This window comes from Scleropages formosus, chromosome 6 (assembly GCF_900964775.1).
Source record: "Scleropages formosus chromosome 6, fSclFor1.1, whole genome shotgun sequence".
In the NCBI taxonomy this organism is placed as follows: Eukaryota; Metazoa; Chordata; class Actinopteri; order Osteoglossiformes; family Osteoglossidae; genus Scleropages; species Scleropages formosus.
The window spans coordinates 6,712,133-6,856,311 of NC_041811.1; the positions used below are offsets into that span (position 1 = coordinate 6,712,133).

Sequence of the window (144,179 nt, forward strand, 5' to 3'; positions counted from 1 at the left end):
GTACCTTACTCGATGGTGCTACAGCAGGAGTTGGGGAATCAAACCCACAATCTTCATTTGAAAGGCAATGGCTCTAATCACTACACCTCCTGCTGTGGATAAATTAACAAAATACACACACTTTCAGAGCCGCTTGTCCCATACGGGGTCGCAGGGAACCGGAGCCTACCCGGTAACACAGGGCATAAGGCCAGAGGGGGAGGGGACACACCAAGGACGGGGCGCCAGTCCATCGCAAGGCACCCCAAGCAGGACTTGAACCCCAGACCCACTGGAGAGCAGAACTGTGGTCCAACCCACTGCGCCACCGCACCCCCTATACTCTAAATAAGTTATGCTAATGTATTTGAATGAAAGTATCCACTGTCAAGCTTTACTGAATTATATCATTGTGAGCTTAACAGGAAAATGTTGAATGGGTTGCAACTTATGGCTGAAAAAGAAAACTTTTCCCTGGCAATAAAAATGATTCCAAAGGGGTATTTAGAACTCAGCAGCTCCTCTAGCCTCCAGTGTAATCAAAGGATAGACATTTGTCCCATACCTTAAACAACCTGACTAGTGTTGTCCTGACACAAGATACGTACACAGTAACATGAGACATGACAGTAGACCACAGATATCCCAAAGAAGGTTGATTGGTATTTCCCACTGCACAGTATGTCTTCAATGAAGTGATATTAACTCTATTCCATGAGACATGAGCATTGGCTTGTTATCAGGGAGCAAGAATCATATCTCTTCTTTGAAGCCTTGTACTCAATGCATTGCGTGCACATACAGAACTCGAAAAATTCAGCAGATGAGTTAAAAGCTGCAAATGCATGACTAACCTTTATCCCACCTAGTCATACAAAGAATGTCTGCTTTCACTGCACTGTTACATGAAGAGTGGATGTGCACGGAGTGCAATCTACCATATTTTAGGGTCAAATCTGAGGGGCCTTGCTGAGGCAGTGTCTGATGGCTGACTCATGCGAGGTGCAAACATTTACACACTGATATTCTTAGAATGTGTGTAGGTGTGAGCAGCAGGAAGGCCCTTCATTCCAACTTTCGTGAAGATGCAGGAAGCTAGTTACTCAAAGACTTCTTCATGAGTTTTTCAGTCCTGCTTTAATGGGTGCATTTCTAGACCTGGTAATACAGAGCTTCTCAGTTAAGGCACCCCACTGTGTTTGTGTTTTCAAGCCAGCATTTTCCAGTCAGGGAATATGGGTGGTGGGGGAGGACTGTGTCTGATGGTAATACATTTAAATGTATTAATTTTGCTGATACTTTTTCTCCAAAGTAACAGTGCATTTCATAACAAACAAAAAGCTTTAGACAGACACGTTTATCAAAGCAGTTTGATAGCATAGTTTTTCTGGTACACATATGAGTCAAATAGCTGTCTGTAGAAGTGAGAGTCATAAAGGAAATACAAAAATGATCGTGATAGATGGTGTGATACAAATTTATGTAGCTCTTAGAATATGACTAGAGAAGCCGGCTTAAAGGAGATATATTTTCACACCCTTCATGTAGTTCTCAGGGTCAAAGGCAGCTCATTCTACAACATTGGAACCAATTCCAAGAACCTACAAACATTCAGTGTTGGAGCCGTTGTAGGTGTGACAATCAAGCATAAAGGAGTAGAGGCATACAGTTGTCTTGCTGAGGTGTACAGATTGACTAAACACTGTAGGCATCAGGGTGCTAAACTTCTGACCATCTTGTAGGGCATTACCAGTGTCTTGAGCTTCATGCAGCTACAGGAAGCCAAATGAGAGAGAGGAGGGGAGATACATGGGAATGCTTTGACTAGTCAAACTGGTGCCCTAGCATCCTGGATCAGACACAGAGGCTTAATGGTAGAGGCTGGAAGATCAGACTAGAAGAAGCTTCAGTAGCCCAAGTGGTATATCACTATAGCCTGAACCAGGAGCTGTGTCGAGTTTGTTCACAGGCTTTGTCAGGTTCTATGAATGCTGTACAGGAGGTATCAGAATAGGGTTACGGCTTCAGCGTGGTGAGAAAAGCAAAGATTTGTCAGCTGTTACTCTCAGGCTCATGAATTATGTGGATGAGATGAGCAATCATTGCAGTTTGACTGAGAGTTCCTAACAGGTTCATGGACCCGCTAGAAGATGGAGGATATCCACCTTGAAAAGGCAGTTGTAGATGGTGGCCAGTTATCTATAAAAAGATGCTGGAGAAGCAAGCTGCAATGTAAGGGGACACATTTACGGCAAAGAGAGGAAGCACCAAGCATCATTACTGTACCAATGACAGGAGAAGCCATGAGAAGCAATGACAGAGCCAAGAGGAATGGTGCAGATAGATAAAAACAAGGGGTCCAGCACCGAGCACCAAGGAACACCAGTTAAGAGAGACTGAAGGGAAGAACGGTAGCCAGGACAAACCACTAATTAAGATTTACCTGATAGGTAAGACTCCACCAATTTCAATTACCAATTTTTTGATTCCAAGGTGTTCTAGAAAGTAAAACAAGAGCTGGTGGTTAACAGTGTAAAATGCTGAGGAGAGGATACAGCTTTTCAGTGTGATAGGCGTATTATATCTGTGTTACTAATCCAGCAGTTCTGACGCTGGCGGAGACAAAGTTTCTGTGTATTTTTGAGTTTAGCGGCCAATGTGTTGGGGGGAAAAGAGGTGTGAAATAAGCGCCGGGGGTGGTGGCAGTGAGTCACGGGAGAGGTGGTAACTAAGGGAAGTGGAAGGATGCTGTTCATTACTCTTTTTATTCATCAAAAGTACCATGTGCAGGAGGGGAAACTGCAGTGTGTCCAGCATTTTATCAATCTGAAATTAGAAAGAGATAAAACATTTGTGGATCCATAATTTATCAGAGGTTGTTGTTTAACCCCAAGGAAAAAACAGCTTACAGTATATATGGTACATTTTAGTAGCTTAAGACACAAGTGGAGGACAGAACATTCTAGAGTCAGTCTCTATGTGGCCACCGAGTTGATGGTGCCACCATAGTGAAGAGTTGAAACCCAGTGGGAAGAGTAATGGAACTTCCAGTATAACTTAGTGAAGTACAAGACAGACTCCACAAACGCACAGGTAGCCGTCCCTGAAACGCCAATAACCCTTTCCATAATTCCAAAATTTTTAGATTTCACTTCCTGTACAGCCAGCCTCTTTTATTCTATTGTAATAAAACTCATGGAGGAATCTCCTGAATACAATAGGCTTCTTGGGCTCCTACTGCAGTGTATTTTAGCTGACAAAAAGTAAAAAAAAAAAAAAAAAAATCATAGTTAAAAGAGTTGAAACAAGCATTTTGGTAGTATAGTTCTTTCTGAATTATAAAATTTTACACTAATTTGTGTACAGGTCATAAACTAGTTATCTCCTGTCTGCTACCTGTCTGTATATTTTTCAAAAATATTTGGCTGCAGATAGCAGGAACTCTTAGTTAGAGCTCTTGCCTTGCAATCAAAGGACCTGTCCTTATAGTCTCACTCCTGCTATAGAAAAATGGTTACACATGAAAGATCTTCCTAAATTTACAGACAATGGAAAAAAATAATTAGTGGATTCCAGAAATTGGCTATGATTTTTTCCACATTACGAGTCAGGAGCTTTCACATATGCTATTTAAAAAATAATTACTCTTAACAAGAAGCCAGCCTAATTGTTGATGATGCTGTTTCCTGGGCTAAATTTTGCAGCCATAACATATTATTCACTTTTCGTTTTGCCTGGGGGGTGCGGTGGTGCAGTGGGTTGGACTGGGTCCTGCTCTCCGGTGGGTCTGGGGTTCAAGTCCTGCTTGGGGTGCCTTGCGACGGATGGGCGTCCTGTCCTGGGTGTGTCCCCTCCCCCTCTGGCCTTACGCCCTGAGTTGCCAGGTTAGGCTCTGGCTCCCCGCGACCCCATCTGGGACAAGTGGTTCAGAAAATGTGTGTGTGTGTGTGTGTGTGTGTGTGTGTGTGTGTGTGTGTGTGTGTGTGTGTGTGTGTGTGTGTGTGTGTGTGTGTTTTGCCTGAGTGTTTCACTGGTACACTCAGCAAGACCCATTTAGACAAAAGGATTCCAGAGTACTGAAATGTCACACACCGCAGAGGATGAGTTTTATTCCTGTAGGAGTGCCCTCTTTCAGGGTAAAAGCCTGTCACCTTGGGTACAGTTAATAATGGAGTTTCAGTTATAGTTTTCCCACAAGTCATTCCGTGTGTCAGCAACCAAATATGCAATTTACACACAAACAGACATGCAAGAGTGACTCACGCTACCCATTTCTTCATTTTTAGCAGAGGACATAGAGCATCATCTGCATCAGTTCTATGCTCGTTTGATTGCTCACATATGAAATCAGGCTGTGGAAATTTGGAACCCAGACTGGCGCCAGTACCGAGGAATACAACTATCAGTTCACTGCACACAGGTGAAAATTACACGCTGTCAAAGCAGCAGAGCATAAGATCAACTGCAAAGAATAATCTGAGAAAAAATTAAAAATTAAAATATGAAAAATATGACAAATAAATAAATAAATACATATGCACAGTTTCCTGTGAAAACTTTATTAGATGTATATGCAGTATTTGTCCACAATTTGTACAGCAGATTATGTACTGGAAATGACAGACGTGTCTCACTTGTTAGAAACATATCCTTTCCTTTCAGGAAACGAGGGAAGGAAATAAAACAAAAGGAAGGAAAAAAGGAAGGAAGGAAGGAAAGTGCGATTCTAACACTGGTCAACAACACATCTGTCAGTCTGTTTGCCTGGGCAGGTGCACCCACCAAATCACACACTGGGGTGGAGGGTTGGGGGGTATGTCCTGTACAATGCCTTATTTACACCATATTTACACGCATCTGTATAGAAGGAGAGACACATCAACCTTGTCAGCATTCACCAAATAAATTAGAGAAAGGGTGAAGATGCGGTACCTGAGGAGCAAGAGGACCCCTGAACTGGTCGCAGTGCAGCAACCCTGTAATTGGCTATTTCTTGCCTGGGTGGGGAGTGGGGGTCGGACAGACCTGGCAGTCCTTTCTAACCTCAACAGTGAGAGCAGAAGATTGTGAATTCAAGCCCACCCCCAGTGGTGCCATCACACTATTACTCCTGAACTGATGTGTACTGACATGGATAACGGTGTAAAACCCGAGGGTGGGGGGCACCTGGATCTGAGCTTGACCAGGAGGCATGTGGCCAGTGACACGTCCACATGTCCCATTTGAATCTGTGCTCAGAGCTCCCTCCACACACTGCACAGGGCACTGTGACACACACATGATTAGGTGGTTAGTAAGGCGCGATCAATACAGGAGTGATGCTATGGCGTAGCACAGACTTACAGCCATACAGGTGGTGGAATGTCCACGAAACACCCATGCAGAGCAGCAGTGATGTAACACACAAATACTGTGTGTGTGTGAGAGAGAGAGAGAGAGAGAGAGAGAGAGAGAGAGAGAGAGAGGGAGAGACACTTCAGGGACATACTTGGGTATTTGAGTGTAACTGTTGGTGATGCAGCGCAAGATGACCAACATGCACCAATGTGTATGTGTGATTATACACACAAACAGACACACACACACACATACGCACACGTTTGAATCCTATGGCCATTTTAAGGTGGTTTGTATTACCCCCCCGAAGCAAAAGGTGGCTAAATTAACAACATATTATTAAGGCTCAGTTCACACCAACTAATGAAACCGACATATTACACACACACACACACACACACACACACTTTCAGAGCCGCTTGTCCCATACAGGGTCACGGGGGAACCAGAGCCTACCCGGCAACACAGGGCGTAGGGCCGGAGGGGGAGGGGACACACCCAGGACGGGACGCCAGTCCGTCGCAAGGCACCCCAAGCGGGACTCGAACCCCAGACCCACCGGACAGCAGGACTGCGGTCCAACCCACTGCGCCACCGCACCCCCCACCGACATATTACTCCACATTAAAATATATTAAAAAGCAGCCCAGAGAGAACGGTGATTAGAGGACCTCTGCCTTAGTTCGAATTTAGTGCTCAAAAGGTTGTCTGCGGGGCAGTGAAAGCAAGAGCAGCAACAAAATAAAAATCTAAATTAAAACATTCCTAGAAATGTGCAACGTTTAGTCTCAAAATAAAACGAATAAATTAAAAAGGGGAAAAACAAAAGACAGTAAAATTGCAACTGGTAACACTTCTTCCATTTTACTCGAAAACTGAACATGTTTTCTTTGCTCTCAGGATGACTGGTAACGGATTGCAAGGTGAGACCCCCCAGCCCAGTGTCAAAAGTCACATCCAGCAAGGCGAACTTCGGTGCCACTCAGCTCCAGCGCTCAACACTAACCTCTAGAGGCAGAGCGTGAAAATTCCACACTCCACACTCCGCACTCCACACACTCCTTGGGTAATTTTTTTTTTTTTTTTTTTTTTTCTTTTTTTGTTAAACCTGGAGGAAGGTAAAATTTAGACATTCATAAAAATGGAACTCCGATGCGGCGTGGAAATTTGCACGTGAGTATGTCGTTAGACTTCATTAAATATTTTTTTTTGTTTAAAATCCATTTACATTATTTCCCCACTCAATGTTTATTGCCGTTTTCCCCTTAATTAAAAGTTCAAAGTTCTGAAGTAGACAATCATGGATGAGGGTCCAAAGGAGAAGCAGAGGACATTCTTCTTTCTGCTCCATGTGCGCGATTCACTGTGGAGGGTGAAAGTAGCTCTGCCGTTTATTCATGTGCGTACTCGCAGACCACCCCACCCCAGCGTAGGGCAGGATGATCATAACCCCACTCACTTTTGACCTGCTCATTCCATGAAATTGCTCATGTGCAAACATATCACCTATTCCACTACCCACTGTGTAAGCCTAGCCAGGGCGTGGCCTACGGAGGTGTGCACAAAGAGTGGTTGGGGTTTGTAAAAGGAGCGGGTGTAGTCGACAGGTATGCTATGCCTTGTACATGTTCGCGGGGCTGCTAAGAGCGAGCTGGCCGCTGGGGGCCACCTCACCGCCCTCTCCCTCCAGCAGGCCGGAGACATCTGCATTGGGCAGACTGTCATGGTAGCTGCTGAAGCTGATGTTGTCCTCCTTGAGCTCAATGGTCCAAAAAGGGGCATTCAGCTTGCGGTTCCGGTACTCGCGGTACATGTAGACAGCGGCAGCGACGCCCATGAGCAGCACAACAGCCACGATGATCACAGCCAGGATGATGATGTTGAATTGGGCCCAGGAGATGGCGGCCTCAGCGGCTGTTGTGTTGTCTGTGGGGCTGCCCAGGCTGTTGCTCAAAGTTGTGGTCATGGTTGTGGTTGGGGCTGTGGATGTGGTTACAGTGATGGTCGGGGTTACTGATGTTGATGTGAATACAGTTGGGGTCGTGGAAGGGATCGTGCTTTGGGTCACGGTTACGGTTGTACTCGTGATTAGCGGGGTAGTGGACTCTGTGGAGTTGTTGGGGGTGCTGCTTGCCAAGCTGCTATTAGTGGATGGAGTCACGCTGATAGTCGCCACTGTCATTGCCTCCATAGTGTTTTCTGGAAAGGGGAGGAGCCTCACTTCTGAAAGGCAGAAGGTGTTTGGGTTCAGAATTTGTTCATGTAACAAGATTTAAATCAGCAAAGAAAATCCAACTGTAATCCACCAGTCCACCCAGCACCTGCCTCACCTGTTTGGAAGCAGCCTTTGCCCAGGGCATTGCCAAAGTAGCCGGGGGCACAGTACTCGCACCGGGGGCCAGCTGTGTGGTTGGTGCACCTCAGGCAGTTGCCGGTGACCGGGTCACAAAGACGTGGGAATGACAGGGGGTCTGCATTGTCACTGCAGTTACAAGGTAGGCATACGCCTGCTGACATGTAGAAGCCATCTGCACAGTGGTTGCAGTTGGTGCCGTTGTAGCCTGCTTTACATTTGTCACACACTGGGAGGCCGCTGGCTTCTGTAACGGCAAAGAAACAACTGCTCAGTTATGTGTCGCCAAGATGCTGCAGAAATACGTTCAGTCATGACACACGTGCTGAAACTACACTCCTTAACGCAACAACTGCAGAGCACAAGGTGAAAATATAACTTCGGTCACAAGGTGGTGCTATAGCTTCAGAAAAAAAGGCCTAAACACCTTAACCAGCAGCAGAGAACCAATATGACCATTACAGAAGAAATGAAATTAATAAAGTGCTGAGATATTTTTTACCAAGCCAGCCAGCTTGATAGCAGTGAATTATAACTGATCTGGAAAAATCCAGTGAAAAATCAGCAATGACAAAAATGAATGGAAAAGCACAATTTCTACACATTTACCACTAACTAATAACTTATCTGACTCAAACATGAGGTCATTGATGACCACACACACACACATTTTCAGAACCGCTTGTCCCATACGGGGTCACGGGGAACCGGAGCCTACCCGGCAACACAGGGCGTAAGGCTGGAGAGAGGGAGGGGACACACCCAGGACGGGACGCCAGTCCGTCGCAAGGCACCCCAAGCGGGACTTGAACCCCAGACCCACCGGAGAGCAGGACTGCGGTCCAACCCACTGCGCCACCGCGCCCCTCTCATTGATGACCATTTCAGTGGTATTTTATACTTAGTTATAAATCTCCACTTTTCACCAGTCACTTTTAATTATTATTTATTGTTTCATTTCAGGGGGTGCGGTGGCGCAGTGGGTTGGACTGCGGTCCTGCTCTCCGGTGGGTCTGGGGTTCGAGTCCCGCTTGGGGTGCCTTGCGACGGACTGGCGTCCCGTCCTGGGTGTGTCCCCTCCCCCTCCGGCCTTGCGCCCTGTGTTACCGGGTAGGCTCCGGTTCCCCGTGACCCCGTATGGGACAAGCGGTTCTGAAAATGTGTGTGTGTGTTTCATTTCAGGGGGTGCGGTGGCGCAGTGGGTTGGACCGGGTCCTGCTCTCCGGTGGGTCTGGGGTTTGAGTCCCACTTGGGGTGCCTTGTGACAGACTGGCATCCTGTCCTGGGTGTGTCCCCTCCTGTGTTGCCAGGTTGGGCTCTTGCTCCCCATGACCCCAAATGGGACAAGTGGTTCGGATAATGTGTGTGTGTATTGTTTCATTTAAGGATTATGGAGCAGGGTTTTGAAACTCTATCTTTCAGTTGCAAGGCAACAGTTCTAAACACTATACCATCTGCTGCCTCAGGGCTGACAATCAAACTCTATGGAAGTGACCGTTCAGACCAGTGTCTGTGAGAGTGGTCATGGCACTTTGGCCTTCGCTGTTGGCCTGCGATTTGGCATGGTTGGTAGGAAAGTAGTGCAGCATTGCTTTGTCTTCAGTGTTCCCATTTGAAGGCCCTTGCCTGGGACAGGTACTCTGGAGATAATCATTTTGACCCTCTTGGAGTGTGTTCCTCAGTCAGCGTGGGAAAGAACATATAAACAGCTTGGACCACATTTAAACACAGGGTTTGATAGAAGCATGTGTAATACCACATTTTTACCCCAAAAATAGGATTATACCCCAACACAATGTAATCGCTTCCAAGAAAATCCGATTAACGACAGAATTTCCTGAAAGGACCATTTGATTTCGGCAGGATTTGGATTACGTTGCCTCCGAAAAGCACAGCGAAACAATGTCCGATGGGGCTAAAAAAGTGGAGTATGAAAGAAATGAGCCCAGTGAAAGAAAGGAAAATAACATGATTGTAGTCAGAGCAGTGGGTCTTACCCAGAGTCTAAGCCAGGTGAACACATACCCAAGGCTTGGAGATCCAAACCAGGATGTGTGTGGTGATGCTCAGTAAGGAAAAACAGAGAAACCAGTAACTGGCACTTCAGATTTGAACCCCCAAGATGAAATATGTACCAGTCCTGCAAATGACTGCACTGGTCCTGATCGGTGTAGTCCCAGTGAGCGTGACACCAACGGGTCAAACATGTAACTTATCACAGAACCTCACAGTTGTATAAGCAAATAGGGCTTAAACTAAAACCCTAACAGTTTAGCCATGCAGTAGTGTAAACCTTCGTCAAAAGGGCCCTGTTTTCCTGCCATTTCACTGGATTTACACTCATAAGGAACGGATTTCAACATTCCATCCTTAGGGGCTCATTCAGTACAGTTTGCATAACATGACTCACGGAGAAAGCAGTTGTGTCACTAAAAAAATCACCTTGAACCAACAACCATTTTCACTTGCATGTTGAGAATAGCCCAGCTGCTGCACTAAGCCTCACGCAAAACTGTATCTACTTCCATACATATCCAGCTGTATCCACGGGCAACTGTAAACAACTGCAGCTGGACATGCTGAGCAGCCGTGTGAGACATGGACACAGAGGTTTCCCGGGGTGTTGGGACAGACGAGCAGGAGGTGCAAGGTCAATGGCAGTCTCTCTCTACTCTCTTCCCATGTTAGACCACAGGTTGCTGAACATTCAGCCGAACAACCTGTTCTGATGGACCACTGTTACCATGGAACCAATTCAGCTTAGTTTCAGTGGTCAAAGTCAGGTGTGAGCAGTCCAAGAGCAGTAGAACTTTCCAGATTGCTCTCCTTCACAGCTGGAGTCAGATAAATAAGATAAATAAGTGTGTGCCTGATATTTAAGCAATTTTGAAAATTTGGGTCTAAAGCCTGGATTTAATGGTGTCCAAACCAGTCATTTTGAGCATTGTTTCAAATTAGATTTTTTCAGTGTTAATGAGGCATAAATTTAGCATATTTGGTTATTTTTTTCTGTAATACTCATTGTAATCCTTACAATATCAATTCAGAGCAACCACATTACTTAAGGTTACAGCAGCAAGTGGCAGGATTTGAATCCAAGTTGTTCACATGCAAGGTGACAGCTCTAACCACTTTCCCATCCACTCATCTTTACTACTTTTAGTACCACAGTGGGACTCTTAATGGCACTTGCACAAGCAACCTTCTGGTTGAACTGCCAGTTCCTTAGCCACCTTGCCACCTGAGGCATCATCTGCTTTAGTTTACAGTGATCAGATGTGTAATGTGTCAGTGGCAGTGGTGGAAATGTGTGCACACAAACACACACGAATGCAATATCCAACAAGGGCTCCTTTACTGGACATGTGCCCATGACCACCATGCCTACCTGTTAGTGGTTATGTAGGAGGTGCGAAAGGGGGAAGAGAGGCAAACATAATCTAAATTTTGCCAGCCATAATCATATAAATTGCTCTCCAGTACTGTTGGGTGTGGAAAAATAAATGAGTGAAAAATAACGTCTCTTTCCATAACAGCACTGCTTAATGATAGAGATGAAACAGTAAATGGAATAGCACACAGCATAAAACACACCTTACTGCATGTGTCCCTTCCAATGAGTGCTGACATGTTTCTGTCCATATCAGCAAATCTGCAAATGAGTTATTTCTTTATTCCAGAGTTTCCACAGTAGAGGATAATCCAGCCCAGGCGAGGCGGTGCATGAACACCCTCATGGCTCAGACTCAGTTATGCAACAATATGGAGAGGTGGCAGAACATGTGGGATTTGCATTAGAGAATGTTCCAGAGGTTAGGCGGTGAGCGGTGCGTTGAAAAGCAAGGTGGGGAGCTGGAACCATTTCAGAAGAAATGCTAACAGACTGTGAATGAGGAAACTTGTTTTTTTTTGGACCTGGTCGGCATGTCAACACAGGCCTCACACATTGGTTCTGGGTGCACAGAGACAGAAACCATCTGTTGTATAGGCAGCAGGTGGAGTAGTGGTGAGAGCCATTGTCTTCCCATTGAAGGACCCAAATTTGAATCCCATCACCTGCTATAGTGCCCTTGATCAAGGTATTTACCCTAAATTCAAACACTTAAAATTACTCAGCTGTATAAATGGGTACATCATTGCATGTACTTTAGTGTAAAAAACAGGATAATGCATCTTGAAGACAAGCATCACATAGAGATAAATGTATCTCAGCTTTCAGGGCAGCTTTGTACAAAAGTAACTACGTGGGAAAAAAGTAGCACAGTCAGTAAGTTCTGGCCACTGTTTGCCGCTGCTTTACAGGAATGCCACATGGCAGTCTGTCATACAACTTATTGATTGTACCACATGCAAATACAGCAACAGTCAACAGTACTGAAATGCAGAGACACATAGCCAGCCAATATTCTCTTACATTTCAAAACATTTTATAAAAAGCATCATTTTCCATTTTGACATATATTTTTGTTCGATAAAGACTGACGGACCACACAGAGTGACGTTTCTCACATGCGGGTGAGAAATGCTGCTCATTCCAAGGTAAAACAGATTATTATTATTACTATTATTATTATTATTATTATTATTATTATTATTCATTTCAGTATGTCTCTCTAACATGGCACATTAGCAGATGTTGTCTGGGTGGTCTGTTATACTCACATTTCGCTGACTCTGTAGTGGGAAACCAGGCAAATTTATATTCCACAAAGTCACAGAAGACAGTTTTGTGAATGAACTGTAGGCCATCATGTGGACACTATATCTTTCTGGCTGACAGGTGATTTACCGGTCATGTAGCCAGAAAGTGATGCAGGTTTGAAGAATGCCGTTTTCCATTTCTAGACTGTGACAATACACCTTCCCCTCTACAGACCAAACTGGTGTAACCAAACTAACCTGCACCAGCATGTACTAGTCTTAACCTGATTTGTACTGTCCTGTACTGTCTGGTACTGTCTGGTACTGACCTGTACTCTCCTGTACTGACAGTTTATACCAACCCATATCAGTCTATATGAACCTGTTACAACCTTGACCAACCTGTCCCAAAAGCCCCACTCTCTCTTCACAAGATTGTTAAGAACGAATAACTTAATCACTTGGGGCTTAAACCGACTCTAGACTTTTTGCCACCTTCTCATCCCTTCTGTGTCCTCCACCACTTCCTCCTCCTTCTTCTCTCATTGCTGATGACTCTGCTTTGTTTTTCAGAGACAAAGTCAAAGCAATCACTCAGCAAAGTTCTCAGCATCACCCTGCCTGGCTCATGCTGGACCTCCCTGCGAAGCTATGCTCTCCAAATTCAAGCCGCCCTCCGAATCTGAAATCTCCGACCTGATATCGCACAGAGCCACCACCTGCTTGCTTGATCCGATCCCATCATCACTCCTACAGAACATTTCCTTGCAACTCTCCACCTTCATCTGTAAAATTATCAACTCCTCGCTGTCCTCTGGCTGTTTCCCAGCTGCCTTCACTGCTCTCATTTCATCTCTGTTAAAGAAACCCTCCCTGGATCCCAATTTGGTCCAAAACTACAGACCAGTCTCCCTCCTCTCCTTCCTGTCTAAAACTCTAGAGCGGTGGCCTGTGATCAACTGTCTAATTTCTTCACCTGGAACCATCTCCTCGATGGTTATCAGTCTGGTTTCAAAGTTAGTCACTCCACTGAGATGGCCCTTCTGGTAGTGTCTGATGCTCTCCAGTCGGCTAGAGCTGCCTCCCTCTCCTCTGTCCTCATCCTCCTCAATCTGTCTGCAGCATTTGACACTGTCATCCACCGGATTCTCCTCTCCTCTCTTTGTCACCTTGGGATCAAAGGAGCAGCACTAAAATGGTTTGAGTCCTACCTATCTGAGAGTTCCTATCAAGTGGTCTGGTGGAGCTCCCATTCTTCTCTTCTGCCTCTCTCAATCGGTGTCCCATAGGGCTCGGTACTAGGTCCTCTTCTCAATCTACACCTCCTCTCTCGACCCAGTCATAGCCTCCCATAGATTCAGATACCACTGCTATGCTGATGATACGCAGCTCTTCCTTTCCTTTCCACCTGGAGCATGAGACATTTCTGCATACATTGCTGCCTGCCTGTCAGACATCTCTGTATGGACGTCTGATCACCACCTCCAACTCAATCTCTCCAAAACAGAGATTCTTCACCTCCCAGCTGGCCTGTCCTGCTGTCACGATCTATCGATCAAACTGGACAACTCACTCATTTTGCCTACCTCCTTGGCTAAGAGTCTGGGAGTGACATAGACTTGAGTCAATCTTTCTCTCAGCACATTGAAGCCACAACCCGGACCTGCAGATACATCCTGCATAATATCCGCAGGATCTGTCCTTAATCACAACTGACTCTGCCCAACTACTTGTCCAGGCCATGGTGACATCCTGTCTAGACTACTGCAACTCCCTTGTGTGGCCTTCCCACTACTGCCATCAAACCTCTGCAGCTGATATAGAACGCTGCTGCACAAGTTGTGTTTGATTTGTCAAAGTGTTCCCATGTCTCTCCTCTACTTGTTTCTATGCATTGGCTTCCTATAGCTGCCCGGATCAAATGTAAGACCCTGGTTATTGTCTACAGATGCATCAATAGAACTGCTCCCAGCTATTTACAAGACTTGATCAACCGCTACACCCCAGCCAGACCCCCTCTCTCGTCTACTTCTGCTTGCTTGGTGGTCCCGCGCACGGAAAGTAGAGCACAGAGATTCTCGGTTCTGGCTCCGTTGTGGTGGAACGACCTTCCCCTCTCATTCAGAACTGCAGAAACTCTGTCTGCATTCCAGAAGGATCTGAAAACTCACCTCTTCCGGACTCACTTTGCCCAAGATCCCTCCAGCTCATGTATGGTGTAAATGTTCATGCACCGTAACTGCCACACCCACGCCGCCGAGCCAACGCGGAACACCTGGGGCATGGCAGAGACTGATGCATAAAAGGCAGTGTCAGTCCTGGAGCTGACGTGGAACCTTGTTCAGCCTTGTAGCTTGTGACCTCCTTACCGATACTCTACTCCTCCCTGATCCCTGAGTCCTTTCCCTGTCCCGTAATCCCAGTCCTTAGTCCTCGTACCTCCTTATGATCATCAACCTCTTGCCTGTGTACCGACCTTGCCTTTTGGATTGTCCCTGTAACAACGTTTGAAGACCTCTTTCCTGTCATGTGACAAAGTCTCTCAGATTTCCCTGAATAAAACACGAATTCCACTCTGCACTTGGGTCCGCCACTTCCTTCCGGAACCAGCCATGACAGTAACTTTATGATCATCCCCAGATAAGCCTTTACACAGCCGCTACTCCTGCATTGTATGTAAATGTTTGTGTACCTTAGAAAAAAAAAAAATTCTGCACTTTATGCACCTACTCAAGCGATGAACATCAGTGCATCAAGTGGAAAGTAACAAACTAGGTTTACTTAAGAATCACATGTCTGCAGCTATGTCTCTTTCTCTTAATGTAATGCACAAATTCTATTTTTGTTGAGATGTACGTCGCTTTGGAGAAAAACATCTGCTAAATGAATAAACGCAAATGTAATGTAGATGTAAATTAATAAGTGAAAACTGTTTTTTGTTAAAAACCATTAATGCATAAAAGAAGAGCAACCCCAAGAGACCATTAAGAAGAACAACAGAAAATGTAATTAAAGAACCAAGAACCTCAGTCAGTTGCCTTAGTGAGATGACTTGGCAAGAGAGGACTGGCAGCTCTCTTAAAAGAGCCACTCATTTCTGTCTGGGATGTTTAACAGACAAAAGCAGAAGACCCCAGAGCCTTAAACCAGGCTTGGTGGGGGGTCTCCACACGATTCTGCCTAGGGTGGTCTTATTTGGACCTTCTTTTCTCTGGGCCTGCTGTCAGGATCCCAACGGTCCTGGCTACCAAGAGATAGAAAGAAAAATGAATTATTAATTTAACACCTCTCAGAGGCCCTCCGTATGCAAATTAGCATTTTTTTTTTTAGGCTGTGCCCATGTCTCAGTTAATAAATGAGCAACTAAGAGAGGCATCAGGACTTCTTGGTACATCAGAGGTGTGTCAGGATGACCGTGGGATGGTTGATGTTGAGATACCTCAGGTATGGAGCCCTAACCAGCTCCATCAGCCTGGTAACCCGTACCATACGGCATACCTGAAGAGAAGATGCAGATCCATTTCTTTGAGCATATATTTGTCACCGTGGAAACGATGCATAGAGCCAAGGAGCGATTTAGTGTGCTATAAATCTGGCAGTGTGAGAGTGAAGGAACGCAAACCGGAAGTGGACCTGTGTTCTCTTTGACCTGTGATATGTGCGTGTTAAATTGTGCATGTGTGGTGTGTGTGGAGGGTGCGTGTGGTCAACCACATTACCCACAATCCACCAGGTTCCAAGCAACACCGGCTCTGATGTCTTTCCCTCACTTATCACTGTTGCCAGGGCAACCTCTCCCTCAAGATTATATCTCCACCCCCAACCTCTCCATCTCTCTCCGTTCTATTTTTCTGCCACTTAGCCACTACACACACATACACGCGCACACATGCATACCCCTGGCTGCTCTGGTATGATTCTTTTTTTCTAACTTTCATTTGCTTTCCAACATTTATACAACCCGGAGCCTGCATCCAGTGCCTGCTGGTCATCTGATCAAATGGTCACCTGCCTGTGGGAATCTTTCTAACCTTTCACTGAACAAAAAGGGGCAGTGCAGAACTCTAACCCACTCTCTTTCTGATAATCTAACATTTCATATGAGCTCCAAGGAGTCATTCATTTTCAGTGATCAGTGATCAATGATCTTCAGTTATTGAATGACTGATATTTGTGATCTAAAACATGCAAAGGCATCATTTAGTCAGTCTCATTCATGTCCAGCCAATCACTTTTTCCAGTTTTGAACTTTAGGGTCAGCAGGTGACATAGCAATTACAGCAGACACCGTGCAATCAAAGGACCCAGGTTTAAATCCACACTCCTGTTATAGTATTATTGATGAAGGTGCTTACCGTGAATTGGCACAGTAAAAATTAGCCAGTTGTATCAATGGATAAGTACTAATAAATAAATGCTCTGACACAATGTCACTTCAATAGGATTCAATTAAAGATAACTATTTGCCCTTAACAACAACTTTTGAGTCACTCTGACAGTAATGCCATTATGCAGATGAAGCCTGAGTCTCCCTACACACCTCTGGGTGTGTTTCCATGACAATGACCTCTAACCCTTCCCACTCTAACAGCTGGATGCCCAACAGGTGTACCAGTACAGAGGGCCAATCATAATCTTACAACACATGGGTACCCTGATTGGTTGTTCATGTCTCAAACACCAGAGAAGAAAAGTCTGTACAAAAACACTCTTTAAATCATAGCACTTAGTAAAGCTGAAGTACAGTGTTGAATTAAAAAAAGGGAAAAAAACTTCGGCAGCAGGTGGCGTAATTGTTAGGGCTGTCACTTTACAACATGAAGATCCTTGACTTCAAGATCCTTGAGTTCAAATCCAGCTCCTGCTGTAGTACCCTTGATGAAAGCACTTACCCTGATTGATACAGTAAAGATACCCTGCTGAATAAGTCCTTTACTCTTCATCAAGGTACTTACTGTAATTAACACAGTGAGAAAATCGCTGTATATCATGGGTTGTAAGTCATGATGGAAAAAGGAGACCTAGGGAAATGACCAGCCCCGGTATCTGACCAACTGAACACAGGATCCCATGCTCCTTGGCTGGCTTTATCATTCACGGATGAGAACTCACCAAAATGGCAGCTGCTTGTGGAGGTGAGGGTCGAGCAGGGACACGGAAGGCAGTTGTTCGTCTGGGCAGCACCAGGTCCGCGGTAGAAACCTGGTTTGCATTCCTCGCAAGCCGGGCCTTGTGTGTTCCCTTGGCACTCCAGGCAGATGCCTGTCAGAAAAGAACAGAAGAGAAAAAAATATAAGAACTCTATATTCAGTATGAAGTTTGCTTCCCGTTCCCTTTAGCAAGAACAAATCCCTTGAATAAAAAGGGTCTGCATCATAAATTAAACATTGAAGAAAAGTGCTTTTTTTCTTTTGTAGGTTAAGAATTTTCAGATGCAAAGCTTTTTATCAGTTTATTTATTTTTAAATCTGCTTGTCTATTTTCCAAAGATTTGGTTCTCGGCAAGTGATAGCGAGCTGTTTTTGCGTGCTAAGCCAGTGGGTAGCAGTAATGTATACCCCAAACAGAATGGGACTATGGTAGTTTGTCAAGACAAATTACATTTACTTTTAGTCACTATAAATTCGTATAACTTATACTATAGAACTACTATACAATAATTTTAAAATGAATGTAGCTCCATGTTTTAAAAAAGTCAGATTAAAAAGTTTTACAAAGTGTTTCCTACTTATTATAGATTAGCAGAGCTTTTTCAAAGAACATAACAAGTAAATACGTTGAGGTACATCTGTATTATTAAGCTTTTAGTAGTTGTGGCAGGGGATGTGGTGGCACAACAGGTTTGACTAGTGCCTGCTGTGTAGCAGATCTGGGGTTTGAGCCCTGCTTTGTGTGCCTTGCAGCAGACTGGTGTCCAGTCCAGGGTGTGTCCCCTCCACCTTGGGCCTGGTGCTGCTGGGTCAGGCTCCGGCTCGCCATGACCCTGCTTGGGACAAGCGATTGTAGACATTGGGTTGGTTGTGGCTTAACTATAAAAGTGACCCAGGTTGCAGCTGTGTTTCTAAACTAATGAACCACTTTACTGGCAAAGTCACAATGGAAACCAGCTCTCCAACCTACTGGAACTCATGTCATATTCATAGGTAGTTGAATGGAAAAGCTTGAACTGATGGTGTCACACCTCTGTTTTTAACTGATACGCCCTTGACTGAAACATTTTGAACAGTTCAAGTAAAATGATCCAGAGGGGTACATGGGGCATCATGTGGCACAGAGCTGTCACCATCCTGTTAAAAGGAGCTTGGTTCAAATACCAACTCCTTGATCAAGGTACTTACCCTCAACTGGTAGAGTAAAAATTTCCCATTTGCATAAATGAGTAAATCAGAGTAAGTAGATTAACACTGTCAGCTGGTCTGGAGAAAAGTTAGACAAATGAGTAAATGCAACATCACCTCTGAAAAGGAGCAAAAATGGACCTCATTAACACAAATGGTTAACGATGGAGCTGTTGCTCAGTTTTCACAACATACTCATCCTCATTAGCATCAGCAATGAAACGGCACTGGAATAAAGTCGAAATGCCAACGAGAGATCAATATGGAACCATTACTGCAGAGCAAAAGCTTTCTAGGAGATACGGTCCATCGACACTCAATTCATCAGCCAAGCATTAACCGCCTGGCAAAGAAAGGGGGGGAACTAGGAAATCACTGGGAGATGGTAGGCCAGCTGGGGGGGAACTACAGGAGGGGGCCTTTGGGGGCCCTGTGTGTTTGCGTGCGTGTGTGGATGTGCACCCTCTGGCGTGTCCATGGCCACGTCCCACCTATGCTTCCACACAATGAGGAGAGACAGAAGAGGGGTCCTTTGGGGTGGCATGAGCAACCATCTGTATCTGGCTCCCCATCACCGGACAACTGAAAACAGTGCCCTTTGTCTCCTGCTCACCAGGACACATCCATCAAAAACAAGCACAAGTCACATGGTATAACACTACACACCACACCCTGTCACGAGCCCAATAACAGGTGTCTTCGCCTGTTCTGCAGACACACAACTGTGCACCTGTTTGACGAATTTGTAGATTTCATACCAAGACATTAGCATTTCAACACAAAGCAGAGCTTTAATCGTTCTGTGGAAGGACCACAATCAATGCACGCTGACGGACAGGCCATTGCTTCAAAATGAACTATTTAAAAGTGACCAGCCAGTGGTGGTGGGGTTAGAGTCATTACTTTGCCACTGAAGAAACTTAGTTGGAATCCCTGGTCCTGAACCGATACAGTCAAATCTACCCTGCTGTATAAATGGGTAAATCACTATGCCTCAGTATACAAAGCTACCATTGTAAGTTGCTTTAGAAAAAGCAAATGAGTCAAATGACCAGTGCATCGCAGTATTAGTTTAATATGGCACGGTGACACAGTGAGTAGCGCTGCTGTCTCACAGTGCCTGGATGGTGCAAGAGAACATGGGTTCAATCCTATCGCAGTCTGTGTGCAGTTTGCATGTTCTCCCCATGTCTACCTGGGTGCTCTGGTTTCCTCCCACAGTTCAAAGATATGCTGTTCAGGTTCACTCATAATGTGTGAATGTGTTCCACTGATATATAGATGAGTGACCCATTGTAAGTAGTGTATCTAGCAGTGTAAGTCACCTTGGTGAATAAGGTGTGTGGGCTGATAACACTACATAGAGTTCACTGGAAGTCCTTTGGAGAAAAGTGTCTGATAAATAAATGTAAATATATTTTGAAGAATTTTGTAAAAAAAATCAGAAGAGAAAACATGGTTAATCAGTGAAATGACACCTAAATAGTAAAAAAAAAAAAAAAACATCACTTAATTATATTTAAAGTGATCTTCGGACACCCAACTCTAAATACATCATTTTTTTTTTCAAATGCAGAACTGGCAGCATATTCTTGGCAGCACCATTCTCCTTCTCAATAGCATCATCTGTCCTTCTCCCGAGCAGTAGGATATTGAACAATAAGACATTTTATTCATGTATAACAAGATTACTGATATCTCTAAATGATTTTTAAAAAACCTCATGTATGATAAATTGGAATGAGTGGTCAGTGACATGACTGGACTACCCTCCCCCATTAGTCTGGACATACAAGAAGGAGCTGTAAATACAGGTAGTCTTATAATAGAGTTCCATTCTAATGACCTTGTTGTCAACTTCATCATTACACTGCAAACCCACTCATACTGTATTATACTGTCTGCATCTAAGTCTCTGTTTTTGCTGATATAATGCAGACATTGTATTTTCTGTGAGATGTACGTTGCTTTGGAGAAAAGCGTCTGCTAAATGAATAACTGTAAATGTAAATGTAATTATATAAACAGTATAAGGATATACAAGCAATTAACATGTGTGAATGCTACATTATGAAATAGGGCTTTGGTACATTTTTTCACAGATTCCATTATTCAGGCTAAAATAATACTAAAACAAAATAATAACATAAATACAGTAATTATATTTCTATGCTGCACTATTATTTTAATTCCTAAATCTGCATTCTTTTGCTTTTTCTTTTCTGCACCACCAGAACAATCACATTTTTTCCATTTGCTAGCCAGTTTAAATTAAAAGTAACTTGACAACAATCACAAAAACAAAACATCCTGAAAATAAAAACTGTTTTTGAAAATAAAATGAATTTTGAAAAAAATGAAAACAAATCACTGATAAACACACTGACCGAGTCAACAACAAATACGGTGCCTTATCACAAAACAGATGGAGTGGTCCTTTGCAGATATTACAACCAAACACTGGGACTCGAAAATGATATAATAACGTTAATTGGAGGGGTATCGTGGGTCCAGGTGGTTCTAAGTTGTGTATATCATAAGCGGAAGATCACCTGTAATAATAAAAGGAGATCAGCCATCCTTTACTGTAATTTTCAGCCACCTGCCTGTTTCCACATCCCTCTGATGTCCTTGGCTCCACAGGCTGCCTTCCTATATCCTGAAAAATGCACAGGTTCTGTATGTTGTCCAGGTACCCTGGGAAGGCACCAGACAGCCTGCACATGGGAAGACTTCTCCTAACATCATCGGACCCGCCTGAGGAATAATTAAGCCGCTAACAAGTTGAGGAAGTGGGGAATAATTAGAATGCTGTGCACCGCCACTTAGGATTCACCCGCAGCCTACACTGACAACAGCGACACAGAAACGAGAAACAAAGGCGCATATTACCGCGGTTAATAAGATAACTGAACCGTTAGTCAGACATTTAGGTGCCATTAGGATACCGTGGTGCAAAGCTGATCTTTCGCCTGTGCTGCACTGTCATTGCGCCCCCTGGGAGAAGAGGCGGAGAACTGAATGCTGAATGGAGAGCAAGCAGCTGTGGCCAGAGAGACAGTGGAGAAGGAAAAGCTCAGGGGAGGAAGTTCTTCCTCCTTCTGAAAACAGGTACATGTATCTGCAGTAGAACAGGGACGATGCTGTTCGGTCAGTGGACTGAAGATGGCAGTAGTTAGAGAGTTCAATACAATGTGAGGTAGGGAGCGGGAAGTAGTTGGAATGACTGGGATGAGTATGGTGCAGTATTTGGAGTGGTTAAAGCACTGTGGGGTAGGTAGGGGGCAGTAGTTGGAAAGGCTAGGATGAGTAGAGGGAAGTATTTGGAAAATCTAGGATGGGTAGGGTGCAGTATTTGGAGTGGTTAATGCATTGTGGGGTAGGTAGGGGGCAACAGTTGGAAAGATTATGATGAGTGGGGGGTAGTCGCTGGAGTGGTTAATGCAGTGTGTTGCAGGGAGCGTGCAGGAGTTGGAAAGGCTAGGATGGGTAGAGGGAAGTATTTGAAAAGGGTAGGATGGGTAGCGTGCAGGAGTTGGAAAGGCTAGGATGGGTAGAGGGAAGTATTTGAAAAGGGTAGGATGGGTAGGGTGCAGTAGTTGGAGTGGTTAATGCATTGTGGGGTAGGTAAGGAGCAGGAGTTGGAAATGCTAGAATGGGTAGAGGGAAGCATTTGAAAAGGCTAGGATGGCTAAAGGGCAGTTTTTGAAGTGGTTCTATCACTGCAGGGGTAGGTGCTGTTTACTCACCAGACTGCGGGTGGCAGTAGCTCGAGTGGTTGTGACACTGGCAGGGCTGGCACCCCGTGCTACTGAAGCGGAAATAACCCGGCTGGCAGTCATCGCACTGTGGTCCATACACTCCCATCTTACACGTGCACATCCCTGAGCTGCAAAGCGGAGGAGAAGACATGGTAAAGCAACAGTGATGACAAAAATCAGTAATAATCAATCGGTGTCCGAACCCGGAAAAAATCAGTTTGGAAACTTGGTAATAATCAGTGTTTGATCCCAATCACAATTGATCAGAATTTGATCACGGTAATAAACTATCAGTGTTCAAACCCAGGAAAAATCATTGAATGACTGAAATCAGTAATAGTCAATCAGGATTCCAACAAGGCAATAATTGATCAGTGTTTGAACCCAGTAATTATCAGTCAGTATTCAACCTGGTAATAATCAGTGTTCAAACCCCCCCCCACACACACACACACACACACACACACACACACACACACACACACACACACACACACACACACACACTTTCTGAACCGCTTGTCCCATACAGGGTCACGGGGAACCGGAGCCTAACCCAGCAACTCAGGGTGTAGAGCTAGAGGGGGAGGGGACACACCCAGGATGGGACACCAGTCCATCACAAGGCACCCCAAGCAGGACTTGAACCCCAGACCCACTGGAGAGCAGGACCCGGTCCAACCCACTGCGCCACCGCACCCCCCATTCAAACCCCAGTAATAATCAGTTTTGGAATCCAATAATTATCAATCAGTATTCAAACCCAGGAATAACGGATCAGTGTTTGAACCAAGTAATTATTGATCGGTATTCAAACCTGGTAATCTGACACACTAATTCCCCTAAACACTGGACTGGTCCACCTGAAGGCCGAACACCAGGAACTCCAGAACCCGAACGTGGTGATGGGCAGGGCACCAGGTCTGGGCAGCAACTGCTGCATTCTGGCAAGTTTACACACAGTGCCTCCCACTACCCTCCAGATGCCACACCATGAATTATTCATCAGGGCCACAAACGCAGCACGTGACTGGGGGAGGAGCCAAATCTTCCATTCAAGAAAAAGGAGTGGGCGTGGGGGTACACGGGTATTACCGAGTGACACTGCTCAGCACAGCAAGGGTAACGCCTCAACAAGGGCCTTGCAGTATGGCTTCAGCAGGGCTACAAAAGGGGAGACCATCTTTTTTTGAAAAGTTCAGCATGGAATTTATTATTCTAAAATTAACTATTACTACTTTCATTTATTTGACCCTTTTCTCCAAAATAACTTGCACTGTGAGGTTTGTACATTAAGCCTCTTACAGTGAATAACCCATTTATAGAGCTGAGTGATTTTTGCTGTATCAGTTTAGGGTAAGTATTTTGATCAAGAGTAGTACAGCAAGAACAGGGATTTAAACCTGGCTCCTTCAAGTGCAAGGCTGTAACTACTACATCACCCACTTCTATTTAATTTAGTTTATTTTTACCTGTACAATTAGTTGCATTTTTTGAGTGAGGGCTATACCGTGGTAAAACTGAGGTGAGAGATTTGTGGCTATGCACAGTTTGCTCTTCCTTACACTGTTCACAGCACATTCAAGGCAACTACTCATACACACCCACACATCCAGCAGTTTCCATGGAAACACCCATGAGCATTCTCAACTGGCAGTTATTGGGACAGAAGGGCTAGCAGTATGCAGCATGCATACAAGAACACGCTCGATGGTACTAGTATTGTGTAAAAGATTTCTGTCAGTGTAAAACATTTTTATGGCTGGAATTGTTGGACTGCTTGGATTTGTCACATTGACACAAAGAACATCATTGTTATTATTATTAATTAATTTAGTGGACACTTTCTCCAAAGCAACTTACAATGTTAAAGTACTTAGAATTATTGACTCATTTACACAGCTGGGTAATTTTTACTGGCACAATTTTAGGATTAGAGCTTTGCTCAAGGGTACTACAGCCAGAGGTGGGAATCAAACCTCTGACCTTAACATCTGAAGCCAGTAGCTCTTACTACTACACTACCAGCTGTCCCCATACATTCATCTAGCTGACACTCTATCTATCGAACAAATAAGTTATGATGGTAGGTTTGTACATTTAAACCCCTTACAGTGACCTACCCTTTTAAACTTCAGGGTAATTTTTTTGATCATGAGTCTTTGAGCTGGAGATGGGTTTTAAACCCAAGCCCTTCAATCATCAGGCAACAGTTCAAACCACTGCACCATCTGCTGGTGTCTCTTGAAGCCTGGATTGTAGCAGTAACCTCTGGGTATTCAGTTTGGCCTGAAAAATTCATGTAGCCAAAGAGAAAGACAAGACCGGTCGATAACCAAGATCAGGTGCTTTAAACTGAAAGCAGAGAATTACTTGAGATGGGAGATGCAGGCTGCAATCCCGAGGAGAATGTATCTCTGCTATGCTGTAACCAAGCCCCTAAACAGATCCAGTGAGATTATTCATCCACAAAGTGAGTCAGTGGGTTCGTTTCCTTTTATCAAAAGGTGGCTGAGAGAGGAGGCAAGAACAGAAGCGAGAACAACTACTTCCCAGGATGGCAAGGATTGGGACCATTGGATAATGACCCTATTGCCACAAATTATACCTATGAGCAGCTAATCTGCGGTTCCGTCCAAAGTCACAGGTTAGCAATGTGAAAAGCTAAGACAGACAGGGAGGGGTGAGAGGCATGGTTCCTTGCAAAGGTATTTTGGCATTTTTACAAGATTGATTAGGGTCACTGTGTGAGGTGAGGCTTCTTGAGAGGTCAGGAGCAAAGCAAGGATGAATCATGGTGAGGAAGGATCTTCAAACCCTGAACAACTTCTGTTGCAAACCTTAGCAGGATCCACTAGAATCCCTAGCAGCTCTTTTGAAGGAGGGCCAGACACAGAGCAGTACATGACGTTGTGGTTAGAGGTGTCACCTGAACTTACTCTGAGTTGCTGCAGTAAAAATCACGCAGTTGTATAAATGGGAAATTCACAAGTATCTTATGTAGAAACGAAACATTTTCCCATTCCACTGCTATAGAAATTCAGACACCATGCAAGTCAATTGACAAGGCATTAGACAAAAAATGTCACAAAATAACGCACAGTCCGAAACTGCTTGTCCCAAGCGGGGTCGCAGCGAACCGGAGCCTAACCCAGCAACACAGGGTGCAAGACTGGGGGGGGTATACACACCCAGGACAGGATGCCAGTCTGCTGCAAGGCACCCCAAGCAGGGCTCGAACTCTAGACCCACCAGAGAGCGGGACCTGGCCAAGCCCACCGCACCCCTTCCACAAAGTAATGACAATTTAAAAAGATATATAATAATAATAATAATAATAATAATAATAATGCAATTACATCTATTAATTTAGCAGATACTCTTATCCAAAGCAACTTGCTGTAATTATGATGTAGTATGAAGCTGAGAAGTTTACAATATCCAAGGTTACAATATTAGCTACACAGACACCCCATCACTTAGCAGAGGGTGTTGTGGTTAAGAGCATGTGACCAAGTTCAAATCCCAGAATCTGGAAATTCAAGTTCTTGGAGTGTGAGTATTGTTGTCGCTTTAAACATGTCAATGTGAGCTCAAGCTGGACCGACACAGCAAAACACCAAGATACACAAACAGAGGAGTCATGTGACTGTCACGTCTGTACATTTTATATATCAACATTGACAGCGATCATATAGAAATAGTCAACAATCACATAGAAAAGGAAAATCCAACCACAGTCAAACATACAGGAGAGCGTAAAACCACCCTGGGAGGGTGGGGTGTTAGTGATGTGTAAACTGAAAAGGGTTAATCAAACCCCCTGTTTATGCCGGTATTTGTTCCAGCTGACCTATCAATTCATCACGCTGATTTGAGCTGCTGGTTGCATTTTAACCACAACTGGACATCATGTCATTCATTTACTGAATATGTGTTTAATGCTGTCTGCTGACCTCTGAAACAATCAAGGCATTAAAATGGTCATCCTTAAAACATGCAAGGTGACTGTAAATAGATGTAAATAGATGCTAGTTCTATAACAGCCTAACTGCACTCAATTGTGAGGAATGAAAACAAGCACCCATGGTGCGCTTCCAGTACAATGGCTCTGGACCATGCTCTTGAGTGTGAAAGAGAAGAAGGCATTTTTTCTCTCAGATGTATGTTGCTTTGGAGAAAAGCATCTGCTAAATGAATAAATGTAAAGGTAAGACAGTAAGGCAAACGAAAACAACTGTGCTTCAGCAGTTTTTGCCTTGGGATTTGTATTTGCGAACCACCAGATTTCCCACGTTGGACTAGATTGGTGGTACATGGTTAGTACTGAGTTAGCACAAGGCTAGTCCCAAGCCTCCACCATGATGAGTAGGTAACGTGAAGGCCAAGCGATGCAGAAAACAGAGAAAGCGTAACACTATACAACTTCAGGACATTTCATTGCCGAACAGATCCTGGGGACAATCCCGACAATCAGACTTGGAATTTTATTCTCAGATTTCCTGCACTTCACTTCATCTGTACATAATTTTTAGTCAATTCATCTGCTTTCTATAAAGAGCTCTTATAAAAAGAGTAAGATGACACAGAACAACAAAGCAGACACATAAGTGAAGGTCCTGACAGCAAAGTCAGAACAAAACAGAAGGAAGTTTAATGTACTGATTTAAAACATTCCGTCTGACAACTGAGGAGAGGAAAACAAAAACTTCCAACGTAAAGAAAATGGGAGTAAAACCAACCTCCTGTAGCTGAAAGGAAATGTACCTGCCTATGCTCCAGGGGAAAAAAAATGTCCTCTCCCCTTCAAAACAATCTACCCAGATGATAAGCATTTTTCCATAATTTCTGCCACTCTGAGAAGTAGTACTGGAAGTCTTCATTGGTGATGTAAGTTCTGCCATTATATTATTATGGATGCTTGGAATAATTTTTATTCTTGGCAAAAGGAATACAAGACACACGGTACGGGTTGGGTGAAGAGGGAGGGTGTGGAATCTGGAATATTTTATTCCGGTATGAGCTACAGGAAAAGAGTTGATGGGTTCGGTACCATGACAACACTCCTTCACACGCTGCTGGTCCTATTCAAGAATTTTTGGCGGAGAATAAAAAGCTTTAAAAAAAAGGAAATTAAGCTGAAAGGAAGGAGATTTGATAATATTCCAAGTACACTTGGGAAAATTATGTCTGTACCCTTCAAAATAAATGATGTCTTAGAACTTTTTGATCACACCTCAAACATTTGAGGTCCTTGAGCCCACAGTGCCGAGTACAGGCAGTGCACACCATGGTACAGCTGGATCCAGCGCAGGCGCTTCCTCCTCGCTTCCTCATCTCCAGCTGGCTACCAGCTCTGATCACCAGGGACTCCACAAAGAGCAATGGGGGGTGGGGGCACTCCTCCATACTCCTAGCTCCATGACAGATGGGATTCTAATCACTTCCCTTTCCTTTTTTTCCTTTAACTTGGTATGGAGAAAATATACACATCGCAATCTGGCCGGAGTCGTTGCCTAGCAACGGGATGCAGCGCAACGTAGTTCAGCAGAAAATACGACTGCACAGTAAGCTCCTACAAACAAGATATATCCGTGTTTGTGTGTTTATGCTGCGAAGCAAAGAGGGGTGGGTTAGCAATAATCCCCACGTAGTACTTTGTAGAGAGCTTGTGTTGGTACCATCTCATACGAACATGATGTGCAGGCTGTCAAAGTCATAAGAAGGAAAAAGGCACTCTGCTAGACACCCTTCACCCCTCCTGGAATCAATTCTTCAACACAGGGGCAGCTGGTTGAACCTAGACGACCCCAACAAACATGTTTAACCAAAGCAGTCTTTAAAGGCAAAGACCTCCAGAAGTAGGTCTTGCAGAGTCTTATTCGGGACACACTCGCAAACAGATCCTCTGGAGATTCGTCTCAGACTGGAGTGTTCACATGTAACCATGTTTACCCTTTGCTCCCGAAATGCAAGCAACAGCCATGCAGGTCATGCAAACTCTCTCCCTCAGGGCTGCTGAATCCCCTTCAAAAGAGATCTCTTTCGGAACCCACTTCTGTTCTGATCTCCTGACAGCTACATTAGTTAGGACTACCCCACCCATCCATTTTTATTTCATATCAATTTGTATACAGCTACTCGTGTGATGGGCACTGGCAAAAATGGTGGTATTTGAGCAACAGAATCTGCTTCCAGAATCACGTTTTCATCTGTACCTCTTTGTCTGTTGGTAAACTGCAAATTTGTTTCTCCTAAATTCTACATTGCTTTTGAGAAAAGAATCTGCTAAATGCAAACAGGCTGGTTTCCCCACCCTCATCTCCAATGCTAACAAGGGCCATGTGATCAGGTGGCATCTCCAGAGCGAGTCACACCCCAACTGTGATCTGCTCCGTGTTTCTCGCAAAGCACACTGGGAGGCCCCTGAGGGTGTGTGGTGGAAAAGGTCGCCGTGGATCAGCAATAGGGTAGTAAGAGCATGCTGGCAGTTCTCCAAGGAATCTTAATTTACAACTCACTTACACTCTTCCAGTTACACCAAGATTTCCAGGCTTGACACTGGGTGACAGTTTGTCCCAGTGTCATGAGGAAGAGATGCAGCCATAAGCTGTGTTTTAGGCTTTGGTTTCTGCAAGATCTTCGAAACAATGCCAGGACAGCTAATGTTTTCTCTGCTGTGCTGTAGACACACCAAATTGCCAACGCGGTCTGCTGACACGTGAGGGTCTACGTATCACAGTGCGTCAGAGGTAAATTGGTGCACATGGAGGCGAGGTAATGAGAAACATTTTCACAACAAAGAAATCAAAATCTGGAAGCTGTTAGAGATGTCTGGATCTGCTCCAACCAGCTTAGACATGGAGCCAGACTTAACCAGTCCTGGACCTCACATTGGACTGCTCATGAAATCCACGGGGATGGGATTAGGCAGACTCAAGTGCAATGCTGGCACACCCTCTGCTCACCGGCCATGGAACCAAGGGGCTGGCCTGCCTCACTGCTGAGCCCCCTCCAAACATACTCTCCTCCCTTAACACTGCCTGGTAAGAGGCACCCCGGGCAGACTTGTGATCAGGCACCAGAGGGAGGGGGTCAGGTCATATGACCACATACGAGTGACCTGGAGAGGCAAGGGGCACTCACCAAAAACATGAAGGAATCAGTGGGACCTAGTGACTAGGTCCAGAGGCAGAATATAGTGTAACTATTTTACCTATACTACAATAACAGCTTATTAACTAATGTGCATCCTCTAGGTTATTATTTATTGTTATTGCATTAGGGCAGCAGGTAATGTATTGGTTAGAACTGTTGTTTTTGGATCCACAGGTTCGAAACCCAGCTTCAGTACTTTTGAGGAAGGTACGTATCCTAAATTGCTCCAGTAAAACTGCCCAGCTGTATAAACGGGTAAATGATTGTAAATAGTTTTGGAGAAAAGTGTCAAGTAAATGTATTGTGTTACTTATCATAATTTGGAAAAGAGAAAACAAAAACTATAGACCAAGCATTTGCAGTCACCCACAATTATTTATATGTATGTGTTTGTGTGTATTGGATTCAAAGGGATGCTGAATAAAAGCATTGTTGCCAGCTTTTATTATTTCTCCTACAATTCCATATACAGTACATTCACATTTATTTGCTTAGCAGACACTTTTCTCCAAAGCAACTTACAACAAACACTATGTAGTGTTACTAGTCCACACACCTTATTCACCAAGGTGACTTACACTGGGGGGTGCGGTGGCGCAGTGGGTTGGACCACAGTCCTACTCTCCAGTGGGTCTGGGGTTTGAATCCCGCTTGGGGTGCCTTGCGGCGGACTGGCGTCCTGTCCTGGGTGTGTCCCCTCCCCCTCCGGCCTTACGCCCTGTGTTGCCGGGTTAGGCTCCGGTTCCCCGTGACCCCGTAAGGGACAAGCGGTTCTGAAAATGTGTGTGTGTGTGTGTGTGACTTACACTGCTAGATATACTACTTACAATGGGTCACTCATCCATACATCAGTGAAACACGCTCTCTCTGTGACACTCACACACTATGGGGGAACCTGAACAGCATGTCATTGGACTGTGGGTGGAAACCGGAGCACCCAGAGGAAACACACGCAGACACAGGGAGAACATGCAAACTCCACACAGACTGAGCGGGGATCAAGATCATGTTCTCTTGCACCACCCAGGCGCTGTGAGACAGCAGCGCTACTTGCTGTGCCACCGTGCCACCCCCAGTATATGTATGTATATATGGATTAAGTCATTTTAAGAAGTATCCACACATTTAATTTAGATGAACTTCTAGTCTGAACTTGTGATTTTTCATTTGTTTAGCAAATACACTGGAAATAATATTAATATACTGGGGACACTGCTTAATCTGAAGCTGTAATCTCCACAAAGGTGCTGACCATACTGTCATAATAACAATATATTTAATATTGACATTTGTCTTCCTAACAACACACATCCACCCTACTATCCATGGAAGTACTGCAGCCCCCTTTCCTTAGGCTAACTTTGGTTGCTTCATACTTACAAGCAGACAGGATATAGTCGCTGACCTGTCAATCAGTTCATCTGTCCAACCCCGAAACATCACTCTGATCTACCTCGGGGTTCATTTTTTTTATTTATATATTTCCACTGCCGACGAAACGCCAGACACCTGCCGCCAAACCAAGAGAATCCTGAGTGAATAATGAGGTACTATAATCCTGTTTCACGCCGTCTTGGCATCAAATATTTATGCACTAATGAAACCACGGCAACAGCATCCTTTGACACTTGGCTGTCCTAAGCGTGATGTGCCGTCTACCATCTCTCTGTCCCCTGGGCTTCCATCGCTGCTGCCATGCAGGTTTTCTCTTTCCAGCCCGGCTTCAGGATGCGAACATGACTTGGCCATGGCCAAATCACTCATATGCCAACATTTTTTTTTTAAATTACACACTCAGTTTTTACACTTTTTACACTTTGAAAAACCATGTGAAAGCATTTACACTGAACGACACTGAGGAGCTGCTGAAGAAACAAGGCGTTCACTGACTGCTTCCTACATGTCCACATAAGTATTCTTCTCTATATCTTGTGGGTTTGCTAAACCATTTAACTAACACCTTGCTGTCCTGGGGTTAGGATGGGGTGACAGACAAGAAGGGGGTAGCACGCCACTACAGGGACCTGTCACCACTCCGTGTATCGTTCTACGTGTTTTGAGGTGTATAGCTTATGGACATGCTATGATGATGGCCAACTCCTACTCCCGGGGTGGAGAATCAGTTTCTTCCCTGGTCATTTCTACGGCCACTTAACCACAGAAATGGCTTCGTTACTTAAAAAAGTGTTAATGAAAAACTAATTTTCATTAGATTTTATGTAGCTAATTACATCTGCTTACTACCGATGTGCAATACAGGTGTACATTTTTATGCATCAGCTTGAAATGCTATGGCAAAGATGACATAAATAATAAAAAGAAAAAACTTCAAAACAGCAATAAATGGGTAAGTGAGAAGCTTGTGGCTAGAGTGTGCCGTCTGCAGTGCTGACATTTAGCTTCACACCAACCTGTCAGATGGCAGTACTCTCCAACACAGACTTCTTGCGATGAAAAATAAACTTTTTTCAACCCTTTTAAATGAATAGTCCAATAAACAATTTTACCACAATGTGTACTCATACAGCAAAAAAATTCCAAAATGTTTACAGCATTATAATTTGACTCATCCAAATAAAAATTGGAAATTAATTTTTAATGAAATGGACCCTTGTAGCCACTGGCCAAAGGGTTGTCCCCCACTGCCCCCTTCCTTGGCATCTCCCTCCTTACGCATACATTCCTTCTACAGCCTTTATGTCAATAATCTCAGTGCTCTTCACTCGAAACAAGTGTGTATGTTAATAGTCTCTAGTGTGTGCTGCTTGGCACTCAGCAATCAGTGTATGTTCTCTGTGCGGTCTGATGCCATGAGTCCGAGGCCCATGGGCTGGGGTCTGTGGGACTGGTCTTCTCCCTCCTCTATGAAAGAGGCCCTCAGAGACGTGACATTCACCAGCACACAAGAAGGGCCCTGTCGTCGGGGTGCAGCTGCACCAGGCTCCAAAGCACCGTGGGAGGGAGTGGGTGACATCAGTGGGACTGCTGGGGCATCAGCAGCACCACAAGGGCCGTCTTTTAGGAGCACTCGAGTGCTGGCCCCTAGGGCAGGAGCGAGGATAAAGAACCGCTAGAGAGTTGATTTGGGTCCAGACTCCCAATGACATTACATCTGAACAACAAGAAGGCGCTGTCCAGCGCTGGACAAGAGGGAGGAGGAGGCGGTCTCCTTGCCGACTGTATAACGTCACAGCGTCCCACAGCCAAGTTAATGGTTTCTTTGTCCTGAGAGACGAAGAGGGTTCGGATCAGCGATGTCTCGGCACACAACGCTGTCTGTCTGACAGAATATTCAGGGTTTTACTGGATCCTGAAGCCCAAACAGGCAGAATCACGCTCTACTCAGAGCAGAACATGGATGTTGGTCTCTGTGCCTGGAGATGTTGTTTCTGAGCTACTTTTCTCTGATGAACCCTGTGAACATCAAAGCTGGGGGCAGTTCCACAACCTCCAACAGCACCCTGCTTTTCTTAGTGCCTCGCAGAATCCTGGTCTACCTCCATGGGCCTTTTCCCTTTCTTATTTAAAAATGAACTGAAATGGAGAATCCACACACTGGGATGCTAGGGGCTGAACAAGGCATTGTCCCCATGACAGCGGAGGTGATTAATGGTGGCATGGATGTCCACATGCATGTGCTATGTGAGATTGCTCCTGAACCCAAGACCTCATTCACTGCAGGATCGATCAGGACGTCAGGGACTTACTAGACTGATTAAAAAAAAGGACTTCATCTTCAGCAGGTCTAGATATAGGAGAAACTGAGCAAGAATGAGATGTTTTCCTGTATAAGGCAGTTTCAGGCCCATCCACACACGTTAGGAGCAGTAATATCAGCGGCTAGACCCTGAACTGTCTTATATAACACGGGTTATACAGTACATAGCGTAGTTCTGTGTCAGAGCTCTATTTGTCATTCTTGTCCTATATTCTTTAAAACCAGCCAGCGCTCCCCCCTCCACCGCACCACCTCAAGGCTAAAGGAAAGTAACTCTTCTTCATTTATTCTGCAATTGCAAGAGTGGACATATGGGGATATAGAGATGGACAGAGGGTTGAAAGAACACAGAACTGCTGTTGTACCTTGGAGAGTGCAAGAAAGTATAAACCTAAAATGGGCAAGATTGGCAGCTTCATAAATAATGTATTTAACGGACAGATCAAGGTCAAGAGCCCAAAGCACTGCTCAGCATGACCGATGAACACAAACAGCACCAGGCTCTTTTCTGGTTTATTAATGAGCAGAACAATTAAAAGGTAGGGACCTCGATGGAGACGGTGCTAGAGGAGACACTCATTAATGTTTCATTGACCTGCAGGCGCTGACCACTGAGATGCAATGTGTAACCACCGCAGAACCATGAGCTGTCTAAGAGGACGGATGACCCATGTTTAGGGCTAACCCTTGGCATGCTTGGAGATCTACATTGAATGAGAGAGAAAGATGATGAACATAACAACCACTAGGCTGATGAAATCATTATGCAATTCTACAGTCTCACATTCAACCATACCACACTGGTTAATCAGTACACACACACACATTTTCAGAACCGCTAGTCCCATACGGGGTCACGGGGAACCGGAGCCTACCCGGTAACACAGGGCGTAAGGCCGGAGGGGGAGGGGACACACCCAGGACGGGACGCCAGTCCGTCGCAAGGCACCCCAGGCGGGACTCGAACCCCAGACCCACCGGACAGCAGGACTGAGGTCCAACCCACTGCGCCACCGCACCCCCCTGGTTAATCAGTATTTTATTATTAAAGATCACATTGACAGCACATTGTATTTGGATTAATGGATGGCCATTAGTTGCCCTGGATAAATGTGCCAGCACTTATTATTATTATTATTATTATTATTATTATTACAACTCAAGGCTATCGGAATCTGCAGTAAAAGCTTTGCTGGTGAGATGAGGTTGGTTAATGGTGGAAGTTTGATGTAATCAAGATAAAGACGTTCATTTTCAAACGACATCTGGATTCCACAGGAGGTCTTGTTACATGAATTGGATGTTCCTTGCCAATGACTGATGTTTATGTGGCACATCTCTACTAATGGCAGAAGAGTCACTCTTGGTCACATTCACCTCTCGGAGCCTTTTGGCCAAGGAGCAGTTTAATAACACCAGTGAACATGGCTGTACTCTGTACTGAGCCAAAATTTCTCGTTGCGGTGGTTTTACAAAAGCGTTACACAAAAAATCCTGCATTTAAAACTAAATTAAACTAAAACTAAACACACTGTTTGAGCAGAACATAAATCCAAAGCATGGCCTGGTACACATAAAACACAGAAAACACAGAAAACACAGCTAAGCCCTTGTGCCTCAGTTTCTCGCCACACATCCCCCTCAACACACAAGATAAGGAAAAAAGATTTGGCCAAGCTCATATACACATAACTTGACTTTCTGCGAGACACTTACCAGCTAGACAGTGATAAGCTTCTGAGTATTAACTGGTCATTTCTTACTTTGGACCCTCCGCTCCTTGACAAAAAATCCTTGCATGCCTTCTCCAGAAGACAGAGAAGTTGCCATCCCACTTCCATCCTTCCAGAAGCCTGGTATTCGGAATGTCAGCCTGACACTGCAGATGAACATCCTGATACAGCACAGCAGCACAGACAAGTGCCAACAAGTCAGCAGCGTGACTCATCTTTTTCTTAAGGTTTAACTGAAGCTGATTAACCTGGATAAAATGAAGCTGGACAAAACAAAACTATCAAGGAACTTGGAGACAACCAGCATCTACAGGTTTTACTAAATGATGGCCTACTCTGTGAATTTAAGACTTTGTTACAATGGAAATAGAAAAAAAAAGAAGTTTGGGTCAATCAATATTCTAATCATGGGATTGCTCCTAGCTTTACTTTTCAAATGCAAATTAATGGGATGACCAGCAGGCTAAGACTGCCTGAGTGTGAAAGGTAAGCATATCTACAAAGTCATCAGAATTTTGAAGAGGCAACCTGGAGGACTCCCAGACCCATTCTATTTTTTCACATGTCAACTTCATTTAAGTAGCAGAAGTGTTAAGGTTGAGGCTTGCTGTTGGATGCACCCTTCATCATCATCATCATATTTAATACATCTATGATCTACCAATGTTGGCCTGTAAGTGCTTCCTCAGTTTTAGGATGTCTTTTTATGACACCCCAAGAGGCGAGAATCCAATCTATCTCTGTTATATGTAGTCAAACAGGTCCATCATGGCAAATAAATGTAGTAACACTTTATGTTTCCATCTGACTGAAGCTCCCTGCTTCACAGTAAATGTTCTACTTTCAGTGTAGCTCTCTCAAACAGTAGACCAGAAAGCTGCTCACAGTGTGCTTTATACTTTTATATAACAATCTGCACTTGTTTAGATGAGAGCTAGTGTAATCAGCTGAGCTAGAGACCTTCATGTCACCAGCTTCTGGTAGGTAGGGCTAAAGTAGACAGCATGCTAGGAGGTAGAATGTCTGCTTGACAGAATGTAGAGGGTCTAAGGGTTTGGAATTGCCTCCAGGGAAATATGCTACATGTTAAAGTATTTCAACAGCCATGCTCCTTGGCTGACTCATAGCAGCACCGGGTGTGAACAGCCTGTCCACATGTCAGACTCACTGCTTCATTACTCTACAGGGCAAATACACACACACACACACACATTTTCAGAACCGCTTGTCCCATACAGGGTCACGGGGAACCGGAGCCTACCCAGCAACACAGGGCGTAAGGCCAGAGGGGGAGGGGACACACCCAGGACGGGACGCCAGTCCATCGCAAGGCACCCCAAGCGGGACTTGAACCCCAGACCCACCGGAAAGTAGGACCTGGTCCAACCCACTGCGCCACCGCATACAGGGCAAATAGTAAGCACAAATGACAATGTTGCAGGCATAGACTACTGAAGATCACCAGTTCTTGGACTGCTGACCAGGGACATCCATTCCTGAACTACTGAAAATGTAGAAAATTCCAGAAATGCAGATGAAAGACCGGTGACAATGACATTTATTTATTTAGCAGACGCTTTTCTCCAAAGCGACTTCCAATGAACTCTATGTAGTGTTATCAGTCCTCACACCTTATTCACCAAGGTCGCTTACACTGGTAGATACACTACTTACAATGGATCACTCATCCTTACATCAGTGGAATACACTCTCTCTGTCACTCACACGCTATGGGTGAACCTGAACTGCATGTCCTTGGACTGTGGGAAAAAACTAGAGCACACGAAGGAAACCCACAGAGAGAACATGCAAACTCCACACAGACTGAGCGTGGATCAAACTCATATCCTCACGCACTACCCAGCTGCTGTGAGACAGCAGCTCTACTTACTGTGCCACCTGACAGTTCCAGAACCTGTGACAATGGACATCCATTTCAGCACTACTGACCAATGATACCCATTCCAAAACCCCTGACCAAGGACACAGATTCCAGAACTCTGAACTAAGGACACCCATTCAAGAACCCCTGATCAATGATACCTATTCCAGAACCATTTACCAAAGACATCCACTCCAGAAGTGCAGAGGGATAACCTTATAGGCTAGAACCTCTAAAACTCTCAGAAAGGACTGAGAAGTAATTAATCTTCTCCTTCCCTGAGTTCATGTCAAAGCATTTGAAAGCCTTATCTCACAGCAGTCCTTATGTGGCAATGATGCAGCAGAATGCTCTGAAAACCTGTGGTAATTAGGCTACTTCACAGCCAAATGAGAAGTCTACAAATAACTCATTCATAGTACATGGGTTCACTCCACTGTGACTGTCACTGCTCTGAGGAGGTCAGGAGAGACTGCAGGCTAGAACTGTGAATTCAGGAGCACACCATCACCTGGGATACAACAAGCAGTAATTGCTTTAAAAGACATGCTACAGGAAAGACATCTTTTCCAGATGCTACATTCAAAGGTGGGAATGTGTCCAAGATGGGTGCCAACCAAAAGCCTTTCAGTCTGTTTCTTGACCTTAAGGTCTACCTGCTACCATGAACTCAGTTTTTGCATTTCTCAGCCTGCAAATGTCAACCAGCAGACATTTCATACGGAACAGTAGGGATCTCATATGGACCAGAGGGGGTCTTATCTGGATTAGCAAGGGTCTCATGTGACCCACAGGTATCACATACAGACCCCTGAGGTTTTTTGATGACCTGTAGACCTCGCCCCCAGGCAGCCTCACCATTTCTAGCACTGTCACATGTACAAGTCCACATTCACACTCAAACAGAGGAAACTTCAACAACACATTTTGCTTTATTACAACTTATTTTAAACTTTAAAGGGTTCCAATATGTGCCTCTATATTAGCTTTGTAAGCATATTCTTTCTGCTAGCCTTTTGCTCCCTTCCAGCGCTGACAACCCCTCCAGCCCAAGACCCATTATCTACAACAATTCTCTCAAAGCCCCCAAATCCTTCCACCCTCGACCACCCCCCACCCCCACTCCCACCCGTCCAACAATCACTCCTGCCCTCATTTCTTAATTTGCCACCGGCTCTTGTCTCAGTGTTTCCACAGGGGCTACGCACTAGTGTTGCCTAGCAACCACTCCCCTCCGTGCTGTATGTGGATGCCTTCCGCTCCATTCACGCTTTCTCTGCCCTGGTCGAGGCAGCCCCGGAGGAGTCATCAATAGGGATGCTATGTTTCAGCTTACTGTTTCACCCAGACCGTGTTATCCTACTTTTGAACGCCGAAACGAGACGGGCTCATCTGTGAGGCGTGTGCACCCCTCTCCCCAGACACCACACATAAGCCCCTTGTGACAGCAGGGCTTCCCATGACTTCCAAGCCCCCTCCCTATGATAAGATCACGTTAGAGGTTTCCGCTTTATGGACAAAACAGCTGAATGACTGGTAATCCCAGTGACACACATTAGTGGGACACCCAGTTCAAACAGATTGTGTAGTTTACTTCATGGCTTCATCTGCTCTGGTTTTGGAATCCATCCAATAAACTCACCGAGATATGGATTGTGTGCATGTTTGTGTGTATGTTATTATGTGAGTGAAAGAAACGGGATAAGAAACATAAATTTTCTCATTGAATTCATTATTCCATCTAGTACTCAGTGGTGCTCTCAACAGTAGATTTAATAGCTTTAATAGATTTAATACCATGGTGTGGGGTGTGATTCTGGGGAGGACATTGCTGGGCCTTCTTTTGGAGGCCCACTGTAACATTGGACTGACCTCCATTCTGGGAAGGAGACACAACAGAATGACATGAAGGAAATGTGCCAGGAAAGTATATTGGCTGGTGAAGGTCTACAGTTCTCAGTGGTGCAATAAGCAACTGGGTGTTGTGGGGTTCTTCTTCAGACCACAATTTGCAGTCATGAAAGATAGGTCAGATGCTTCAGGTGGGACATTATAGCTCTGATTCATAGCCTGTGATGTGATTCCTCTGAGGAACTGCTGTCGCTGTGCATCATACCCACAGACAAACACCACTGGGGTGGTTATGTGAGAAAGGCTGAGCATTCAGCAGTAACTAAACAGACTGGTATAACCAGAGGGGCTCTGACCTTGTGGGGGAACAATGGGAGCAACGTCTTCACGAGAATGAGGTTGAAGTTTTCTGTGTGCGTGTCTTTGTGACTGTGTGTGAGCTTTTGCTTGTAATTGGGAGTGTCAACCTCTAAAGAATGATTAAAAACCAAAATGGCATTTGTCCTCACATAGAGACATTGTTCAGGTCCAACAGGAAAGGCACAGGGACAAGGCAAAGGTGCAGGTGACCAACAATCTGACACACCTGCCTCATATGGTTCAGAATTGACATGCAGGGGTCCCAAGTCAAAAGAAGCTCCACAAGGAACCTTTTTAAGGGCAACATATATTTCGAGCCTTTCACACAGTGAAATAAAAAACTGCTCAGAATTCTAGCCACACTTTTCTCCTGCTAAACTTGTTCTTCAAAGGATGCGCTGTGCTAAGCACAGTTTACAAGTATTTCTGCTGCGTTAGACATTCAAACAGAGATGGGTTTAGATAGAAACATTTTTAGAGGATTGTTTTGCAAATGGAAGCCCCAGCACCACCATTCCGTGGCCACCTTTTTGGCACCCTGGAGTGTAATTATGGACTAGGGCTTGACTTCTGCTTGGCTTAATTGCCATTCTTTAACACTGCGGGTGGAGCAGGAATGCAGCAGGCTTCCACATCTCCTCAAAACTCTCCTTCACAATCAGCATCAAATTAGTAAACCTTTGTTTATTCCATGGGACACAGCTAGCTTTTTTGGAGAATACCTTTAAATAGTGAAAAGGTGTTGACCACAGACCTTCAAGTATACATTAAACAATTCCTTTTAGGAGATCATCTATGAGAATACTTTTTACGGTTTTCATCATGGAAACATGACAATAAATCTCTCCAGACTGGTAACTGGGAATTCACATTAAAAAAAAAAAAAAAGAAAAATCAAGAAATTGCCTCCACAGCTTACAAACACAACTGGGACCAGAAGTCTGTTTGTAATTTGTTTGGTTCCAAAGTTACTTTTACTACTAAGTCACAATCAATAAAAGGTTAATAATGCAGGCATCCTTCGATTTATTTGCTAGTAAGGTTCTTTAAAAAACTTAATATATAGAAATAATAAATTTTAAAAACTATGTTAGCTGTTTTGTTAAAGATTTGTATGAATTTTGAGATAGAGTATTAAAACTTATTTAAATGACTGAAAACGGGAGGGAAACTTCTTTCCACAAACCACGGTTTAATGCTCACTGGTCTCATCACGAATGATCTCATTGCAAATATGCAATGTTCATTATCTTGTTTTTGATCACCAACACTCAGAAATGCCAGACATAAGTTCAATTAATTAGGTCTCCACATCCTATTCCGTCTGAGTGCTTGAATCTTTGTAAATCGTAACTCGACTGTTACACGAGGAGCCATTGTACACCGTAACAGAAATTTGTGAGTAATGCAGCATTGACTAAATTTGACAAGGGCTACTCTTTACCCTCAGTCAAGTCAATATCCCATCAAGAGCCCAGACAGAACAGTCCAGACACCAGCTCTTTGACCAGTCCCATGAGCTCTCCTCTCCAGTAACAAATCTCTGTTGGTCTCACCTCCATGCACATTGGACAGGATGAAGTGGATCTGGACTAGAACGCCTACAGTAATCGTCCTGTTGATCATTCCATCAACAGGAAGCCACCAGCATTTGCTGCCAAGCCAGTTCATGATGTAGGATGCAGAAGCTCTTGCAGATGAAACTATCCAGTTTCCACAGCTGCCTCCTCACAAACCAACAAGCTATAATTAGTTTCTCAGGGTACTGATTCAGTTGTGGGGGCGGGACAGTGCTGTCAAACACAAAAACACATGTACAGTGTAGTCGTCCTCTCCTCTCTTGTCCCCCTCCAGGCTCTCATTACCCACACAGTAAAACCAAATGTGTCCAGAATGAAAAAGGACTCCCATCGGGAAGTGACCGAAATCACACCACCAACAATGATGGATGAAAATGTTAGATGGTGTGTTCAAAGAGGCCACTTCAGCAGCAAAATCTTTCTGAAATTGAGGATTTATACTTTACCTTCACTTGTGATGTTATGACAGATTGGACTAAATGTGCTTTGCTTTTTACAGTTGAAGTCTGTATAAGCAGCGTGACACTAGTAACCTGCAGTATGAACAATCTTTTCTATAGTCATGGATAGCACACACAAACACACACATTGTCTGAAACCACTTGTCCCAAGCAGCGTCACAGCAAACCGGAGCCTAACCCGGCAACACAGGGAGCAAGGCTGGAGGGGGAGGGGAACACATCAGGACAGGACACTAGTCTGTTGCAAGGCACCCCATGCGGGACTTGAACCCCAGACCCACCAGAGAGCAGGGACAGGCCAAACCCGCTGCGCCATCACACTCCCCTTCTGTCATGAATAGCCTAATAAATAAATAAATGTACAGCCATTCTAACAAATTCAGCATCCCAAGCTGCCAGCTCAAGCAGACTCATACGAAATCTATGAGACAACTTCATTTTAAACTAACTCTTGAGTGAAACACTTTAATCTTTGCTTTACTCCTCCATTAGCAACATCATCACAGGAAGGTGATAACTGACATTTCAGTCATAACCTGGGGGAACTGTGGTTTAAATCCACACAAGGTAGCCAAGTTTAAACATCAGAGGATAGTCCCACAAGGATTCCCTTGTAGGTTCTCAGTGGCAGGAACAGGAACATCCCCCAGACCCCCAGGGATCCCAACCCCCACTGAGCATGCACAGTGAAGGGGATCTTCCCCCTAATCTGTGTAAGCCAGCAGGTCCCCCGTCTGGTGGAGAGAGCCCAGAAGAGCTCAGACAGTCTGAGCAGGAAAGGCCACAGTGGTCGAGGTCGCGAGGTGAGTCTTGCGACCTCTCCCTTCAGCCTATACTGAGTATTGTGGGAGCAAAGGGGAGGAGTGACTTCAGGGTATGAGGCTTAGCTGATTAACTAATTTCTCAATATGCTTAATTGTGCATGAATTAATTTAAGATCAATTAGAGAGCAAGTGTGGGAAACCTGTGTGTTTGCATAGGAATGCACTGGTGTAAAGAATGCATTCTGAATAAGGCACATCCAGAGGTCCCCCTCTGCCTCCTTTAGCTCATGACACCTCATTCTACATGGTTATAGTGCATTCAGTACAGATCAGAACGCAAACATTGAGTGCTAAACCACATCAATATCCCCTGGGGAGCAACATATTGCAGGTCATTCATTTCAAAATCGTGATGGTATCTGGTTTGAGCCTGGGTCACTTTACATCAGATATTTAGAATACCTCACCCACAGCAATTAAGTACAAAATTTCATAAAGATGCTTATTAAAGCTGAATGCGCAGTAAAGCTTTTAGGTGTTAACCTGCGTGTTGTTTTTAACATGAAGACAGTGACTGCTGGCCACATGAATACTTTAAAACAAATGTTCATTTTATTCCATTATTCCTCTTTGCACAATAACAACATTACAATTTATTGTGAAACAACATGCATGAACTGCTCTCCAGATAAAGGCTTTAAGGTAAATTCAGTATTATTATAATCCCAATTACAATGCAAAACATGACTGTAATCGGTACTAAAGGGATGACTCATTGAGTGGTTATACTTCTTTCTTTAACTCTCCCACATTCCATTCACAAACAATTCCTTCAAATGTCCCTGTGAATGTACGCTTGGAATCAGCATTCCCCAAGGACTTAAAAGACTTCAACTGTATTAAAAAATTTACTGACAAACTAACACACTTCTGAGATTTGCTGAAGATGGCCAGACTCATTTCCAAGATCCGCTAAGAGAGCCAGTCTCTTCTCTGAAATTTTCCCAAAAGTTGACTGGACTCATTTCTAAGACTCACTGAGATGACTGGACGTGTTTCTGAGATCCATCAAAGATGACAAGGATTGTTTCTGAGATTTGCCAAAGACGGTACTTTTTTTTGTCAGATTCTCCAAAGACAGCCAGGTTTATTTCTGAGATTCCCCAAAGATGGCTACATTTGTTTCCAAGTTTCAGCAAAGATGGTCAGGATCATTTCTGAGATGTGTCAAAGGTGGAACAGAGCAAAAAGAGGAAATATCTTGTGTGGGAGGGGCAGAGTAACATGTTGAGTCCACATGAGCAGAACAGCGTGAAGGAAAATGCTGGATGTGTGGAATGATGGTCTGGATGTATCTGGGCTCCCAAAATAAAGTGTTCCCCAAATCATAGTGTCTCACATCTAGTCTGTTTTCTACCAAGCAATGGGGAAGAATAGGGATTAAAGTGGAAGGTGGTAAATGAAAACAGGCAAAGCCCATTCAACCCACAGATTTATGACAATGACCAAACTCAATTTCAATATCTGCTCAAGACGGCCATATTCAAGATGCTTCTCAGCTGATGAGTTCAATTCAATTTCTTCATTGTTTATTTCCATTGAAAAGTTTAAGATGACTGTTGATGCATGGAGTTACAAACAGAGGAAGTGGAACATCACAGACTGATCAAATGTTTAGGGAACGCTGCACATGAACTGCATGACTATTATTTTGGGGTGATTCTGGATAGTCTCTACTGTGTCCATCTAGATTCTTCTTGACTGCAAGGCATTGAAACCCTGCAGGTCTTTTTTAACATGAGTTTAATCCTCCCCTCTGCCCTCCCTCTCTCCATTTCCACCATTTGCCATCTCCATCCCTGCTGTTCTGTTGTGCACCAAAAGCTGGTAAAGCAGCAGGATGTCTCTTGACTCAGGGCATTCATAATGTCATCAAAGTAACACTCCCTCTGCTCATTTCCCTTAATGGTCTGCTCTGTCTGTGTCAGGTCAACTGTTAACTGGTGGTCATTAGGAGAAGCACTTGTTTAAGTTCACAAAGATTACTGATGTGTGAACATCAAGGGTATGTAAGATGACTAAGATCAATGTTCACTGCTTTAGTGGAGCTGTGCTGACAGCACTTCCTGCTGGTCCTTCATATGGCCTTAGAGCACCTGGTAACCAGTAAGTCTTTGTTCAATTTTCTAACTCAAACTTCAAACATGTACAGGCACACACTGACACAGAAAGGAACACATCCTGGAAAGTGGGTAACAGAATACAGTTACCTTCCAGCAAAACAGATAACAATTACAATGTCTCCCCTTTTCATTGCTGTTTTTCCTCCTTTTTGTTTTCTATTTATAAGTCCAAACTGTCCCAGCAGAGCTGTGACACACCGCCTGGGGACACAGTGTCACTCCCATCTGGAGAAAAGAGGTGACTACAGGTAAAACAGGTGCACGGAATGGTGCAGGGGATCTGGTTTTGTCGGTGAGACAAAAGGCACTCGTCTGTGAACAGGTGCTATCAAAAGCACGCTTGTTACTGTTGACTCGCACAGCCGAAGGCATACCTTGTTACACCCTGGACTGCCACACAGGAGGACGGTACTGAGTCTAATAGGTCTTCTAAGGGAATAAAAAAATCAAAAGGCGCTGACAGCTGGGAAAGTAGCCAAAGACCAGCAGATGTTGTAGGAAGTGCTCCATCTCAAAACCAGAGACAGATATGGAACAACTCTGGAGAATTACCCAGTCGTGCACTGAACTACAACACAATGTGTTGAATACAGCTTCAAGTCACCAAAGAGGCCCTACTGTTGCACCCTGGCTAATTATCCCATGGAGTAAAGTAATGATCATGTGATCGGCATATGTGGGCCAAATGGACAATGGGTGGCTCTCACCTGTTGCACAAGTGGTCCACGGCACCAAATGAGTCACAGCCACAAGGCAGGCAGCCGGTGGAGCCGTTGTTGAAATAGCCATCCTCGCAGGTGTCACACTGCAGGCCGATGTAGCCTGGCAGGCAGGAGCACTGGCCGGTTGTCCCATCACAGTCCTCGGGGTCCAGAGCTCCCTCACTGCTACAGTTGCAGGGGAATTCAACTGAAACAAGGAAGGAGGCAGGGAGAATGAACATATGGCAACAGCCCAACAAGCAGGTTCACATGTATAAAATCATAGCTATTACAGTTAGGCAGGATGTCAGTCAACAAACAAACTCTTCTTCATTTAACCTGAAGAAAAATAAAATGTGGAAAGTTGTAGAACACACACAGACAGAAACCACTTGTCCCAAGTGCGGTCGCGGCAAACCAGAGCCTAACCCAACAACACAGGGGGTAAGGGACACACCCAGGATGGGATGCCAGTCCGTCAGAAGGCACCCCCAGCGGGACTTGAACCCCAGACACACCAGAGAGCAGGACCCGGTCAAACCTGTTGTGCCACTAGTTGTAGAATGAATGAAATAAAAACATAACTTTAACAGATTCCGTATTAGTCTCAGCCAGAGTGACGCATGCAAGATCTGATATTTGTGGCACTGAGAGGAATTAAACTGAGCTTCAGTCGTTCAATAAATTCATGTATTCCTTTTATCTTGGTGTTGAATATTTCATAGCAGCAAACATTTATGGACAAGTGCACAAAATGGGGCACACAGTCATCACATACTGTTCACACATTTACTTTGCTTCATTTAGCAGACCCTTTTCTCCAAAGCATCTCCCAGTGAAAGCTTTGTAGTATTATCAACCCATCAACCCACACCGTATTCACCCAAGGTGACTTACACTGCTAGATACACTAATTGCAATGAGTCATTCATCCATAAACCAGTGACACACACTCTTTCTATCACTCACACCCTATTGGTGATTTAGAGTCCCCAGTCCACTTGAACAGCATGTAACTGGACTGTGAGAGGAAACCCACAGAGAAACAGGGAGAATGCACAGACTGAGCGGTGAGCGGTGAGTCCTCTCACACCACCCAGGTGCTGTCCTAACGCTACTTGCTGTGCCACTATGCCACTCCATTTCCATATTTATGCATATTAATAGAAATAATTGAACAACTGTAATTAAAACACGCACATTCACTCTCAGTGGATGTGAAGTACGAATCTTGCATGGATACCCATGGAAACATATCGTTAAAGGCAGGGAGGTCAAATGGCTTTATCCACAGCATTACATGTGGGTGAAATTCCACTGATTTACTTACAGACATTTTTCCCTGCCTAACTGGCTTGAGCAAATCTGCAAAATCACCGTTTAGCAGGGAACTGTTATACAGTTGTCAAATTATCATTAATGGAAAAAAACGTTCACGAACCCAAAGTTGCTGTTGAAAATGAATTAATCAGGAAAATAAATATATAATAGAAATAAAAAGTGCATGTTTTATTATATATATGCATAGTAACAATTTATTTGTATTTTTAAAGAGTACAGCTAACGCACAGCATGCTGAGGTCTGAGCTGAGTTTAAGTTGCTGCTTAATATCTCGTAACACCTCAGTATATTGGTAAAAACAGCTCATATAACAGGGAACAGTACAACCAGACAGCCTTTTAGCCCCAGAGATTAGATCCTTAATCAGAACCGCATGTGGCTTATCTCCTATCTCATGGTTACCTGTGATGGGCACTCTTAGAAATGTTTCCAATGCAGAAGATGCGCTTCTGTCATTCAGTTGCAAATCAGTTTCCCCTGATTTTAATTAGAGTAGTAAATCTCGACAGCAAACATGACACCAGCAGAGACGCCTATCAGAGCATGCTGGGCTTCTTAATTGCTTATTAAATATTAAAAGCATTCAGTGCCATCATCCTGCTTTGTTATAATCACTGACCTTGAAGTGGTGGTGAACTGGGTAACATCACCAATTGGGTCTATTTACCCCGCAGCTCAAAATATCAAGGAAAACATTGTTATGAAGCATTAACTGTTCCTCAGAAGCAAAGGACGCTTTCTTTTTTATTAGTTCCTCATATGATTTGGGATCAGCGTAAGGCAGTTGGAGAAGGAGCAGATTAACCAAGACAGAACCAATTTTGCTGCAAGCTCAGAAACACAACGTTTGAAGTCCACCAATCTTGGTTGTAATGTATTTTCTGGTTCTTGATAAAAAAAACTGAATATGGTCACAAGGACAAAGGATATCTGAGGCTTTGGCATAGAATGTAGAGAGCTCATCTCCACTGGCCCATGGGCAGGTAGTATTTGGCCCCACATTGTACTCAGGATCCTCCTCTCCTCGCTGGTCTCGAGTCTCTAGAGTCATAGCTGAACAGTCCCAGCTTACTGTTCAGCATCTGTACTCACCTAGGCAGCAGCAGAAAGATTCCATTCATACAGTTTCAGGATATATTCGTGAGACTGCATCAGACTGTAGATAGATAGATAGATAGATAGATACTTTTTAAGCAGATTTAGTAATTTATTTCACAGAGGAAATTTCACAAAGAACTGCAGCGGATGACTGGTATCAGTATATCACTGAGTGAAACAACAGTGGAACAGCGTTCTTGTGAAAACCTGGTTTCTCCCCTCCGAGCTCAAGATGACCGGACTTTTCCAAAACACAAGAAGAGAAGGATGAAAATATGATTATCATCACTGCATGAGCAGAAGCAACAAAGGCAACAGCAATCTTCTGCTTGCTTTATACTTGCATGACCTCTGACAGGGGAGGCTGCTGCAGAAGTATCATCTCAAACAGCTTCCCAGCTGCAACAAGACGGAAGGACATAACGCAATGATGGCAAAAAAAAAAAACAATCAGTTTATAGGATTGCCCATCTTACTGTGATGGCAGGTGACTCAGGGAGCTTTTTTCAGCTTTAAATTAACAGATGACATGTGCCAATAATGTTAGTTTGCTGTCTATGTCCAGGGACCTCATGATGACCCATACATACACATAAAAACAATTCTTAAATATCCATAAAATAAGATCACAAAAAGCAGTATGGGGTGATGTGAAAGCTACAACAGACTTTGGAATGTACAAGCTGTAGTGGTATATGCTGGAGTTGAAATTATTCTTCTCACAATGACTGCAGTCCAGCTCCAGATGAGGTTACTTAAAATAGCACTTACTTTAACTAGGAGAGCCTCAAAGAATTGGGCCAGGCATCCCCTCTCTAAGGAGCCCTGTAGTACTTCTCACATGTACTTGTACCACTTAAAGGCTTAACAGAAGAAGAATCAGCCCACTTCCCCTCTTAGACCTAAGTCAACACCACAACTTAAAAAGACAAAACATTTTGAGGCCCTGTGGTCAACCACCATACAAGACTATGACTGGTTGAAGTGATCCGTTGACATAACTCAACAAAAGGCATTTATTATACACCAATGAGAAGAAAAATGGGACACAATGGGTATAATTAGCACCAGTGGATCAGCCCTTGTCATTCACACCAGTGATCTGGGAAAATGACTTCACCTTGCCAGCCATTATGTTACACTGCAGTGAACCCAAAAAAATCCACCTAAATTGTGATGCCCAATTGTGTTAGCTCCAGTACTGACAAACGAGTTAAGTACAGTAATACCTCGCTCTACGTCGTTAATTGGTTCCAAAGGGCGCAACTTAAGTCGAAAAACAACGGAAAACGAAATTACCCCTAAAAAACTGATTTAGACCCCCTCTAAACCCCTAATAAGCATTCCCCTTAAGTGTATACACTTAAATTAATGCTAAAGTAAAGAAAAAACAAATAACACGGCGGAACTCTACATTACTGGTATCGGATGGCAGGTAAAAAAGACAATTTCCATCCATCCATCTTCCTCCGCTTATCCAGGACTGGGTCGCGGGGGCAGTAGTCCAAGCAGAGCCCCCCAGACTTCCCTCTCCCCGCACACCTCCTCCAGTTCCTCTGGGGGAACCCCAAGGCGTTCCCAGGCCAGCTGGGAGACGTAATCTCTCCAACGTGTCCTGGGTCTGCCCCGAGGCCTCCTCCCAGTGGGACATGCCCGGAACACCTCCCCCAGGGAGGCGTCCAGGAGGCATCCGGAACAGATGCCTGAGCCACCTCAACTGGCTCCTCTCGATGCGGAGGAGCAGCGGCTCTACTCCAAGCTTCTCCCGGGTGACTGAGCTCCTCACCCTATCCCTAAGGGTGCGCCCAGCCACTCCACGGAGGAAACTCATTTCTGCCGCTTGTATCCGCAATCTCATTCTTTCAGTCAAGATCCAGAGTTCATGACCATAGGTGAGGGTAGGAACGTAGATCGACCGGTAAATTGAGAGCTTCGCCTTACGACTCAGCTCCTTCTTCACCACAACAGACCGGTACAATGACCGCATTACTGCAGATGCCGCATCGATCCGTCTGTCAACCTGTCGCTCCATTTTTCCCTCACTCGTGAACAAGACCCCGAGATACTTAAACTCCTCCACTTGAGGGAGCAACTCCCCCCTAACCCGGAGGGGGCAATCCACCTTTTTCTGACTGAGAACCATGGCCTCGGATTTGGAGGTGCTGATTCTCATCCCTGCCGCTTCGCAGTCGGCTGCAAACCTCTTCAGTGCACACTGTAAGTCTTGATTCGATGAAACCAACAGGACCACATCGTCCGCAAAAAGCAGAGAGGAGATCCTGCGGCCACCAAAACAGACACCCTCCGTTCCCTGGTTGCGCCTAGAAATTCTGTCCATGAAGATAATGAACAGAATCGATGACAAAGGGCAGCCCTGGCGGAGTCCAACATGCACCAGGAACAGGTTTGACTTACTGCTGGCAATGCGAACCAAGCTCCTGCTCCGGTCATACAGGGAACGAACAGCCCGTAGCAGCGAGCCCCGAACCCCATAATCCCAAAGTACCCCCCACAGGATGCCACGAGGGACATGGTCAAATGCCTTCTCCAGGTCCACAAAACAGATATGGACTGGTTGGGCAAACTCCCACGAACCCTCCAGCACCCTAGTGAGGGTATAGAGCTGGTCCAGTGTTCCACGGCCAGGGCGAAAACCGCATTGGTCCTCCTGAATCCGAGGTTTGACTGTCAGTCGGATTCTCCTCTCCAGTACCCCGGCATAGACTTTCCCAGGGAGGCTAAGGAGTGTGATCCCCTTATAGTTGGAACACAATCACCGGTCCCCCTTCTTAAAAAGAGGGACCACCACCCGGTCTGCCAGTCCAGAGGCACTGTTCCCGAGCTCCACGCAATGCTGCAGAGGCGTGTCAGCCAAGACAGTCCCACAACATCCAGAGACTTGAGAAATTCGGGGCGGATCTCATCCACCCCCAGACCCTTGCCACCGAGGGGTTGTTTGACTACCTCAGCAACTTCAGCCAGGGTAATGGATGAGTCCCCCTCCGAGTCCCCAGCCTCAGCTTCCTCTACGGAAGGCGTGTCGGAGGGATTGAGGAGATCCTCAAAGTACTCCTTCTACCGCCCGAGGACATCCTCAGTTGAGGTCAGCAGTGCACCACTTCCACTGTTAACAGTGTTGGCGGAACACTGCTTCCCCCTTCCGAGTCGCTGGACGGTTTGCCAGAATCTCTCTGAGGCCGACGGAAAGTCTTCCTCCATGGCCTCCCCGAACTCCTCCCAGGCCCGAGTTTTTGCCGCGGCGACTGTCAGAGCCACGTTCCGTCTGGCCCGCCGGTACCCGTCAGCTGCTTCAGGAGTCCCATGAGCCAGCCAGGCCCGATAGAACTCCTTCTTCAGCTTGATGGTATCCCTTACATCCGGTGTCCACCACCGTGTTCGGGGATTGCCGCCGCGACAGGCGCCGGAGACTTTATGGCCGCAGCTCCGAACCGCCGCCCCGACAATAGAGGTGTGGAACATAGTCCATTCGGACTCAATGTCCCCAGTCTCCCTCGGGACCTGGTTGAAGCTCTGTCGGAGGTGGGAGTTGAAGACCTCTCTGACAGGGGCCTCCGCCAAATGCTCCCAACAGACCCTCACTATGCGTTTGGGCCTGCCAGGTCTGTCCAGCTTTTTCCCCCGCCATCGAATCCAACTCACCACCAGGTGGTGATCAGTTAACAGCTCAGCCCCTCTCTTCACCCGAGTGTCCAAGACATATGGCCGAAGATCAGAAGAAACGACTACAAAGTCGATCATCGACCTCCAACCTAGGGTGTCCTGGTGCCAAGTGCACTGATGGACACCCTTATGCATGAACATGGTGTTTGTTATGGACAAACCGTGACTAGCACAGAAATCCAATAACAACTCATCACTCAGGTTCAGATCAGGGAGGCCGTTCCTCCCAATCACGCCCCTCTAGGTATCACTGTCGCTGCCCACGTGGGCATTAAAGTCCCCCAGTAGAACGACAGAGTCCCCAGTGGGAGCGCTTTCCAGCACGCCCCCCAGGGACTCTAAGAAGGCCGGGTACTCTGCGCTGCCGCCAGGCGCATAAGTACAAACGACAGTGAGAGACCGTTCCCTGACCTGAAGGCGCAGGGAGACGACCCTCTCATTCACCGGGGTAGACTCCAACACATGGCGGCTAAACTGGGGGGCTATTAATAAGCCCACACCAGCCTGCCGCCTCTCACCTTGGGCAACGCCAGAATAGTGGAGAGTTCACCCTCGATCGAGGAGAGTGGTTCCAGAACCCAAGCTGTGAGTGGAAGTGAGCCCGACTATATCTAGACGGTATCTCTCAACCTCCTGCACTAGCTCAGGCTCCTTCCCGCCAGTGAGGTGACATTCCAAGTCCCAAAAGCCAGAGTTGCGCCCGAGGTTTGGGTTGGCTGGGCACTCGGCCCCGACTACCGCCCAAATCACAATGTACCGGCCCCTTACGGCCTCTCCGGCAGGTGGTGAGCCCACCAAAGAGTGGCTCCACATCTTGGCTTCAGGCTGAGCCCGGCCAGGCCCCGTGGGCATAGACCTGGCCACCACACGCTCGCATGCTCGTGGCTCCAGGGTGGGGCCCCGGTGACCCCATACCGGGCGGGGTAAACGAGAACCTTGATTTTATGGTCATAAGGGGGTTTTGAACTGCGCTTTGTCTCATCTGTCACCCAGGACCTGTTTGCCATAGGAGACCCTACCAGGGGCGTATAGCCCCAGGCAATATAGCTCCTGAGATCATTCAGGCACTCAAACCCCTCCACCACATTAAGGTGGCGGTAAATAAGACAATTTTTTTTTTTTTTTAAGCTTTCAAATGATTTTAAAGATTACAGTATATTCTTTTATATATTTTAACGTTTATTTTTTTGATTTTACACTTTTTTATTGTTTTTAAGTGATTTTTAAGTTTTTAACAATTTTTAATATTTTCGGCTGACCGACGTAAAGCCGCGTCAGCCGACTGAAGATGAAAAGTATTTTTCTATATAAATTTTACAGAAAAATCGACGTAAAGTCGAAATCGATGCAACACAAAACGACGTAGGGCAAGCTGTTACTGTATTATGAACTTCATGAGCGGGCAGCTAACATGAAACTGGAATATGTAACCTGATAACAAAGCAGGAGCGTCATTGCCTCTGCCACCCTGTGCACTTAAAAAGAGAACAAATGCGTGAGATAGTGGTATGTAGAAAAACAAGTTCATGTCACTTCTAAAACACTTGAGAATGGTAATTGTCATGGTCCAAAGGTGAACCGTGATCTGTGCCGCACAAGTCTGGCAAGCACCTGCAGAAAGTGCCTACAACAAGTCAAACGCTTGAGAATTTAACATAGCAAGTCATGCCTGCTAAAAGAAGCATCCCAGGCCAAAGGGCGGTATGGGGCCAGAGGAACTGAATCTACCCTTGTCCTGAGAGGGTGGTTTAACGGTGCCCAGGACCTCTGTGGACATTTATAATTTATTGTTACCTGAGAACTAGACACAGCTGAGTATGAGCTTCTGCACAGGACATTACTGATCCTACCAAATACTTCTCACAGTGTTTATATTTCACAGCAGTTGACATTAATTTTGCCTTAACATTTTTGTTAAACTGCTCTGTGTTAGAAAATGGACCGAACAGACAAAAAATAACCATTATTTAACATGGAGGGGGCGCAGTGGGTTGGACCAGGTCCTGCTCTCCAGTGGGTCTGGGGTTCAAGTCCCGCTTGGGGTGCCTTGTGACGGACTGGCGTCCCGTCCTGGGTGTGTTCCCTCCCCCTCCGGCCTTACGCCCTGTGTTGCCGGGTAGGCTCCGGTTCCCCGTGACCCCGTATGGGATGAGCGGTTCCGAAAATGTGTGTGTGTGTGTGTGTGTGTGTATTTAATATGGAAGGTCAGTTGGCAATTCATTCTCCAATTTCCCTTATTGAAGTCAGTTTTGTTCTGTTTAAAGTTGAAATATTTTGTTTTTTTCCCCACACAATGATCAAGGGCAGGACTGGGCTGCATGCTGTATACAGTGGGCCTCACAGGTTTACATTTACTCATTTAGCTGACACTCCTTCACCAAAGCAACTTGCAGTGTTAGGCTACTAACAGTTATTTACCCATTGATACAACTAGATAATTTTACTGGAGGAACTTAGAGCAAGTACATTAATCAAGAGTACTACAGCTGGAAGTGGGATTCGAATCTGCAACCTCTAACACCAAAGGCAGTCGTTCCAATATTACCAAGTCTCATTTACTAGATGAAGGTGTTGAAAGTGCTTCACTGAAAACACAGGTGAACAGAAACGCCTCCAGCAGACCTCCCATACCACTTCTGCCCTCACTATCCAATTGCATTTCACCAAGTTGATCCAGTGGCCAGTCCTGATGGGTCTCTGGTCTAGCCAACCTAGTCTACACACACAGACACACACACACACGCACACACACGCATACACACGCACGCACACACGCACACACTGTCTGAAACCGCTTATCCCAAGCAGGGTCACAGCAACCCGGAGCCTAACCCAGCAACATAGGTAGCAAGGCTGGAGGGGAGGGGACACACCCCGGACTGGATGCCAGTCCATCGCAAGGCACCCCAAGCAGGACTCGAACCCCAGACCCACCAGAGAGCAGAACCCAGCCAAGCTCGGCGCATCACCATGCCCTCTCAACCTAGTCTAATTCAGTCCAATTAAATTCCCCTGTATCCACAAAGCAACCAGTGGCCAATCAAGATATATCTCTTCTGAGGGCTTTCAAAGATAATATTACATTCTTCTGACTATTCCTAGTGAACGTCTCACTCTTGAAAAATACCTTTCTGTAGCTCCAGGTTCATCATTCAGAAGTATTATCATATTGCTTTGGGGCTCGATGACCGTGTTTTGCAGCGTCTGCTATTAAAAAGGCCCCATGCTGTTATTGCATTACTGATAACAGTGTGCAGTTCAGGTCAGAGTGTCATAAAAAGAAAGTTTTATTTATCACCTCATGCATTTCAAAGGCCTTTTAGAAAAGGAGCACTTTCTTTCTGAATGAGATGCCACAGTCTCAGATAAATCAGTCAGGTTTAATGATTTTTCAGCTATAAAATGGAGGCATTATAATGATACACTCAGTTACATGGTCAAATATAAGATAGTTTGCACCATTCTGAAGAAACCTTGACAGAAAATCATAATTATCCAGTGAAATTAAGAGGAAAGAAGCTAAATTTCAAAGAGGACTTCATGGAGTCTTCATGCTGTGGTAATGAAGCCTAACTGGTGCTTTAGGGGCAGTAGGGCATTGGATCCAGTCTGACTCATCACACACTCCCTTTGTCAAATGAGATTCACTGCATGCTTTTACACCTGATCTTTTATTACATTAAAATATTTTCTTACCAGTCACTTCCAAAGACAACGTCTTGTACAGGTCACAGCTTTACATGGTAATGAAATTTATGAGTTGGATATTTTACCAAAGTAATAGATCATTGTTATTATAGCCATTATTCATCTGACTCTTTTCTTCAATATGACTTATAATGCTTGCTTAGTATACTAATCTACTTTACAGTGAACTACCTATTTATACTGCTAGGTCATTGTCACTGTACCATTTCACTGTAATTACCTTTATCAAGGGTATTGCAGTAAGAGTGGTGATTTGATTCTGGGTCCTTTGATTGTAAGATGTCAGTTCAAACATCTTTGCTACCCAGTGCCCCACTGATGTCAACTAACATTAAGTACCACAGCAGGACTGTTAGTGGCACTTGAACTGTCAACCTTGCAGTTGAAAATCCAGTTCTCTTACTGCCATGCTACCTGAGATATCACCTGCTTTAGTTTGCAATGATCAGCTTGGTGTGTTGTCACTCATGCTCAGATCACTTGGGTCTCAACACCGGTCTGAAAGCTCCGGATCACAGAAAGAACATTACATAACTTCAATTAAGCAACCGTTACAAAATCTTTTGCGAGTGCTGACTTGCTATCACCCAGGGCTGCAAGATGGTCCACACCCATCAGTGTTCTAAGGCACCGTATGTATACACGTATACAGACACGCACGCACACACGCACGCAAGTATGCACGCACATACACTTTACCTGTTGGCTTAAAGGGGCAAATGGACATGGCTTGAAACTAAAGACCTTACAGCCAGACAGAAAGAAATATGCTTTTTTCTAAGTGATGACCTCCATCACAGAAGGCCAGCCTACATAACTCTGCTGTAATTTAGCCCCACCAATCTCCCATAATGCACTTACACAATGTATCAGCAATGAGTACACAGGCCTCAGATGGTAACCACAACAGTGTTGTTGTTGAAAACATGCAAGCTCACAAAATTAGTATCTATAGATACAAATGACTGAGGAAGAAGACTCAGGTCTTCACAAACCTGTCAAACTGCAAGCAGATATTCCCTGCCATGGAAACAGTTTTGAAATAATCAAATTCCTTCAGGATTTTGACTTCCACCTTCCTTCACCGAATACTTCAGGAAAACTGACAGCAGTTGCCAGAAGGCTTCAATTCCCTCTCCCAAAGCTTGGACATGCCGAGGCCTGATGGGACACACAGAAATGCAATGGTTATCTGCACTGATGTGAAAGTTTATCTCCTGTACAGACTATCTACGGATCACTAGGTTCATGGGGCATCAAGCCATGTTTTCACCATTGTGGTCACCTCCCTGATGGTTCACTGAGGCTTTAAGAGCAGCATCATCAATAACAACAGGAACAACCAGCAGCACCAAAGCCAACAAAACAACAGCAAGATCTACAACATGGATCACAACCAGATGAAGTATCAAACCAACAACTCTCAGTCTTTATTAGAGAATAATAAATAGGTCTGGAGTGTTTCTAAAGTTTTCATTCATTTTTACCGAAACATTCATAATTTTGCACTCAGTTTACCAATGAATACATTCTTTCTTTCCATGTCCTAAAAGTAATTTGATTTAATGATTGCGTGCCTTTCAAACCTTCAAGAAATGAGCCTGTCCCTGCTTTCCAATCTTACCTGCCCTGACCTTCCCAGACCTGCTGCTCATAGGTTAAGAGTGCATAGGAATGTAGAGCTTATGCATCACCCAGCTTGGAGTCATACGACTGAATGCTAAAGAGCTCTTATCTCATTAGTCATCACAGCAAGAATGCCTGGCCCACTGACACAGCAACAGCCTGCGTCCATTCAGCTCCAGTGGCTGCAATCCATCCTGAACCAGGTTGTGTTACTCCAGGCTCTGCAAACGTCATTCTTTCTCCTTTTGTCATTATTCTTTCCGCCATCACCCTGCCCATCCCACCTTCCCTGCAGGGAAATCCACCCCAGAATGTGGTTAGGTTGTCCCCCTTCTCTACTGTGCTTCTAGCCACACCCACTTGGCAGGGAGCTTGGCATGGAACAGCTCTGCCCTCAAACCAGGCGTTCTCTGCATTCAGTATATAACAAGTAGGGTGGCTAAGCCAGTCTTTCTCTGTTTTTGTCCATTGATCATTTACATTTATTCATTTAGCTAATGTTTTTGTCCAACAGGACTTACCACAATTTACCCATTTATACAGCTGTATAATTTCTTTTCTGGATCAATGCAGGGCAAAAACTGTGCTGAAGGGCACTACAAACAGGAAGAGGAAATAAAACCTGCAACCTTAGGATCTAAAGGTGGTGACTCACCTGCTACCTGCTGCCCCCGAGTAGAGGAACCTTTCAAATCTGGCACAGCAGGCTAATCCCTAACTAGTCTTCAACACCCCCGTTCAACCACATTGTGCCATCACCTCAAGAAACATTTTCATCTCCTATCCCTTCAGAAGAAACCAGCTCAGTCGCAATATTAGACTTCCAAGCCTGGAGGTGTCCAGCCTGAGGTGGAGTTCTATGCTGCAGGTCTCTCAGGTATTGAGTGTGACTAATGTGTTTGTCAGTGTATCATTGCACAATTGAGTAAAAGGTACACTGTGTACACTGTGTCCTTTACTGTAACCACTCAGAGTGCTGTCTGGAAACAAAAGAGCACAACTTGTAATGTACATGGGTAGGAATACAGAATGCTGGAAAATCCCACTATTAACCCAGGATTGGTCATATTTTTTCGCATGATGAACCTGAAGGACAGAGTGAAGGACTTTGGTCTCCACTCTGTTTGTCCCAGTATCCAGCAGTGCACATTGGTGCAAAAGAGGTCAAATGTCTGGGAAGATGTAGATGGTAACTGATGTATAAATGGTAGCTTGCAGTTGTATTTTTGCACTCAAATGTGTTCATATTCCACCTCCTGCTATAGTACACTTGATCTACTCATTTAGTACCCCTGAAATGATACAGGAGTACTATAAATATTAGCCAGCCATAAATGCATAAATCAGTGTAAGTAACTTAGTGTACAGATGTACTGCAGAAATTTATGAGCTAAATGAATTAAAAAAAAACAAGATTACTGATTTCAGACAAACAGGAAAGGCTCATACTGATGGATATTTCTGTTGTGATGAATGCAACGTGGAAAAAGTACCTTCTTTCTCTGTGCTCCAGGCCAAAAGGAAAAATAAAACAAAGTTAAATCTTAAGTTATTGCTACAATCCTTGCCACAGGGCCAAGCACCCCAGGTGACTTCTGGATGCAACAAAGTAAGTCAAAAGTGTTCAACGAGAGATGACGGACGATAGCAGACCTGTGTTGCGCAGGTTATTTCCTAGCATCCTTTTCACTTTTTTTGTACCGCCAGTAGGAATAGGGTGGAGACCTGTCATTTTCAAGGCGCCATCACCATCAACAGCATAAACCACCAAGCCAGTCTACAGAGAGGTGAAGTGTCTCGTGGAGACACGTGCCTGTGAAACCCATGCGAATGAATCAATGCTAATGGTGTGACCAAAACCCAGCTAGGGTGTCTTCAGAGACAGCATTTACTCCCTCTATTATAGCCATTAGCAGTCTAACATGCTCAGTGTGGAGCGCTGGGGGGGTCCACAATCCTTTCAACACATTGAAGGATAGTCAGGTCGATCACTGAGAAAATGCCCTAGTTGAGGGACATGTTCAGACAGGGGAGGACGGAGCTGGACCAGCTGCAGTGATGCCTCCTCAGGACCAACGTGGTCGATTTCACTGGGGGAAAAGTTAATTACTGAAAAGGGCATCCAGTAGCCTAGTGTTTGCCCAGAAAGAATATGCCACTGTGGTAAGTAGGATTTTGGCCATGCCCACTTCTGGGATGGCCACACCTGATTGGTGAGGGTCAGTGTGGGGATTCTACAAAACTCTCTGGTATGGATGCAGATACTGCTTAATGCTCCTTTTTACATTTTATTTATGTATTTGTTTCATGGCTTGTTTTTATATTTTTAATAAAATCTTGTTAAGACCACCTCATACCATCACATGCCTGGTCACACCACCTCCTCGATCCTGCTAAAATTGGATGGGCTTCTCTAGAGCTTATGAGGAGGGGAATGGTGGTTTCTGTGTCACAAAAATGCAGGGTTTCACTGAGGTTAAAGGGCACAGCGGCTGTATACTCGTTGCCATTGGCGACAAGAGAAACTCGACAGACGCAACATTCCCCATTGCACTTAACAAGTCTCTTCATCACCTCCACCTGCCCTTCACAGGGACAAGTTTGCATGTTAATCCCACTGATCTTCATTAAACTGAGAGAGCAGCAAGAAGGCAGATGAAGCCCTTCCCTGCTGAACCGGGATGAGGAGGAGGAGGAGAAAACGAAGAACAAAAGGCCAACAGTGGTAAACAGCCAATCAGCACTCCTCCATCCGAAATATTTTCCAGGCTACGAAAGAACACTGAAATAATGGGTATCTCGGAGAGCGAAGACCAAAGACAAACAGGGCAACTTTCCCGGCTGTCATGCCCATCTTGTGGGGGTCGGAGGGAGAGGGGAGTGGCTGTGGCCCGAGACCTCAAAGCCAGGCCTGTGAGTCCGCAATCGTTCCCATCCCAGAAGTCTTTGCAGCATGAAAACTTGGCAGATGTGTGGTGAACAAGCTGCTGAGGGGGCACCATTATCAGTTCTGTGGAGGAGGAGCAGTTGATGTGCTAAATGTTAAATCCCTCACACTCCCATGCAGTGTTTAATTAGATTTGAAATGCTTGTGAGCCATTGGATGCCAGTGTAGTTTCAATGAACACTGTTCCTCCTCCTCCTCAATGATGAAAACTGCATAAAAAATATCAGGTGCAGTTATCACAGGTGGGATATGAAACTCAGGCATGTGCCGAGACTCCACCCGCAATCTTTCGGTCACACTTCTACTGCCTTAACCAGAAGGCCAGTTCCTTAACCACTGTGCTTAGCAGCAGTGGCCACAAGCCAAACTGCTCCAAAGAACAGCAGGGTTGCCCAGGGCAACCACTTTGCAGGAGGGGTGACCCTTAGATCCTCTGCTGGCTGCTTCACTACTCTTTAAACTTGTGTTTTAATATCTGTATATTTATTTACTTTGTGTATGAATGCTGTTTTGATGTTTTTAGAGTGGCTTTTGAAAATGATGACAAGCTGTATGAGAAATGCAAAGTGTTTCCAGAGCCTAGCAGGGTGAAGATCAGACACATCTAATATTTACACCTATTAGCCAAAATGACTTAAAAAGTTATTTACAATGATTTATCCATTTATTCATCGGTAGTTTCACTGTAATAATTCAGGGTAAACAGCTGAATCAAAAGTACTACAGTGGGAGGTGGGATTTGAACAACTTTTTTTCTGCAAGGTGTGAACTCAAACCACTATGCCACCTGTAGGTTGAGAACAGACTGGATTTTAATCACTTATCTTCTGGATCTTTTGAAACCCTATGTTATATTTGTTACATTTTCTTATAATTTTATATTTTCTGTCAGATGTGATTGATGGGTTTTGGATTTTGGTTTAGGCTTGTTTGCAATGAAGATCTCTAGTCATCACTAAAACTATCACTAGCATCTGTCATAATTTCTGAACGTTTATAACGTGAGTTGGAGTTTGTTTGATGTGCTTAGAGTTTTATTATGTTTGGAGATTTATTTCTGTTACTGCTCACTGTTTATTGTTCATTCATAGCTGAGGTAACTTTAATGATATTCAATAAAAGATTGGTGTTGGGGGAATGAAATGTTCTCACATGTTCTCTCCCATCATTGAGAAAGGGGAAGATACCATGTACCTTCCCTGACCAGAAAGGAGAACCTAAAACAAGAAGAGAACTTTGCTTTTTGTCACTTTGTTTTGGTTTTGCTTTGCCCATCATTATGAATAAACAGCTCTGCGTGGGGTCATCTGCCTTGAGCTGAAGGAACAACACTGTGCCATGCAGTGAAGAGTGGCTCAAGATGGACAGTTACACTAACCCTTGGGGGTTGCGGGTGGCATAGTGGTTACAGCTGCCACCTTCCAGTCAAAGGATATGGGTTTGAATCATTACTCCTGCTGTAGTACCCTTGATCAAGGTACTTATCCTGAACTGGTAGCATGGTAGCACAGTGAGCAGCACTGCTGTTTCATAGTGCCTCTGTGATGTGAGAGGACATGGGTTCAATCCCTGCTCAGTCTGTGTGGAGTTTGCATGTTCTCCCTGTGTCTGTGTGAGTTTCCTCTGGGTGCTCTGGTTTCCTCCCACAGTCCAAAGACATGCTGTTCAGGTTCACCTGAAGTGTGTGAGTGACAGAGAGAGTGTGTTCCACTGATGTATGGATGAGTAATGTAGTGTATCTAGCAGTGTAAGTCACCATGGTGAATAAGGTGTGTGGGCTGATAACACTACATAGAATTCATCTGAAGCATCTTTGATGAAAAGTGTCTGTTAAATAAATATAACTGACACAGTAAAAATTACCCTGCTGCATATGAGGACTAATCACTGTAAGCAGTTTGAGCCACTTTGAATACAAGCATTATATAAAATAGATTTCAGAAAGTAACCTCTGACTTGCACATCCCTGGTCAAAGTGAATGGCACAGGGTCCTCACCAGTTGCTAAACCTTCAGTGCAACAGGCCCTGACTCCAGGAGACAAATGTGTGTGCAGGCTTTCCAGTCCAGCCCCAGAAGAATTAAATAAAAAAGAAATATTGGTGCTGTGCATGAGGAATATTACCATAATGTTGTCATAAAGCAGAGGTTCCTTCACACACTTTCCCAGGGGACTCAGAGATGGGTCAAAATCTGATTCCCTGGGCAGATACCAGCCAGCTGTTGAGTATAACCCTTTCAAATTAATGCCACACAAATTCAAACAAGCAAAATAACAGCTGCTCTCAGTGGGATGTGCTTGGATTAATTTAGAGAAGCCAGAACCATAAGTATATTCTAATGCAGCTGTAAAGAATCAGTGAAATTAATTAACTGATTTCCTGCTATCCTGACTTGGGTAAAGGATATTTGTATTTACTTTTAATCATTTATCTGATTTGACACTGATTTACCCATTTATACAGCTGAGTAATTTTTGCTGTATTAGTTCAATGAAAGTACCTTGATTACAGGTTCAGCTGCAGGAGAGGGGATTTGAGCCTGGTTCTTCTGAGTGCACGACAGTAGCTCTAGCCACTGCACCACCTGCTGCTTTAATATAAAAACACACATAGAAAAACCTACGATAACCTCCCTGCGGACCTCATCGTACACGACTTCGAGTGGCACTGCAAATGGTGTTGTGCAATCATTGTGACCTGGTGATATTAACTGCGACAGGCAAAGACATTTAAACTGGCAAAAAAAACTCCACTTAGGAGCAACACAAAACCTGTCTCAGTGGTGCACAAACACACCCTCCCAGCACATTACGTGAGGATTGGTGTATATGTGTGTGCACAGGGGGGGTGTGGGGGCGCAGTGGGTTGGACCGGGTCCTGCTCTCCAGTGGGTCTGGGGTTTGAGTCCCGCTTGGGGTGCCTTGTGACGGACTGGCGTCCCATCCTGGGTTTGTCCTCTCCCCCTCCAGCCTTATGCCCTTTGTTGCCGGGTTAGACTCCGGTTCCCCGTGACCCCGTATGGGACAAGCGGTTCAGAAAGTGCGCGCGTGTGTGTGCGCGCGCACATGCATTCTGAGGAATAACACTGGTTAAAAACGAGGGAAGGGTTAGGGTAAGTGCCATTGAGTCGAAGTCCACCACTGACATGGTTTTCATGGTACAGGGGGGTACAGCAGAGGTTTATCGTGGTCTTCTTCCATACATATCTTTGTATTGTGGGTGGAAACCCACATAAACAAACATGGTTAGAACACCTAAACTACACAGAGACTGAGCCAGACATACACCAGCTTTTGAACTATAAGTGAAAACCTGGAAATAAATACTGTGGTCCTGCAACAGAAAAATCATGATGGCTAAGTCCAGGGTGATGCGGACTTCACAGAGACTCATGGGACAAGTCAGAGGAACACATAAGCATAAGGCGTATCGATGACTGTGGGTGCGGCCTGCTGGAACGGCTTGTTGCCTTCCAGTAACTCTGCAAACACAGTCAGATCTGCTGAGCGGTTGGAGCAGAAACCGGGCCTGGCTGAGTTGAACGGAAAGCCTCTTTCTCTTGATGCAATGCACTCATTGTATTCTTCTGCAAGATGTAGGAGCGAGGCAGGCCGGGCAGCAGAGGGAGAGGAAAGAAGCAGGGATGCGAGCCGGGCTACGTGCTCGGCTAAAGGCTATCCCGTACAGACAGCACTTCCAAGCCTGTTCCTCGACACCTCCAGGACCATTACCAACAACATGGAGGAAATTAGAAGCGGATCGGACAAAGGACTCCGGGAAGAGCAGAGGAGAAGGATTGAGTGTATCTGTGAACAACAGTTGGTGCAGCAGGCTATACATTCCCCCACAAGCCGAGGTTATGTTAGCATCAGAAAAGCTACATGAAAAGACTTCAAAGTTTCAATCTAATTCTTATTTATTTATTTACTTACTTACTTAAGTGTTCTGCAACACAAAATTTTGTTGTATTGCATTGCATAAAATGACAATAAAGTATCTCACATATCATATCAGAGAGGCACCCACCCACACGGAAACACACCTAACATTTAGCATTGTGTACTAATTCCCAGATGCCTTTCCACTTGGCCTTTGTTTCCACTTTCCAGCAAACTGTCAACGGTTTGAGGGTTTTACCAGAACCCAGCCCAGCCTGTCACCTGTTAGGAACAGAGCACATATGTCCCAACATGCTGAGGGATCTGCTGCCTGTAGCTCCCGCCGGCACTAATTACGACTCCCGCCTATGGTGCAGTCTAACGGTTATGTTTACCTTCCTTTCACTGTATCACTGCACAGGAGCCAAACACGCTGACAGCTCATGCTAAAAACACAAATGCTTGATTATGTACCAATCGCTCAATGGAAAATATCATACCCATCGATGGCACCCCCTCTGGACGGGAGCACTCATCACATGACTTTGGGCACTGTAATTTTTCTTTTTCATACCACTGGAAAATAGCACTGGTGTGCAGGAGGCTTCCATCAACTTTCTGTGTGAGACATCAACTTGGGCTTTCCAAACATTTCACTGAAGTCCAATTTAGAAGTTCAAATGAGTAGAAGTTCAGCTTGGCTGTTCAGTAGTTGGTTGTTTGGAGATTGATTTATCCAGAAAGACCTATACAACCCAGACTTTATCACTTCACCCATTTGCAAAGCTGGTTAATTACATCAAAGCAGCTAAGACTAAGCAGCTTCATCAAGGCTTCATCAATGACACCATAGATGCTCTTCTCCTTGAGGGCCTGCTGTTGTACCTTGGACTCAGTAAAACAGCTTGAGATTTTTGAGCAGTGGTAGCAGGTAGCGTGTCTTGTCACTGTCATCCTGTCTGTGCTGTGGAAGTTTCTGTCACCTAGACAAATTCCTTGTATGTGTGAACATACTTGGCAATAAAGCTCATTCTGATTCTGATTCTGATTCTAATACAGGATCACCTTATAACTAAACCTCCTGGGTACGAATCCCTGCTGCAGTCTTGATAAAGGTACTTACCCTGAACTAACACAGTGAAATTAGCCTTATAAATGGGTTAATGAACACAAGGACTGCCAACCGGTAGTTCAGTGGTTAGAGCTACTGCCTTTAGACCCAAAGGTTGCAGGTTCAAATCTAACTGCATTATCCTCATACAGTATAAATACCCTAAAATGCTTTAGTAAAATTACCCACCTGTAGAAACGGATAAATAATTATAAGTCACTTCAGGGAAAAGTATCAGCTAAATGAATAAATGTGACTAGCTTAGTGCACAAATCTATACTGTAATCCAGTAATGGCATTTGGTGAATAATACTTGTCCAAAAGTAGCAACAGTATATTCTCAAAGAGGGTTTGAGTTCAACAGAAAGGTACAGTTTCAGTTTGTGCAATGACAGAGTACACAATTCATATTTACATCGAACTGGTGCTTCCTGCAAAGCAGACACATGTGAATCATGTTCTTATGGATCTGAAATCAGAAAGGTTATGGGTTAAGTCCAATCAAACATGTGTGACACCCCCCCAAGAGAAAATGCATCTGTGACCTCCAGCCGACCTTTCCCCTTGCACCCACGCAAACATCGTACTGCAAACAAACTAAAGCGAAAGATAAAGTCGCTGAGGGCCAGCAAGTAAGAAGAGTGAGTCAGGTGTGTTTGAGACAGGACAGGTTGCGCCAAGGGGAAGGACCTACATGTTAATTGTGTGTCAGCGGGAATCTGGATGGGGGATGGGTGTAGGAGAAAAGCATGTGAATAATGTGAACATGGGAGGAGCAGAGAGGAAGAACAAGAGGCAGGTGTTGGGGGAAGGGCCAGCTGTTAAGGAGCACTAGAGAAAGAACATAACCAGCAGCAGAGAATCTCCAGCCCGGATGGAGACCAAAAAGACCTCCACACCTGAACCAATTTCCATACACTCCACAAGGTTTAAAAAAAAAAGTCCAGCAACACTTACTGTGACCACTGCCACTCTGAGAGGGGTTTGCGAAAATGTGTGGGGTATGTGTCTAAAACAGATATGGCACGTGACTATAACTCATATGAATGCTGCAAACGAGCAGTCAGCCCGGAGTACTCTTCTGCTGAGCGTTCTGGCTAAACAGCCACCGAGACTACACTAACTGTAGAAAAAGGCAGAAACATTAATCAGCACAATCGCTGTCATTCCCAATATCTTTTTACGGTCAAAATTAATAAAGGCAGTAAAATGAAAGGTTGACTCATTACTAATATGCTTAGCCCCCCTGACAACGTGGCCATTTAAATTCCAGAGCACAACTTAATGCGCGTTGATATTTTAAAGAGCATGATGGAGGGAGCAAATATGAGAAGCAAGACGTCGACGACGACCAGAACGTGGCCGAGCGCATCTGGAGATCAGTGAGCTGGACCCCCCGCAATCCCGCGAGACGCCGCGACCGGAGCGGAGACCGGAGGCGTGGGGGGTAAGGAGGGACGGGGGGATGGGGGGGGGTGCAGACAAAGGCGCACCGTCTGCGGCGCCGCGGAGAAACCGGTCCTCGAGTCACCGGCGTGGACACTCCTGATCTCCTTTAGCAATAATAATAATAATAATAATAATAAATAATAATAATAATAATAATAATAATAATAATAATAATGCATTACATTAACCGCTGCATTAAAATAACAAAACGATCGCGCTGCAAAAATGGACATCATATGTAAGGGACATTAAAATACAAAGAAGGGATTATACGATTATTATTATAGCTCTCAGCTGGAAAGCGGTTGACATCCACGTACATTTATATTTGAGAGGCGCAGCAAATTTTCGGTGGGATTTGTGGTCGAACACACAACAGTTGTGTTGAATGTCAGCAGCACCAGCAACAAAACCAACAGCAACACCATCATCAACACCAAAGTCGACACCACTTGCACTCTGGTCGCACTGAGGTGTGTGTGTGTGTGTGTGTGTGTGTGTGTGTGTGTGTGTGTGTGTGTGTGTGTGTGTGAGACTATGGACAGTTGTTTTATTCTGTTTCTGGACGCACAAGCAAGGCCACCTTTTCACACCCCACTGATCCGCCAACCGACTCGGTTACCGAGTGACCGGGGTGTGACATGATGAACCGAGGGCTGAGCTGCGAGCGCGCGGACAAAACGTGACATGTGAATAAAAAATGAAAAGCTACTTAACGTCGACCTGAAGATCCCCCCAGGGAGGAGGTGGTGCCTCTCACCTGGTTGGCTTTTCGTGGTGAGGGTCGCCTTAACCGCCGCGCTCGATGAAGACTCCCCCCACTGACTCGTGCTCCGGGGGAGCGCCGGTGCAGCCGTGACGTTCACAGCTGGACCGCCGGGCGCGCGCGACGCAACAGTTGCCGCATTCAGCACATACGTGCCATTTAAACCGGTCACGTTGACAGCCGCTGCGCGGTCCGCCGCTGCGATCGCGGGCTCGGCAGGTGCAACCGGCTTCTCCTCCAGCAGGTGATTGGGAAGCGATTCGTTCGACGGCCCCGTGGTGGTCCCAGGGGCCTCGCGGGGGTGCCTCCTGGCCGTCCAGGCGCTGCTGCTGTCACCTCCCCGCGGTGCAGCGTGCGCGACCCCCGCGGCACACAAGAACAAACCCAATTCCACAGCCAGGGCCGCGATCATCATCGCTAACGATCGCCGCTTCATGGTGCTCCGTGGAGTCCCTGTGCAAAGCCCATCGGACGCCGACCGTGACGGTGAAGCTCCGGCCGCCAGTTCCGCTGTCCGGTTCCCTCCGCGGTGGAAAGCGACGTCCCGCGTTCCGCCGTCCGCTCCACACAGCCGCCCGACGGCGAGTGACAGCCGAGCATCCCCTGCTCCCTGCGCTCGCTCCAAGCACAATCATTTCAATTGGTTGTCCTCGTGAGTGATGTGAGAACTGACCAATAGTAAGAGAGAAGGCGGGACAAATGTATAGAACTTGTCCTGCCGCCATCGAATGAAACGTGAGCCATAGGACTATAATGTGGTCTGAATAAATTCCCCTCAATAATTAAAGATGAATCGAAAGTGAATAATTAAAATCTGCAACAAACACACGTTTACTTATTTTGTGCTTAATATAAATATTTGCATGTATTTTTAATTTTAAAAGGTTTACCCAGAATAAATAGTTACTTAAGAATAAAAACGTTAAATAGCCTCACACTGTTTCCGATAAATTTCCGTGACTCACTGTGTTTTTTTATATTTTAAATCTGTTTTAGATTCCTTCAGTGAGTCATTGTAGGTCATTAAACGTTGAGAAATGTGTAACCCGGTCATTGCAAGATTAAAAGCTTTATTAAAGTATTTAATATGTTCTCATGTGGTGCAGATTAGAAAAAAAATCTCATCGATAAGAGGTACCAGACCGTGAATATCTCACATGTATCTAACTCGGGTTATTTTTTATTTATTTATTGTGATAAAACACCATACGTCACCTTATCAAATGAGCATGCTTCTAGGTGTGAAGGCGTTTTCTGGAGCCAAATACTGAGTTACAATCTAGGTGTAAATAAATAAAGTGTAATCATATATCATCATATAATTCACTGTGCGTAAAACTACAGCTATCAAACTCTGTTCAATCACCTCAAGTATGAAAAGATAATTATATAGGACATTTTTAAATTATATTATTTATTATATTATTGTACGGGGGCACGGTGGCGCAGTGGGTTGGACCAGGTCCTGCTCTCCGGTGGGTCTGGGTTTCAAGTCCTGCTTGGGGTGCCTTGCGATGGCCTGGTGCCCCGTCCTGGGTGTGTCCCCTCCCCCTCCAGCCTTACGCCCTGAGTTGCCGAGTTAGGCTCCGGCTCCCCACGACCCTGTATGGGACAAGCGGTTCAGAAAGTGTGTGTGTGTGTATTATTGCAGTTATATAGGAGAAATATACAGCGGACAGTTTGCTTAGAGCTTCTGCCTTTAAACCCAAAGGTTGTAGGTTCGAACGCCAGCCATAATACCCTTTAAAAGGTACTTACCCTAAACTGTTCCAGTAAAATTACACAGCTTTATAAATTAGTAAATAACTTTAACTTAAAATTGCTTTGGGGAAGCTGAAGGGCTAAACAAACTCAAACTGTCAAAAACAACTTTATAAGATGCAGTAGTAACTTTTAACAGTATTAAAGCAGTAATAAAGCAGTATTTTTGGGAACCATGAAGGGTCCATGTAGTTTAACGAGTTATGTAAATATATTTAATGTCTATGTATAATACACAGTCGTTCAGTCCTTGTGTTATGAATGTTTCTTTGAATTGAGATTTAAACCTTTCCCACATTACTTACTTGGCCATGCACTAAAAGCTTGTTTGATGCAGGATCCCAGTGGTCCAGAGTTTATTTTGGTAGCATAGGGTGTAATGCAGGGTACATCCACATTGGAGGTAAGTCCAATTTCCTTCATACACATGCTACTGGCAATTTAGACTCATTAATTTACTGTGGAAAGAAACCAGAGAACCTGGAGAAAACCCATACAAGCATGAGGGGAATGTGCAATCTCCACACAGACTGAGCTGGATTTGAACCTACACCCCAAGAATCCAAGTGCTGTGAGGAAACATTGCTACCCGCTGCACTACCATGTTGCCCACCACATTACTTATTTTAAATTCTATTTTCATTACTGAACTGTTTTATAAAACATTCCCTTTGCCTAGTAAAAACAACCTAGGTTTCAATGTCCAGCCATTACTTGGCAGTAAAATGCACTCAAGCAACACAGGAGAGTGTAGGACTTTCTTAATTCAACCCACTGTGGGAGTGGAGTTAAGGGATGAACAGGTCAACAATTTGCATTTAGTTTGTGGAGAGAAAGTACTTTTATTCTCAGTAATGTTAAGCTAGTCATGAATTTAATGTTGCTCAAAATTACACAAATCTCACAATTTCACAGTCACAAATGTGTCAATATGTACAGTGTTTTCTCCTTTTGATGTAACCTCACGTATGACATCATGTATGAGACAGCGCAATCGTTGATTTGGTTTATATGGTGGAAAGTAGTAACTGTACTTACGAATCACACATCTGCAACTACGTCTCTCTTTCTCTTAATGTAATGCACACATTGTATTTTCTATATGATGTACGTCGCTTTGGAGAAAAGCGTCTGTTAAATGAATCAATGTAAATGTACAGTAAATGTGATTATTCTGTACAGTGTCACATTTGTGTTAAGCAACAGCGCCACCGCACGGTAGACATAAGAACTAAGGTTTTAAGTAAACGCCACAGTACAATACAGTGTACAGTAGTTGCTCCGAAAGAGTGGCGATGACAGACCGTTTCGCAACGTAACACAGAATCTCACCTAAATTTGTTTTATAGCATCTTAAATAAATTGTGAACGTGGATAAAACTGCCTTTAACTGATATTTTAGATTTTGGATAGATTTGTAACTGTAAAAGTAAACTACAAGTAGAACTAGCTGCAGAGAGTTTCCACTCATGCAGTTTCAGGATGTATTGTGAGATCGCATAAGACTAGATTAGACAGATAGATAGATAGATAGATAGATAGATATCACTTATGACAATTCAATATTGGAAAATGATAACAGTAGCAGTAAAATAATGGACAAACAGTAAACAAACACCAACACTTTTTAACCTAACACAAGTTAAACCAAAACCTTCCCCAATAATATGTGCAAAATTTCAAATGCGCTGTATGTGTAATTGGCTGTAACTGTCTTCATGGATGGGGGTGCCGTGGTGCAGTAGCGCAGCGGGTTGAACCGGGTCCTGCTCTCCGGTGGGTCTGGGGTTTGAGTCCTGCTTGGGGTGCCTTGCGGCAGACTGGCATCCTGTCTTGGGTGTGTCCCCTCCCCCTCCAGCACCCTGTGTTGCCAGGTTAGGTTCTGGCTCCCCATGACCGTGTGTGTGTGTGTGTGTGTGTGTGTGTGTGTGTGTGTGTGTGTGTGTGTATCTTCATGGACATATTTAACACCACCTTAAAAAGCTCAGCTGTACCCACCTGTTTCAAAAACACCACCATTATCCCTGTTCCTAAGAAAAACAAAGTGAGCTGCCTTAATGACTATCGCCCAGTGGCACTAACCCCCATTGCAATGAAATGCTTTGAGAGGCTGGTGCTGGGACACATTAAGGACACCATCCCAGACACTTTGGACCCACTGCAGTTTGCCTACCGCCACAACAGATCCACTGAAGACAAAATATCACACGCACTTCACACCATTCTGGCTCATCTGGGCAATAAAAACTGCTATGCAAGGCTATTATTTGTAGACTATAGCTCAGCATTTAACACTGTCATCCCAACCAAGATGATCCACAAACTACTAGGGCTGGGACTGAGTGCCACATTGTGCAACTGGACCCTGGATTTCCTCACCAACAAACCCCAGCGTGTGCGGATTGGCAGTAATACCTCCTCCCCACTGACCCTCAACACTGGCACTCCACAGGGAAGTGTCCTGAGCCCGGTGCTATACTCCTTGTTCACACATGACTGTGTGGCCAGTCATAGCTCCAACACCATCATAAAGTTTGCTGACGATACCACCGTTGTGGGTCTGATCACCAACAACGATGAGACGGCCTACAGAGAGGAGGTGAGGCTTCTGGGAGAGTTTTGCCAGGACAACAACCTGTCTCTCAATGTCAGTAAAACTAAGGATCTGGTGATTGACTTCAGGAAACAGGATACAGTTCATGCACCCATCTACATAGGAGGGGACATTGTAGAGAGGGTCAACGGCTTCAGATTCCTAGGGGTCACCCTCACTGCTGAACTCACATGGATTGAGCACAGCATCAACCATTACGGTACTTGTACTTATCACAATAACCTTGAAGTTGAAATGGTAAGGTTCTTGATTCTTGCAAATCAAAGGTTTTTGCAAATGGGATTGTTAACCTGTTATATACGTGATGGTATCAATGTAACAATAATCATGCATGTTTTCTTAATGCCGGCGGCGTAATTGATAATTATATTTGATCATAAGACTTAAAGACCCACGCTTTGGAAAATACTATAGGTATACTATAATCGCGCCTTAATGTTCTTTTTAGGTGTTGTTGTGCAAAGAAATGTAGTATTAACAGTCTCTATGAGTTGCTATTGTTTTCTGTTAGTAATGTTTTGTGTTTTGTAACTCACTGACAGCGCATTCAACTCAAGCCTTGGTCAAGGTGCTACACACGGAAACGCTGTACTGACCTTCCCTTCCTTGTTTGTGTCACAAAGCGGAAGTGACATCAGAGCCACGCCCACAGTCTCCTGTAACAGTTGTTCTTAAAATGGCGCCGTTGGATTTGGACAAGTATGTGGAAATTGCGAAGCAGTGCAAATACCTTCCCGAAAACGACTTGAAGGTGAGAGTCAGGTGATTCTTCCGTCAACTGCCAAGTGTTTGTGTGCTTTGAAGTGACGTCTTCTCATGTAGTATGCCTATAAACGTATAAATCAGCTGGAGGCTATCACAAAGCGGAACAAGAAGAAGAACTGTTAGCAGTAGGCTAACAAGCTAGCTGACTAGCCGGCCCGGCTTTTTTGACATTACTCAGACTACTTCTCCAGTCGCTGCCCTAAGAAAACTCAGGCTTCTCTGTCTATGTATGTATGAAGGTTGAAGTCATTCGGGTTTTTTTTTTCCGGCCGTTCTCGGTTGCCAAGCGCCGGTACTTGAGTTGTCGGAAGAGTCAAAACTGCTTCAACTTACTATGACTTGCGAGAGGGGAATTACAAATACAAGTTCTCTTGTTAACGTTCACCAATGGTCATTCATGTTATCCCGTATTCATGTTATCATGCAGTTGTCGAGTAGCTGGGCTAGAGCCTCCCAGGTTTAGTTACGATAACTTCTTCTTGCCACTCACTGTGTCTGTCAGAGAGTAATATTAGGCTGCTGGGTCGTATCATACGATACGTATGCTGGGCGTGTGACATTCATTTAGTTAGTTTTTCTAGTATTTCTGACATTTATATGACAGTTTTCCCCAAAGCAATTTACTTAGTTGGTACACTAAGTTACTTACAAATGATTTACCCAATACAGCAGGGATTTTTTTTTGTATCAATTCAGGGTAAGTTCCCTTGATCAGTGGTAGCAAAGCAGGAGGTGGGATTAAACCAGCAACCCTGAGCCTGCAAGGTCCTTGGGGTTTTTTTTTTTTTTTTTTTGTTTTAAATGTAGAGTTTTGCTTGCAAGGGGGGTTGCGGTGGTGCAGTGGGTTGGACCGGGTCCTGCTCTCCGGTGGGTCTGGGGTTCAAGTCTTGCTTGGGGTGCCTTGTGATGGACTGGTGTCCCGTCCTGGGTGTGTTCCCCTCCAGCCTTACACCCTTTGTTGCCGGGTTAGACTCCGGCTCCCCGCGACCCCCATGTGGGACAAGCGGTTCAGAAAATGTGTGTGTGTGTCTGTGAGTTTTGCTTGCTATGTGTTTATGTTGCGTGGTTCTACTTTGAGTTAACCTGCCTGCTGTGTCCCTCCTGCAGAGACTGTGCGATTATGTGTGTGACCTGTTGCTGGAGGAGTCCAACGTCCAGCCTGTGTCCACCCCTGTCACAGTATGTGGGGACATTCACGGCCAGGTAGCATGCTCTGCCAGCACCTTGGTCTGACATGACCTCATGCGCTTTGCTAACATCTTCTGAACAACAATTTCATCTCTCCGATTCGCTGAAATCACCTAGCTAGGGAACAGTTACATGGGGGTCTATGTATGAGCAAATGAATAAATGAAAACTTTAGTAATCCTGACAAAAATAGATTGCTGTAGCCTCACACAACATAATGACAGCAATGTAGTCTTTTTTTTCTTATTTCCCGTTTGGGGGGGGGGGGGGGGGGGGCTACTTATGGTGTTCATAGACCCACAAAGTTGCATGGAAAATCACAATGACAAAGGTGTTTGCACACAATTTAATGATCACACCAGCATGCTTTATCATTTTTGCTGGTTACTTCATAGTAAACCTTATTTCACTTGCAGAAGTACAACTGACATCCAACATCTTGGTGTTGAGTTTATGAAGTGGGTTGATGTCTCCAGCACTTATTCATTTATCTGGTAATTTACCTGATAATACTGTACAGTACAGCAGCACTAGGTGGGGGTTTGAACCTGGAACCTTCAATGTCAAAGGCAGCAGTGATACCTGCTAGCTACCTGTCTCATCAGTACAATGGTAAAAAGACCATGTAACAGGCAAAAATCCAAGGACCTGTTAAGTGACACAAGGGGACCTGTTTTCATATCTGCAGCAATTGAGTGTGCTGTTTCATAGCTCTTCTGAATCTGGCTCTAACATACCAGGTCCTGTGTTCCTGCAGTTTTACGACCTGTGTGAACTCTTCAGAACCGGGGGCCAGGTTCCCGACACCAACTACATTTTCATGGTGAGTACAGACTGCTCGGCTCTGAGCGAAGCGTGTTAAATTTGCTTGTTTCTCATGGTGAAAGGCCGTGCTGTCAAAGATTAAGTATGTTAAACATTAAGTAATTTGGCTTGGTGTCTGTATTTATTCTTCATTTAAGTGAGGGGGAAATTTGCAGAGCAAGACTTGTGTAGTTTTGGAATTAATTTTAGATGAAATTGAGTAGGATAGTTGGTATAACTATCCTTCCCCTTCAGTCTGATTGCCCAGTTAATTTACATGTATTAAATGGTAAGGCACCTACAGCTTTTACTCTTTAATACAACTGGGTAATCTTTACTGGAGAAATTTAGGGCAAGTGCCTTGCTCAAGGTTACTGCAATAGTAGGTGGGTTTTGAGCAGAGTCAAGTGCGTGCTATCATTTAGCCGTTTAAGATAATCCTTGTTTGATACTGCAGGACCTGGATTAGACAGGCAGTTGTGGATTTCAGTTCCAAAAGAGGACCCCAAAGAATCTTTACCATGTGTTAGATGGAACTCTGTGCCCCTGGGGTAGGACAGCTGTGGCTGGGTGGTTGATGTTTCCTTAAAGCTCCTGACTTAGTGCTGATACCTCACATCTGTGTGCACCCCCACAGGGTGATTTCGTGGACCGGGGCTACTACAGCCTGGAGACCTTCACGTACCTCCTAGCGTTAAAAGCGAAGTGGCCGGATCGCATTACGTTGCTGCGGGGGAACCACGAAAGCCGACAGATCACACAGGTGTATGGGTTTTATGGTGAGTGTTCGGAACATTGACCTTGCTCCATGCTGCCTCGTTCATAACCCCCGTGCTTTAGAAATTAATTTAAAAAGTGTCAGGTGTGACTTTTTTGTGCTGCTTTGATGGACCTATGTTTAACGATGAAACGTGGAAGTGTTGGCTTACCTGAGCTGAACAATCTGTTCACCATGTTTATATTCTGTTTTACGTGTGCCATGAAGCTGCTTGCTAAAATGGGTAATGACTGCTGGTTTTCCATAGCCCTTTGTTTATCTTGCAGATGAGTGCCAGACGAAATACGGGAACGCAAATGCCTGGCGGTACTGTACGAAAGTGTTTGACATGCTGACAGTAGCTGCTGTGAGTCTCACTTGTCTTACTTGTACAAAGCAGCTGCAGTATCATCATTGCAGAGCAATGCATGTTTACAGTTCTGACAACTAGATGTGGGTCAGCTGTAAAATGAATGATCCAAATTACTAAACAGATTGCATGATCAAAAAGGTCTTTTGTGCTGCTAAGTAGAATAAGAGGTTCTCAACTATGTAATTATGAGAACTTAAGGCTTTTTGAGCATTATATTATGTAAGCAGTGTTTATCTGTTTGCATTTGTTGCTACAGTCTGCAATACTCAGTATGTTGCTGTTTGTTTTGTATGCATACTCTATTTGCAGAAACTGAATTTTTTTGTTGTGGTTGCATAATGAAAATGATTTTCATATATGTCAGTTAATGTCTAGTGGGATTTTTCCCTGTGCAGTTGATTGATGAGCAGATCCTGTGCGTGCACGGCGGACTCTCCCCAGACATCAAGACCCTGGACCAGATCCGCACGATCGAGCGTAACCAGGAGATCCCCCACAAGGGGGCTTTCTGTGACCTGGTGTGGTCAGACCCTGAGGATGTGGACACATGGGCCATCAGTCCAAGAGGTGCCGGTTGGCTCTTTGGTGCCAAAGTCACAAATGAGGTCAGTGAGGAGCACCGTGTGCCATCAGGCTGTGCTTTCAAATATTTTCAATATTTTAAAAAAAAAAGTTTGTTCCTAAAGTTACAAATTTATGAAGATGCATTTTTCAAGTTTCTAACTTTCCATTTGCGGTTTATTCGCCAATCTGTTTCCTTAAATTGTTTTTACAGACCTAGCTCTTAGGTATCAGTAAAGAACATCCAGACAGAAGTGTTAAACTCATTGTCATGGTGTTGACATCTAAATTTATTTAATGGATTTCTTATGTGACTTAAATAAGCTACTTATGGTGACTTACCCATTTATACAGCTGGATAATTCTTACTGGAGCAGTTTTTGGGTAATAGTGTATCAAAGGAACTAGAGTAGGAGTTGTATGAAGTAATACCTGTAAAGCTGTAAACACTGCGCCCCCTGCTGTCGCAGCTTATGTATAGTGTTTGAGTGTCAATGATCAGTAACATCCATCCATCCATCCATCCATCCATCTTCCTCCGCTTTTATCCGGGGCCGGGTCGCGGGGGCAGCAGTCCGAGCAGAGTACTCCAGACCTCCCTCTCCCCGCACACCTCCTCCAGTTCCTCTGGGGGAACCCCAAGGCGTTCCCAGGCCAGCCGGGAGACATAGTCTCTCCAACGTGTCCTGGGTCTGCCCCGAGGCCTCCTCCCAGTGGGACAAGCCCGGAGCACCTCCCCAGGGAGGCGTCCAGGAGGCATCCGGAACAGATGCCCGAGCCACCTCAACTGGCTCCTCTCGATGCGGAGGAGCAGCGGCTCTACTCCGAGCTCCTCCCGGGTGACTGAGCTCCTCACCCTATCCCTAAGGGTGCGCCCAGCCACTCTGCGGAGGAAACTCATTTCTGCCGCTTGTATCCGCGATCTCATTCTTTCGGTCATGATCCAGAGTTCATGACCATAGGTGAGGGTAGGAACGTAGATCGACCGGTAAATTGAGAGCTTCGCCTTACGACTCAGCTCCCTCTTCACCACAACAGACCGGTACAATGACCGCATTACTGCAGACGCCGCACCGATCCGTCTGTCGACCTGCCGCTCCATTTTTCCCTCACTCGTGAACAAGACCCCAAGATACTTAAACTCCTCCACTTGAGGGAGCAACTCCCCCCTAACCCGGAGGGAGCAATCCACCTTTTTCCGACTGAGAACCATGGCCTCGGATTTGGAGGTGCTGATTCTCATCCCCGCCGCTTCGCACTCGGCTGCAAACCTCCCCAGTGCACGCTGCAAGTCTTGACTTGATGAAGCCAACAGGACCACATCGTCCGCAAAAAGCAGAGACGAGATCTCGCGGCCACCAAAACAGACACCCTCCGTTCCCTGACTGCGCCTAGAAATTCTGTCCATAAAAATAATGAACAGAATCGGTGACAAAGGGCAGCCCTGGCAGAGTCCAACATGCACCGGGAACAGGTCTGACTTACTGCCGGCAATGCGAACCAAGCTCCTGCTCCGGTCATACAGGGAACGAACAGCCCGTAGCAACGAGCCCCGAACCCCATAATCCCGAAGCACCCCCCACAGGATGCCACGAGGGACACGGTCGAATGCCTTCTCCAGGTCCACAAAACACATATGGACTGGTTGGGCAAACTCCCACGAACCCTCCAACACCCTAGTGAGGGTATAGAGCTGGTCCAGTGTTCCACGGCCAGGGCGAAAACCGCATTGCTCCTCCTGAATCCGAGGTTCGACTATCGGTCGGATTCTCCTTTCCAGTACCCTGGCATAGACTTTCCCAGGGAGGCTAAGGAGTGTGATCCCCCTGTAGTTGGAACACAATCTCCGGTCCCCCTTCTTAAAAAGAGGGACCACCACCCCGGTCTGCCAGTCCAGAGGCACCGTTCCCGAACTCCACGCGATGCTGCAGAGGCGTGTCAGCCAAGACAGCCCCACAACATCCAGAGACTTGAGAAACTCGGGGCGGATCTCATCCACCCCCGGAGCCTTGCCACCGAGGAGTTTTTTGACTACCTCAGCAACTTCAGCCAGGGTAATGGACGAGTCCCCCTCCGAGTCCCCAGCCTCAGCTTCCTCTACGGAAGGCGTGTCGGAGGGATTGAGGAGATCCTCAAAGTACTCCTTCCACCGCCCGAGAACATCCTCAGCTGAGGTCAGCAGCGCACCACTTCCACTGTTAACAGTGTTCGTGGAACACCGCTTCCCCCCTCTGAGTCGCCGGACGGTTTGCCAGAATCTCTTTGAGGCCGACCAAAAGTCTTCCTCCATGGCCTCACCGAACTCCTCCCAAGCCTGAGTTTTTGCCGCGGCGACTGCCAGAGCCGCGCTCCGTTTGGCCCGTCGGTACCTGTCAGCTGCTTCAGGAGTCCCATGAGCCAGCCAGGCCCGATAGAACTCCTTCTTCAGCTTGACGGCATCCCTTACTTCCGGTGTCCACCACCGTGTTCGGGGATTGCCGCCGCGACAGGCACCGGAGACCTTATGGCCGCAGCTCCGGACAGCCGCACCGACAATGGAGGAGCGGAACGTAGTCCATTCGGACTCAATGTCCCCCACCTCCCTCGGGACCTGGTTGAAGCTCTGTCGGAGGTGGGAGTTGAAGACCTCTCTGACAGGGGCCTCCGCCAAACGTTCCCAACAGACCCTCACTATGCGTTTGGGCCTGCCAGGTCTGTCCAGCTTTTTCCCCCGCCATCGAATCCAACTCACCACCAGGTGGTGATCAGTTGACAGCTCAGCCCCTCTCTTCACCCGAGTGTCCAAGACATATGGCCGAAGGTCAGAAGAAACGACTACAAAGTCGATCATCGACCTCCGACCTAGGGTGTCCTGGTGCCAAGTGCACTGGTGGACACCCTTATGCATGAACATGGTGTTCGTTATGGATAAACCGCGACTAGCACAGAAATCCAATAACAACTCACCGCTCGGGTTCAGATCAGGGAGGCCGTTCCTCCCAATCACGCCCCTCCAGGTATCACTGTCGCTGCCCACGTGGGCATTAAAGTCCCCCAGTAGAACGACAGAGTCCCCAGTGGGAGCGCTTTCCAGCACGCCCCCCAGGGACTCTAAAAAGGCCGGGTACTCTACACTGCCGCTAGGCGCATAAGCACAAACGACAGTGAGAGACCGTTCCCTGACCCGAAGGCGTAGGGAGATGACCCTCTCATTCACCGGGGTAGACTCCAACACATGGCGGCTGAACTGGGGGGCTATTAATAAGCCCACACCAGCCCGCCGCCTCTCACCTTGGGCAACGCCAGAATAGTGGAGAGTCCACCCTCGATCGAGTAGAGTGGTTCCAGAACCCAAGCTGTGAGTGGAAGTGAGCCCGACTATATCTAGACGGTATCTCTCAACTTCCCGCACCAGCTCAGGCTCCTTCCCCGCCAGTGAGGTGACATTCCAAGTCCCAAAAACCAGAGTTGGCGCCCGAGGTTTGGGTCGGCCGGGCACTCGGCCCCGACCACCGCCCAAATCACAACGCACCGGCCCCTTATGGTTTCTCCGGCAGGTGGTGAGCCCACCGAAGAGCGGCTCCACGTTGTGGCTTCGGGCTGAGCCCGGCCAGGCCCCGTGAGCTGATCAGTAACAGGATGAGAAATTTTGCACATGTCAATGGAATGAATCAACAGTCAACATTTTAATGTCGTCTTTAATCCTCTTTGCTCCAATCGGAGCATAGGGCCTTCACTGTCTGTCTCCATTGGTTTCTGTCCTGGGCTGCTCGCTTTGCCTTTCCCCAGGACATGCAACATCTTAATGTAGCGCAAGCTTATTAAAAGTGTTATTTCAAATATTTTCTTGTATAGCTATATCAGATTTTTACAAAACCTGGTCTGCAAATAATTTGAGGTGTGTGTTTCAGCTTTCATTAATTGACATTGGAGTTACAAAAAATGTCATGAACAGTCTTGTGGTTCTAGATCTGTTCATAACTTAAAGAGCCAATGTACTTGTTTATACTGACACTGTTTCGCATTTTCACTGACTTCTGCACACTGAATGTAAGTAAGTTTTCTACATTTGTGCTGCAGAAGACTGCAAATGTTAAAAGCCTTCAGCTCTGTAGTCTACTTTCCTATTTCCATGATGTGTTCCTGTTCAGTTGTTTGGTATAGTTACCATGGGATGCTTTCTTGAGTCCATAGCTTGATCACTTTCTGTACTGAACCTGTATGCTGAGGTGGTACAGATAAGGGTTTTTTTTTTTTTTTGCTCGCTCCTGGAATCCTTACCTTGTTTGTTTCTGCTCCCTCTCTGTCCCTCTCCAGTTTGTCCATATCAACAACCTAAAGCTGATTTGCCGGGCGCACCAGCTTGTCCACGAGGGCTACAAGTTCATGTTTGACGAGAAGCTGGTGACAGTATGGTCAGCACCCAACTACTGCTACCGCTGCGGGAACATCGCATCCATCATGGTGTTCAAGGATGCGAACACACGGGAGCCCAAGCTGTTCCGTGCTGTGCCGGACTCAGAGCGGGTCATTCCCCCTAGAACGACAACGCCCTACTTCCTCTGAATGTGGGGCCGACTTGCCTTCCTTTTCTGTCTACTTATATGTTCATTTTTCCCCCTCTTTCTTAAATTTTTAATTGTACAATGCTTTTTTTTTTTTTAAAAATACTCCAACTTATATTTTTAGTCCTTCCCTTAAAGATTTCATTTGTTGCAGAGATCTTTATTTATTTTTATGGTTTTATTTTTCTGATGCCATTCTCCACCAAAAACCTTGGCAAGCTAAGAAAGGCGTAACATTTTTATGAGTGTACTGCCCTTGATGTCACACAATGGTCTGTCCCCTCCTTGTGCTTTTCGGTGTAAAGGTCTTACCTCGGGCCATAGCTGCTCCTCGTGGAACCACTATCTCCTTTGTGGCGCTTTGCTTTAAGGTCTCAGCCTGGATTGCTGTGACCGGGGCAGTCAAGACTGTGGAAGGGAGAATCTGCCCACAGTGTAACTAGAACTCAACTTTTCATGTTGCCTTCAGTCCCTGTCCTGTCTTAGCAGAGTAGCAGGGCTTATGTGCTGCTGCAGAAGGGCAGTGTGATGATGTTTTTAAAGTGGCAAAATTATTCCTTCTCTGAGGTGTTTAAGGAGGTTGGACAGGTTGCTTTATAAATGGAATTTTGCGAAGCCAGTGAAATGCAGATGATTCATTCCCCGCTCTTTTGAAAGACAGTGCTGTGAGTCAGTCTGTAGTGTCCAGTTGCTGCTTTTAAAATAGACCAGGGCTGGTGGAATGTGGTTCAGTGTGGGAAGGAACTGGTTGGGTTGTGATGTATTTGTACTTTTTATTTTTTTTTTTTTCCCCTCCCCCCTTCTTGACTGTTGTAGAGACTGCAGCCCAAATATCAGTTAAATATTGAAAATAAAACGCCTTTATTATTAACTTTAAATCTTTGTCAGTATTTTCGCCAGTTCTTTTTCGTTTTGGTAAAATTTGGGGGGTGTTCAGTCCTTGCGAAGACCAGACAATAGTATTAATTGATTTATTAATCATAATCATCTGTCCACACAGATTAAGTGTGAATCAATAGCAAAGCTACTCATTTGACCACGAGGTGGCGCTAGGTTCCGTCGACCGGGCTTTGTTTCGGTATTCACCCAGCTGTCCAATAGGATCGCTTACCGTAGCGTAAGCTCGCCCTTTTTCTTACGCTCCCAGTGACTGACGGAGGAGACCGCCAATGAGGAATCGCCTGTGTACGTCACTACAGGCCCAGTTGCAGAAAGTATTCGTAAACGTTCGCCGCCAGCCACGCCGCTCGCGCGCGTTTCTTGCAGCTTGTGAATGGGCGCGCGGCGCGGCGCTGTGCGGCACGCTCAGGGTCCGTTCCTGTGACATATTTGCGCGCACTGCAGCCGGACCTTGGTCCTCCGGAGAGAGGAGCGGGACTCGGACACCAGGTACTGGTAGCTATGCGGGTAGCTGCTGGCTTATAGCGTTGCCCTGCGCCTGGGCGGGCGGACGCGCGCGCGCACGCACAGTTTTTTGCTTGTATGTATCATGATCATGTGTGTCGTCAGGCTCTGATTAGTACAGCTACACTAACCAGTTCAGCTGCTCTTGCATTTGCAGCAGGCTGCATCCAAACATTAGCCCGCGTTCCGCGCGCCACTGGGAAGATGGGGATATTCTATGAGCAGTTGATCGCGGTAGTGATTGTTGGAGTGCATGACAGTCACCCCCCGCAATGAGTGCCCGGTCTTACTGAGAAACTGCTGGAGCGATCCTCTCTCTCACTGATCCGTGCCGTTCTGCGCTAGTGACAGCGGGGTGTCGCGCGGCTCTGATTTGGGGAGAGGTGCGCGCGCGCCTCATCTTCACCACCTCCCTGTCCTTCCTGGTCCTTTCATCCCCCATTCTCCTCCTCGCGACTCCGATCGCTGTCTGACTGTCATTCCAGCGAGAGTCCTACCGACGGCACGCGTTTCCCCAATCGGGGTCTGTGGGGGGGAAAAACGCGGAATATTTATTAAAAAAAATCGTGGTAAGTGTGACATTCAATTCATGAGTGCATGATTATGCTCGCGGGAATGGAGGGAAGGCTGTTTTTTTTTTCCTGAGTTGCTGGTGGTGTGGTGCCGGCGTGTAAGGCTCTCCAGATGGACAGGGATGATGAGCTCCAGCAGGCAGGTGAGTCCCTCAGCTCCTGCCTTTCTACACCCGCAGAGGTGAACAATGATGCTGACGATGTTGATGCAGATGGTGGTGGCCACCTGGACCAGTAGTGTGTCGCTATGTCCTTCTAGACAGGTGACAGCCGGAGTCTTGATGACTCTATCCCGGAGGGGGTTTACATTCGTGGACGCCATTACATGCGTGGAAACACACCGCCGTGTGTCAGGACACATTGCATAACATGTGTTTTTGGAGGAGTGTTTTCATACAAGTCAAAGCTGTGGATGATGGTGCAGTGAGTGGTTGCTGTGTGAGGGGGTGTGTGCATGCGTATCTGGATATGTGAAGCTCTATGTACACAGGTGCATTTAAATCCTGGTTTTTTTTTTTTTTTTTTTCTTCTTCTTCTTCCCCCGTAGCTCTGTAACGGAAGGGTATGTGTTTCACACCTGGACATGTCCAGCCTCAACCCTGAACGTCAGTAGTTAGCATAGTGTATCTTTGCATGCCCCTGTGGTGTGAGGTGTGTGTGTCTCCCCATCTCTGAGGCTCTTGGCTTTAACATGTGGTGTGTGGGGTTGGATGGGTCTGTCAGTGATGTGAATTCTGCCTGATTGGTGCCCTGTGGATGTCCCATCGCCTTGGAACAAGGATGTGGACTCCTCTGGACAACTGCTCCAGTGATGATATCTATGACGTTCTGCCATGACAATCGAGACGTTCCTTGCCAAGCTGGGGATCCAAGATGCCATTTACCAACATTTTAATTACTTGTTAAACACTGGCTTACAAATCTACTTTCTAGATTGCCCAGGAGGGGTGGGCAACCACTGGCCCGTGGACCCCCAGAGGGTTTTTTTTTTTTTTTTTTTTTTTTTTTTTTTCTCCTTCCCCCCCCCCCCTCCCTCAACCTTCACTTGGGAGTTTTTGTTCCTTTCCCTGGTGGCCAGTAGGTATACTTATAGCTCTATAATAAGTTCTTCATTATGGTAGCCATTAGTTGACTGACTGTCTTTGTTTGTATCAATTTTTCTTGCTGTATGCCTGTGTTAAAGTGCTCTGTGTCACTGCGTGAGAAGAGCGCTCAAGAATATCCTGATGGGTGGTAGGTGGCATTGTGTTTAGAGGTGTCACTCTGCAATGGGAGGACCTGGGTTTGAATTCTACCTCTTGCAGTAGTATCCTTGGCTCTAACCCTGAATTAATAGAGTAAAAATTACCCAGCACTATAAATGGGTAAATCAGTGTAAGTAGCTTAATTCACAAATCTAAGAGCAACTGATTGCATAGTGGTTAGAGCTGTTGGATCTGAAGGTTGCAGGTTCAAATCCCACCTCCTGCTGCAGTACCTTTGGTCAAGGTACTTAACTGGAACTAAGACAGTAAAAATTACCCAGTTTCATAAATGGGTTATAATTGTGTCGCTTAACATTGTAAGTGGCTTTGGAGGAAAGCGTCAGCTAAATGAATAAATGGAAACCTGGCATTAAGTATTAGAAAAAGTATGGCTTTGTCCTTTATTCAGCACTCCTTTGGTACAGTATGCTTTGCACAAGTGCATTATTGTAGTAGCTGTTTTGATCCTCTTTAGTTAAGTCACCTGGGTTCGTAATGCATCCTGGTCTCATTTTGAAAAGCACTCATAGGGTCTGACCTCTGCTGCCTAAGGACCCATGGCCCCCAGGTCACGCCTACTTCCTGACATCTGTCCCTCGAACCTGCCCATGCGGCTCAGGCACCCCTTGGGCCTCCTCTGCTCGGTATCCAGTTTAGTCATGGTGTGGGGGCCAGAGTTTGCATCCAGTGTGAGGACAAAACTTCTAATTGCTGCACAGCTTGCCTTTGTCTGACTGGTGCCGCCACTTGTTTTCCCATTGGGCTTTGTACTCGGAGGTTCCACTCCGTGCCAGCTGGTAACTGTAGAACCTTTAGAAGTGGCTCCCCTTGGCTCTCTCAGCTGCTGGTATCCCCCTTTCCAGGGCTGTACCAAATCCCACCTAATTTAACTGTGCCATTGGGTCAAAAACCGCATACGCTGGCTCGTTCGTGCATCAGCATGACTGGGACTGAAAGTCTGTTTTTAGTTAGTTTTTTGTTCGTAACTCCAAAGTCACGATCAGTAACTCCTTAATATAGCTGCTCCTCAATTTAATTGACTTATTAATGAGACTAAAACACAGGAGGGATTACGTTACTTTGTCTCGACAAACCCCTATTTAATGCAAATTGTTTACCGATTCTTCCCATAAACATGCTTTGTTTCTCATTTTGTCATTGATCATTGACACTTGGGAAAACTAGAGAGAGATGTAAACACTGTGGAAGTGAGCTGAATAATTGCAGACATATAAATCACGATTCAACACATATTCTGTTTGGATGCATTTTATCGCCACCTATTGGCCAGGCGTGTAAAAACGGGTCGCTTTCATTGCATAGTGCGTACATGCACACCCAGTGTCTGAAACTACTTGTCCCAAGCGGGGTCGCGGAGAACCGGAGCCTAACCCGGCAACACAGGGTGCAGGGCTGGAGGGGGAGGGGACACACCCAGGACAGGACGCCAGTCCATCGCAAAGCACCCCAAGCATGACTTCAACCCCAGACCCACCAGAGAGCAGGCCCCGGCCAAACCCACTGTGCCACCGCGCCCCCTATCGCTGTCAATAATCAAATGGTAATGAATTTTAAAAAAAATCCCAAAGCCTGCAATTCATTATGTATTGCTTCTTTTTGGTGGCAAAGAAGCATTCTGTCCACTGCCTTGATGCTACCACAAGTCATTCTCGGAAGTAGAAAAGTTTACTTCAGACTGTTAGAACATAAGTGAAGGAAATTCTGTTAAAGAACCCTAAAGCAGTCTGAATCTTAAAAAGTAGTAACTGAGCTGTTTGTAGGAGAAGAAAAAAGAGTGAAAATTGTGTGTATGATGCTTTCTGAAATTACGCACATTCCCATTGAGGTTTACTTGTCATTGGACCTGGTATTTTTATGAAACCTGGTACTCAGTTTATAAGGCTGGCAGTTGAGGCTCCTCATCTCAGCGTTTTGGGGATGAAGGACTGTGGTCCTGTAAGAAAATACTGGCATCTTTGCTCGAAGGAAGGATTTCTTGTCTGATGCTCCCCTAGATGAAATGAGACAGCTGCCCTACTTTCCTCCTCTCCTTTTTCATCTCTCCTCATTATGGAGTCAGTTAATGCTGCTGATTTTTCTGATGTTTCCCTCTCCTTCCTCCCCAAATTGTGGCCCCGGAAGGAAGTCAATAAAAATGCTCAAGAAAAGGCAGCTGTGTGATTGCTGTTTACACCTCCGGTGCTTTCGTGTTCTGGGGTTTCCAGAGGGACAGTGGAAAAGGAATCTTTGCCGTAATGTTAATTATTCCTGTAATGACCGAGCAAGTGAGAGAGCCGCATTGAAGCATCCATCCCAAGAGCACACGCAAGGAATGAATATACTACTTCACTCATAGTTTTTCAGGAGAGTAAGCCATGCCCACAAGTTCATGGCTAACCAATGGCATCATGGCTTTGTGGTATATTTTAAATATTTCCTGATTTTACCCAGTTAGTGGCCAACTGTGCTCTCTGTTCCTGTGTTTGGCACTGAACCCCTTTCCTGCACCCATCTGTCCAAGGTTATGATCTTTGTATCATAAGATCAAGGAATGATCTTTCTGCTTCACTCATGTTTTTTGGCATGGAAGCCACACCCACAAGCCAGTGGCATCATAGCTCTATATATATGTTTTCTGATTTTACCAGAGCAGTGGCTAACTACACTCTCTCCACCCACCTTTGACACTTATCCCCTTTCTTACACCACGTTGGACAGCCGGTTTAGGCTTTCCATTTCTTTCTAAACATGATTCACCACAGTTGTCTAGTGAGGGCGTATCAGTAAGCGTTTGTGCATCATCCATGGTCCCTGGATTGGCTGCACTATCGGAAGAATCCTTTTGCTGAGGGAGACCAGGAACTGTTGCAGGATGGTGTTATTAGACCACCGCGGAGATGTAACAAGCTTTAAGCTAACGGTGATGTGAAATGAGGGTGGAGGGCTGGCCCAGTTCCCATCATGCACAGCAGGTCTGTGCTCTTTATGTACATGTATAATATCTAATTCATTGGGCAGAAACACAATGACTCAATGCAGAAGAAGTGAAACTTTGAGGATCTTGGATGTTTTAGGGTGGATGTACACTTCTTTAATAACTGTGCTCCCTGCTGCCTGAAAATTGTTTCTAATAAACTTAAGGTACTCATTCAAGTGTATGACAATCACTTGGGACTGACAGCCAGTCCCCAGAGGGTTCTGGGTACAGCATTGAGCAAAATTGTTAAAAAGCTTAAAAAAAAAAAAACAACAAACAAACTTTGCTATTTTTTTTTCTTTATAGTATTGCCAAGTATCTCTTTTCTTCTGGCATATTTCTAACAGAGGAAGTTGACAACATCAGTAGTATCGGCTAGATGTGTCTAAAGCTTTTAAAAGAGAAGCCTTCATGCAAAGATGCTTTTACAGACACAAATCGATGCATACTTGGTCAGACATCTGTTTACTCTTAATTTGAACACTTCACATTAAATCTTGTGCGCCGATTAATATATTCTTGGATTGCAGCCCACAGTGAGGATGGACAGCATCCCTTTCCACTGAAGGAAGATGATGTGTTTGCAGTGCTCTCACCTCCCTTGCTTACCCTTTCCTTTCATCAATGGAGTTCATGAAGTCTAGACTGTCCTGAAGGGACCAGCATTACCTCCTCCTGCTTTTGCAGTCGGCAAATGGTGCAGTGGTTAGAGCTGTCACTTTGCAGTTAAAGAACCTGTGTTCAAATCCCTGCTTGCACTGTAGTACTAGTCTACGATCTTGACTTTGTTGGCGACATCCTAATTTTGTAACCGTTGTATGCAATGTACCATGGTGATTGGCCAGACTATGGGGGGGGTGGTTCATTGTTATATAACTTTCAGGAGAGACCACTGATAATGAACAGGGTCTTTGACCAGAACTGTATCATGCTGAATAGCTGCAGGTGGTGTTGGGGTTCAGAAACGCAAAAGCAAAGAGGTAATGGATTTAGCCCTCTGGTGAGGAGTTGCTGTTACACCATTTGAAAAAGTCTCCATGTAAACTGAACAGATAAATCACTGTAATGAGTTTGATTTGCTGACTAAGTCAGGTAATAATTGGGTGAAAAGATGGCACCTTGTCGGTTACTTTTATAGATCTTTTCAGTGTGCAGTTTCTGATTGCTCTTGATGTTTCCGGTGTGTAGTTTATTTTAAAGATTAATGTAACAGTGCCATAAAAGTGTACGAAACTATTAATCAATACAGAATAAGCCTGCAATCAGGAGAGGGCAGGGTTTTCCAGGTGGTTGAGGAGGAGCAGGGAGGTCACTTACCAATCAATGATCTGTGGAGGCGGGCTTATAATATGCAAATAATATGCATTTTTCTTAAAGGGCTCATCAGCCTTTGAAAATCATGCTGAGGCTGTGGTCTTTTCAGGCCAAGTGCGTGCATAAATCACCAGTCTAAAGCACAGTCCTGGGGCTGAATGTAAACTTAATCAGTTCAGTGTTTTTGTTTCCTTCAGGGTGTCCGGTACATGTGGGATTTCGTAATTGCACGGGCTGTAAATCATGATTGTTGAAGCTGTAAGCCTCTCGGAGGGAGAAGGGGCCTCTCTTTGTGCCGTGTGTGTGTGAGAGCAGTACGTCATTGCAGATTTCATCCTGTTTTCTTGCCTTCTAGAAAGGGTACATTTTAAAGAAAAACACCATGTTCTCACCAAGCATCTGGTTTTAGGCTTGAAAGGCCCATTTGTGCTGACCTATATTCCTAGAGGCAGAGGCCGCTGGAGGTGATTTACCTACCGCCTGCCCGCAGCTGTGTGTGACGGCACAACCCACACACTGGGGGAGTGAGGTTGTGTGTGTGTGTGTGTGTGTGTGTGTGTGTGTGGGGCTGCCTTTCCACTGCGCAGCGCTCATGCATTTTTATAGATGGAGGAACTGGGTCAGATATGGAAGCCATCAGACCACACGATGCAAGCTGCACCGCGGTTCTGCGTTTACTGTGTGTGCGCTTGTGTCTATGTCTGTGTGCTTCCGTCATTCATTATGTCTAATTTGTGGGCATTTGTTTGTGTTAGTATTAATGTGTCTATACATATTGTTTGAACTAGTTTTTTCAGTCCTTAGAATTGTATTCCATTAATATTAATATGTTGCTTTTGGCTTTCCTGTGACCTGTTAGTAATACTGGGTATTTGTTTCTTTATTAGCATTAGTGGGTCCTTTTAGCATTACTGTGTTTCTCTTAGTGTGTGTGTGTGTGTGTGTGTGTGTGTGTGTGTCTCTTGGTATTGCTGTAATGTTAGTATTATTGTGTTTCTACTGGTGTTCCTGTATTTTTTTTTGCTGTTCTGTTGGTATTAGTTCTGTTAGACAAACGAATATTAATAGACACTTTTAGAATTACTGGGTTTTTATTAGTCTTCATCTAGTGCCGTTAGTGTGTTCCTCCTGTTTTTTTATTTTATTTAAAAGTGTGTGCATGCTACTGTAACTGAGCGTGTGTATTACTGGAGTGATGAAGGTGTCTCACATGTGCCAGCACCTCCGGGGCTTTTTTTTTTTTTAAAAAGAATTACCACGTCAAAGCCTGAAGGAAATTAGTTTAAATTCACTTAATGATATTGAGCTCCCTCGTGGTCGGTAAACCCGTTTAGAGGTCTAGGATCTCTGGCCCTCAGGGATTCCACTAGGGGACGGAGCGTTTTCAGAGAGCCGTCGTTTCAGTAACCCTGGCCAGTGACCTGACCTTTGACCCCTTCTGCCAAATACACACTCTGGGTCAAGGCCAGCAGTCCAGTAAACTCAATTTAAAAATGTCAAGAATTTGACTTGTAATTTAAAGACTCTGAGGCAGATCTACTCAATCATGTAAAATTTGTTTTCTTAACCACATAGCCATATTAATATTTTTATCATTTGTTTTTATCCAACTCCTTTCTACAAAGTGACTTACATTGTGAGGTCTGGACACCAAGATATTTACAGTAAACGGCTGGGTAATTTTTACTGTATCAGTTCAGGGTGCGTACTTTAATCAAGGGTACTACAGCAGGAGTAGAAAGTTGAACCCGGGTCCTTTGATTGCATTAACCACTATGCAGCCTGCTTTAGTTTTCTAATGTGCAGGGCCTCCATCCATTTCTCGCTGCAGTCGGACTTTCATTGCTTGTTGGGTGTGTGGGTGGGGGGGGGTTGTCCTCAGTGATAGACATGGGTCTGTGGTTGTGATCCGAGAGAGCCTGGTGTTGGCGTGCACAGGGCGCGCAGCAGAAACACTTCTTATTTACGCAACATTCTTTTCAGTCCCACCCCTGAGCTGCTGCTCTGCATAACAGTCTGAGTTTGAACCCCCCCCTCCCCACCCCATGAAGTTCCAACAGCTTTGAACCTGATGACCATTGTGCTCCTTTGGTTAGTTGGTGACTTTATTGGCTGTGGTTGAGATCTGCTATATAAGGCTGACTTCCTGTGATGCTCCCAACTGCGTGTGTGTGTGTGTGTGTGTGTGTGTGTGTGTGTGTGTGTGTGGCGTCGAGCCGTCTGCAGCATCTCCTCCTGGCTGTCCTCAGCTGGACTCCTCTGACAGCTGAACAGTGTCTGCTGAGCCCTAGGCCTCCCTGTCCTTGTCTCGCTCCCCCCCCCACGTCTCTCATGCTTTCATTCTCTCCCTCATCTCCTCGCTTAATTACACACACACACACACACACACAGAGGAGCAAGTGTCCAGTGATCAGTATAGGAGTTGAAGTCTGGCTAATGCTGACTCCACCCAGCTCCCTCCCCATGCAATTGGTGGCAGTGTCATGTGGGTACATTCTATAGGGAATCATGGGAAAGGACCTCTTCCGTGCTCCACGCCCACTCCCTCAGGCAGTGGTAGCACCCTAGGCTGGCTGTTACCGATTGAGCTGGCTGGCGTAGCTGTTCCTCCGCCCCAAAAGGAGGTAGGAAGGTGCTGGAGGGAGGAAGTGACAGACTGCAGCTCCGGTGGAGGGCTGCCGTGTGGCTGGGTTGGAGCCACACACACACGCACAAAATGTAGAGGACTCCAAGGTATGGCAGTGCTCTCAGTAAATAGAATAATGGAACAAAGCAGATTTTGGCAGTTTTCCTCCATTTCAGTATTGTTCTTATTATTGTTTTGCTGCAATAATAATAAATGGTAGTAGTTGTTAGCATTGTCTTATGCAGTTTTTTCATTTACTGATTTCTATCTGGGGTCCACATTTGTTGAAGAGCCCTAAATGTGCTGATGGATTGTTCTCCATAGGTCTCATGCTTACTATTGATCACAGTTGCAGCGACATAGCAGGATTACTGCCTGCTGATGTTTAACCCCCATCGGTCTGGGTGCCGTGGTAGCTCAGCAGATAGCGCTGGTGCCTCTCAGTTCCTGGGCTGTGGATTCAGATGGATGTTTGACTCTGATTCAATCTGTGTGGAGTTTGCATTTTCTGTCCGTGTTCACGTGGGTTTCCTCCAACAGTCGAAAGACGTGTTTCAGAAGAATTGGCCACTAAATTGCCTGTTAGTGTGTGTTTCTGCGTGTGAATGAGTGTGTTGCATCGCTCTAGTATATAGATCTGTGAATGATTGTAGGCAGTTTACTATAGCATGACACTGAGTCACCTTGGAAAAAAGGTGTCCGCTAAATACTGGCAAACTATTGTATGTCGCTTTGCAGAAAAGTGTGTTATAAATTAATAAAGCATCTGTGCATTACTAAACAGTCACTTTTTAACTAATTTTAGGGTTTTTCGCTTTTTTTAATGTTTAGTTTTCATGCTTTCTGGTATACCCTGGCTACTCAACTTATGAACACACCGGAACAAGGATATTTTTCGTAAATCGTAATTTGCAACTTTTTTACCACATAATACAGATGTATCTCAGTTTATTCACTGGTTACATCCTGTAAAATTCTTGACTATATCTATTATAAACACTTTCTAATTTTGTTTTACTTTAAGATTCCTTAAAACAGTAACTAATTTAAAATTGGCAATTTCAAGTTCAATGCCGGTTTATTTACTGATTCAACCCCTAAATAGGGTGCAGTTTGTCTTATAACTGGCACTCAGGAGCACCCGACATGAACTGGAAATAGGCAAATGGAGAAAATGAAACTAAAATAAACAAACCTGGAAATGTTCATATGTTTGAAAATTCATAACTTGATGGTAATAAAAGGAGCTAGTGTATTATAGGGGAGCCCTTCTTTTTAAGTACCTTGCTTACGGGGCTTTGGAGTAGCGATCACCAGAGTAAGTGTGTGTCCTTCACCACTGTGCTGTCTCAGAAAAGGAGCATTTTGAGTGTTCTCACCTGCAGTGCCGCAAGGACATGTTTGTTTACTGTTTTCATGAGCGCATCCCCCAGGGAACAGCCCACAGTCGATGGCAATCGGTGACACTTATGACTGTTTTGTGGACTGTGTTCCTATTGACAAAAGTGATGACTAAACAGTTATCTTTAGTGAGCTTCAGCATCGCCCCAGTCTCTGGGCAAAGCGTTGACTTCGTTTCAGTGAAACTGCTTTCCGTGGCACGTGTTCGTTCGACGCAGACAAGTACAAAGATGGAGAAGATAAGGATTCTGTGCTTATGACACTCGTGCCTTCAGAGAAGAATGAATTTCTGCTGTCTTCCATTCTTGACCATGATGCTTCATATTGATTTTTTCCCCTGATCCTTTGGGTGTTTGGGCTTCACAGGGTACAGTACAGGATGAGGGGTGCTCCTGGAGACCACATTCCTGAAAGATCTCTCTGGACCATTCATCCAATAGAGAACGTGGTTCTGTGTGAACACTGTCAGGTTTGGGTTCCAGAAGTGGTTCAACAAGCCTAGTGTCGAGTCTGGGTTCCACAAGCCCATTGAAGGAACAGAGTTCCACAAGTCCAATTCCAAACAAGGCTTCTGCAAGTCCCGTTCCAGCAAGACTTTCAGAAACCCAATTCCAGAATAGGGTTCCACAAGTCTGGTTCCAAACTCAGATTTCTCCCTGTGCATACACATTTACCCTCATTGAACATGCCTGTCTGTCCACACTGGACTTTAACTGACTCAGTGCACACAGCCATTTTTGCTCATTGGACACATCTAACTGCACACATCCACTTACCCTCATTGGATACATCCTCTTCACTTGAAATCCTCCTTAGTCCACATTTTTGACCCTTACCATTACTGTCCTAAGTCTCTTCTCCTAGGTGTATTTTGCTTTGCTGCTATTCCATTTTTGTGACTCGTACTCGTCCACTGCTCTGTCCCTGTGCGTCCCAGGTACGAGCAGAGAGCACCTGGGGCCATGACCGGGGTGGGGACCGAGGATGACATCCCACTGGGTGAGAGGAAGACTGTCACAGACTTCTGCTACCTGCTGGACAAGTCCAAGCAGCTCTTCAACGGCCTGAGGTTAGAGTATGCCCCACCCTGCCGTCTCACCTTAGCCATCTGTCTCACTTTCCCACAATTTCTTTGTCCTGCTTTGCTGTCACATCACTTCTTGTCTGTTATTGACTTTAGTTAATGTCCGCTCTCTGTGACTAGTTGTCTAACGTCCTTCTGTCTCTGTCCGCCTCACTTGCCCTGTGTCTTTTAGCCTCACTTTTTGTCTTTCCGTCTCTTATTGTTTTTTCATGTCCCATCTTTTTTGTCATCCGTCATTTTCTCCCATTAAAGTCAGTTGCATATTTTTTGCGTGGTTTTTTTTTTTTTTTTTTTTTTCCTCCCCCGTCTTTGCCCCCGTGTCATCTTTCTTTATCCCCTTCTCTGTCGTTCTCCTTCCATTTTATTATGACCCCATGAGTCTCTCTTGACTTGACGGTCCACATATTGAAATTGAGTTGTCCTGCAGTCGAAGCTATTGAGTCAAATCCAAGAGCCCACAAATAACAAAGAGAACTTCTATTCATAGTTACTCACATTCATTTAATTAGTCTGGAGCTACATGCTCCTTTTCTCATTCCACCGCCAAACACCTACTTCACATGTCAGCGTGTGTGTTCTTCATTGTAAAATCAACGAAGGGAAGGAATCGCGTGTCTTGGTGTGTCACTGTTCCTCCGGGGTTGATCGTTCATTTTTTTGCAGTGGTCTATTAATAGCACTGGTCTGACACCACCCCAGGGGCAGTGTCTTCTCCCTCTCTCGCTCCCCTCCCTCACACCATGTACATACACTTCACATCTGCAAAGATGTGTGTCTGCATTCGCCCTCTTTCCACCCAGGTATGGCTTCCGATGACTCACAGGGATGAGGAGGGAATAACGGCGTTCGCATTCATGGCAGGCTGAGCATGTTCTCTAAGCACTTTCTCTCACGTGCCTTCGCTCTTGATGGATACGTGAACATGGTCACACATGTGCTAGGGTTTTTTGTGCATCTGTGCTGTTAGCTCAGCAGACAGCAGGGGGTCTCAGATACTGCATGGCAATTTACCATAATCATATGCAACTAAAGGAAAACGGTTATTTGAAGAGGATTTGAATATACAGTGCTGCTTTGAAGTGAACCCTATAGGGATGGTCATTATTCTTGCGTAAAGTATTAAATGCATGAAGTCTGAATCTAAAGTCTTAAAGTTATGAAATGCATAAATAACTTATACACCTGATTATACTTGCATCTTGGGGTTCACTTATTTTTGCACTTACAATACTTCCAATTTTTTTAAAAACTACACGCATGATTTATTCTAAAGCAACATATGGACTTGGTCATTACACATCCATTATGTCAGATGAGAAAGACTAGTTCTCATTGAATAAAATAACCATTTCGTGCTAAAGCTACGGGACAGAAGGGGTTCACATACCTTTAAGCAACACTGTAAATGCACACATTTTCAGAACCGCTCGTCCCATACGGGGTCACGGGGAACCGGAGCCTACCCGGCAACACAGGGCGTAAGGCTGGAGGGGGAGGGGACACACCCAGGATGGGACGCCAGTCCATCGCAAGGCACCCCAAGCGGGACTCGAACCCCAGACCCACTGGAGAGGAGGACTGTGGCCCAACCCACTGCACCACCGCACCCCCCTCACTGTAAACATATTTGAATATAAATACTGTATATACTTGATGATAAGGCAACCTCCAGGTGCATTAGCAGTGATAAAATCTGGGTCTTTCTGCGTATCTGTGAGAGAGACAGAGAGGAACTGGTGTGTTATAGCACAGAGGTTTCTGTGTATGTGTGAGACGGGTGCACGATGACATTGGCTGCTGGCAGCATGCGCTGATTAGCGGAGTCACACGGCGTAATCACAGTTTATCAATTAGCCTCATTGTGTGTGATTATGGCGCTCCTCAACCTCGCACGCGCCTGCTGATGAGGCACTTCTCTTTTTTCATTCTGAAAATATATTTGTATTCTGTCATTTGATGAGCAGGTTATCTGTCGGGTTCCAGTTAGGGGTTTAAAGGAAAGGAGGAGGTGAGGGGTTTGTCCTCTATACCCGAGGCTCACAGCACCACCCTGCTTTGAGCCCTCGGATGCCATTTCGAGGGTAGTTTCTAAGCTGTGAAGGTGGGTGAACCGCACTTTGGAGAAATCTTAGTTTCTTTGTTTAAAGAATTCCCCAAGTTATTAGAGAACAGTATTCACCGCAAATTATTGGTCATTTTAATATGATCATTACTTTATCACTCTCGTCTTATTTATGTATACATATGTATATAGTGTGTGTGTATATGTATGTACAGTATGTGAGCTAGTGTAATTATCATCTATTATATATTTCTATATACATATATATGCTTCTCTGTATAGGGAGCAGCGCGTGGCATAGTGGTTGGAGCTACCACCTTCCTCTCGAAAGTGCTTGTTTCAGCTCCTGCTGTTGTACCCTTGATCAAAGTGCTTGAAGTGGTATAGTAAAAAGTGCTGTACTGTAAAAAAAAAAAAAAAAAAAAAACAAAGGGGAAATCTGTGTAAGTAGCTTAGTGTACACACTTCAGTGTAAGTCACTTTGATGCAAAAGCATCAGATTATTATTATTATTAATAATAATAATAATTCTTATTATTAGCAGTAGCAAGAGTAATAATACTAATCAGCAGCCCAGCTGAAAGTGTGAGCTAAATGCTGAGGGTGTCAGATGGGGATGGGTTCACCTTTTCCATCACCTTTTTTGGTGTCTATTGAGCATACTGGGCCACAACCGTGGTTCAACTGAACACGCCCCCCCAGCTAACAAGCCACACACCTCTCTTCCCCGCACTCATCCAGAAACACAAACCTGGCTTACTGACAGACACGTGGAGATGCTGCAGCCAACCCCCCGCATCTGTATGGCTGGCGATAAGATTTATCTGTCACCTCAGTGCCCTTGCCAGCCGTAGGGGGGGGGATGGTGGGGAGGAGTATGGGAACAATCATCGTGCGGGATCTAATTTCATTCCTTGGACCATTAATTTCCCATCCCCGCTGACAGAATTAATACCCACAAGATGTATTCACTGGAAGAACAGAAAACGGAATGAAGCTATAAATTAGGGAATGCGGGGTTGGGGTGGGGGGTGTCCGCAGTTCATGTCTTCGTTAGTAAATCTGATTTATGGTGCCCCTCATAGGCTGGTGAACCAGTGGTTATGTCCTCATCCTCTCCTGTGGTCACTGTAGAAGTCAGTAGGACAGAGAGAGGGACGTGTGTGTGTGTGTGTGTGTGTGTGTCTGTCTCACATGGATTTAGTTTCATATTCACCTTTGAAGTAATGTCTGTGCCTCACTGAATTACTGTAGCCTGACATGAAGCTTGTGGGAGTTTGAAGATGCAGAAGACATTTACATTTATTCATTTCAGCTATGCTTTTCTTCAAACTGAGTAAACAAAAGTGCACCAACACCAGATGAAGAGTTATAGACACAGACATGCACTTCTCTAAGTATAGTCAATTTGTCCAATACCGCCAGTTTTGCTGACACACTTTACATGAGCAGCTGCATGTAGAATTGATGGGAAGTACAAAGATGTCAGTGACAGATGGTGTGATGCAAATTTATGTCACTGTAGGAAGGATATGGGTCTCAAAGTTGGTTTTGAGACCCTTTTTGAATGCTGGGAGGGATTCAGCTGCTCTGAGGGTTAGCAGGAGCTCATTCCACTAAACCATATGTTGAAACAATCAGGTATGATCATCAACATGAACCACAGGTGGTGACTAATAGGCTGCAGTGGGTGGCCCTACAAGGCCTTTATGTGCCTATGGCTACATGTCTGTATGTGTGGCCACGGTAGCGCTGCCTACCCAGGTTGGGTTACCAATCCTGTGAAAGACACCTTCTACAAGGTGAAGGCTAAACTGGAGCAGCGGGCGTGTGCAGCTACCATATTAGCCTGCCCTCCAGCCCTCTTGCTGCGATGCACCCTGGCAAAGCCTCAGTGAAAGCAGTATTTGTGAAAGGAGCCTTTATTTTAAAAGGGGGGAGAAAAAAAAAGGTAAAAAAAAAAATTGCAAGTGTGTCATTCCTCTGGTCTTCGTCATTCTTGTGGTTTTTTTTTTTTTTTTTGCGGTCTCCGGATGGATCGCCATGGCAACACTTTGACGATAACAACGGGGCCTGAAGCCCTGTTGAAGGAGGAAAAAAAAGAATAGGTTTTTTTAAAAAGGGAGAAGAAGCCAGCCGTGTTGCACTGCCATTCCGATGGGCATGCGCGATGTGTCGGATCCCATCTCATCATCGCCCCGTGACTCACGGCGGACAGCCGCTTTCGCCCAGCCGAGCGCTCGCATGCCATGCCAGCGCACATCTCGACCCTTCTTGCTCACGAGTCAGTCACGAAAAATTAAGAAAAAAAAAAACTGTTTCCGAGGGCTCCTGTAAGTGCATTTGAGCGATTTGTCGCACTCTATTTTAGTGGATGTTGGAGCTTCTATCAAGCTAGAGAATAAACTAAACTGCTGCTGACGATGGATCTGCATCCATGAATTTCTGATGGGTGGTAAACCTCAGGCTTGGCTTTTTTTTTTTTTTTTTTTGTGTGTAACATTTTCAGATTTGCTTTTCCTCTGCTTTGAACGCTCAGTGGTGACGTCACATCACTTTTTCATTACTGCACAGCCTTTTCCAGCTTCACAGGACCCCAGTTTGCAAGAATTTAGCTCAAGTTCTGTTTAAAAGCTGCAGTTTCCTCTAGGGTCAATAAAAGTATCTTTCTGTCCGTTGGTCTGTCTATCTGCACAATTACAAGATATCATGGTCTTTCTTGACATGGAGGAACGTAAAGTCTGAGTCCATCTGCTGTAAACTAGTTTATTTGTTGAACAAGTCTGGTCAGGAAATGAGGTTGTGTGTGTGTGTATGTTTTCCCAGAGATATAGGGCACTTGTGTCTCACTTGGCTTTCTCTCTTCCTTCCAGTTTGTCCCATGGGGTGTTGCTCTGGCTGTACCAGGTGGACTTGCGCTTGTCACTGGTGCTGTGTGAAGAGTGCGAGCCAAATGTTCACTACGTCAGCCTCGCTTAACAGAGAAATTTGTTTATTCAAAAATTAAACATTAAAATATTCCATGGCCGGTTATATGTAAAGTTTTTGTTAATTCCGTTTTTCTCATGTTTGTCTTTTTCTCTGTTAAGGAATAGATCATCCGCAGCAAGCTTTAAACGTTAGTCCAAGAGAACTGTCTTGTTAGCTTGTGCTTTGATAAAAGTGTGTTTGCCCTTAATTATATAAGTGTGTGTGTGTATGTATGTATATCTGTAGTAATTTTGCCATGTTTGGGGTAAAAAATTAGTGTTTCAGTATAGACTCGGGACCACATAATCTTACCGTTTACATTAATAGCAGTTTAGTGCCTAATTTATGGAATTTAATTAATGAGCAGTTCTCAGGACTGCAGTAAACTTGAACACTGGGGTAATGCTCTATTTTTTTTGATACATATTGGAAAGTATTTAAATTTTGATGCATGTACTAAAATGGAGCAGCTTGTAGCATAGTGGTTAGAAGTGCTGCCTCTGGACCTCAGGGTCTTAGGTTTGAATCCCAACTCAGACTGTAGTGCTCTTGAGCAAGGTACTTAACCTAAAATTAGGTGTATAAATGGGCAAATAACTGTAAGTAGCTTAACATTCTAAGTCGCTTTGGAGAAAAGCATCATTTTACTAAATAATTGTGAAATCATGCCATTTCATATCTAAAGAGCATCAGATGGTGTAGTAGTTGAATTGTGATTGAAAGAGCTGGGTTCGAGTCCCTCCTGCTGCTGAGATACCCTTGATTAAAGTACTTACCCTGAGTTTATACTGGAGAAAGGTGCCAGATAAATGAACAACCAGTAATATTTAAACCACTGGAAACCTCCTCTTACTGAAGTAATTAGCTGTAAGAATAGTGACTTTGGTGCCTCTCCTGGGCTCTCACCCTGCACTGTTCTGGTTTGCGCACCCCCCACCCTCCGTTTTGCTATCACTCTCAGCTTCCCTCTTATTACTTTATTTCAGTCTGTCATATATCATATACACTGTAGACTCGATAAATCGCAGCTCTGTACAATGCAGGAATTTGAGTCGGACCCCCTGATTTTTAATCGATTCCTTTCTGCGTGTTTCAAATATGGGTGGTTCCAAAACATTTCTGAAAGCTAAACTGGAGTGTTATGCAATATAGTTACTGGCCAGCAATTCGTACAACACAAACCTACAGTGGGAAATTAAAAAAAAAAAAAAAAAATGTTGACATTTTTTTTGGGGGGGGGGGGGGGCCTTTTGAAGGATACCTAGTAGATCTATGTTGTTTTTGTCACTTGTATCGGAAAGCCTTTTATGGCCGCAATCTTTCGGCGTAACTTTGCTCTATTGCTCCAAAGCAGTACAGCTTTAAATTGTTCAGATGTTGGGGTGCTACTTTGCAAATAAGAATTCTTGAATTGCACTTTATTAGTCATTACAAAGTATGTGCACTGTGATGTATCACGTATTTTCCCCTCACACACGTACAGAAGGTTACTTTTACTTACGTTAATCTTCTCTCGGCCGCAAAGTGGAATGAAACTTTTCTTTTCTTTGCCTTCGTCAAAACTGGAGACTTGGTACAATACTGACTCACTTATAACGTGACATGAAAGTTTGCACCCCGCCGTCTGCCTTATATTGGGTTTACAGTGTATTCAAATACCTTTCCCAGTCTTTCTTCTCTTTTTGTCTTTTCCACGGACAACCACTCCTTTCTTTCCAGTTCAGCTCCTCACCGATATTCCCTCCCCAGCACAGACAAATGTTCTAAATATTTCTCTCGCCTCTCACCTTTCCGCAGAGACCTGCCCCAGTATGGACACAAGCAGTGGCAGTCGTACTTCGGCCGCACCTTCGACGTCTACACCAAGCTGTGGAAGTTCCAACAGCAGCACAGGTAGCGTCTCCTCACTCGACAAAACTTCCTTTCCCCCTTCCAACATGCATACACCAGTTATCACAGGTAGTATTAAAATTTTAGAATATTAGCATATTTCAATCCACCTTTAGAGTCTCTTGGGGTGCCCATGACTTGTCAATGGTGAGATTGAGCTCAGCATCGAAAGCTAACCTCCTAATCCCAACCACAGAAAACTAGCTCTAACTCTCTGATCTTAAACTGAACCCTAACCACTGAATGCTAATCTTAATCATAAACCCTAACCCTCTCCACTGAAAGCTAACCTTAATCCCAACCGCTGAAAAACAACCCGCATCTTAACCTTAATCCTCCTTGAAAGGATGTTATGACTTTTATGATTTGAGACGGGGACCAGTTATAAATGCTTGTGTCATAACTCCTTGTATCTGCTTGTGTGTAGATACTGTCTTTGTCACTGTCTTAAATTATATGATAGTGCTGCATATTTTACCTGTATGCTCAAGACATGCCTGTGTCTCTGGATCTCCTTCATCAAACCCTTGTTTCAACCCCCTGTAAATTGTACAGCTGTTAAATGCATGAATGACCATTTTAACATTGCTGTCCCCTCCCACCTAGCACGAGTGAATTTTGCACCTCGTCAAACGGTATTTTTAGGTGGACCTTACGCTACGCTTCGATTTCTCCTACCTCCATGTTAGGTGAAATATTTATTGCAGGGCGTCTTTAGAAGCAATGCCTGGCCTGAGCTCACTGGCTATGAGGTGGGAGTTCGAGCAGAGAAGCAGGACTGGCGCAAGTTTGATGAATTAATGATGGGGAGGAAGGGACTGCCAGCAATGTCCATGTCAGGGGTATATTTAGCCCCGGTGCTCGGCACTGGAAAAGGTCTTTAAGGAGTCGGCGAGGCGTGAAGAAGTTGCTTGGCTCTAAAATTAGCATGGAGAGTGCCGAAGGATCGGAGTGCGGCGGTAGGATAGGAGGGCGACAAAGGGTTCCTAGAGTGGGGTGGTGTTCCTGTGTCTATAGTAGAAAACCTGCCCTGGAGATAAGACCTCTCCGGTAATCCCTCTTTTGTGTGTTAACAGACAGGTGCTGGACAACCGGTACGGCCTGAAGAGATGGCAGATTGGGGAGGTGGCCTCCAAGATTGGCCAGCTCTACTACCATTACTAGTAAGGAAACTCGAACCGGAGCAATTCAAAGTCCAGACCACATTCTCCTGGTGGCGTGCGTGCGTGCGTGCCTTCTCAAGGTCTTCAACCTAGCAGCTACAGCTTTGTGCTCTTATCAGTACAATAGCAGGTGGCATAGTGGTTGAAGAAAAGCACCCAAAACTTGCAGGTCTGAGTACCTGCTATTGATTGACTCCTGCTATTGAACCATTGAGCACAGTGCTTTACTTGAAATACTGTAGTAAATATCCAACAGTGTGAACTCTTGAATATGTTTAGAGTTGCAAGCTACCCAAGTAATTTTCAGGTAGAAGTTTTTAACTGTTTCTAGGCTTCGGACCCATTTATGAGTCTAATGAAAGCTAGTAATCGAACAGAAATTTTCGAGTTCTTTTTGGAGTTAGACAATATTATTTTCAAAGCAGGCCCCAAGTTGAGAACCTCAGCTCCACAGCATGTCAGACATGATAAAAATTGCACTTACATGCGATTGTTTTGTCTTCGCATGCACAACGCTGCAGCCTCCGCACCTCTGAGACCAGTTACCTGAACGAGGCTTTCTCTTTCTACTCGGCCATTCGTCAGAGAAGCTATTACTACCAGGTCAATAAGGAGGACAGGTGAGGGCAGGGTGTGGCCTATCTGTTCCCGTGGAGCCAGGTGCAGAACCAGAAGACATCTGGGATTAGACTGCAGGCCAAAATGTGAACAGCAGTACATATGTCACTCCTGATAGACTGGCCAGCTCAGAAGTTTACTTGAAGATTCTTATCGGTCTGTTATTTGTTGTCCCTCGGGTTTCGCCCACATGACCTCCTCCGTCTCCCAGACCAGAGCTGGTGGTGAAGAAGCTGCGCTACTACGCCCGCTATATTGTCGTCTGTCTGCTACTGAACAAGATGGATCTGGTCAAGGTGCTGGTCAAGGTCAGTGGGGAAATACGCTTCCTGACTTGTCTTGTAGGTGGCGACAATCTAAACCATTTTTTTCCTCAAGATGCTAGGGTGCAAGGCCTTGGCATGAGTGTCATGGCTTTGTGTTTGTGGGGCACAACTTTTGTACCTTTTAGTACATTCTCACACACACATACACACTATGGGCAGTTTTAGAATCCCCAGTTCACCTGAAGCATTTCTTTTGACTGGGAAATTCAGGACTTTCCCATGGAAATACAGGGAGGACATAGGAAGCAGACTGAGCAGGGATTGAACCTACATCCTCTTGCAGCACCCATGTACCTCAACATACCTGAGTCAATTTGATACAAGTTCTATTGATTATAGCATGAAAGTAAACTTGTTCCAAGATACCAATGGGAAGTGATTCTGTACTGTTTTCCTAGCATTTGCGTGTATTTTTCCACGTGTCTGCAGGAGCTCTCAGAAGAGATCGAAGACTATACCCAACGCTTCAACACAGAGGACCAACTGGAGTGGAACCTTGTCCTGCAGGAGGTGGCAGCTTTCATTGAGGTCAGTAACAGGCACTGCGTCCACCAATCACTGGTCCTCACTGCATTCTTCAGGCGATAGGCCCTCAGGTCACGAGTCTTGAGTGCCACCTGAATTACAGTAAATATTCTAAAATTTCTTTAGATGTCCCGCTTATCCAAGGTGATTTAGAACTTCCACATAACACTCCTGTGAACAGTCTACTTTTATGAGACCGACGTGTGTTGTTTTGACCTGGGAGCGGCTGTTTCAAGAATGTATCCCTAATCACTGGTTTATTAAGCCATGCTGGAGATTTTTATTTTTAGTACAGGTACTGTGTTAAATATGAATTAATGCCAGAAAAAAATATTTTGCTGAGAATATTTACATTTATTTATTTAGCAGACACTTTTCATCAAAGCTACTTCAAATGAATTCTATGTAGTGTTATCAGCCCACACACCTTAGTCACCATGGTGACTTACACTGCTAGATACACTACTTACACCAGGTCACTCATCCATACGTCACTGGCACACACTTTCTCTACCACTGGCACACACTATGGGTGAACCTGAACAGCATGTCTTTGGACTATGGGAGGAAACCAGAACACTGGGAGAAGCACACGCAGACACAAGGAGAACATACAGACTGAGCGGGGATTGACCCCACATCCTCTCGCACCACCCAGGCACTGTGAGACAGCAGTGCTACTCACTGTGCCACTGTGCTGAAATAATAAAACACAGTATTGACTCAGGCTAACTGGTGTCCTGTCCTAGATGTACCTTCCCTCAGACTTGTGCCCAGTGATTTCAGGATTGATTTCAGTTCACTGCAACCCCACTCAGGACAAATAGTTATTGAAATTGGATGGCTAGACAGATGGATGTCTCAATCTATACATAACTAAGAAAAAACTATTTATTATAAATAATAATCTGGTTAGCAAGGTCCATTCTGGAAGATTAGATTAACTCCAAGAGGTGGATCTTGAAATGGTAGGTTTTGAAGAGGTAAGTCATGAGTTTGTGAGTTTTGAAGGCATAGGTCTTTAAATTTTTAAGAAGTGGTTCTTGACAAGAGTCTTGAAGAGGTGGCTCTTGAAAGCTTCAGGCTGAAGAGCTGAATCTTTAAGAGGTGCATCCTGAATAGGCAAAGAGGTTTTATAACGTGGATTATTAAGAGGTGGGTTCTTTTAAGTAGGTCTTGAGGTAATGGGGTTATGAAGAGCTGGGTGTTGGCGAAGTGGTGGTTTTTGAAGCAGAGGGTCTTAAAGTTGTGGGTGCTTGAGCAGTGGGTTTAGAAGTAATGTGTCTTGGAGAAGTAGATCATGAAAAGGTGGGGTTTTGGAACATTTCTGTAAGTGGTGCTTCTTGAAGAAATGCACGTTAGAACAGTGAGACTTCAGCTGTTAGGTCTTTGAAGAGGTGGTTGAAGTGATGGCTTTTGTGAAGGGCTATTGGAGTGTTGGCTTCTGAAGATTGGGGTCTTGAAAGGCTAGGTCTTGAGTTTGCTTCTGTTTTGCTCCCTATTTGCATTTCTTTTTTCCTGTACATGCATGCATTTTTACATACTTTTTTATATTTGTGCATGGATCATACTTGTTTATACATAGATGTACCATGTTTTTGCACGTGCTGGCCGACCACCTTATAGTCCTATAATATTAATCTGTCTGGATGAGCATTTCTCAGATAAACCATGTAAAAGCAGAGGTGTGTGTGCTTGTGTAGGCCGACCCAGTGATGGTGCTGAACGATGACAATGCCGTGGTGATCACCTCGAACCGGCTGTCTGAGGGGGGTGTGCCTCAGCTGGAGCAGGGCATGGTGGTGGGGCAGCTCACACTTGCGGACGCCCTCATCATCGGCAACTGCAACAACCAGGTACGGACCTGCAGCTGGTACCAGGGTTCGGTAGTAGAGCAGATGACAGTTGTCTGTACAATAGCTGTAAGGTGTATATAGGTGCATTATGGGAGCTAAGGTGGCACTACAGCTAACAGCACCCTCCCCTCTTGCCCCCTACAGGTCAAGTTCAGTGAGCTGACCATCGACATGTTCCGCATGCTGCAGGCTTTGGAACGGGAGCCAGTCAACTTGGCCACACAGATGAATAAGCCGGGGACACTGGTGAGACAGGGTGGCAGTACGCTCACACATCCACACACCCACATGGACACAAACATTCAGAAACTGTCTAACCCCTACTCTTGCTGTCCTTATCATCTAGCAGCAGGAGCCCAGCGAGAAGCCTGCCAAGAGGGAGAATCCACACAAGTACCTTCTGTACAAGCCCACATTCAGCCAACTGTATACCTTCCTGTCTGCTTCCTTCAAGGTCTGCCTCCTTCCCAGCATACACCTTTCTGCCTTGTGTAGGGTGGCATTCAGCCAGGCGAAACCTGGCTGCTGCTGCTTTGAGTTTTTTTTTTTTTTTTATGTTGCTTGCACTTACAGTCACGCTCTACAGTCCGTGGTGTTGCACAGAGCTCGTGGGACTCCCCACCTCAGACCAAAGGGTAGCTCAGGAGAGGGTCCAGGGTGTCAACGACAGCTACAGTGCTCCTGGGATATCATAGCGCAGTTGTGCATGTGTCTTTAAGATGTGACCATACACTGATACTGACCACTAATGCAGTACAGTACTATACAGACATTATTGCACCCTGATATCATTCACTAATGCAGTACAATACCATATAGACGTGACCACATCCTGATCGTAGAGTGACGTATAGACATGACCGCACCCTGATATCTTTAAAATTATAGTGCTACAGGGCATAATGTGGACATAATCTCATCCATACCATCAACATAAAGGAACACAGTATGCTAACATGCCTGCATAGCTGAGTTAAATACATCCATACCAGAACTCCAAAAAAGATTGAGGCCTCTCAAGATTGTGTTGCTGAACTGGGACGTAACACACATACACCACGCCACAACCTAAATACAAAGGAGTCCCATTTCACATCAGTTCTCTTGGTGTGACCGAATCGCAACCCAGATACTGGAGTACCACCGCAGAGACTCCTTAGCGGGGAGCCCTAAATATCATTGCGCTTGAAAAACCGGAACACTGTCAGAATGTCCGCATCTAAATGGAAGGCAATAATCCGATTTATTTTAGGGTTATGTAGATGTTTACTTTAGTCATGTTCTTGGTCAAATGCTTCTGGAAGTTACCTTCGCAGGTGATGCCTGATTTTTTTTTTTTTTTTTTTTTTTTTTTTTTTTTTTTTTTTTTTTTTTTTGGTGTGTGTGCAGTTTTAATGGTGTGCTAGGCTCATTTCACTGGGGCTCTTACATGGGGCTTAAATACATTTGTTAAACAGAATGAAGATGAAAAGAAAAACTTGTCTCAAACATTAACTAATTTGTTAGTAACTATATAGTCATATTTACCATTAAGCTACAATGAAATGAAGCTCCTAATGCAGAAATTCCTCTTTACAGGATAGGTCCACTAAAAATCTTGGCTTTAGCTATAATGTCCTAAAATACTCTTGAAAACAAATTTTATTGAGAATAATAAGTGCAGTTAATGCTACAGTAAATACAAATTTCGAAATAAATTAATACTTTGCCTCCTCATACTCACCTTCAATGCAGATTACTGACTGATTGATCCCACAAACAGCAGTAGGGAACTAGTTCAAGGTTTATTGTCATAAGTACAAGTACCATGCACGAAGTACTATGAAATTCTTGCTTGAGTGCTTCTTCACAGATTATGTATGGACATCACAATGTAGTACTACACATGTAAAAAAAAAAAAACAATGAATAATGCCAATAACAATAAATAGCCAGAATATTTAAAAGTGACAGGGCAAGTGATGTGCTTGGAGGGATCAGTGCAGACTACCTGCTGTAGTAGGTGATCGAGGTATCTGAATTTCATCAGTAATAGTTGTCCGGTTATCTTTCTCCATTATTTATAACACATTGTGGTTGAACACCAGACACAAGCTGTAAACACTGTGGAAGTGAGCTGTCCCACACAAGTCCTCCCACACTCCTATTCTATTTGGCTGCTCTTTATTGCCCTTTAGTGTCCATTCAGCATCCTGCTTGGCAGGTGAAAAACAGGTGGTGTTCACTTTGAACCAAGCAACCAATGTCTACAACTGCTTGTCTCGAGCAAGGTCGTGGCGAGTAGGAACCTTGCCCAACAACACAGGGCACAAGACCGAAGGGGGAGGGGACACACCCTGGATGGGACACCAGCCTGCCGCAAGGCACCCTAAGCAGGGCTCGAATCCAGATCTGCCACACAGCGGGCCCTGGCCAAACAAATTTTACAAAAAATACACACACACATTTTCAGAACCGCTCGTCCCATACGGGGTCACGGGGAACCGGAGCCTACCCGGTAACACAGGGCGTAAAGCCGGAGGGGGAGAGGACACACCCAGGACGGGACGCCAGTCCCTCGCAAGGCCCCCCCAAGCGGGACTCGAACCCCAGACCCACTGGAGAGCAGGACCGTGGTCCAACCCACTGCGCCACCGCGCCCCCCACTTTACAAAAAATAGATAAGAAAATGTAATTAAAAATAAACTTCAAAAAGTTTGCATCTTGGAACATTTATATCTCGAATTGTTCGTAGTGTGAAGAGCCAGTGTGTTATCAGGAGGGACAAGACTCCAATGGCTTCACAGCTGTCTGCCACACATTCTGTATCCGCCAGCACCACAGCAAATGCGAAAACGCAGCGCTACGCTGTGACTTTTTTTCTTTTTTTTTCCTTTGCAGTCGTCGTCTCGCAGCCAAATGAGATGGTAGCACATTAGTGAAGCGCGAGGAGCGCCGCGAAGAGTAAATGGCTTTCTGCGGCAGGAGCCGGCACATACGGGAGAGATTATGGCGGGCAGAGAGAACAGATTCTCTGCTCCCCCGACTCCCAGAGTATCACTTCCTCTCGGCCCTCATGCCAGGGCCTTGGCTGTTACTATGGTTACATAATCACGGCAAGCTGTTTGAGCACAGTCCAGTACAACACTGCATTTGTTAAATTTAATTTCTTCCCTGTTGTTGCAGCATCTCATGTTTCATACTTACCTAGTGCTGTAAAGTTTGGTGGTAAAAATGCAGTGGGTTTAATTAAATACCATATATACTACACTTATTGATTTATTCACTCATGAAAACAGGCCAAATATTGAAAAGAGGGATAATGAAATAACTTATTCCATTATTTCTATGTGGGAAAATTTTCAACAAATGTTGTACAATACCATACAGACATGACCACAACATACTATCCAAGCCCATCCCAAGTTCACCCAAAGATTACTGTGTTGAACCTAATATAATAAGAAAAAGTAATGCACATCAAAAATTAAGCGGTTTTAGTTTTTCACGGTTTGTTCCCACAAAATACAAAAAAAAAATATATATATTGCACCCCTTCCACAAAGCTTTTTTGCATCACGCAATTCTATGACCGAGAGCTTTTTCAAAGTGTACATTTGCATTAGTGGTAAGAACAGTTGTTTTCTTTTTATTTAATTGTATTTTGTGTTTAACTTGTCTTTCTTCCACTTTAAATTATAAATAGACTGAAAAACCAAAGACTTGTTTGGTTTTTAAATGCAACCTCAGTTTATCGCATTGGTTTGAGTGTTGTGGCCTTGACCTGATGTGGCACACCCACGTATTTGACAGTCTGGACCTATTAACGATAAAAGCTTTTAATAATCTGACATGAAAAACTGGATATTGAGAGACCTAATAATGCAGGATGAGTGTAAATGTATGCAGTATAGATTCCTCTGTTTGTTTGTGATTGGCCCATGTATGGTCCAAGTTATGCACATATGTGCAATCCACTGTGTGACCAGCTGTTACATGTGTCACGGCAGGAGCTGCCAGCGAATAGCGTGCTGCTGGTTTACCTCTCGGCCACTGGGGTCTTCCCAACTGGACACTCTGATTATGAAGGTATGCTGTCCCATCATCATCATCTAAGTACTGAGAAAAAATAACGGCCATATTCTTAATATTTATAAATCCTATTCACTAGATTTGGTCCCTTTCCATTGTTGTTCCTGTCTGGTGTCTATTGGCTGTCAAAGATGCTTATTGGAGAATGCAGTGAAACATTCACTGGGACTACCGCCTTTTGCCACCAGAGGCAGCACTGATCCAGGTGCAGACGGAGGCAACGAGTCCCACACTTAATCTTCTGAGGGACCAATCATTAGGCTCGGCCCTTGGGCAAGATGAATCAGCCTAATTCTGCCGCTTCACGTAGCAGGAAAAGAAGTCATCCTCCCTTTACCTGCTCTTTCGCCCGCATCAAATCCCCCAGCAGCGCTCTCCGTCAAGATGGTTTAGCGCTCAGCTTTAATCGCTGCGGTGCTGTAGACGAACGGGGTAGAAATTTCACCCTTCCCACTACCCACATTACCTCGCTCCTTAAAAATCAATACCTCCCCCCTGCTAACGCTAGATAAACAGCTCTGTGGCTCAACTCCCATTGATCTGGTCTGATGCGTAAAGGTCCATTGATTTTTTTTTTTTTTTTTTTTTTTTTTTTTAATTTTTTTTTTTTTTTTTCCCCTCCTCCCCTCTTTCTTTTATGAAATAATGAGGTTCTGGACTCCAGAAGGGGAGAAGGAGGTCCAAGCTGTTGCCCGGCTGAGTCTATCCTGGCTCTAGCCTGCTTCCAGTGTTAATCCAGACAGAGTTGATACTGTCTGCTGGCGGCATGGAGAGCTCAGAAACAACTCCATCACTTTTACTATTTGTATATTTGTGATGGATGTTTTTCCCAAAGGAAACATATTAGTTGCAGTTCCAGTTCTTGTTTGTACTGATTGCGGTTCTCACTTGTTTGTACTGATTGAATCTTTAGATGGATGATCTGGTTCCAAATTTAGTCTTTCACAGGTAAGTGATGATAGCTGTGGAACTGGCCAGGTGTCCACAACCCTGGACATCAGACAAACTGCCCAAGAGGCTCAGTCTCCCATTAACCTCCTTCAACATCCAACATATTTTGAGGAATCCGTATTCCAGATTTTTTAAAATGAATTTGTGACGCTTGTTTATTGTAGAGCAGTTAATAAGTCAGAATGTTATCTGCAGGTCCTTATGACTTTGGAGGTGTGCTGACCAACAGCAACCGTGATGTGGTGAACGGAGAAACGGTGCAGAAGAGGAACCAGGCGCAGAAAGAGATGCACTGGTGAGTCGGGCTGGAACAAGAACCCACAGGGAGCCAGTTTCAGCCACACAGAATTAGCTTCAAGCGCAATGCATCAGCCGCAAGCAGGAATAATATACCAGCTTCAGTAGTAATACGCCAAATTCAGCAGCAATACACCACCATTCACTTGATGTTCACCAGCCTCAGCCACAAAGCTGTCTCTTCAGCCATAATAACCAGCTTCAGTACTAATGCACCAAATTCAGTAACAATTCTCCACCCTTCAACTGCAGTACACCAGCTGCAATCACAACACTGCACTTTCAGACATAATAACCAGCTTCAGCAATAAAACTGTCCTTTGAAGCTGCTATACAGTAGCAGCAAGAGTACATTAGCTTTGGCAGTAGAACGTTATAATAGCAGTATTCCAGGTTCAGTCATGCAAGAGTTTGCAGTTGCAGTATGTCAGCTTTTGCCCTAGAATACCAACTTCTGCTGCAGAATGCCAGCTTAAGCAGTTATATACCACTCTTCAACTGCAGTAAACCAACTTCATTCTCAAGATTGCCCTGTCAGCTATAATAACCAGCTTCAGCAATAACAAAAAGCACCCTTCAACTGTAGTACACCAGCTTCAGCTACAATATTACATCAGCAATAATAATGAGTTTCAGCAGTAAAATGCCAGCTCTCACAGTAACAACATTTTCACAGTAAAAACAGACTACAGCTGGAATATGCTGTCTTCAGCAGCAGATCACAAGCTTCACCAGGTATGCACCAATTTTAGGACTTAATACACCATTTGGCAAAAATGCATCATACTATTAACAGCAGTATTCTTGTTTCAGACAGAATATTGCATCTTCAGTCACAATAACCAGCTTCAGCAGAAAGTGTCCTTCAAGTGCAGCGTACCATCTCAGCAGCAATACACCACACTAACAGCAGTATTCCAGCTTCAGCCAGAATATTACATTTTCATCTGTAATAACAGCAGTAATACACTGTCCTTCAACTCTAGTGCACAGCAATAGCAACTTCTTCCATAATACATAAGTTCTGACGGTAATACATCAGCATTTACCTACTCAGTACTCGAGCACAAAGCCCTACCATCTACAGCCATTAATATGCCAACCTTTAGTAGCTGTTCAGAACCTCAGCCAAAGTACACCAAGTTCAGACGCATGGCTCAGTAATATAACATGAGCCACAAAACTGCACATCTGGCCCAGTATTTTGCATTTGAATGAAAGTGGAAATTATAGTGCTCTGTGTTATGACTATAGTGCTATGTGTTAGGATCCAGAAGTCTCAGTACTGACCTGTCACCCTCTGTCCCCCATATCCATGTCTTAGTCTTCACCCTGGGGACCTGTTCCCCTTCACCAGGAAACCCCTGTTCATCATTGTGGATTCCTCCAACAGCACAGCCTACAAGGTGAGCAGCACACTACCTTCACACACTCCACCCCCAGTCCTTCAGTCCCCCAATGTCTTTGTTCCACTGCTTGCCCCATGAAATGTGACCTTTTCCAGTGGTTGCGGAGAAGAGAAATTAATAGTTGAACCTCGCTTTTTTTTTTTTTTGTTCTGGTCAAACATCTGGATTGTATCAGCCTATTTTGATACACTTCCAACTTCTCTATGAAGAGCTTTTTGTGTGCTTCAGTGCCCTCTGATGGCAGACCTTATGTAGACGCCACGTTGTCCACAGCCACTGCTGTTGATACATGTACCAAAATATTTTTTTTTTCTATTTATAAATGCTCAGTTAAGAAAACATATTGTATCGTAGACACAGACCAGCTTAAAAATGCGGTTTATTTATTTTTTTGTTCTTTGCCCTGATCATGTTGCCAGATGACTTCATTCTATGTTTGCAAACTGCTGTCTCTCTTTAATTTGCTTTGTTTGTTTTAAAAACAGCATGCAATCTTTTGTTGAGTGCTTCATGTCACTTTGTTGAGAAGAGCACAAAATAGAAATCAAACTGAAATTGACCTCATGCGGGATGCTTTTCTCCCTGTAGAATTTCTCGAACCTCTTTGGACAGCCGGTGGTGTGTCTTCTCTCTCCCACAGTGTATCCCAAGAGCATGCAAGGTTGGTGTGTCATCTGTCATTGACATTGTACTAAACTGTTGTTAGCCCAAATGCCGTGGTTTAGTTACCAGATTTTTGACCAGAAGTTAAGTAAGGCAGCCAATAGACCGTAACATGAATGTCTAAAACCTGAAGCATGTGTGTTTTGAGTAATATTTTCAGTAGGGTTGTTGAAGAAAGACCGTAACTGCAGGTTATTATTGTGTGCAAAGGAGTTTGATTCATATACTTGTTCTGCATTGCATCCTTTTTGTTTTCCACTTTAGTCCCCGTCAGCTGTGATATCCCCAAAAGTGTCTGATCAGTAGATGTAGTTTAACAATTTTAAGAAATATACTGTATATAAAAAAGTTTGAGCTACATTAAATTTGAAAGTAATTCAGAGTAGCTTAGAATAAAGTATTGTGTCCAGAAACTCATATTTAATACCCATTAGTTCATCCCGTGAACATGTGCAACCTTCCTCATGTTGCTATTGATCACTGAAACTCGGAATCACAAGACACAAGCTGTAAACACTATGCAATTGAGTTGAATTAAGTTTGTCCATCACCATCGGACATTTATTATCTGCATATTTCCCTATTCATATCACTTCACTAGAGAGCTCCTGGAATATGTGTGGTATGGCATTGGCTATATCCACACCAAAGAAGCAGTGCTTTGTATCTAAGCAATCTGTCAGCTGCTGTGTGCATTGGAGAAAAGTGTCTGCTAAAAGCATAAATGACCCAGGAAGGGTGGACAGCCTCTGGACCCCAGAGGTTTCTTTATCCCTCCCTTGCCTTTCAGTTGGGGGTTTTTGTTCCGTTCCTTTGTGGCCAGTACTTAAAGTTTTAATAATTGATATTGTAGTAATTTAATGTATAGCCAACCTTTTATTTGTATTATGCCTCTGATCCTTTGTGCAGTGCTCCATGTCACTGTGTAAATAAATAAATGAAATTGAACTGGACTGAATAAATCCTAATATATGTGAATTAATTCTGATCTCATACTCCTATTCTGTTTTGGTGCGTTTTGCTGCCATCTATTGATGTGGTAGTTAAACACAGGTCATGTCATGGCCACTAAAAAGAGAAATTAGAGAAGTAGAAGTGTAAGGAATGCAAGTAAAAATAAACTGGGAAATATTTGTATCTCTGAATTTTTATGTGGAAGAGCCGGTGTGCAATTTGTTGTCTCACAATTCCACTTTTGCCATGGAAACAGTGCCTACTGGATAATAGTATTGACCTACCTGTCGTGCACCTGTGCACACAAGGCTCACAAGTGTTTCTTTTGCTGGTAAAGTTGTTTTCCTCATCCTGCCACTCTGTGTCCCTCACTTTGCTGCTTTGTCCACATCATGGCATGTGTTCGATGTAAAGTTCCTATGTGTCATTCTGCTCTCCCCCCGTTTCCCCCCAGACCAGTCGCAGCGTGGCAGCCTGTTCACACTCTTCTTGTACAGCCCACTGATGGCCTTCTTGTACGTGTGTGGCCTGAGCAGCTTGCGGCAGGGCATGTGGGAGAAAGGCCAGGAGCTCCTGCGCAAGGCATATCGCGACATCGGCCAGATGCTCACCCGCTCACGTGCCATAGGTAATGGGGGGGTTGGCCGTCACAGGTCTAACGGGGCCACACTGTCTAAAGGGTTACACATTGCCTTTCACTTCGTTTTACCCAGGCGGTTATATATGATTAAATCACAATTAAGTAACTTAACACTGTAAGTCGCAACGCACCCTGCAGTTTTTCAGGTCATGATGTTCTCAGCTTTTCTTCATGTCAATTTCTTTTATTTTCCTTTAACAGCTCATACGGAGAACCATAATTAGAGCAGCCTTAAAAAAAAAAAAAAAAACCTGTAGTATCTTCCAAGATATAAATAAAATCAGGGTATTGTAACAAGAGATTTTGTAGTAACAGACAAAAGAGGGTTTGTTTACTGTTTACAATCTTCGTAAGATCTGTCCCTACCTCACAATTGACTCTGCCCAGCTACTTGTCCAGGCCATGGTGACTTCCCATCTGGACTACTCCAACTCTCTCCTGGTTGGCCTTCCTGCTACTGCCATCAAATCTCTGCAGGTGATACAGAATGCTGCTGCACGAGTTGTTTGATTTTCCAAAGTGTTCCCACGTATCTCCTCTTCTCATTTCTCTGCACTGGCTTCCTATAGCTGCCCAAATCAAATTCAAGACCCTGGTTATTGTCTACAAATGCCTCAATAGAACCACTCCCAGCTATTTACAAGTCTTGATCAACTGCTACACCCCAACTAGACCCCTTCCGTCGTCTACTTCTGCTCACTTGGTGGTTCCGCACACGAAAGGTAAAGCACGGAGGTTCTCGGTTCTGGCTCCGTTGTGGTGGAACGACCTTCTCCTCTCACTCAGAACTGCGGAAACTCTGTCTACATTCAAGCTTGCTTGTGTATCTTAAAAAAAAAAAATACAGTAGGAGGGTATCAGGATTTGTCTATCCTGTGTTTCATGCACCTACTTGGTTGATGAACTTTGGTGCAGTAAGTGGTAGGCAAATTAGGTTTACTTGAGTGACATGTCTGCAGCTGTGTCTCTCTCTTTTAGTATAATGCATAAATTTGTACTTTTGCTGAGATGTATGCCGCTTTGGACAAAAGCGTCTGCTAATGAATAAATGTAAACTGAGACAGTCATGATCTGATTACTGTGAAATTTACATTTTTATATTCATTTAGCAGATGCTTTTCTCCACAGTCATGATCTGATTACTGTGAAATTTACATTTTTATATTCATTTAGCAGATGCTTTTCTCCAAAGCGATGTACATCTCATAGAAAATAGTTTGTGCATTACATTAGGAGAAAGAGACATAGCTGCAGACATGTGATTCTTAAGTACAGTTAGTTTCTTTCCACTATATGCACCAATGTTCATCGCACCAGCAGCTGCATAAAACTCAGAATATCGACGATTCCTGATCACCTTCCTACTTTCTTTTTTTTTTTTTTACTTTGAGATACATAAAAATGTACGTGCATTACAGGAGTAGCTGTGTAAAGGCTTATCTGGGCATGCTCATAAATTTATGGTGGATGAACATTTACACCTTATATGAGCTTACAAGATCATGGGCGAAGTGAGTCTGGAAGAGGGGAGTTTTCAGACTCTTTTTAAATGTGGAAAGAGTTTCAGCAGTTCTGAGTGAGAGGGGGAGGTCATTTCACCACAATGGAGCCAGAACCAAGAACCTCTGTGGTTTACTTTTCATACATGGGACCACCAAGCAGGCAGATGTAGAAGAGCATAGCGGTTTGCTTGGGGTGTGGCAGTTGATCAAGTCTTTTAGACGGCTGGGAGCAGTTCTATTGATGCATTTGTAGGCAATAACCAGGGTCTTAAATTTGATTCGGACAGCTATAGGAAGCCAGTGTAGAGAAACAAGTAGAGGACATATACATGGGAACACTTTGGCAAGTCAAACACAACTTGGTCAGCAGCATTCTGTATCAGCTGTAGGGGTTTGATGGCAGTAGCAGGAAGGCCAGACAAAAGAGAGTTGCAGTAGTCCAGATGGGATGTCACCATGGCCTGGACAAGTAGTTAGGCAAAGTCGGTAGTGAGGTAAGGACAGATCCTGCGGATATTATGCAGGATATATCTGCAGGTCTGGTTGTGCCTTTGGTGTCCTGAGAGAAAGATAGACTTGAGTCAATCATCACTCCCAGATTCTTAGCCAAGGAGGTAGGCCAAAATGAGTGATTTGTCCAGTTTGGTCGAGAGGTTATGACAGGAAGAGAGGCCACTTAGGAGGTGTAGGATCTATGTTTTGGAGAGATTGAGTTGGAGGTGGTGATCAGACATCCATGCAGAAATGTCAGGCAGGCAGCAATGCGCGTGGAAATGTGATGCTCTAGGTGGGGGGGGGGGGGGAATCTTGCGTATTTTTTACCCAGAAATGTATTTGAAGTCTTGGTGTGCAGTATACATAGGATAAAGTTTTCCAGAGTTGTTTTCAGGCTATGGTTTGGCCGGAGACGACAGCAAGTCATTTACCACATGAACATCATATTACCGCAGCATGGCGGCAGGTCAGAAACAACACTTTTAGTATCATATTTATAGCGTGATTGTATTCAAACAATCATATAACAATGAACATTTGAAAAATACATTTATAAATTAATATTTATAATTGATATTTACAAAAATAAAAACAAAACATTGTACAGGAAGTACTTTCAGTGGAATATTTGTTAGTGTTACTGAGCCCAATTTAGCTGGCTGACCTTGAAGTAAAACACACATTATGCATTGGTGTTTAGATTTTTACATTGACAAGACTTGAGATCATGGGTGTGCATTGTAACTGAGATTTTACAGTAATTACAATAAGATGCTGGAGAGCAACGTTTCCATCAAGAAGAATGATGAAGTTGAATTTAGACAGCTACACCAAAGCAGTTCTAAGATATTTTGTATCCGTCTTGACCATGTCGGCTCTTTGGTCACTAATGGTATGCAAGGTTTTCTAGTGAGCTCCCTTCTCTCTCCGCAGACCAGGCCTTCCTGCAGTTCTATGGGGATGAGTTCCTGAGGCTGTTGCTCATCCGTTTCGTGTTCTGCTCAGCCACGCTCAGGATGCACAAGCTCTTCCGGGTAACGTAGCTTTGTTGCCATCAACCAACATTGAGACTTCCTGGCTGTGATCCCAGTTTTTCTTTTTTTTTTTTTTTTTCTTTTTTTTTTTTTAAATTAGGAAGAATGGAAGAGCACAATTGAGCTTACAGAATAGTTCTGTTTTTCTTAACACAACAGATGCATTTAGGCAGAATGGCTTCATCAGTGTGACTGTGATCCTGCCGAAACGCGACCATCGTGTTCCGAGAAATAAAACTGTTTCGGTGTACGCTTCCTTTTTTCCCCCAGTTTATTTTCCCAAGTAGTTCTGAACACCCAAGCTGCCGACTTGATCTATATACTAAGTTGATTGCATCTTCTGTTCTTTTATTATAAGGTTCTATTGAAAGCTATTTCTCAGTGGAGAAAGTATACTAGGGGTGCTGTGGTTTTATAGGGTTCTGGGCAGAGATGGGGTGTTTCCCATCATGCAGTGTGTGACTTCCCAGGCTGACACTGTTCTTGTCCTCAGCAGGAGTCACGGAGCTTTCCGGAGTCGTACCCACAGCTGCCTAAGCAGGACACAGTGGAGAGCAACCTGCTGCAGAAGCACATTCTGGAGCTGGCAGCCATGTTGGATGTGCAGGGCCTCTTCTATGACGGCACGCTGGACAGCTACTGAGCACTGGTGCTGAGATGCACTCGCATGGGCGCGCGCGCACACACACACACACACACACACACACACACACACACAAAATGCTGCTCTGCTAAATGTGCGTGCAGATACAGACACATGGGCAATCAGACAAAAACAGAGCAGTTCAACAAAAACCAGTTAACACCCTTACAATCATCAAGCACTTTTTTAAAAAAACAGCAAAAATACAGAGACAACACTGCCTGAAGATGATTGCAAAAGTTTCCTCCTGACATTCGGATATGTATGAATTTAGGATTTCATGTGTGCTATTTGTTGGTCAAAGTGGCTCCGCCCCTTCCTCCATCCCCCTACTGTGATTGGTTGAGTCATGGTTTACCGATTGAGCAGGTAAACTGAATTTGTTGTGTGTGTTCCACTTGGCTGTTTTTACAAGCGCACACACTTGTAGCTGGTCTTTTTTGTTGTTGGGTTTAAAATGTCATTGTCCTGTACATTACTAAAATTTTTGCCTTTCTCCCAGTAGCTACCCCTGCATGAACAAGTTGTCCTTGCGAAAGTGTGTGGTGGTGGTTTTTTTTTTTTTTTTTTTTTTTACTTTTTTTTCCTCTTCTTCCCTCCCTGTCAGAGATGGCCGGGGTTTTGGAGGGCCTGGCAAGCACATATTCTCAGTGGCTCACAGAAAGGGTTCGTCTTCCAGGGGTCGATGGACCAATATGTCAGAGGTCATGGGATAGTAAACCTTAGGGGAATCCAGGATTTGGACCGTGAAATGCCCCTGACTGAAGACGTCATACATTCCCAGATCTGAAAATGTGCATGTAGAAGGCTGGGCCCTACAGGGTGCCCAGACATCTGGCTCGGGCGCTCAGCTGAGAACGCAGCACGTAATGAACAGTGGTCTTCCATTAGTCCAGTTACCCCCAGGACCTCTTGCCATATCCCTAAGTTTGATTTTTTTTTTTTTTTTTTTAAAACCTCATTCCATGTTTGCTGTGCCCAATTTAGGAACAGTGTCCTTATTGGCATTTTGGTGCTTTAAACTAGAAGCTGTTCCATAAACACAGAGCTGAAGGCAAGACCGAGACACACTCCTGCGTATACACACACACACACACACACACACACACACACACACACACACACACACACACACACACACACACACACACACACACACACACACACACACACACACACAGAGAGACAGAAGACCGGAAAAGCTGGAGAAAACACCCTTGACCAGGCAGTTCACACCAGAGGCCAGTGAATTGAAGTTGAACCCAGGACTTTGGTGGTGCTAGCCAGGAGCGCTAATTATCACTTAACTCGGTGTAAACATATATAAATATATACACTTACATATGTATATAAATATATAGTTTTTGAAAAATGAGAGGAAAAGATGTATTTGTCTTCAGAATGTTTGGGTTCTTCTTGTAGGAGTCACTGAAAGGCAATGTTCACAGACAGCGCTGTGATTGGACCGTAATGCTGTCTGTGTCTCCGCCTTCGGTTCTGTTAGCCACCTTTGGCCCACCTACATTCCAAGGAAGAGGAATGGAGCATTCCTCTCCTCTTTAATTTGACGAAACTGGACCACTTTTAGATGAACATCAGCTCTGTGTCTGTTCTTGTGACTTTTATTATTTTATTTTACCTGAATAATGATAATAATGGTAATAATGATGATAATAATGCCTTGCACTTTACTGTGTTGAATTATGACCTGATTGTGTTTGTTGTGCTGTTGGTAAAAGGCATGTTTGTAAACCACCCATTCCAATGTCTTTCTCTACCCCAGCCCCAACATCTGGTTGTTTGTTTGACCTTGGACTCTTAGCCTAGTTCACAGTAAGGACAGACCTGGGATTTATGATTGATTCCTCTCTGCACGAGGAAGCTCTTGTGGTGTTTCTGAGAGATTGGTTATATCGCATGACCTGTGGATCCCCCCCCCCCCCCAAGCTCTGTTTATCCATGCACACTGGGAAGCACAAGGGGCAGCACAGCACCTTTGAAGCAGCTGTTCCCTGAGAACCCAAACAGTAATGTTTATTTTGCCATTTAATTTCCTGGCTGTTTTGTTTTTTGAGTTTTTGACTTAAACCAATCTGAAGGAAGGACCCAAACTCAACTCATCACTGCCAGATGAAATGGAGGCTTCCCAGAATGCAGCAACTACAGGAGGATCAGGAGTTGTCCTCAGGTCAGCGAGGTTGACTGTCCTATCATCAGCATTAGCTGCTGAAAGTTCTCCAACAAGATCGTAACATACATGAAGAGAAGAGGAAGAGAAAGTATGAAAGTCATCATCACTTTGTCATGTGTACAGATGAACCGCTATAAACTCTTGAAAAGGACCTTTAACTTAGCTCTGTGTCCCCCTGTATATTTTGCTTTATTCTGTGGTAGCTGTTCTTCCACGTTGTGTTCTGATGAATATGTATCTTACACCTGTTGGGTGTGAATAGCACAGATACCAGATGGTTAAAGAAAGAAGCACAGACATGTACAAATAAATGTTGAGTGTAAGATGCAGGATGATTTGGAATGGATCTGAAACACATGAGCAAAAAAAAAAAAAAATCCCACACATTTCAAGATAATACAAGCATTAACACTTAGCTAAGTGATTGCAAAATGCACATTATAAATGGGTAGTATCCAGATTTTTAACATTAACATATATCTGTTCAAGAAATCATAGCTAATTTTTGGTGAATAAAATCTAGTTTAGCAGAGAATAACTGTATAGACAAGTCAAATGACACATTCAGATCTCCGCTGGAATGTTCTGGGTTATGATGTTTTTGCAAATGTAACTTGTAGGGCCTAATCTAAAGTGTTATATGGTTAGTATGGGTGTTTTTTCTAACGGTTCCTACTGTTGTGGGAGGGATTGATGGAAAGGTGACACAATGGTTAGAATACTCTTTCTTTATAAGTTAAGGGATTCTAGAGTTACTAGTTTAACCGACTTGATTATCTGTCTGTTGGTTTTTATCACCTTTAAAAGTGTTTTGTCCCATTCGTTGCCAAATTATATTTGATGTTGTTGTTCATTATTGAGGGGGGAAAAAAGAAAAATGTGAGCAAACCAAAACATGCAAGTTTTTCTTTTACAAAAAATGTTTTAACTGAATGCTATTTAAGAGTAATAAAAGTTTGACTGTTTTGTTTACTTTGTACAGATTTTTGGTCTGCTTTAGTCTTGTAGATGTTCAAATGCTAGGTATGGTCCTCCTGAACCTGTGTGAGTGACAAAACTAAACATACCATTACCCACCCTTTAGACTTTGAGAAACCCAGTGATTTACAGGGATCCAAAGGGGTATAAATTCCAAAAACATTGGCTGAGTTTAGATCCCTGTTACCTGAGGAATGTCCGTCCATCCATCCATCTTCCTCCGCTTTATCCTGGGCCGGGTCGCGGGGGCAGCAGTCCGAGCAGAGTCCTCCAGACTTCCCTCTCCCCGCACACCTCCTCCAGTTCCTCTGGGGGAACCCCAAGGCGTTCCCAGGCCAGCCGGGAGACATAGTCTCTCCAACGTGTCCTGGGTCTGCCCCGAGGCCTCCTCCCAGTGGGACAAGCCCGGAACACCTCCCCAGGGAGGCGTCCAGGAGGCATCCGGAACAGATGCCCGAGCCACCTCAACTGGCTCCTCTCGATGCGGAGGAGCAGCGGCTCTACTCTGAGCTCCTCCCGGGTGACTGAGCTCCTCACCCTATCCCTAAGGGTGCGCCCAGCCACTCTGCGGAGGAAACTCATTTCTGCCGCTTGTATCCGCGATCTCATTCTTTCGGTCATGATCCAGAGTTCATGACCATAGGTGAGGGTAGGAACGTAGATCGACCGGTAAATTGAGAGCTTCGCCTTACGACTCAGCTCCCTCTTCACCACAACAGACCGGTACAATGACCGCATTACTGCGGACGCCGCACCGATCCGTCTGTCGACCTGCCGCTCCATTTTTCCCTCACTCGTGAACAAGACCCCGAGATACTTAAACTCCTCCACTTGAGGGAGCAACTCCCCCCTAACCCGGAGGGGGCAATCCACCTTTTTCCGACTGAGAACCATGGCCTCGGATTTGGAGGTGCTGATTCTCATCCCCGCCGCTTCGCACTCGGCTGCAAACCTCCCCAGTGCACGCTGCAAGTCTTGACTTGATAAAGCCAACAGGACCACATCGTCCGCAAAAAGCAGGGACGAGATCTCGCGGCCACCAAAACAGACACCCTCCGTTCCCTGACTGTGCCTAGAAATTCTGTCCATAAAGATAATGAACAGAATCGGTGACAAAGGGCAGCCCTGGCGGAGTCCAACATGCACCGGGAACAGGTCTGACTTACTGCCGGCAATGCGAACCAAGCTCCTACTGCGGTCATACAGGGAACGAACAGCCCGTAGCAACGAGCCCCGAACCCCATAATCCCGAAGTACCCCCCACAGGATGCCACGAGGGACACGGTCGAATGCCTTCTCCAGATCCACAAAACACATATGGACTGGTTGGGCAAACTCCCACGAACCCTCCAACACCCTAGTGAGGGTATAGAGCTGGTCCAGTGTTCCAAAACCGCATTGCTCCTCCTGAATCCGAGGTTCGACTATCGGTCGGATTCTCCTTTCCAGTACCCTGGCATAGACTTTCCCAGGGAGGCTAAGGAGTGTGATCCCCCTGTAGTTGGAACACAATCTCCGGTCCCCCTTCTTAAAAAGAGGGACCACCACCCCGGTCTGCCAGTCCAGAGGCACCGTTCCCGAACTCCACGCGATGCTGCAGAGGCGTGTCAGCCAAGACAGCCCCACAACATCCAGAGACTTGAGAAACTCGGGGCGGATCTCATCCACCCCCGGAGCCTTGCCACCGAGGAGTTTTTTGACTACCTCAGCAACTTCAGCCAGGGTAATGGACGAGTCCCCCTCCAAGTCCCCAGCCTCAGCTTCCTCTACGGAAGGCGTGTCGGAGGGATTGAGGAGATCCTCAAAGTACTCCTTCCACCGCCCGAGAACATCCTCAGCTGAGGTCAGCAGCGCACCACTTCCACTGTAAACAGTGCTCGTGGAACACCGCTTCCCCCCTCTGAGTCGCCGGACGGTTTGCCAGAATCTCTTTGAGGCCGACCGAAAGTCTTCCTCCATGGCCTCACCGAACTCCTCCCAAGCCCGAGTTTTTGCCGCGGCGACTGCCAGAGCCGCGCTCCGTTTGGCCCGTCGGTACCTGTCAGCTGCTTCAGGAGTCCCATGAGCCAGCCAGGCCCGATAGAACTCCTTCTTCAGCTTGACGGCATCCCTTACTTCCGGTGTCCACCACCGTGTTCGGGGATTGCCGCCGCGACAGGCGCCGGAGACCTTATGGCCGCAGCTCCGAACCGCCGCCCCGACAATGGAGGCACGGAACATAGTCCATTCAGACTCAATGTCCCCCACCTCCCTCGGGACCTGGTTGAAGCTCTGTCGGAGGTGGGAGTTGAAGACCTCTCTGACAGGGGCCTCCGCCAAACGTTCCCAACAGACCCTCACTATGCGTTTGTGCCTGCCAGGTCTGTCCAGCTTTTTCCCCTGCCATCGAATCCAACTCACCACCAGGTGGTGATCAGTTGACAGCTCAGCCCCTCTCTTCACCCGAGTGTCCAAGACATATGGCCGAAGGTCAGAAGAAACGACTACAAAGTCAATCATCGACCTCCGACCTAGGGTGTCCTGGTGCCAAGTACACTGATGGACACCCTGAGGACACCCTGATGGACACCTGAGGAATGTATAGTACTATTATAAATGAACACAACTATGTACTGCACACTGCAGACACATTACTCTCCAGGTCAGCATAAAGCATAACAGATGAATTAATTGTAAATAATTTGACTTTTTTTCATTTTATGTTTAAGTTCAACTTCAATTCAAGACTACGGTTTAATGGAAATTTTACTTAGCAAAAAAAAAAAGGAGTGGAAAGACACAAGGAACTCCTTTTGAGATTCTAGAGCACAGTTTGATTATTTTGTGCAGAGTGCATCTGATAGTCATAGGCTGGAGGTGGGATATGCTGGTCTGGAAGTTAAAGGACAAAGTTCAGAGAAGAGCATTGTCACGACTCAAGGGTTGTGTCACAACCATGCCTGCACCTCAACCAGAAACACCTGGCTGTCAAACTTCATCAGCTCTGTATCCAAGTCCGTATGTCCCATGGCTCATATGTCCTAATCCACAGCTGAGAAATAAGAGATGCTCTCTTCAAACATAATGAGCATGAGGGAGAATCAATTTTTTTCCCAGCAATACAAGTTGGATGGACTAGGCATCACATCATAAACAGCCTGAGTCAAGGACTTAATAGGGTGGAGCTCTGCTCTCCAGAGCTCTTGCCATGAGGCCTTATGTTCAAGCACTTATGCCCATCTCATCCCTGCCCCTTGTTACAGCATCCCTGTAATGCTAGCCATCCGTTCATCCTCCTTTGTTGCCCACACCTCCACCTGTATCAATTTTCACCTGTCCTTCCCCTGGACCTTGTTATATTGCCATGATGGAACATTGCCCAAACCTGCTTTTGCAGAATCCACTGTGCTGACCACTGTGCTGTTCTAATATTGGAACTCTGCATACCCCATTTCCTTCCTGTTGTTACCTTGATGCCTGATGCTGCAACCCTTGGATCACCTGAGTCCTTGCACAGTAGCATTTTCCTTGTCCTGTTACCCTAAATTCCTCCTGTAGGCTCCTAAAGAGTAATCTCAGCTTGTTGCTCTGTCTGTACAGGCAATGTTACACCAAACCACCTGTGATATCAACTTGTTTTCCTCTTGAAAGTCACAGCTGTTAATTTTGGGACTTTGTAAACCAGAAGGGGCCAGATAACTCATGACATGACATGATGTGGTACTGATATATCCATGCTTTAAATTTACCTGGAAGTCCTGACCTATCCACTGCTGCTAGCTACCCCTCCAACTTTTTGCAAGTTGCCTGATTTTGCTATTAATTTCCCTCTGATTTTTCTTTCTACAGGCACAGAAAGCTTTATTTTCAGAAAGATTTGAATTGAAGGCCAAGGCAATGTCCAGTATGATTCAGACCTTAAAGAATGAGGTTTCAAAGTTGAAGACTCCAATATCCATCCATCTGTTTTCTTGACTGCTTGTCCTTCTAGGGTCACGGTGACAATAGGGAGAACAGAAAAGCCCAGACATCCCTGTCCCTCACAACTTCCCCCAGCTAAACCTGGGGGATCCCTAGCGGCTCCCAAGCCAGCTGGGAGATATAATTTCTCTAGCGGGTCCTGGGCCAACCTTGGGGTCTCGTCCTAATTGGCCATGTCAGATATACCTCCATAGAGAGGCACCCAGGGGGCTTCCTTACCAGATGCCCAAACCACCTCAACTGGCACCTCTCAATGTGGAGGAGTAGCGGCTTTCCTCTGAGTTCCACCCAGATGGCTGAACTCCTCACCCTGTTACAGAGAGTGAGTCCCACCACCCTGCGGAGAAAACTCATTTCAGCCGCTTGTATCCGTGGTTTTATTATTTTGGTCGGTCGATAGATAGATAGATAGATAGAAACTTTGTCATTGCATAGTACAGGTACACAGCAACGAAATGCAGTTTAGCATCTACCAGAAGTGCAAATAATAGAATTGTGCAAGTGCAGTTAAATATAAGAAATATATGTACAACAAGTAAATAAATAGGATATGGCAAAGAGTATATACAGAAGCTGTTGAGCAGTAGCAATAGAAATATATATATGCAGAGTATGTACAACACTAGCAAGGATAATGTACCATGTATGTACAGATAGTATACATATTATATATCTATATTACACATATATATAAATATTGTAGCGTCCCCTCATAGAGCTACTGGACACCGGCTCGACAGACGGAGTAAAAGGAACGTGCTCTTTATTGAAAGCGTACATGTCTCCAACAGCAGTCTTAACAAAGACGCTTCAGACAGTACAAGACACAGAACACCTCAGAATCCCCCTGGGTCACTCCCAGCCCCCCTGCTGCACCCTATGGTTAAGGGGTTCCCCCCGGGACTCCCCAGAATCCCACTCTCAAACACTGAACATAAATAGGACGGCAACCAATCAAAAACCACACACAACTATGTACACACACATAAACACTAATGCCAACTATTTACATTTACTCCCCTCAGTAATGTTACAATATATACATTTATCCATATTATATACATTTCCCCGCTCGCCCCCCTTTTTGCGGGCGGTCTTATTCCTTCGAGCTCGGGTCCTCTACCAGAGGCCTGGGAGCTTGAGGGTTCTGCGCAGTATCTTAGCTGTTCCTAGGACCGCACTCTTCTGGACAGAGATCTCGGATGTTGTTCCCAGGATCTGCTGAGCCACTCTCCCAGCTTAGGGGTCACAGCCCCAAGTGTTCCGATTACCAATGGGACCACTGTTGCCTTCACCTTCCACATCTTTTCTAGCTCCTCTCTCAGTCCTTGGTATTTCTCAAGCTTCTCATGTTCTTTCTTTCTGATGTTGCCATCGCTTGGGATGGCGATATCTATCACTACGGCTTTCTTCCTCTGTTTGTCCACCACTACTATGTCCGGTTGGTTAGCCATTACCAGTTTGTCAGTCTGGATCTGGAAGTCCCACAGGATCTTAGCTTGGTCATTCTCGACCACCCTTGGGGGTGTATCCCACTTCGATCCTGGGACTTCCAGCCCATACTCGGCACAGATGTTCCTGTACACTATGCCAGCCACTTGGTTATGGCGTTCCATGTATGCCTTGCCTGCTAGCATCTTACACCCTGCTGTTATGTGCTGGATTGTCTCAGGGGCGTCTTTGCACAGCCTGCACCTGGGGTCCTGCCTGGTGTGGTAGACCCCGGCCTCTATTGATCTTGTACTTAGAGCTTGTTCCTGTGCTGCTATGATTAGTCCCTCTGTGCTGTCTTTTAGTCCAGCTTTGTCCAGCCACTGGTATGATTTTTCGATATCAGCCACTTCTTCAATCTGCCGGTGGTACATACCGTGTAGGGGTTTGTCCTTCCATGATGGTTCCTGTTCTTTCTCGTCCTCCTTCTCGGGTTTCTGCTGCTTGAGGTATTCACTAAGTATCTCATCAGTCGGGGCCATCTTCCTGATGTAGTCAAGGATCTTTGTTGTTTCATCCTGGATAGTGGCTCTGATGCTCACTAGTCCTCGGCCTCCTTCTTTCCGCTTAGTGTACAGCCTCAGGGTGCTGGATTTGGGGTGAAACCCTCCATGCATTGTCAGGAGCTTCCTTGTCTTGATGTCAGTGGCTTCTATCTCCTCTTTTGGCCAGCTTATTATGCCAGCCAGGTATCTGATGACCGGCAGGGCGTAAGTGTTGATAGCCCGGACCTTGTTCTTCCCATTCAGCTGACTTCTCAGGACTTGCCTTACTCTCTGCAGGTATTTGGCGGTTGCTGCTTTCCTTGCGGCCTCTTCATGATTCCCGTGCGCCTGCGGGATTCCAAGGTACTTTTAGCTATCCTCAACATCTGCTATGTTGCCTTCTGGTAGTACAATCCCCTCAGTTCTGACTACCTTCCCTCTCTTTGTTACAATCCGGCTACACTTATCCAATCCGAATGACATTCCGATGTCATTGCTGTAGATCCTGGTGGTGTGGATCAGGGAATCGATGTCTCGTTCACTCTTGGCATACAGCTTGATGTCATCCATGTAGAGGAGGTGACTGATGTTTACTCCATTCCATAGTTGGTATCCGTAGCCAGTCTTGGTGATGATCTCGCTGAAGGGGTTCAGGCCTATGCAGAACAGCAGTGGGGACAATGCATCTCCTTAGTAAATGCCGCACTTGATGGTGACTTGCGCAATTTGCTTGGAGTTGGCGTCTAGGGTTGTTTTCCACTGCCCCGTTGAGTTCCTGATGAAGGCTCTTAGTGTCCTGTTGATCTTGTATAGTTCTAAGCATTCCAGGATCCATGAGTGAGGCATCAAGTCATAGGCTTTCTTGTAGTCAATCCAGGCGGTGCACAGGTTGGTCTTGCAGTCTCGAGTGACTGTTCTGTCTACCAGTAGCTGGTGTTTTGCTCCTCTGGTATTCACCACCCTTTGCAGGTATTTTCTTTTGCACACTGTAGAGCTGCTATACCACACAATGGAGTTGGTCAGGATGCTCTCAATGAGGCAGTGATAAAAGTTAGTTAAAATCTCAGGGGGCAGATGAGCTTTCTTCAGTGTTCTCAGGAAGTAAAGACGCTGATGTGCCTTGCTAACCAGAATTGAGGTGTTCTGATGCCAGGACAGATCCTCAGAGATGTGGACACCAAGGAACTTAACGCTGGAGACATGCTCTACTTCAGTACCATTGATGTAGATAGGGGGTGTCTGCTGCTGTTCGATTTCCTCAAGTCTACAATGAGCTCTTTGGTCTTCATGGCATTGAGGGTGAGGTTACTGGTGAAGCACCATCCTGACAGGCGTTGTATCTCCTCCCTGTAGGCCGTTTCATTGTTGTTACTGATCTAGCCAACCACTGTGGTATCATCTGCATACTTGATGAAGATGTTGGAGTTATGCAGAGGAACACAGTCATGAGTGAACAGGGTGTAGTGCAGTGGGCTTAGCATGCAACCTTGTGGGATTCCACTGTTCAGAATGAGGGTTGAGGACATGTGATTGCCTAACCTTACAGCCTGGGGTCTGTTGGAAAGAAAGTCCAGAGTTCATCCACGGCTTCTGATTAGGAAAGTTTTTCACATGTTTGACGGTAGTGACAGTGTCAATACACATGTTGATATGGTCCAGTACAGAGGATGTATAAATATTGATGTCTGTGTGTGAGCCCAAGGTGGCCTGTGAGGCGAACATATTCCAGTCAGTGTCCTGAAACTGTTGCTGTAATGAAGAAATGGCACCCTCAGGCCATACTTTCACTGTCATCACTGATGGCTTCACACGTTTAATTGGTGTATATTTGGGTAGCATGAACAAAGAGAGATGATCAGACTGACCCAAATGGGGAGGGGAATGGCCTTGTGCGCTTCAGCAATGTTTGTATATACATGGTCCAGTGTGTTGTCCCCTCTAGTAGAGCAGGAGACATGCTGATGAAATTTAGGAAGTATAGTTTTTAAGTTGGAGTGGTTGAAGTCTCCAGCAATAATAAAAGCTCCATCGGGGTGTACAGACTGTTGTTTGCTAATTGCTGCGTGCAATTCTTCCGTACCTAACTTAGCATTAGCATCCTCTCATGTGCCCCGCAGCCAGCACATCGGCGACACCTGCTGTTTCCTAATAGGAATGGCAATAAAGAGGGACGCCGAGGAAGCCCAGATGCGGAACCTTGTTTTGCCTCCTTTGTTTCCTCTCGAGCTGTGCCACAGTGAACCTCTTCCGATATCGACCTTTGCCTGTGCATTCCTGACCCCATTCTTCGTTTAGCCCTCTGTACTACGTTTGCTGATCGCCTGACCCACGCCTGTCCCTCGACTTTGCTTTTGGATTCTGATTTGGCTTTATTAAACATCTGTTTATGAAACTCTACACTTGAGTCCATCCTCGCGAAGCCCAACCATGACAAAAGATTCCGCCTGCTACCAGGACTCAGCGGAGTATGCACAAATGCGTACGGTGCTCGCCACGCAAGGCGACATTTTGGGAGTGCAAGACCAGTCACTGCAGCGCCTGCAAAAGACAATAGATGGAGTGATCCAGGCTCTCCTAGCAGGAAGTATTATCCAACCCACCACCCAGACGGCACCCGCGACTCCTGCTGAGCCTGCCCCGCCTACACCACCAGAGGCATCCAGTATGGTCGCACGGATCGCTGTCCCAGAGAGGTATGGCGGTTCACCCGATAAATGTTAAGATTTTCTGATGCAGCGTGAGTTAGTCTTTGAGTGTTCTCCTCGCATGTATCAGACTGACGCATCCAAGATCGCTTTTGTCCTGTCCTTGCTGACTGGTCTGGCCCGGGCGTGGGCGGCTGCTGGGTGGCGCACCCGCCAAAGAACCACCTACGCCGTTTTCCATGAGAAGTTTGAAACGATTTTTGACCACCCTCACGCGGGGTGCGTGGCTGGTAATCGTCTCATGTGTCTCACCCAGGGAGATAGAAGCGTGGCTGAGTACTCTCTTGAGTTCAGACCCCTCGCGGCCAAGAGTGGATGGAACTCCACTGCCCTCCTCACCTGTTTCTGCAAAGGGCTGAACCCCCGGATCCAGGAAGAGCTCATGTACAGGGGTGAGGATTGGGACTTTGACCGGTTAGTGGAGACCGTCATCGCCATTGACAACCTTGGCAGGAGTCGACAGCCCCGGGAGACTAGACCAACCACCCGGGGTCCGGCCCAGAGGAGGAACCCGAGCCCATGCAGATAGGACTGGACCAGCTCAGGACAGGACCAGCTCAGGACAGGACCAGCTCAAGACAGAAGAAAGAAGACGGTGCTTGGTGGGGAAACTGTGTCTCTATTGCGGGTCCCAGGAGCATCTCCGTGCCACATGCCCGGTGCGACCACCCCAAGGGACCTCCAAAGACACGAAAGTGAGTCCGGGGGAGCACCGGGGACAGTTGCAGTTGCCAGTGAGTATTGCCTGTGGGGGGGAAGCTGGGTGCAGGCAAGTGCCCTCATTGATGCCGGAGCAGCGGGCTGTTTTATGGACTGGGGCTTTGCCAGAGAGCACCATGTCCCTCTTAAGAGCTGTGAAGTCACCCTGAGAGTGAAAGCCCTCAATGGTCAACCCTTGGGGACAGGGGTAGTTGATACCAGAACGGTACCTCTCCTGCTTGAGACAGGAGCTTGTTACCATGAGAGACTTACCTTCTTTCTGCTCCGAGCTCCAGACACCCCGATTATTCTAGGTTACCCCTGGTTGATACGCCATGATCCAGTCTTCAAATGAAGCACCAATGAGCCGGTTTCATGGGGAGAGTCGTGTCACTCATCTTGCCTCACCCTTCCTTGTTTGGCTATGTCGGTGGAAGGGGTAGAGGGCCTTCCCCAGCCAGTCATACCCCCTGACTACGAGGATCTACAAGAAGTCTTCAGTAAGGCCCGCGCCGTTGAACTACCTCCTCACCAGTCCTGGGACTGTGCCATTGACCTCTTACCAGGTACCACGCCACCTCGGGGTCGGGTGTATCCCCTGTAGTTGCCGGAACAATGGGACATGCAGGAGTACATCAGGGAGGCCCTCGAGGCCGGCCTGATCCGACCTTCGACGGCACCGGCAGTGGCAGGGTTTTTCTTTATCAGTACGAAGGACAGGGGACTAAGGCCATGCATAGATTACCGGGGGTTGAACGCCATAACAGTCAAATACCCACACCCTTTGCCGCTGATCACGTCAGCCTTGGAAAGTATTCATGGTTCGACCTAGTTTACTAAATTAGACCTCCGCAGCGCGTATAACCTTATTCGGATCCGTGAGGGGGAGGAATGGAAGACGGCCTTCTCCACTACACTAGGTCATTATGAGTACAGGGTCATGCCTTTTGGCCTAGTTAACGCCCCCTCGGTTTTCCAGGCCTTTCTGAACCACGTGTTGAGGGACTTCATTAATCGTTGTGTCATCATCTACCTTGACGATATATTGATCTACTCAAGGACCCGAGAGCAGCATATCCAGCAGGTCCGGTCAGTCCTCAGGCAGCTCTTACAACACTGTCTGTATGTCAAGGCAGAGAAATGCGAGTTCCACCAACGCCAGATCTCCTTCCTGGGCTACACCCTGAGCCAGGAGGGAGTCTCCAGGGACCCCAGGAAAGTGGATGCGGTGACATCCTGGCCTCGACCCACCACAGTAAGGGCGCTCCAACGCTTCCTTGGTTTCGCCAATTTTTATCGTCGGTTCATAAGAAATTTTAGCACAGAAGCCGCTCCCCTTACTGCACTAACGGCTAGCAAGGACCGAAGACTCCCTTGGGGGGCTGAGGCAGAGAAGGCCTTCCAGGATCTAAAGAAACGGTTCACCTCCGCCCCAGTGCTGAAACAGCCGGACCCTTCCTTGCCATTTGTGGTGGAGGTCGATGCCTCCTCAGTAGGGGTGGGAGCAGTCCTGTCCCAGAGGCAAGGGGACCCGCTGAAGCTGTACCCCTGTGCCTTCTTCTCCAGGAAGATGACCCCAGCCGAATGTAATTACGACATTGGGAACCGGGAACTCCTTGCTATTAAACTCGCGCTTGAGGAGTGGCGTTACTTGTTGGAGGGCGCTGTCCATCCCTTTGTGGTACTTACAGATCACCGAAACTTTGAGTACCTTGAGACCGCAAAAAGGCTGAATTCCCGACAGGCCCGATGGGCCCTGTTCTTTACCCATTTTCACTTTACTGTTTCCTATCCACCAGGTACCAAGAATAGGAAAGCCGATGCCTTATCGCGGATTCACGACCCAGAACCGACGCCCACCAACCCAGAGGGGATCCTGCCTAAGGGATGTGTGGTGGGTCCGGTCCACTGGCAACTCCTCCAGGACATTCAAGAAGCCCAGGATGGCGAGCTAGAACCTCCTGGGAAACCTGCAGGTCGTGTTTATGTGCCCATTTCCTTCCGCGCAGCAGTGATGAAAGGGGATCACGAGGCCCCAGAGGCAAGGCATCCCGGGATCCGGCGTACCCTCTCCCTGGTACAAGGACGGTTCTGGTGGCCTTCGGTGTCCGATGACGTCAGGGACTTCGTCCAGGCCTGCACCACTTGCGCTCAAACCAGGACCTTACCCGAAAAGGCGGCTGGTCTCCTAGAACCCCTACCTACACTGACCCGACCCTGAACCCATGTGGCACTGGACTTCCTAGTGGACCTGCCAGTCTCCGAGGGTAAGACAGTGATCCTCTCTGTCATAGATCATTTCTCCAAGGCCTGCAGACTGGTGCTCCTTCTGAAGTTGCCTACAGCTCTTGAGGTATCTGAGATCCTGTTTGAACAAGTCTTTAAACTGTACAGACTCCCTGAAGACATTGTTTCAGATCGGGGGCCCCAGTTCACCTCTCGGGTGTGGGACGGCTCGGAGTAACGGTCAGCCTTACATCTGGATACCACCCACAGGCCAACGGCCAAGCAGAACGCCTACAGCAGGATGTAGCAAGGTATCTCCTAGCCTACTGTTCCCAAAGACAGTACCAATGGGCTCACTACCTGGCCTGGGCAGAGTATGCCCACAACTCTGCACCACATACATCCACAGGTATATCGCCCTTCCAATGTGTTTTAGGCTACCAGCCTGTCCTTTTCCCTAGAGAGACCTCCCCGTGTCCTGTTCAGGCCGTGGAAACGTGGCACAACAAGAGCGCCCGCGTATGGAGGACAGTCCGGTCCCACCTGCTCCGCAGTGAGGATCGCCGCAAATGTCAGGCAGACCGGCACCGGCGTACCCTTTCGTTCATACCCGGGCAAAGAGTTTGGCTCTCCACCTGAGACCTTCACCTGAAGGTCCCCTCAAAGAAACTCGGGGCCCGGTATACTGGCCCCTTCAAGATTGTGCAACGAGTCACAGTGGTTACTTACCGCCTTCAGTTGCCTCCTGACCTCCGAGTACACCCAACGTTCCATGTCTCCCTCCTGAAACCGGTAGGAGTGTCCCTGCATCAGCCACCAGTCAACACCACACAAACACCTCCGCTACCCCTTGATGGGGACAGTGTCTATAAGGTCCGGGCCCTACTGGACTCTTGCCGACGGAGAGGTCGGTTGCAATATCTGGTAGATTGGGAGGGGTACGGCCCAGAGGAACGTTCCTGGGTAGCATCTTCGGGTATCTTGGACCCCGATCTGATTGCTGGCTTTCACAGGGACCATCCAGAGTGCCCGGCCCCTCGCCCCCAGGGGCGCCCTCCTTCTAGGCCCAGGGCGTCCGGGGCCGCCTATGGAGTGGGGGTACTGTTACGTCCCCCACAGCCGGCACATCAGCAACACCTGCTGTTTCCTAATAGGAACGGCAATAAAGAGGGACGCCGAGGAAGCCCAGATGCGGAACCTTGTTTTGCCTCCTTTGTTTCCTCTCAAGCTGTGCCACAGTGAACCTCTTCCGATATCGACCTTTGCCTGTGCATTCCTGACCCCGTTCTTTGTTTAGCCCTCTGTACTACATTTGCTGATCGCCTGACCCACGTCTGTCCCTCAACTTTGCTTTTGGATTCCGATTTGGCTTTCTTAAACATCTGTTTACGAAACTCTGCACTTGAGTCCATCCTCGCGAAGCGCAACCATGACACATCCAGAAGAATGTACGCTGCAGTCAAAATAATGGCTGAGAATTCTTTTGGTAAATAGAAGGGTCTGCACTCAATTATCAAATACTCTAAATGAGCCAAGCAATGACTTTCAGTTACAGTAGTGTCTGTGCACCATGATTTGTTAACGTAAATGCACAGTCCTCCACCCTTGTGCTTAGCAGAGTCCACTGCAGTTCTGTCTGCCCGAAAAACACTGTGACCCTCTAGCTCAATGGCGCTGCTGGTAATGTTGGTGTTAAGCCATGTTTCCGTAAAAATCATGACGTTGCATTCCTTAATCCATTTGTTTGTTGTTATCCGGAGCCACAGTTCCTCCATTTTATTCACCAGAGACCGTACGTTTGCAAGAAAGATGCTTGGGAGCGATAGTCGATGCGGGTTTAGCTTTAGCCTAGAGTTCATGACCATAGGTGAGGGTAGGAATGTAGATCAACCAGTAAATAAAAAGCTTTGCCTTATGGCTCAGCTCCCCCTTCACCACTATAGTCCGGTACAGTGATTGCATTACTGCTGCCACTGCTTCCAGTCTGCAGCCGCTCTCACGCTCCCTTCTCTCCTCACTTGTGAATAAGATCCAAAGATACTTAAACTCCTCCACCTGGGGCAAATTTTCTCCCCTTACCTGAAGGGTCGCATTCCATCCTTTTCCGTGAGAGAACCAAGGACTCAGACTTGGAGGTGCTGATCCTCATACAAACTGCTTCATACCTGGCTGCAAACTGTTCCAGTGCATGCTAAAGGCATTCATGTGATGGTGCCAAAAGGACAACATCATCTGCGAAAAGCAGAGACATCACCTTCCGGTCCCTACAACGAAGCCCTCCTGACCTTGGCTGCACCTTGATATCATGTCCATGAAGACCACAAACAGGAGTGGGGACAAGGCACAACCTTGGTAGAGTCCAACACCCACATTGAACGGGCTTGACTTAATGGTGAGTGTGCAAACACAGCTCTCACTCCGTGTGTACAGAGACTGATTGGTCCACAGCAGTGGCCCCGGACCCCATACTACCAAAGCACCTCGCACAGAATTTATTGGGGGACATGGTCGTAGACCTTCTCCAAGTCCACGAAACTCATGCAGATTGGATTAGTGAACTCCCGTGCCCCCTCAATTCTCTGGAAGAGGTTGAAAAGCTGGTCCACTGTTTCACGGCCAGGAAGGAATCTGTTTTGTTCCTACTCAATCTGAGGTTAAACTATTAGCTGGAGCCTCCTTTCCAGCACCCCGGCATAGACTTTCCCAGGGAGGCTGAGAAGTGTGATACCCCGATAGTTGGCACATACTCTCCGGTCCCCTTTCTTAAAGATAGGAACCACTACCCCAGTTTGCCAATCCAAGGGCACTGTCCCCGAGGTCTATGCAACATTGCAGAGGCGTGTCAACCATGACAGCCCCACAACGTCCAGGGCCTTAAGAAGTTCTGGGGGAATCTCATCCATCCCCGGTGCTTTGCAACTGTGGAGCTTTCCAACTACCTCAGTAACTTCCACCAGGGCAATGGACTCTGATACCCCGGAGGCCTCTGATCCTGACTCCTGTAAGGGAGGCATATCTCTCAGGTTTAGGAGTTCCTCAAAGTGCTTCTTCTACCTCCCAACAGTATCCTCATTTGAGGTCAGAGTTTCTCCACCTTTGCTGAGCACAGCTTGAGCAAAGCTCCTCCGACCTCTCCTGAGCTGCCAGATGGTTCTCCAAAACCTCTTTGAGGTCAACTGAAAGTCATTTTCCATGGCTTCTCCAAACTCCTCCTATGCTCTGGATTTTGTTTCTGTAACTGCAGCTGCTGCTGCCTTTTTGCCTGCTGGTACCTATCTGCTGAGTCAGGAGTCCCCCAGAACGAACCAGGCCCTAAAGGCCTCCTTCTTCAGCCTGACGGCTTCCAAACATCACCGGTGTCTTTCAGCAGGTTCTTGGGTTGCCGCCGTGACTGGCACCAACAAGCTTTTGGCCACAGCTGCACTTGGCTGCTTTCACAATGGAGGTTTTGAACAGGGTCCATTCACATTGGACTTCTATTGCACAGAAGTCCAATAACATTTCACCATTCGTGTTTAGATCGGGCAAGCCATTCTTCCCAATTACCCCACTCCAGATTTCCCAGTCATTGCCAAAGTGAGCGTTGCAGTCCCCCAGCAGGACTATGGAGTCGGAAGGTAGGGCCCTGTCCAGAACCCTACCCACTCTCTCCAAGAAGGTTGAATACTCTGAACTGCTGTTTGGTGCAAAAGCATACACAACAGTCAAAGTTTTCCTCTCTGCGACCTTAAGTCCCATTGAGCCGACCTTCTCATCCACCGGGATAAACTCCAACTCTATGGCAGCCAGGTGGGGACTTGTGAGTATCCCTACACCCACCTGGCACCTCTCACCCTGTGCAGCTCCTCAGTAGAAGAGAGACCACCCCCTACTGAGGAGTTTGGTTCCAGAGCCAACTATATCTAGTTGGTATCTCTCAACCTCCCGCACCAGTTCTGGCTCCTTTCCCCCAGTGAGGTTACAAGACTCCAATATCTCTTAAAAAAAACCTTGTATCATATTGTGAGATCTGCTTGAACCAATATCAAGTATTTACCAGTGTTCTGTTTTGGGATTATTATTAAAACAATAGCTGCAGTTATTTATTTATTAATCAAAATAATAAATGTAGCTGAAGTTATAATCAAGGTGACGATGATATGATGTACACTGTAAAGAGGTCATCTGCGCTGAAGTAGAAAGATTACTGTGACACAAACACGCAAGAGACATGCAGTGAGTGCACTCATGGTCTTTTTATTCACACAGTGTCGGGTGTATTAAGAAAAGGAGATTGTGTTGGGGTGGGTGTTCTCATGCTCAGGATTTGGCTGGTGTGGGTCCTGCGTTGTTTGTTCCATATTTGTTATTTGCAATTTGTGTCCGGCGGCTCTTCACTGTCAGGGAGCTGGGGTAAAATAGGATGAGTCTGTAGCCCCAGCTGTCTATAGGTCCCTCCTCATCCCCCTCCCTTCCGCAGCATAGGCATGCCACAGTTGCATAATATGCAGTAATTAAGGTCTTGAGATAGTATTGTAGCATCCCCCCATGGAGCTACTAGAAACTGGTTCAGGAGTCAGGGTAAAAGGCAGATGCTCTTCATTAGGCATGTACATGTCTTTTGCTAGTGGTCTTAACAAAGATGCTTCAGACAGTACAAGTGGTACAAAACACTGGAGAATCACCCTGGATCACCCCCAGCCCTCCTGCTACGCCTCATGGTTAAAGGGTTACCCCCGGAACTCCCCAGAATCCCACTCTCAAACACTGAACATAAATAAAACGACAACCAATCAATACAAGACACACACAACTATGTACACACAAACACTAATATCAACTATTTACACAACGCTGGTACAACTCCCCTAGCGCCATTACAGTATCGTTATGTATGTATAATCATTTCATCCAGGGTGCAAAAACATTGCACTGTGTGTTAAACAGGAATTACAAATCAACATCCACACAATTAAAAAGAATGCTTAAAAAATGTAAGAACCCAGTATTGTAGTGACAAGCTTTCTATTCCTATGCTTCTTATTTATTTTCAAATGATAATTATATGATAAATGATAATTTTCTGCTCTGGCCCAAGCCCATTTTTCCAATTAAAACTGATATTTTATTGTGTGAACTAGCATAACACAATGTTTCAAAGAATCATGAAACAGTAGAACTGACTTTGTTGAAAAACTTGAAATAAGTCACCTAAAGCACAAACGACACTATCATTTATCAAATAAAAATAAATCCCTCTTTCTTATGTAGTGCACAACCTCATGGTTACCTCCAGACGGTTTCATAATAATCATGCGGCACCTGTGTTGCTTTCATCAAAGTGGCTCCAAGTGGCTGCGTCATGAGTCAATTTTGGAAATCTGTCACTCCAGCAAAACCCCAAGGTGCTCAAGTAGAGTTTCAGCCATAACTCTTGGTGAGATGAATTTGGATAAGTTAACAAATAACAATCATTGTGTTGGCATTTTCTGTGACCAACAACTTCTTCACATGTTGTTGTAAGTGTGTCTTTGATGTTCTGCCACTGGTTTTCTATGGTTGTCTTGTCTTCTAAAAGTTCTTGCAGTACTTGAAACTTATTGAAGAGTTTTAGCCTGAACTCCTCCCGCACCTTGGTGTCTCTCAAGGGGCCTACGTTGTATCGCTGACTCTGTCTCAACTGTCTCCTTCCAGTTCTTCTTCAGCTTGAGCTTCAGTTTAGCAATCAGCAGGTGGTGGTCCAATGCTACATCAGCTCCTGTTTTTACTCGCACATCTTAAAGTGATCTTCTGAACTTCTTGCTGATACAGATGTGGTCGATCTGGTTCTCTGTTACATGATCTTGTGATACCCATGTCGTCTTATGGATCCTCTTGTGTGGGAAAATGCTGCCTCTGATGATGAGTTTACTGAGGGTGTAACTTTGAATGAATGCCTAATTTAGCTGTCACGCTACTTTACACCAACCATAAAGGGAATTCCATGTTACAAATTAAGCAGTAATACAGAAATTAACAATGAGAAAAAATCAGCTCAATATAAAACTTTTGAAAAGAGAGACTGTCCCACATTAAAACATTAGTTCCCTCACGAAGTCAGTAGGTTAAATAGTCGTTACCCTCTGGCTCTCTTTGAAACCCAAGACACTATAAGCCCACTACAGGCCCTATACAATTGCCTTCCTTCAGCTGAGTTTCCGCAAACCACTTTAATGGGGACACACCTTTCCCTCCAAGCTTCTGAGGGGCACTTTTCCACCAGTTTCTTGTACTTCATCTTCTTCCTCTCATTAATCTAAAAAGTGTTCTAGTGATTTTTGGGAAAAATGGTTTGGGTTTTTTGATGAGCTGGGAACTCATCATTATTTTTTTTCCCATTTAAAATAATGGGAACTAGGATTTTGGTATTAAAAATTTCAATATCTGCACTGTTCTCAGAAAAAATTCATTTCGTAAATCGAGAAATACTTGTTTTACGTTTTTCATTGCTCACTAGAGGTTGGTATATACTTTTAAACTGCACATTACATTACATCTCACAGTGAACAGTATTACTAATTACAGGAGGTGTGGATACATTAATTACTGTGGATACATGAAAAACATGAATAGGATTCTGATCCTAAGTGCTTATCAGCTGGGCCACAGCAAAGAGTCTCAGGATGTCTTTCAAAGGTTACACGGCAACCATCTACAAGAACAAGTTTATAAGATAAGCTTTTTAAGTCTTTACGCTCATTATTTACAACAGCACAGTGGGTAAAGCTGGTGTTTTACTGCTCATGAGCTTTTTGAACATGTGTAGGTGCAAATCCAGTTCAGGGTGAGTGGAGTGTGTATGTTTTCTTTGTTTTGCTAGTGAAAGAAATGTGGAAAAAGTTAATGGTAAAACCACTTTTCTACCCTCAATAACAAGGAAAGTCATAAGAGGTTTCTGTGAGTTATATTAAACTCAGTGGCTTTTACCCAACACTTGTTCTTGATGTAACAGGGTCCTGAATAATGGAAAACCACTATAAAGTTGTATGAAAAATACAAATTCTAAAGTGACGAAAAGAGAATGAGAGAAAAAGTATAACCTTTTCTTTACAATTGTATTTGAGTATAAGTAAACATATCAGTCAAAAATTTAGTCTGAAATGTGCTATTTTTCTATATATGTACTTGAGAAAGGTATAGTAAAAGTAACTCATTACTACCCACCCCTGGCAAGTGATAGCAGAACATCATGTGCTGCTTCACTGTTGTCAACCAAAACTTTTGTGAGAGAAATTTCAGTCTTACTCACTCCCAGGGACTCAGACCTAGGGTGATAATGGGCCTAGTTCAACTATTGGGAGCACACAGGACGGGTTGTATTTCTTGTTCACAGGCTGCTAACTTGGTTGTAGTTCCTGAATTTGAGCTGTTCAAACATAATCTGAAGATCTGATCTACAGCCAATAAGTGGCAGGGTGGCACAATGAGTAGTGCTGTGGTCTCACAGTGCCTGGGTGATGAAAGAAGATGTTGATTCGATCCCTCCTCAGTCTGTGTGGAGTTTGCATGTTCTCCCCGTGTCCGCGTGGGTTTCTTCCAGGTGCTCCGGTTTCCTGCCACAGTCAAAAGATGTGCTGTTCAGGCTAAATAAGTAAATGTAATAATCTAGAAGGGCACCATTAGACTGAAGCCACAAAATGCATAGCACACAGGATGGTATCAGGTGGCACATTGTTTAAAAACACCTGAAAGAGCATCCACTTTATTACTCATTAAAAATGGTGTGTACATGACCATAAAATTAAACCAGGTAAAAAAAGGAGCACCCCCCCATACCTGCCTGGTACTGAGACTCTTAGCTTTGTTTGGATACTCCATATTACTATGATCTGTGAGCTTTAGGAAAGAGAGAGTAGCACCCACTAATTAATACCTTCTCCTGGTTCCCCACATCATAATTCCTTTCCATGAGTATTATGGGAAAAGAAAACACACAGATATAATTCAGCGGGGATCTCCCTGCCTTTGTGGTGTGACAGCACAGCCCCCACCCCTACCTTCGAAGCACATAGCCCCACTAAAAACAGCAACGCTTCAAAACAGGGGCAGTGGTGAAATGTTGTTTCAAGTACTCAAAGGCTTGAAGGGCTTTTGGTCCAGGTGAGGCACCTGGAGGATCCTCGTATCAACCCTGGGAGAGCTGTGATAGTACCGAAACCCCATATGAACCCCTTGTTAAAGTTTGCAAAGCCCAAATATTTGCATGTCTTTTATTGTCTTTGGTTGCTTGGAATTCATCTCAACACCGTGAGGACCCCAAAATACCTCTTCCTTATCCTTATGAAACTGACATTTCTCACCCTTGACATATAATTCGAAAAGACTAGGATATAATCTAGACAGACTAACACAAATCTGTTAATCATATCCCATTCCATCTTCCATTCATTAATTTAGGCTCTGATATTTGGAGCAAATCTGTAGTTGTGTATAACTGTTTTGGACTCTATATGGACACGACCTGACAAAATAGCATCAGACATACTTCTGTACACATCTTTCCCTAAGAAAGCAATTCCACCAAGCATAGAAACATGATGTTACATGCAACTAACCAGAAGTATTCTAAAATCAGAGTGTAACAGGGCAACTTAATAATGAAAAACAGAATCATTTTGGCTCTTCATGGATTGGGGTCTTGTCATGGCGGAAGGGCTTGTGTGATCTAGGGATCTCCAGAGCTATGTTCTCAGGAGCAGTATGCTCCTGGTAGGGTCTCCCAAGGTGAACAGGTCTAGAGTGAAGATCCAGACTAACATGATACAAAACCCCTCATGAAAAAAGTAGACAAGACAACGTTTACCCTGCCCGGAAAAGGGTCACCGGGCTCTTCCTCTGGAGCCAGGCCAGGGGGTAGTGCTCCTAGGCAAGCGCTTGGTGGCCGGGCAGCCCGGCACCCGCAAGGTCCTACATGGGGGTCGCGTGCAATGCCTTTCAGGCAGCAGGAGGGGGCGAGGTGGCGCATGGCATCACGGTCCCTCGCGGCAGAAACTGGCTCTTAGCACGTAGAATATAACCTCACTTGGGGGAAAGGAGCCGGAACTGGTGCAGGAGGTTCAGAGATACCAACTAGGTACAGTTCGGCTCACCTCCACTCACAGTGTTGGCTCTGAAACCAAACTTCTCGATAGGGGGTGATCTCTCTCCTACTCATGAGTTGCACAGGGTGAAAGGTGCCAGGTGGGTGTGGGGATACCACTGTGATTTTAATCGGACCACACTCTGCCATTAGTCTGGCAGAGTCCATTGGTCTCTCAGATTCTTCTGACATAGGCACTCAGAGGCATTTGTGCCCTCAAGTAGAGAGTTTATTTATAAATGCTATAAACAACTGAAAAGTGCAAATACTGAGCAGTGCAGATCTTGGGCTGTGAAAATATTAAAAGTTAACAGCAAAGGAACCAGGATGCTTCAAAGACACAAGTGGAGGAGTCGGTGAACACAAAACCAGTAAAGGCAGTAGTTGAGTCAACTTCTGTGAGACTGTAGTCTCTCCTATTTAAAAACAAGGATATCAATAGATTATGTGCTTGGCTTATTGAGACCACATGTAGCTATATGTGTATAGGACAGCTGGTAATGTAGTGCTTAACATTCCTGCCTTTAGCATCTAAGGTCACAGGTTTGATCCCACCTTTGGCTGTAGTATCCCTGAGCAAAGTACTTACCCTAAAGTACTCCAGTAAAAATTACCCAGCTGTATAAATGGGTAAATAATTACAACCTTAACATTGTAAGTTGCTTTAGATAAAAGCATCAGCTAAATGTAAAATATAATGTACCAGATTTTGCTAAATGGCCTTCACTGGTGGGACACTGGTGATATGTCCCCTGTGTTATGGAAGTATATCATAAATTTGTTTCTGCAGTAAGAATGCAGAATCTTCCTTGGTTTGTTATCACATAGATATGAATAGAACTTAGAACTTATATATATATATATAGAACTGGAAGAATACCTCAGAAGGTTACAGTCATACTGTTTGTAGTACTGTTTTGTTATGTAGAATGTAGCAGCAGCAGGGGGAGCTGTAGCTCTCCAATAATGCAATACTCCCGGTGTGGTTATAAATAGTTAATTGGCAACCGCTGTAGGGAGTTATGGGGGATTATTGACTCCCGTGTTGTTCTGGGGTTCAAGAGCTTCGGTCGAGAGTTTGTGTGCTCTGCAAGTACTGCTAACCAACCATTGCTCCTTGGTCTTTTGATTAAGATCAAAGTGTCAAACCATGCTGAAGTACAATGAAGTTTGTGTTTCCACACTTCTGTTTTCCGAACTGTCATTCCGTGACCCTGCTGATAGCTCGGTCAGAAGTGGGAAGAAGACAAAAATGGACTGAAGCACTTGACCTTAAGATATAGAACAACTGTAATTTGGAACAACTCTATTGATAAGGAAGAAGGGGAAGAATCTCACAATACTCTGACACAACTGGAAGAGAAGTTGTTGAAACCAGCAGAATGCCTTTGGAAGAAGATGGGCACATCAATGCTGCCTCCCATCAGCTCCTCTGCTCTGCTGTGGGGTGGCTCAGCAGCAAATATGAGTGGAGAAACTTCAGTCCTGCCCAGGCCATCTGCCACAGTGCTCTAGTTCTAAGCATGGTATAATGACTGGGATTCAGCAATGGCATCGGCACACCTGGAGTTATTGCTGTAGGGCAACAAGCTGACCTGTTTTTGGATGTCAAACCAGATCAACACTGTGAACTACCTGTGCTAACAGCTACCTGAAGTGACATTTTGGGTACTAGAAAATGCCAGACTACTAGCAAAGTTTCCACACTATGAAGGAGGGGGGCATTTGGGAGTGCTGGCAGTGGATGAGCAGTTCCTAGCATCCTGCACGTATCTGAGATACCCAGAGGAGATCCAGGATGGCCTAGCAGTTCAAGCCTTCTTTACAGCCCTTGCACCTGAGCATCTTGGACAGCATATGAGCCCTACTGCTCCTGAGAGCTTGGAGGGAGCCATGGCTAAGACAGAACATGTGAAGGGCACCCTGGGGTACAGTGGCAAGCACACACACTGCTGCCTGGTGCCAAGGGTGACAAGAAAAAAATAAACCTCTGGGAGTTCAAACACCAGTGACAGCCCACCCCTCTTGGACATTCCAGATAGAAAAATACTTAAGCAACTTATACAGCTATTTATTGCATTAGTGCAGTCATTAAAACCAAAAATGTTGATATTGATACTCAGGTTGGTCTTGTCCACCATGGCATGCAGTCATCCACTTCCCTCAAGCTAGAGTACTGGTATCACAGCCTGTCTCCTCATTTCTCATCATGGGGGAACAATGCTCAAGAGAAAAGAAAAGGCTAGTAACTGACAACATAACAAGAACTAGAGATTTTTGCATTAAACGACAACACATAGACATACAGCAAACGGGAATCACATCAGTCATGGATATGCTTAAGCAAACAAATGAGTCCTAGGCTTGGCTGACAGATGAGTCGTCCCTAACAACATCTGGTGATGCTTCCAAAGTTCTTTAGCTAAAGGCATGCCCTCCTACTAAAATCTTGTTGATTATAGGTACTTTAAGACATTCTGGAAATTATTCAATAATCTCTCTAAGGTAAGCTGGACCAGTTCCATTTACTGGCTCAACTTAGCCTGCCACATAATAACTGAGGTATGACTAGCATCAGACAAGACAAGAATTTTATTAACAACATGGGTTAGAGCCATTTCAGTGCTATGACCAGGGCAGAAACCAGACTGAAATTTTGATAATTAGGGTATTTTACAAACACGGAAAAGAGCTGTTGGAAGAAAAATAGAAAGTGTTAAGAGGTTGGTCATACTGCCAAAAATCAATATCACTATGCTACTGAATGAACGCTTGCATGACCCCGCCCGACCCCCCCCAAAAAAGAAACCTGTATGTGCTTAAAGTAGGGCAGTCTTTAAAAAAACCCTTGTATCCAAGGTCAGCCTACAAAAATGCTTAACCTAAAGTCTGTATTCTTTTTACTTTATCTGCACAGTCTTTCAAAGAAAGCTATGATTTCAACCACACCATCTATTGCCAGCTGTTAAATATTGGTGGATCTGTAGTGGGATTGACAGCGACATCAGAATTGCTTCATTAATTGCAGACAATATCCCACTACAGACACCAGGACCTGCATTACAACATACCAAAAAAAAAAGCCTGAAGCTGTTCTGAAAGGAAAAGGTGGCTGCATTCCATATTAGTGAATTAATGATTTACTCCATTAATTTGTGTACCCCATGTTTATATGAGTGTATATATAAAAAAATGGATAAAAACATAATAACAGCTCTCCATAATAACATAATAAAATCTTTTATGCGCAGCCTTAGAATCACACATCAGGTTGTTTCGGGTTCCTGACATTCAAAGCTTAATTTCCAGAAATACCAGTTTGTCATCTTTAAAGGTAGTCTGTTTTCAAGGCTTTTTGCTCTCCTTTAAGTGAACCTTTGCTAACAGAGGCTTGTCTTTAAGAACAGGTGATTATCTCAGCTTCATACATTCTTTTTCAGACAACACACACAGTTGTTTTTCTCTGTCTATGATGGTAAGTAAGAACAATTTTACAGTCAATAAATTTTCATGCTGTTTCTAGACAAAACAATGTTCTTATTGATCAGCTCTAGTGATAATTTTGTTTTAATTTTGGTAGTTTGTTTTCTTTGATCTTCACTGTATTTGTTTTATATAATATTACTCAAGCTGTCAATTAGTCATCCAGTAGATTTAATAAAACCCATGTTAGGAAACCAGGACAGGAATTATGTGTAATTATAACATTATGCTTAATGAGTGAGTGATTTCTTTCAGGCTCTAAAAAAACCTTTAAATAAAATTATTAATGCTTTTAAATTAATGGGTTCTGTTCTTAGGATCTAAATAACCTTATATTAGAGTATATAGTCCTTTTTACCAGTCTGAACTCTGCACTGTATCTGAAAGTTTGTGTACATT

At 45.2% G+C, this 144,179-nt stretch overlaps 3 protein-coding genes across 9 annotated transcripts; 2 read left to right on the forward strand and 1 right to left on the reverse strand.

Moving 5' to 3' along the window:
• Positions 1-5,927: 5,927 nt before the first annotated feature.
• Positions 5,928-66,998, reverse strand: LOC114910726 (multiple epidermal growth factor-like domains protein 9). 2 transcript variants are annotated; one of them, XM_029252990.1, is made up of 6 exons: positions 66,402-66,998; positions 44,807-45,008; positions 22,398-22,537; positions 17,423-17,572; positions 7,647-7,916; positions 5,928-7,539 (listed from the first exon to the last, which is right to left on the reverse strand). In XM_029252990.1, the coding sequence occupies exons 1-6, from the start codon at positions 66,841-66,843 to the stop codon at positions 6,929-6,931; spliced, it is 1,815 nt and encodes a 604-aa protein (XP_029108823.1). In that variant the 5' UTR covers positions 66,844-66,998; the 3' UTR covers positions 5,928-6,928. The 2 variants fall into 2 exon arrangements, with proteins under 2 accessions (XP_029108823.1, XP_029108824.1); XM_029252991.1 differs by lacking the exon at positions 66,402-66,998 and adding an exon at positions 46,762-46,963.
• Positions 66,999-71,421: 4,423 nt separating this feature from the next.
• On the forward strand, positions 71,422-80,636 carry LOC108922660 (serine/threonine-protein phosphatase 6 catalytic subunit). The gene is made up of 7 exons (XM_018732924.2): positions 71,422-71,533; positions 72,655-72,750; positions 73,493-73,558; positions 74,177-74,318; positions 74,584-74,663; positions 75,065-75,274; positions 79,527-80,636. Exons 1-7 carry the CDS (start codon positions 71,459-71,461, stop codon positions 79,773-79,775), a joined length of 918 nt encoding a protein of 305 aa, XP_018588440.1. The 5' UTR covers positions 71,422-71,458; the 3' UTR covers positions 79,776-80,636.
• Positions 80,637-80,779: 143 nt separating this feature from the next.
• LOC108922659 (protein SCAI) lies at positions 80,780-116,920 on the forward strand. 6 transcript variants are annotated; one of them, XM_018732918.2, is made up of 17 exons: positions 80,780-81,163; positions 92,250-92,381; positions 99,226-99,321; positions 100,395-100,481; positions 101,003-101,101; positions 101,311-101,407; positions 101,855-101,953; positions 103,654-103,806; positions 103,951-104,052; positions 104,153-104,260; positions 107,796-107,874; positions 109,024-109,123; positions 110,450-110,531; positions 111,123-111,195; positions 112,606-112,779; positions 115,722-115,822; positions 116,316-116,920. In XM_018732918.2, exons 2-17 carry the CDS (start codon positions 92,275-92,277, stop codon positions 116,463-116,465), a joined length of 1,707 nt encoding a protein of 568 aa, XP_018588434.1. In that variant the 5' UTR covers positions 80,780-81,163; positions 92,250-92,274; the 3' UTR covers positions 116,466-116,920. The 6 variants fall into 6 exon arrangements, with proteins under 6 accessions (XP_018588434.1, XP_018588437.1, XP_018588438.1 ...); XM_018732921.2 differs by having other exon boundaries at positions 116,319-116,920; XM_018732922.2 differs by having other exon boundaries at positions 104,156-104,260.
• The last annotated feature ends 27,259 nt before the right edge of the window (positions 116,921-144,179 follow it).

Excerpts from the sequence above, each read along its gene's own strand:
- LOC114910726 (XM_029252990.1), bottom strand. The coding sequence starts at position 66,843 with ATGAAGCGGCGATCGTTAGCGATGATGATCGCGGCCCTGGCTGTGGAA. Across the intron at positions 7,917-17,422 it reads CACAAGCAGCTGCCATTTTG|AAGCCAGCGGCCTCCCAGTG; the intron begins GTGAGTTCTCAT and ends TTGCCGTTACAG. Across the intron at positions 7,540-7,646 it reads CAAAGGCTGCTTCCAAACAG|AAGTGAGGCTCCTCCCCTTT; the intron begins GTGAGGCAGGTG and ends TCTGCCTTTCAG.
- LOC108922659 (XM_018732918.2), top strand. The coding sequence starts at position 92,275 with ATGACCGGGGTGGGGACCGAGGATGACATCCCACTGGGTGAGAGGAAG. Across the intron at positions 100,482-101,002 it reads CAGCTCTACTACCATTACTA|CCTCCGCACCTCTGAGACCA; the intron begins GTAAGGAAACTC and ends ACAACGCTGCAG. Across the intron at positions 103,807-103,950 it reads TCGGCAACTGCAACAACCAG|GTCAAGTTCAGTGAGCTGAC; the intron begins GTACGGACCTGC and ends TGCCCCCTACAG.
- LOC108922660 (XM_018732924.2), top strand. The coding sequence starts at position 71,459 with ATGGCGCCGTTGGATTTGGACAAGTATGTGGAAATTGCGAAGCAGTGC. Across the intron at positions 74,319-74,583 it reads ACAGGTGTATGGGTTTTATG|ATGAGTGCCAGACGAAATAC; the intron begins GTGAGTGTTCGG and ends TTTATCTTGCAG. Across the intron at positions 74,664-75,064 it reads ACATGCTGACAGTAGCTGCT|TTGATTGATGAGCAGATCCT; the intron begins GTGAGTCTCACT and ends TTCCCTGTGCAG.